This window comes from Symphalangus syndactylus, chromosome 14, assembly GCF_028878055.3.
Source record: "Symphalangus syndactylus isolate Jambi chromosome 14, NHGRI_mSymSyn1-v2.1_pri, whole genome shotgun sequence".
NCBI classification, from domain to species: domain Eukaryota; kingdom Metazoa; phylum Chordata; class Mammalia; order Primates; family Hylobatidae; genus Symphalangus; species Symphalangus syndactylus.
The window spans coordinates 34,971,071-35,115,249 of record NC_072436.2 but is presented as its reverse complement, the minus strand read 5'-3'; the positions used below and the strand labels follow the sequence as shown (position 1 = coordinate 35,115,249).

At 37.6% G+C, this 144,179-nt stretch overlaps 1 long non-coding RNA gene across 2 annotated transcripts; it reads left to right on the top strand.

Annotated features, from left to right (window-relative positions):
• The first annotated feature begins 31,286 nt into the window (after positions 1-31,286).
• Positions 31,287-139,185, top strand: LOC134732326 (uncharacterized). Of its 2 annotated transcripts, none has more exons than XR_010115368.1 (3): positions 31,287-31,368; positions 105,725-105,864; positions 139,094-139,185. It is a non-coding gene; the product is annotated as an uncharacterized lncRNA (long non-coding RNA). The 2 variants fall into 2 exon arrangements; XR_010115367.1 differs by lacking the exon at positions 139,094-139,185 and adding an exon at positions 106,097-106,254.
• The last annotated feature ends 4,994 nt before the right edge of the window (positions 139,186-144,179 follow it).

The window sequence follows — 144,179 nt, the reverse complement described above, 5'->3', positions numbered from 1 at the left end:
TCATCTTTTCACTTCCAATGTATTTGTTTCTTTGGGTCTAAAGTGAATTTTTATAGACAGCATGTCATTAAGTCTTGTTTTTTAATTGATTATGCCCATAACTGCCTTTTAATTAAAAATATTAACTCATTTAAATTTAAAATAATAACTGATGAAGAACTTTTTACTACCATTTTGCTAGTTTTTATGTCTTTAATCTATTTTGTTCCTTATTTCCTTTATTACTTTCTTTGTGTTTAACTGATATTTTGCAGTGTACTGTATTTGATCACCTTTTTATTTACACATATATTGTTTCATAATGGTTATGATGAGGATTACAATTAATATCCTAAATATATAGCAATCTACTTTAAAGTGATACCAACTTAGATTCAATAGCATAGAAACTCCTATAATACAAGTCTATCTCTATCCTTTATATATTTTTTGTTTTAATTACATCTTCATACATTGTGTGTCCATTACATTGCTTTACAATTACTGTATTATGCATTTCTCTTTTAAATCATTTAGACAACTAGAAGAGAAGTGATATAGTTTGGCCATAATACCCACCCAAATCTCACCTTAAATTCCCATGTGTTGTGGCAGGGACCTGGTGAGAGGTAATTGAATCATGGGGGCAAGTCTTTCCCATGTCGTTCTCGTGATAGTGAGTAAGTCTCATGAGATCTGATGGTTATAAAAAGGGGAGTTTTCCTGTACAAGCCCTACCTTGCCTTCTGCCATGATTGTGAGGCTTCCCCAGCCGTGTGGAACTGTAAGTCTAATTAAACCTCTTTCCTTTGTAAATTGCCCTGCCTTGGGTATATCTTTATCAGCAGCATGAAAATGGACCAATACAGTAAATTGGTACCAGTGGGGTGGGGCTCTGCTGAAAAGATACCCAAAAATGTGGAACCCACTTTGGAACTGGGTAACAGATAGAATTTGGAACAGTTTGGAGGGCTGAGAAGAAGACAGGAAAATGTGGGAAAGTCTGGAACTTCCTAGAGACTTGTTGAATGGCTTTGACCAAAAGCCTGATAATGAATGATACGGACAATAAAGTCGAGGCTGAGGTCGTCTCAGATGGAGATGAGGAACTTGTTGGGAACTGGAGCAAAGGTGACTTTTGTTATATTTTAGCAAAGAGAATGGTGGCATTTTCCCCTTGCCCTATAGATTTGTAGAACTTTGAACTTGAGAGAGATGATTTAGGGTATTTGGTGGAAGAAATTCCTAAGCAGCAAAGTATTCAAAAGGTAACTTAAATGCTGTTAAAAGCATTCACTTTTATAAAGAAAGCATAGCATAAAAGTTCAGAAAATTTGCAGCCTGACAATGTGATAGAAAAGAAAAACCCATTTTCTGAGGAGAAATTCAAGCTGGCTGCAGAACTTTGCATAAGTAAGAAGGAGCTGAATGTTAATCCCCAAGACAATGGAGAAAATGTCTCCAGGGCATATCAGAGGTCTTTATAGCAGTCCCTCCCATCACAGGCATGGAGGCCTAGGAGGAAACAGTGGTTTTTTGGATCAGGCTCAGGGTCCCCATCCTGTGTACAGCCTCAGGACTAGCTGCCCTGTGTTCAAGCCACTTCAGCCATGGCTGAAAGGGGACAATGTAGAGCTTGGGCCTTGGCTTCACAGGGTGCAAGCCTCAAGCCTTGGCAGCTTTCATATGGTATTGAGCCTATGGGTACACAGAAGTCAAAAATTGAGATTTGGAAACTTCCACCTAGATTCCAGAGGATGTAAGGAAATGCCTGGATGTCCAGGCAAAAGTTTGCTGCAGAGGCGGGGCTCTCATGGAGAACCTCTGCTAGGGCAGTGCAGAATGAAAATATGGAGTCAAGGCCTCAATGTGGAGTCCCTCCTGGGGCACTGCCTAATGGAGCTGTGAGAAGAGGGCCACCCTCCTTCAGAACCTAGAATGGACATCCACTGACATCTTGCACCGTGTGCCTGGAAGAGCCGCAGACACTCAATGCCAGCCCATGAAAGAAGCTGGGAAGCTGGGAGGGAGGCTGTACCCTGTAAAGCCACAGAGGTGGAGCTTCCCAAGACCATGGGAACCCACCTCTTGCATCAGTGTGACTTGGATGTGAGACAGGAAGTCAAAGATCATTTTGGAGGTTTAAGATTTGACTGCCCCACTGGATTTCAGACTTGCATGAGGTCTATAATCCCCTTGTTTTGACCAAATCCTCCCATTTGGAATGGCTGTATTTGCCCAATGCCTATTCCTCCATTTTATCTAGGAAGTAATTAATCTGCTTTTGATTTTACAGGCTCATAGGCAGAAGGGACTTGCATTGTCTCAAATGAGACTTTGGACTATGGACTTTTGAGTTAATGCTGAAATGATTTAAGACTTTGGGGGACTGTTGGAAGGCATGATTGGTTTTGAAATGTGAGGAGATGAGATTTGGGAGGGGCCAGGGATGGAATGATATGGTTGGCTGTGTCTCCACCCAAATCTATCTTGAATTCCCATGTGTTGTGGGAGGGACCCGGTGGGAGGTAACTGAATCATGGGGCAGGTCTTTCCCATGCTGTTCTCATGATTATGAGTAAGTCTCATGAGATCTGATGTTTATAAAAAGAAGAGTTTCCCTGCATAAGTACCCCTCCCTTTGCCTGCCACTGTCTGTGTAAGATGTGACTTACTCCTCCTTGCCTTCTACCATGATTGTGAGTCTTCCCCACCACATGGAAGTGTAAGTGTAATTAAACTTCTTTCTTCTGTAAATTGCCCAGTCTTGGGTATGTCTTTATCAGCAGCATGAAAACAAACTAATACAAGAAGTTACAAAGAAAAGTATAATAATACTAGCTTCTATATTTACTTATTTACATAGTTACGTTTACCAGAGTTATTTATTTCTTCAAATGGCTTCTTGTTATTGTCCAATGTCTTTTAATTTCAGTCTGAATGCCTTCTTTTATCATTTTCTGGGCAGGTCTGCTAGCAATAGACTCCTATAGATTTTGTTTATCTGAGAATATCTTTTCTCCTTCACTTTTGAGGATTATTTTGTGCATATAGAATTCTTTTTTGACAGTAATTTTTTTCCTCCACTTTAAAAATGTCTCCCTACTGTCTTCTGGTCTCCATGGTTTCTGATAAGAAATCTGATGTTAATTTTATTGAATAGCCTTTGTACATTAAAATTGCTTCTGGCTTGTTGCTTTCAAAAATTTCCCTTTGTTCTTGGTTTTCAACAATTTGATAATATATCTCGGTGCAGCTATCTTTGCCATTATTCTTTATGGAGTTCATTGAGTTTCTTGAGTATGTGGATTTGCATCTTTTGTTAATTTGGGAATTTGGCATTATTTCTTTAAATACTTTTTCTGACTTTCTCCTATTCTGGAATTCCCACTATGCATGTGTTGCTATGCTTGATGGTGTCTCATAGGTCTCTTAGGCTCTGTTCATTTTACTTCATTCACCTTTTATTCTTCTCTTCAGACTGGATAATTTCAACTAATCCCTTTTCAGTTTAATTGATTCTTCTGCTTATTCAAATTTGCAATTGAAACCTTCTAGTGAGTTTTTCATTTCAGGTATTGTACCTTTAAGTTTCCAAATTTATGTTTAGTTCTTCATTATAGTTGCTATCACTTTATGGCTATTCTCTGTTCTGTGTTGTTACCCTGGTTTCCTTTAGCTCTTTGTCTATGGTTTCCTTTAACAATTTGAACATATTTAAAATTATTTATTTATAGTTTCTGTTGGCGAGTTTAATGTCTTGCTTCTTGAGGGACATTTTTTTTTTTTTATACATTTCTTCTAGGGATGGCCCATATTTTCTTGTTTCTTTGCATGCTTTGTCAACTTTTGTTGAAAACTGGACATTTTCATGTTACAACTTGGTAACTCTGGGAATTAGGATCTTTTTCTTGTCCAGGTTTGTTTGTGTTGTTTGCTATAGGCTATACCTGTTTGTTTTAGCAACTTTTCTAAATGATTTTTGTAAAGGCTGTGTTTTTCTTCCTGTATGGTTTTTTAAATTACTATTCCTTCAGGTTGCCTTTAGCTGATGTCTTGACAAAAGTTTTCTTGAATGCTATCTGCCAACAGAGAAAGAGAGGATTGGGGTGGGGGGAGAGAGAGAGAGGGAGAGAGAGAGAGAAAGAGGAAGAGGAAGGAGAAGGAAGAAGAAGAGGAATAGAGGAGGAGGAGGAGAAGAAGAGAGAGGGGAGGGGAGCGGAGGGGAGAGGAGGGGAGAGGAGAGGAGGGGAGGGGAGGGGAGAGGAGAGGAGAGGGAGAGAGAATATTCTCTTTGAAGAGATTTGGTTTTGTGCTGGGGTACTCTTGGGGCAGTGCTTCATTGCTTAGCCTGGCTGTTTACAACTCTGTCTTAGGCTTCACTTTCTGCTTGTGCTGAGATTGGCGATCAGCCAAAGGTGAAACCTTAGGGCTTAAGGTATTCTCAAGTCTTTTCTGAGCATGCTCCCTGTGCTGGGCATGTGTGTGACTCCCTAAGGTCCCCAGTACACACATGCACTTTTTAATGTCCTAATTTCAGGAAACTTCATCCTCAGTTTTTCCCTCCATGTTTCGGGACTCTTTTGTAAGTCTCAGCCGTAGTCTTTTGCACAGGCAGCTGTGTGTTGTTAATTTAACTTACCGCGTTTTTGAGGAATATCTACTGCTTTTCTCCCCTGAGTAAGTTCTTAATTAGTGAAACAAAAACAAGTGCGTTGTGCCAGGCCTTCAGATAGCCTTAAAAAATCTAGGACAGACAAACCCAATCCTTTCAAATAAAGTTTGCTTTACTCCAAAGTAGAAGTAGGGTTCAGAGTCCTACACTGGGTATGTGGACTGATGTCTTCATGTCAGCTGCTGAGCTGAGCCAGGGAGGAGATGGGGAAAGGGCGTATAAAAATGTTACAAAGCTTTCCTACCATTTTAAAAGTTCATTTCCTTGATTCAACATTTACTTGATTGCTGTAAACTTGTGACGGTTTATCAGAGTTCTGATAAAGTTGATTCTGACAGTTTTTACGTGATTTTTAAATCTTTCTGTGGAGAGATGGGCCCTTGGGGCTACCTACTCTACCAATGCCTTTTTCATTTATTTTTATAATCTCCCTTTGATCACGGCTCCCATTTTCTTCTCCATCTCACCCTGCAAAAATTCCTCTAAGCTACTGCAAGCTGTTATTCTGTTTTGTTTTGTTTTGTTTTATTTATTCTAGTTTTTTTTTTTACTGCTTTATGTTATGGTTGCGTATGTATGTGAATGTTGAGGGAAGTTGAGTGATGGCAAGTTAGAAGATCCAGTTGGCAGATAAGAAATTTTAAATTAGCCATAATTAGGTGTCTCTTAAGATACATTTCTGCCCACACTGGATGCCACGTGATGGAAGGGACACAGTTTTCTCCTGGAGAAATATTTTAAAGTAAGATTTTGAAAACATTAATAATCAGGAACTTATCTATCTAATAAAAGGCACAACCAAATGTTTATTGAAGCTTGTCCCTGTCAAGCTCATTGTGTTCTGGTTTATATGGAGTAAGAAATAACCATTATGAGGGAATTAACACAGCAAAATATAAATCTTGCAAGTAATTAGGCAGCTGTATATTTATCGGTACAGAATGTATTTTAATTTTTAATCAGGGCTTTTGTTCCAACTGACAAAATAATGGCTTGTTTGCAATCTTCTACTGAAACAGACTTCCCAAAATGGGATTTGATGCATCAGTGGGCCCCTCTGTGTCTCATTTGCCATCAAGTCTGATGCATCATACAATTCCTTCAGTGAAAGACCCCAAGGAAACACTGTGCTGCTTTCAAATTGGCTGTATGTTTTTCATATATGACTCACAAGGTAAATAAAAATGGTCTATTTGGGCAGCATATCCCCATTTACAGGGAAGTAAAAGAGAATTATCATTACAAATGTGTTGGAAATATTATATGAACAGCCAGAATGGTTTTTATGGGCCTAGAATGCAGATTAATTCTCCAGAGGAACCTCAAAATTGAAGAACTCCAACTCAGATTGTTATTCTATAGTTCATGGCAGAAATCTTCCCGCTTATCTCCACCCTAATCATAAACTATATGTATATAATTTAGATGCAAAGGATAATGGAATTTCAGAAACACACCTTTTATCCCTAGCAATCATTTCCTGAAGCAAGATTATTTGCTGAAATGAGTAGACAGTTAGGTGTCAGTGGGGCATTTGATAAAACACGAGAGGAAGCTGCAAAAGTTACTCAGAAAACTCAATCTGAATCCTGACTCTCCAGTTTACTAGTTATTTGTCTTTGCAAATAGTTTTGACCCTCCATGCTTTAGTTTCCCCATGGATAAAATGGAATCAATCTGCCTTACCAGTAATTTTGTTTGATTGTCATAGGGATTTGACGAGACTTCACAAGAGAAAAAAGCAGCATAATGTAGAGCAAACTACTTGAATTCTGTCTTTGCCACTTACACTGTGACCTGTGGCAAGTTGCTTAATCTTTAAAGGGATTCAGTTTACTTATGTGCACATGGGTATGGCAATACCCATCTCACAGGATTCTTGTGAGGATTTGCCACAATCTAGGTAACATTTTTTGGACATTTTAGAACTGCTATCAGGTTTGTTGAATCAGTGACTACAGTAAGACCTTTCCATTCTTAAGAACTCACATAAACTCCACTAATAAAAGTACAATAGACTCCATTTCAGAGTGATTTGGAAAACCAGAGAAAATTTGTTCATAAAGAATTTGAAATGATATCTGACCCACGAATAGGTGTTAAGCCCATGAAAGACTGTGATTAGTGAAAGCCCTGAGGAAGAAAGGGGTATGCCCTTCTAGAGGACCCATGAGAATGTCTCTTTTCTTTATTGGGAGTCAGGCCCAGGTGGGAGGAAGGGCATTGCCTCTTGGGATGACATAGATGCAGTTTCTTTATTTCTCTTCATACAGATTTCCTCCTTTGTTAGATATGAATAATCACCATCATTGTGAAGGCACTTTGTAGAATATAAAGCTCTGTCCCAGTGGTAATTATCTTTAGTGGCATCTGATGAACTAATTTGAGCTAAGGTATCAATGAGAAGGGACAAACTCTCTGTGTTCCTGGAGATGGAGAGGGGCATGAAGAGGAGAACAGCTCACTCCCAGCCATCAGTCCAGCTCCTCGGGGTTACAGCCCCTAGTCTGTGTGCCTCCAAAATCCATGCATTAGTCACCGTGTCATGGGTCATAGGGTGATAGAAATTGTAATGCAACCTGGCCTCTGCCACATATAGTTGTATGACACCCAGCCAGTCACCTTCCTTGTCTGGGTTTCAATATCCACATCTGTAAAAGGAATAAACTGGAGTAGAGGATCAATGGGATCCTGGTGTGTTTTCCCACTTAATTTTTCCTATGGGATGTGATTGTGTGCACTGGAACATTACTGTCTTTGAGGTGCTTTTGATAGGCATACAGTCTTTCAGACACTCCTCAAAAGGTAATTTGCCTTTGGATGAGACTCCAGACAGGCTAATTTTATACTGAATTTCACAGTGTAGTGAATAATATCAGTCAAATTTTCCTTTCAAATGATCTAGAACATAAATTCTCACTCAGTCCATTGCTCCTCTTCTTCCTCACCACACCATTGTGACTCATTTACACTTAGCCCTGTTTTTCTTTTTTAGGATTTGCGGAACAAATTACTGATTGTCTTTACTGGATCTTGCAAAGTGGAGCTGAGGGAGACAGTAAAGTGTAGCAGTCACTGCCACAAACAGTGATGTCAGGGAAATGGGTTCTAATCCTTGGTTTGCCAATTGGTATCTATGTGGCCCTACTGTGCCTCGGTTTCTCACCTGTAAAATAAGCAAGATCCCTGCTTCTTGGGGTACATTTTGATGATTATGTGTGACAATGGCAATACAATTATAAGTGTGTTAGTTGAAACATGGTAAGTCTTCAAAAATGATTGATTTTTAAACCCTCTGTTTCTTCATAGAAACTTAAGTCATTTCCTAGCATTAAGACAGATTTGGATGTTGTTTCTTATTCCCTTCTATTCCAGTTCCCGTAACCATCTTCTGTGCTCTGTAGTATCCTCTGTAAGAATGGTTCGTCTTACTGAGCATGGTAAAGAACTCCAGTTGTGGCAAACATGAGCAAAGACACCACCATGTCATGTGATGGTACCCTGTGCATCTTTATTAGCTGCTAATGTGTTAATTAAGCCAAGAGGAGACATGAGGCAGAACGTCATCATTTTTTCTCTCAGCAAAACAAATGCTAATCGAATAAGACTTACAGATGTATTTTTAATAGATCGTGCTGCGAAGCAGGTGTTAGTGGTTGTGGATACAAGATAGGGTATCAAAATCAAAGTATCTCAAGTACCTCAAAAAAAGGAAAATCTTGAGAGATGAGGCAGAAATGAGAAATTCTAGCAAGTCCAGAGCAGGGAGGCAAGGCAGGGGACTAGTGAAGTGAGAGGTTCAGGGACTCTAATAGGTCTGAAGCAGGGGTTGCCAAGCTTTTTCTGTAATGGATTAGAAGAGAAATATTTTAGATTGCTGAACATTATGTGTCACTGTCATACCTACTCAACTTTTGTTCCACTGTGGAACAAAAGCAGGGATGCAGCAGGTGTATAATATGTGTAACTGAATGAGCATGACTGTGTTCCAAAAAAGCCTTTTTTATGGTCATTGTGACCCTTGTTCTGGAGCTGCATCCGTAGAGTTTCAAATTACAGAGAACTGAGCTAGACGGGATATCAAAACTGTAGAAAAACAGCTGCTGGACTGGCCCAAGCTCCCCGAGTATTAGGTTGGCATGCCCTGCTTCACCCAGAAAATGGAGCTGTGCTTTACTTGAAGGCAGTAGCTAAACCTTAAATGTGGCCTGAGGCTATCAGGATTTGTAGAGGGACCTGAAGGAGAATGAGGGCTGCTGACAGACAGGTTCTGGCTCCAGCGGTCCTGACCTCTTTTTTCTATTATTTGTAAAATATTTTCTCTCAAAGCCACCAGTCTTCCTTCTTCTGCTGGTTTTGACCCATCTCTTTTTAAAAATCCTCTCTCTATCTTCATGGTGTCCTCCTGAATCAATGTACTGAGCCTTTGTTAAATCCCATTTGGCTCTACAAGGAGATTTTATGTAAGGTGGGTGCCCCTTTGTATTTTACGGGAGGTGAGCTTACCAAACAACAGCACTGAGCTCCTGACAAGACAGTCTCACCCAAAGTGGATGGTACAGAGCTGACTCTCTGATAGACAAAGGCATTGACTATTCTTAAATGTCCTCTATTACTTAATCCCACTCTGGAAGTCTGTGCTTCTCTCCCTTACTTGCATAAAACACCTGAAAACAAGCATTGCTGAAGACAATGTCAAGTCTGGATAAATATAAGCTCAACCACATGCTAGGTAAATGACCTTGTAAACATTTTCTGAATTTTGCCTGATGTGCATTTTTCAAATGCGTTTGATAATATCTCTCTGTCTAATGATACAAGCATTTACCAGTTTTTCAAATGTATGAAAATAAATGTATTTACAGGTTCAATTAGTTTGTATATTTAGGTATGTGCATTCAAAATCATTTGGAAATGCATTTTAAGTATTTCACAGTGTCTTTTAAACACGTTTACATGCACATACACATCCACTGCAGTTGAGGAGATAGAATGCTAAAACATTTATAAATGTGAGTTCTGATTTCAAGGGCTTTGAGAGGGAATAGTGGAACACAGCAGAAAGAGCACTGGATTTACAGGCAAAGAAAAAGAAATGCATTACAGGCCTGGATCCATCCCTAATTAGCTACAAGGATAGAAAAGTTACCTAACATCTCTGAGTTGCTATTTTTTCATTTTTTAAGATAGAGATATTAACTCCTGCCCTCATCACAGGATTAAACATCAACTAAGATAATAAAAAGCATTTTATAAAAAGTAAAATGCTATGCAAATTTAAGTCTTGCCTCATTGGCATTATTTTCTCCTCTGTAGCACCCTGAAAGTCTACCCAACAATTCTGGGGATCCGCAATTTGAAAGTCACTAGCACAAGCACTAGCTAAAATAGTGAACTTTCACTGGCAGTTATAATGTATTTACTGAATTTGTCTATATATGACTAGGAGATCCTCTTCAATGTGTGCTTTATTGCAATTCAAAAAGTACCCTCAAAGTTCAACAATTGGATATTCACTAAACCCGGAAATAAGAGTTTCTTCCCATATATTTTCCTTGAATCTGTTAATGCAATAAAATGTCGGGTCACTTAAGCCCCAGGAGTCTGATGTTCCCCTTTGATCTGGAGAAAGCAGAAACAATATCTTTGCCAGACTCATGGGGGGAAGAAAATTTCTTCCCAGGTTCTATAGAAGGTCAGACAACTGGCCAATTTTACCAGAGCAATCAAGCAGTTAGTTGAACTAATTGCCTCCATGAAATGACTTTCTCAGACTGAATATACTAGGTGTTTGAGTCCAGAGGGCTGATCTCACATTACTTGCCTGACCAGGTAACATCCAAAACCTCAGGCAATATGTTTAAAACAAACAAAACAAAAATAATTAGAAAGTGCCGGTAGGAGATCTTTTATGTATTGACTGTGTCTATTGTTACAGCTTTACTTCTTTCCCCTCATTGGATCAAAAAACTCTGGTTTTGAATATAGGATTGCCAAAGAAGACTGTATCAAGCCATCGAAGGAAGAAGAAATATTTATTTCATTGTCAAATCAGTGGAAGACTTTCAGTATAGTCCCTGCTTACTCATAATGAGAAAGTATAAGTGAAATGAAAAAATAAAAATACCAAATGTTAAGAGGAAATGGGTATTGGTTTATCTATGAGTGTAATTTTGTGAGTAAAGTGGCATAACCAGGCATTCTTTCAAGGATACCTTTTGGCAATATTTGATTGAAATTGAACGTAGACATATGGCAATGCATGGTGCAAGATGCTTTTGGAAAATAGAAATTCTGCAGACAATAATATTTTAAAGAAGACATGCAGATAAAATAGCTGGAGAACCACAGGAAAATATCATCGGGACATGCCCAAGCCTATCTTTATGCCCATATATCCAGCTCCTGATTGTATGCCAATTATATTACTTACATTTCTATGTCCAACACAATTCTGTTTTCTGCATTCTAAACCCATAAATTCACTTGCCCATTTTATATCATCACATGGAAGTCTCAAAGACATATCCAAGTCCACTGTTCAAAATTCATGATATTTCCCCTAAGACTGGTCTTCTTTTGGAATCCCCTTTCTCAGTAATTGGCATAGTCATCTGTCAAGGAACAAACCAGAAACTGAGGGATGATTTTCGAAACTTCATTCCCCTTCACACATCACAGCTAATCCATTCCCTTATTTTTCATTCATCGAGTGATTATTGAGTACCTCCTAAGCACCACCATTCTCTCAAGTGCTAGGGGCGTGGTGGTATAAACAACAACTTTCTTGTCATCATGCAGCATACGTAGTGAAAGGAAGGAGATGATAACAAGCAAGCAGATACATATTTTGAAAAATGTTCAAAAGGAAACCAAGCATGCCATAGGGAGATACTGGATGGAATAGGGGAAGCCGAATTTAGATGTCATAGTTAGGGAAGCCTTCTTCAGGGAGGTGATTGTGAACAGGGAAGGTGTGAGCTAGAAGTGAAGATCATTTCAGGCAGAGGAAACAGCAAGCACAATGGTCTGAAGATAAGAAGAGATTTGGTGTCCAGAAGACCAACATGGCTGAAACATTGTATCTAAGGGGAAAAGAGAAAGCAGAGAAGGAAATGTAAAGGGAAGCTAACGAAGGGTGATAATATGGCTACCGTAATATGCAGAAAAAAACATTGTAGGGCTTGTATTTTTCACTATCACTCTGACCCTATTTTAAAAATGGATTGGAAGATGCAGAGGCAAGAACTCCATTTAAGCATTTTTTGAATTAACTCAGGTGAGAGACGATGGTGGTTGGACTTGGGTATTTGTAGTTGAGGTGAGAAAATTGACAGATTAAAGAAGTATTTTGAAGATAGAGAAAACCGTAAGCAGGAAATTGCTCAATGTGGGGAATGAGGAAAAAAGAGAAATCAAAGATGACTCCCAGGCTTGGGCAACTAGATAGAAGGGTGGTGTCACTTACTGATGTGGGAAAGGTGTCAGTGGTGATGTGACAAAAGTAGGGTCGTGGTGGTGATGGACAGATTGGGCATGCCTTTGAGACTTTGAAATAGAATGAGTATAATACAGAGTTTGAAGAAGAGGTCAGGGCTGGAGACCATATTTGGAATGGGATGAGATATTCTAGGGAAAGAGTGGGACTAAAGAAGAAAGCCTAAAATGAATCTCTGGTGCAGTCCAACATTTAGAGATCAGGTTTGGTATCATCAAGACCTATCAATTTTAGCTCCTAAATATTTCTCAATTTCTTTCTATTTCTCTATCTCTACTGCTGCAACAGTGTAGCATACTGGTCCAAGAAAACTATCTCACCTTTCTCATGGATGACTGCAATTTCTGGGTTTTTTTTTTTTGCTAAAAGAATACAAATTTATTATCTTACAGTTCTGGGAGTTAGATGTGTGAGATGGGTCTTATGGGGCTAAATTCAAGTTATTGAGAAAACTGATTTCCTACTTGAGAATCTAGTGGAAATTTTGTTTCCTTGCCTTTCCCAGCTCCTGGAAGCCATTCCTATTCCTTGGCTTTGGTTCCACATCACTCTGACCTCTTCTCCTGTCATGATATCTTCTCTGTGACTCCTGCCTCACTTTTTCAGTGTTTTTTAAAAATCTTTTGCAATAGCTTTTTAACTGGTTATCCTGTACTTCTCATTTGATCTGCATATTATGGATAGTGTGATCTCAAATACTTAGATTATCATGTCATTCTCTTGCTTCAATCATTTTCATGACATCTAGTTTCTCTTACAATAATGACCAAAGCCCTTATATCTGACTCCACAGCTGTGCACGCTCCTTTCCATCCTCACCTTACTACTTTCCGTCCCTTGTTCTTTGTGCTCTAATTGACCTGATATTTTATCAGTTTCTTTCTTTCTTTTTTTTTTTTTTTTTTTTTTTTTTTTTTTTTTTTTTTATTATACTTTAGGGTTTTAGGGTACATGTGCAGAATGTGCAGGTTTGTTACATATGTATCCATGTGCCATGTTGATTTCCTGCACCCATTAACTCGTCGTTTAGCATTAGGTATATCTCCTAATGCTGTCCCTCCCCCCTCCCCCCACCCCACAACAGTCCCTGGAGTGTGATGTTCCCCTTCCTGTGTCCATGAGTTCTCATTGTTCAATTCCCACCTATGAGTGAGAACATGCGGTGTTTGGTTTTTTGTCCTTGCGATAGTTTACTGAGAATGATGTTTTCCAGTTTCATCCATGTCCCTACAAAGGACACGAACTCATCATTTTTTATCAGTTTCTTTCTTTTGTACACACCGTGTTCTCCCCAGCCATATTTCCTGGGTACATGTTCTTTCTTCTGCTTGGAAAATTACCTCTCTTCTTTTATCCCAAATAGTTAATTCCAATCTATCCTTGGGCTTCAACTAAAATATCGCTTCCATTAGAATATCTTCCTGAAATCTCCATACTACATTTATATGTGATTTGCAAGTGCTAGAAAACGAAACCCAACATGGTTTAAGAAAAGGAGGTGTAATATAAAGTCCAGAGATAGTTGTTGTCAGGAAAGACTTGATTAAAGACTGCATTATTTCCTCTGGCCCAAGTTCCTCTCTGTCCTTTAGTTGTGTTATTCTTAATATTGGCTCTAGTCTTAAAAAGTTATTTCTTCCACATCACAAGGTAACAGCAATAATTTTAATAATCACATCCTGTGAGAAAGAGTGAGGGTCTCCTAGGAGGCATGGGTAGTTTTATTGGTCATTTTTGGCTAAATATTGTTGCCCTAGAGCTGGGAGATGAAGCCTATCCCACATGGAATGAGAATAGAGAAGAGGAAAGAGGTGAAAGGTGGTAGGTTTTGTGCAACCTGGACTCAGACAAAGTCTTCTACTCCTATCAGATGTTTTCACTGAAGTCAGCATCTTCCATTTACATAGCAGGGCATCTTCACTTGGTCCATGTACTTGGAAGAGAAAAAAATTATACTTTATTTTCTCTAACTTGTAATTAAGATTTAATATTTCATTTAATTATACATGTAGCCAATAAACCACAGTAGCTTTAGCAATAACTATGACTTTACCATCAATAGGAATAGTAGATATTTTCATATCCGTTAGTTATTCCCATCTTCAAATATTGTTTATGTTCATTATTTATTCAAAAATTATGATAGTTGGAGCAAGATGGACAAATAGAAGGTTCCACCAACTATCTGCCCTACAAGGACATCAATTTAACAACTAGCTACACAAAAACGCACCTTTGTAAGAACTGAAAATCAGGTGAGCACTCACAATACCTGTTTTTGACTTCATATCACTGAAAGAGGCATTAAAGAGGGAGGGTAGAAAAAACAGTCTTGAATCACCGACACCACCCCTCACTCACATTCTGGCACTGGCTGTGTGGTATAGAGAGAGAATTGTGCATTTGGGATGGGGAGAGTGCAGCAATTGTAAGACATTGCATTGAACTTAGTGCTGCCCCGTCATAGCAGAAAGCAAAACCAGGCTGAACTCAGCTGATGCCTACCCATGAAGGGAACATTTAAACCAGCCATAGCCTGAGAGGAATTGCCCAACCTAGTGGGCAACTCGGAGCACCCAGGTCAGGACTTGAGTTCCAGAAAGCCTCACCACTGTGGGCTAAAGGGGTCTGAGGCCCTAGATAAACTTGAAAGGCAGTCTAGGTCACAAGGATTGCAACTCCTAGGTGAGTCCTATTGCTGAACTGGGCTCAGGGCCTGTGGACTTGGTGGCGGGTGTATGTGACCTACAGAGACAACAGATGGGGCAGCTACGAGAGTGATTGTGCCACCACTCTCCCAACCCCAGGCTGCATAGCTCATGGCTCCACAGGGATTCCCTTCTTCCACCTGAGGAGAGAAGAGGAGAGGGAAGGGTAAAGAGGGCTTTGTCTTGCATTTTGGATACCAGCTCTGCCACAGTAGGATGGGGCACCAGTCAGAGTCATGAGGCCCCCTTTTTAGGCCCTAGCTTCTGGATAACATTTCTAGACACACCCTGGGCCAGAAGGGAACTCACTGCCTTGAAAGGAAGGACCTCCTCCTAGCAGGATCCATCACTTGCTGACTAAAGAGCCTTCGGACCCTGAATAACCGGCAGCAATACTCAGGTAGTATGCCGTGGGCCTTGGGTATGAGTCTGACACTTGCTGGCTTTAAGTGAGACTCAGCACATTCCCAGCCATAGTGGCTACGCGGAGAGACTCCATCTGCTTGAGAAAAGTGGAGGTAAATATAAAGAGGACTTTGTCTTTCACCTTGGGTATCAGCTCAGCCATAGGCAGGTAGAGCACCAAGTGGAGAAGGTATCATAGCAAAGGGCTGAGGATGCTGAGAGGACTCAAGTACTGAACCTTAAATAATGGGTTGGTTTTGTATTTGTTACCAATTGCACAAACAGCACCACCACCGTTTACTTAGCCAATCAAGGATAAAAATCCAAGAATCAGTTTTGACTTTGCCCATTACTTATTTATCACCCATAACTAATGATTAGCAAAAATTTTGCTGTGGTCAGTGTTGAGTAAATAAGATTTGAGTGATACTTCAGACCTCAAAGACTGTAATCTGGCACCCTTTTAAAATTGCCTTTGGGCTATCTTCTGTTTCTAATCACTCTTATGCTAACCAGAAAGTTGTGTATTCTCTGGGAAATAATACAGATTTTGCAGTCATAAATACCTTTTGTATAACTACTCTTCCTACCACTTTGCAATTGAATAGGTAGTTTATTTTGTTCCCGGGTTTTACATCTGTAAATTAAGAGAATATCAGTTAGGATTGTGTTTAGTTTCAGATAACAAAAACCTCAAATGATGTAGTTTAAATGAGATAAAAGTTTATTTTGACTACATGGAGAAATGTTCTGAGACAGGAGATCCAGGGTTGCTATGTGGCTCCTCAAAGATGTCAGAGACTTAAGTCAGTTTCAATTCACTGCTCTGACACATTGTCAGACTCCTGCCAACACATCTGTGTACCAGACAGCAGGATGGAAAAAATGGTAATGAAGAAACCTGCAAACAGCACACAATGTCATCCTTTTTAGGGCATCTTTAAGAAGCTGTAACACACTTCTATTTTGCTCACCAGAACTCAGTCACATAACCACACCTTAGTTTCAAAGGAAGCTGAGAAACGTGTTTTCGATTCCTGTGCCTTGTACATAGCTAAAAATTGACAGGTTCTTTTATTAAGAACAACAACAACAAAAGCCAAGGTTAATAAAATGTCTAGCTCATGGTGTTAACTTAAATTAGTGTTATTTTGTCTTTCTTATCCACTTCTGTTTTTCCTAAATCCTGTTTTATTCTATCACATGGATTCAAGTGTTGCTTTCCATTAAATGTGTCCCCATTCTTTGTTAGATTGGTACCACATTAGTTTGTGTCTGTACAATGCGACTAAATAATAAAGTAATATTAGAGCAGACTAAAATTTGCCTCAGATTAGGTATTTCATACACATTGTATGTTTCTTCATACACGGTAAGAAGAAACCAAATAGTTCAGTTTTAGGGGCAGATTTTAAAATCCAAAGAGCAGCGTAGGGAGGAGAGATTAACAGTGGGCCTGACTATAGTCTATGCTGCATAAGTATAATTTGCTTTGGATATCATCAAATTCCTGTTCAGACTCCTCGCACTACTGCCTTACATAGATATAATTTACCCCTTGTTTCTGCTACCAAGACCTGGGAGATCCTACTTATTTCCTCTACCAAAACTTGCTTTCTTCTTTATTTCTAGAACACTGAACAAATAAATAATGGGGAAAAGCAATTCAATTCTAAATGTACAAGACTTCAACACAGATAAAAGATCATACTTATAGAATTTCATATGGTATGAAGGACTTGTCAACACCAACTTTTCACGGACTTACCCTTCCTGCGTCAAAGCTAGGCTTCTGGAGCTGTCAGGGCAGAGGATTCCTCTCTGTGGCTCTGAGTTTCCAAATGTATTGAGAGGTGGATGTGATATTGTTAATTTCATGCTGCAGGGGGCACCATTTTCATTGTATTCTATGTATCACTCAGATGTGCCAGTCACATAAAATGGAGATGGTATCTCTAGAATTTGATAACCTAATGGTCCTAGATAATATCTAATTTTTTTTTAAGTTCTAAAAATTCTGACTCCCAGAAACCATATAATTGCCTATTTCCCTCAAACTTTTTGCGGGAGCAGCTGTAGACATTTTGGATAATAGGCATATGCACAGTACATTCCCAATGTGTATTGTGGTCATGTTCAGTCCTCGGTATAATAGTTCCAAATCTGTTTATTTTCCTTCCTTTCAAGAAAACACGCCATAAACTAACTAGATGAGAGTTTTATTGCTCTGTGGATACCCTTATATTTGCTTTATACACTAAGAAAATAATTTACAAATAAGTGCTTTATATATGTTTAATTACAAATTATAGCCCACTTCATTTTGCATTTGAAAACTAATCTCCTAGCACGTAAACTACAGATTATATGATATGATTTTTGGGAGGTCTGGTCAAAGTAGAACTTTCAGTAATTACACAAAATAAGAATCTATATGATGATGACAAACTTGAGTTTACATGTATTATTCATTTGCTTTTATATATCCTATCGACCTTATAAATTAGTACATTTAGCATGCAAGAAATAGTTTATGTTAGTTGAGAAAACGTCACTTTTACTAAATGGAACAAAATGGTGGAGGTTTATGATCATCAGTGGAGTCATGGTGTATTCAAGGTACAGATGAAAAACGTTATCGACCATGTGCTGTACATCACCATGATCATTATTATTCTAGGTTGTGAGCAGATGATTTGTGATTCCCAAGCAATATGTAAATATGTGAACAGAGTTTACTGTTGTGATAAAATAAAACTTTCAACACAGTTTATCTGACTTTTTATGGAACACATAATCCTTATTGTGTTGCAGAGTAAACAGGCATACATTGTAAACAGTTCGATTTAAGGTTCATGATTAAAATTACTTTCACACAGACAAATAATATTTTTAGTTTGTTTTATCTTTAATCAGCATCAATTGTGTTTGGCAATCAGGGAATGGATTAGAATGGGGGTATTTACCACTACTTAAAAGCAGAATATATTATTCCCTAAATTCACTATATCTTTAGAAGGAGGAAGAAGAGATGGACTTTTCATGTTCCAGAGGCAGAAGCAAGTAGCTCATTGAAAGGAAATTCATACAAGAGTAAATCTGAATATTGAGTATGTCTGTTAGAATATGGGATCAAAAAATAAAACTGTAATAATTGCTTTCTTTGCTGTGCCTGCTAAATGTCTAAGCCAGGATGATTTGATAATTTACTGTTACCTCTTTATAAAACCTGGGCTTTATTAGAAGAAGAAAACTCAGCATAGTGGATGGATCTTTTTATGTTAAACTATTTGCTGCCCTCTTCTTGTGACAGTGGTTTAGCTGTGTTACTTGCTTAGTCCAAAGAAGTATGAGTGAAAGTGATGTCTTACACATCAGAGCATAAGCTTTAAAACACATTGTGAGGGTTCACCATGTTCTCTTTACCTTTTGTCAAGAGACTGGCACGTTTCAGATATGCTCCCTCAGGCTGGATCCCAGAATGCAGATAACATGGACCAGAGCCATGGACCACCTGCACAGGACTGGTGACATAAGCAAGAAATAAGCCTTTGTTACCTAAGCTGCCAAGACTCTGTGGATGTTGTCTTCTACAAAATAACTGAACCTAAGCTTAGAGACATACTATCCAATATGAGACAATGTGATGTGTGTTCCTTGTTGACATGGGTCAACAAATGTAGAGGCAATTAAGTTGTAGAAACAACATCACAATATAAGTAGCAATACTAAAATTCTAGAGAGATTGTAAAACAACATAATTAAAGTATAAAATGTGATTACTTTTACAGAGGCACTCTTTCATTTGATGAACATTTAGAAGACACCTTCAATTGTAGCACTATGAGAAATCTTTTGAACAATGTTATCCCTTCTGTACTCAGGGAAATTGATTCCTAGGGAATAAGCACCCCCGAAGGAGTACAGATAGGAAGCAGCTGTGGTCCTAAAAGTTTGGGGAGACCTGCAAACCATATCTCCCTTTTGGCAATTCATAAGATAGGTTAGGAAAATAAAGTTTTGAAAAATTCTATACCATACACGTGCTTTTTCCTCCCACGGTATTTCTTTATTTTTTGTTGTTTTTGTTCTTTTCTTTCTTTTTTGGAGACAGTGAGGGTCTGACTCTGTCATCCAGGCTGGAGTGCAGTGGAGCATTCATGGCTCACTGTAGCCTTGACCTGTCTATTCTCAGGTGATCCTCCCACCCCAGCCTCCCAAGTAGCTGGGACTACAGGTGTGCACCACCATGCCTGGCTAATTTTTCAGTTTTTTGTAGAGATAGGGTTTCACCATGTTGTCTAGGCTGGTCTTAAACTCCCGGGCTCAAGCAATCCACCTGCCTTGGCCTCGCAAAGTGCTGGGATTGCAGGCGTGAGCCACCACAACTGAACTTCCTGCCGTATTTCTGAACTTCATTTGGACACAGTGTGAGTAATGTTGTCTTAAAGTATTCAAAGATTAGTAAGACATGGTCTGTTCCATCCTGTCCCACTTTATCTTGTGGGGAATTAAAAATGTCTACAAATTCCACAGGGGATACATGAGTGGTGATAGATTAAAGTGATAAGAGGATGAATGTGCAAATAGCCAGTCTCAATTTTAATTCAGAGCATTCGTGCTATATAGAGAGAAGTGGACACTTTAAAATTCTGACCAGTAGCAAGGGCATTCCTTTAATGTATCATATTTGAGCTACATCTGTCTCCTAACTGTACACTTTGTCATTTTGTCCATTTAATCTCTCCCATTTTATTCAGTTCTTTCTTTCCTTGCTGCCTCAGTATAGTCAGACCTAATTTCTTGTGAGCAGCCAGAGCAATGTGGAATTTTATCTGAACTTCAGAACTTTTCGTGCTTGTTTGCTCCTTCATGTCTTTAAGGATTGCTGTTTCCCTCTAGTAGAATCACCTGCCCTTCTTTTTTCCTTGTCTAAATTCAATATAGCCCCTAAGACTCCCCTCAGACACTACTATCCTTATGGGACCACTTTCACCTCTGGAGTGTTTTTGTCCTATCTCTATTCCAGCACTTCCCACATCACATTGCAATCTTGAGACTAGGAGCTGTATCTGAGTAGATAGTATCACAGGCATGTACATCGAGACTAGAGCTGTCATGCACAGAAACTCATAAGGGAAATGTGTCCTGGGAATTGTGCACAGAGGAAGCCCTGAGAGCAAAAGCTGCCTTAGGATCCTTGTTTCAACGCCCTGTATAGTGTTTGACATGGAAAAGTCCTCAGTGAGGGTGTGCTGCACATCTGTATTGGGCCTGCTTCTTGAGCAGCAGAAGAGGATTGGGTTACTACCCATTTCTGCAGCTCAAAGAAGACTGAGGAGATTCAAGTTTCTTTTCAGATTAAAAAAAAAATTCAGCTCGATTTAGCATAAAAGTCTCATCTTGACAAATTCTGAAAACTTATTTTTAAAAATTTTGCAATCTTTTAGTCTCAGCTATATCTTCTCTCTCTCTCTTTCTCTCGCTATCTCTCTCACACACACACACACAGAGAGAGAGAGAGAGAGAGAGATTTCTGATGTGTTGGGCACATAGAGTATTATTCTGCATTAAGCAGTTATATCCATTATCTGGGGAGCATATGTAAGGCTGTATTCTAGTGGAAGTAAAAAAAGAACACAAACCTTGGGGATGATGGTGGAGTCATGGTTTCCACGCTAAGAAAAAAAGTTTTTCAATGGCAAGAGTTGTTAAAAGAGGATATATTGTGGAGGGAGAGAGCTGGTATCCAGAAATTGTTCTAAATTAATAAAGAACCTTGATACATCAACCATAGGCAGTTTTAGAGGCCAGTAACACCATCAGCTTGCAGTAGGGCTGCACATACTTTGAATCTTCCTTTTTTGTTTCCTCCCTTTCTCTTTCCCTTCCTCTTCCTTCCCTCTCCTTCCCTCGCTCTCCTTCCATCCTTCCTTCCTTCCCTCCCTCCCTCCTTTCTCTTTCTTTCTCTTTCTTTCTTTCTTTCTTTCTTTCTTTCTTTCTTTCTTTCTTTCTTTCTTTCTCTCTATTTCTTTCTTTATTTCTTTCTTTCTCTTTCTTTCTCTCTCTCTCTCTCTCCTTCTTGTTTTTCTTTCCTTCCTACCTCCCTCTTTTTTTCCTTCCTCCCTCCTTTTTTCCTTCCCTTCCATTATTTCTTCTTCCCCTACTTCTTTTCCATTTTCTCACCTTTCTCCTCCTTTTGCTTATTCTTTCTCTAGCAGCTGATTATAATCTCCAAAAGTACAATCTCAAACCTAATAATCCCAGACATTAAATTTCCAAAAGATCAAAACCTTAAAAACATAATTCTGGAAAAATACTTTAAGCAATCTTTAAAAGATATTTGTTTATATATTTTTAAAAGGGGACTTGATTGAGAAACATATAAAAGCATGACAAAACACTTCATAGGCCTCTTACACAATAAAATAAGCAATGATGGCATACATATTTTTGCAAACATAAACAGGTATACTAATGACAGTAGGATGGGTATAACAGTTATGAGCAAACTGTATTCATAAATAGGTCAAAAAGGGAAATATATAAGTGGATATCACTACAGTTGGTAATTGTGTGCACTCAGCTTTATAACTGTGGTCATCTGAAATACTGTGACAAATAATCTAAGTTTTTTGATATCGGTCAACACTGCATATGCAGTTGCCCAAAGGGCTGAGATCTTGAGAACTTTTATCCTTCACAAATGAAGATGTACAAAAAGGATATCTGTGTTTATTGAGGAATTTTCAATGTTTTTACATTGAGAACCAAAGAACCTGGTGGTATAACTCACAGTCCAAGCCTGAAAGCCTCAGGACCCCAGGAGGCTGCTGGTGAAAGCCCTGCAATCCAAAGACCAAGTAAGCCTGGGATACTGATGTCCAAGGCCGCAGAACAAAAGTATGTCTCAGCTCTCAGAGAGAGGCCAGTTTGCCTTCTGTATTTGCTCTCTCCGGGCCACCAATAGATTGGATAGTGCTCACCAGTATTGAGGGCAGCTATTCCCCACCTAGTCCACTCTGACTCACACAGTAATCTCCCCTGGAAACACCCTCATAGGCATACCCAAAATAATGCTTTGACAGGTTTCTAGGCATTCCTTAATCCAGTCAAATCGACACCTAAATGAAGTCCACAAGTTCACCCCTTGTCAACTTGGCACCCATACGCATCATTTTTTAAAATATAATTTCAACTTTTATTTTAGATATGGGGGTACATGTGCAGGTTTGTTACGTGAGTATATTGCATGTTGCTGAGGTTTGGGATACAAATCCTGTCACCCAGGTAGTGAGGATAGTATCCAATTGGTAGTTTTTCAACCCATGCCCCCTTTCCTCCCTCCCCCTCTAGTAGTCTGCGGTGTCTATTGCCCCCATCTTTATGTTCATGTGTACTCAATGTTTAGCTCCCACTTATGAGAACATCACATGTTCCTACTCCATACTTAATTCCAAATAAAGACAGTAACAAAGTAATAGTTCTGCCTAATGTGATGCGACTCTCCTGTGATTGTGATTTTATGGATTTTAGATGTTAGAGATGTAAGACTTCAGAGATTTAAATCTTTAGGGATTTTGATCTTTTGGGATTTAAACATTCAGAATTATGGTATTTTGGCTTGTGTCTTTCAGGATTATGATTAAAACCCCTTTCTCCATTTTCCCCGGCTTTCTCTTTCTCCCTTGTCTTCTAGTCCTCCTTCTTGCTTCTCGTCTTTCCACTTTCTCCTTCTCTTTTTCTTCTCTTCCTTACCATGTAAGAATACACCTCTAATTTGGAAGAAAGTGGGGCAGTAGAATTCATCTGAGAGTCAATTTTGATGGGTTCTATCTATTCCAGGATATGAAGGCTAGTGATAATTGAAAAATATTATAGGGCAAACGTTGACAGATTAGTCATATTTTAATTAATCCTAGTCACTTTTGTAGTGATAATAAAGTTTCTATACATCCTGTGTCACATTTCTTTAGGCCTTTCACATGGCTTAGAATAATTGGGTTTAATTTTTAATGAACTATAGATAGCCAATGAGACAGAGTAGCCAATATCTTCTCATTTACCTTATTTTGTCTTTTAAACATAGATTTGAGCGCCAGCAAATCTAATGTCTTGTTTGGTTTAATTTAAATCATTAATTTTAATTTTCTAAAGACTCCCCTGTTCCACATATCTGGGACATAATTTAAAATATTTTCTAATCTCAATGATTAATATAACCATTTTCCCAAAATTCAATTATTTTCTGATTAAATTAATTCTCCCTAATCTTAAGATACTAACATTTCTATAAATTAAATTCCTTATAGCTGTCATTTAATAACAGATCTCATTAAAATCCATATGGGTTGTTAAAACTGCATGTTACGCTTAAATCTTGACAGTACACATTTTTATAAAATGAAGTGGGATGAAAGATATGTAAATGGCTACAGGCAAATTTTGGAAATATTGCAGTTTCAGTTCCAGACCACCCTAATAAAACAAATATTACAATAAAGTGAGTCACACAAATGTTTCGTTTTCCCATGTTAAACAGGTTCTGTTTAGACATAATGCTATTGTACACTTAGTAGCCACAATATTGCACACAATATTGAAATTAGGCCCATTGATAACCCTACAACGGCCTCAAAGTGTTCGCGTGAAATGAACAGTTATAGGTCTCTCACTTTAAATTAAAAGCTAGAAATGATTGAAGTCAGTGAGAAAGGCTATTAAGTGTGCGTCAGCATTATGTCTATAAAGCAACATACAAACCTTAATTTAAAAACACGTTATTGCTTAAAATGCTAACAGTCATCTGAGCCTTCAGTTGAATTGTAATCTTTTTGTGATGGAGGGTCTTGCCTCATTGCCGATGGCTGCTGACTGATCAAAGTGATGGTTGCTAAAATTTGAGGTGTCCGTGCCAATTTCTTAAAATAAGACAATAAAATTTGCTGTATTACTTGACTCTTTCTTGCAGGAAAGATTTCTCTATAATGTGTGCACAGTAGAACTTTCAAAATTGGAGTCAATCCTCTCAAACCCTGCCACTGCTTTATCAACCAAGTTTATGTGATATTCTAAATCCTTTGATGCCATTTCAACAGTGTTCACGACAACTACACCAGGAGTGGATTCCATCTCAATAAACCACTTTCTTTGCCCATCCCAAAGAAAAAGCTCCTGTGTTCAAGTTTTATTGTGAGATTGCAGCAGATCAGTCACATCTTCAGGCTTCACCTCTAATTCTATTCCTCTTGCTATTTTCATGACATGTGTAGTTACTTCCTACACTGAAGTCTTGAACACTTTAAAGTCAGCCAAGAGGGTTGAGATGAACTTCCAAACTCCTGTTAGTATTGCTCTTTTGACCTCCTCCCATGAATCATAAATGTTTTTAATGACATCTAAAATAGCAAATTCTTTTCAGATTTTCAATTTACTTTGCCTCAATCCATTAGAGGAATCAGTATCCATGACAACTATAGCTTAAAGAAATGTATTTCTTAAATAAGACTTGAAACTCAGAATTACTCCTGATCCATACATCGCCATCAGCATTGGCTTATAAGCATTGAGCATCAGCTTCAACTTAAAGTCACCAGTTGCATTAGTCCCTGAAAAGAGTCAGTCTGCTCATCTTTTGGGGCTTGGAAGCCAGGCATTGACTTCTCTCTAGCTGTAAAAGTCCTAGATGGGGTCTTCTTCCAATAGAAAGCTGTTTTGTCTACATTGAAATTCTGTTGTTTAATGTAACCAGCTTCATCAATTATCTTAGCTAGATCTTCTTGATAACTTGCTGAGCTACTACATCAGCACTTGCTGCTTCACTTTGCACTTTTATGTAATGGAGATGGCTTCTTTCCTTAAACCTCATGAACCAGCCTCTGACACCTCCAACCTTTCTTCTGCAGCTTCCTCACCTCTCTTAGCCTGCATATACTCAAAGAGAGTTAGATCCTTGCTCTGGGTTAGGCTTTGGCTTAAGGGAATGTTGCGGCTGGTGTAATCTTCTACCAGACTCCTGAAACTGTCTCCATATCACTGTAAGGCTGTTTTGCTTTTTTTCATTTGTGTGTTTACTGGAGCAGCACTTTATTTCATTCAAGAGATTTTTGTTTGCATGCACAACTTGGCTAACTATTTGGTGTAAGAGGCGTAGTTTTTGGTGATCTCAGTTTTGACATGCCTTTCTCACTGACTCCAATAATTTCCAGCTTCTGCTCTAAAGTGAGACACTTGTGACTCTTCCTTTCACATGAACATTTTGAAGCCATTTTATGGTTATCAGTTGGCCAAATTTCAATATTGTTTTATCTCAGGAAATAGGGAGGCCTGAGGGGAGAGAGAGATGGCAGAACGGCTGGTCAGTGGAGCAATCAGAGCACACACAACATTTATTGATTAAGTTTGCCATCTTATGGGGCATTGCTCATGGCACTCCAACACAATTACAATAGTAACATCCAAGATCACTCATAGGTCACCATAACATATGTAATAATAATAATAAAGTTTGAAATATTGTGAGAATTACCAACATGGTGTACAGAGGCACAAAATGAGCACATGCCGTTCGAAAAATGCCACCAATAGACTCGTTTGAGGCAGAGTTGACATAAACCTCCAATCTGTAAAAAGTGCAATAACTGTAAAGCACAATAAAGCAAAGCATAATAAAATGAGGTTATGCTTGTAGTTATCCCTTCAGCTATGATAAAGCATTTGTCAATTCTTCATATTGAATAATAGAAACATTTCACTTTTAATAAGAGTAGTGAAGAAACCAAATTTTCATGTTGGTTTTTTATAAACTAACATTGTCACATACACATGAAAATTTTTTGTTATTAAAATTGCTTTATTCTACTGCACATAAAGTATATCTACTATTTTGAGACTCTTGATTCTCTGAGTATTTCTAGGTACCTATCACCTATTTGTTTTTCCAACTATATAATTCATGCACTATATTTATGAATATAGAGCAATTTACAGCTATGCGTAGTATTTTTAATACATAGTGATGTTACTCTTACCTTGATGAATTGTAAAATGGCTCCTGTGTTTCTTCTCCCATTCACTCTTGTTCATTGCTTGTACTCCTTAACATTAGATAAAACTAACACAAATTAACAATTTTGACTACAGAAGGGAGGGAAAGATTGAGTGCTGAAACAAGATTTAGGCATCTTTGGTGGTCCCTTCCACTTTTAAAATTCTGATAGGCACCTCAGCTTTCCCAGAACAGCAGAAGTATTTGTGCAGCACAACATATCTCACCAGGAAACTGCATTTATTTAGTCAGTGGATGAATGGAAATAAAACAGGCTCGTCTCAGTGGAACTTTTGTGGAAAGAATAAGTCCAGAAAGAGAATCTGAACTGAGCAGTGTCTTCAATACTGTTTTGTTGTTTGTTTGTTTTTATTGAGATGGAGTCTCACTCTGTTGCCCAGGCTAGAGTGCAGTGGTACCATCCAGGCTCACTACAACCTCCGCCTCCTGGGTTCAAGTGATTCTCCTGCCTCAGCCTCCTAAGTAGCTGGGATTACAGGCGTAAGCCATTACACCAGATTAATTTTTGTATTTTTAGTGGAGATGGGGTTTCACCACGATGGCCAGGCTGGTCTTGAACTCCTGACCTCAAGTGATCCACCTGCCTCAGCCTCCCAAAGTGCTGGGATTACAGGCATGAGCTACCGTGCCTGGCCCACAATGCTGTTTTAAAGAGGACCTCTGTATATGTTTGCTTGAAGTCATTTGAGGGTGTCTTCTTTTGATTCAGTTTGTCAAAAAAGTAAGTAAAAAATCTTTATAATTTACTTCCATTTAAGTCCAACTGTTTTCTCCAAATAATAAGAATAAAACAAGGAAATACTTTTTTCCCATTTGGTTACCGTTTAAATGCTGTTTTATTTATGAGTTCCATATTGTATATGAAGAGACTAGTGATCCAAGCATTTTTTACTTTCTAAGACATCCCCCTTTTTCCAGCAGTCTCAGCCCCAGCTTCTAATGTAATTCTGGCCTGGGAAGGCAATATTTTTGTCATTTCCAACCTTTCTATGTGGATCAAGTATAAAATTAGTCCTGCTGTTAATGGTTAAAGACCTATTACAGTTCACACTTACAGAGAACTTCAGATAGCCATAGCTTCCAAAATTCCCTTTTTTGATGACCGCATCAATATTATTTTTCATCTGCCTGAATTTTCTAGGATTTAGAGAAACAGAAAAAAATCATAATAATTGCACACTTACAATTTTCCAAACTCTGTGCTGTAATACTCAAACACAGTGATTTAATACTCAAACAATCCCATAAGATATAATAAGCTATTAGAATCTCCATTTTATAGATAAGCAAATTGAAGTTGAGAGAGAATAAGAAGATCATCTAAAGTCATGCAGAAATAGGGGGAGAAAAGTGGGATCCTGTATTCCAGCACACTTTGACTCCAATAACCAAGATCTTTCCAAAGCCCCAAATGAACACTACCACTTATAATTCCTATCCCTTGGACGTGCAGGCTGGACACTGTCTACTGACTGGAGATCAGTTCTAAAATGAATGAATCTACTGGATCCATAACGTGGTTTCTCATCAGAACTTAACTACAACCAGCAAACACACTTATGCTCGTACACAAACACATTATTTCTCTCCACTGGACTTGAATGCTTTCCTCAATCAAGACTGGATTTGTCACAGTTCGATATTAAGTTCATTAGATCAACGATTAACCTCTTAAAGACCATTTGCTGATTTGTGATTTTGTTCCTGAGCTTCAACCCCACAAAATCTTGTCTTCCTATCTTATTCCTCTGGTCAAATCTGACTATCAAAAGACCTGGTGTGCTCACTGGTCAAGCCTAGAATGTCCTCCAATTTCACCTGCCTCTATCACAGGGTAGAAATATATCGGCTTTCCTTTACTCTGTGTGATTCAGGTATTTTATAAATCTTAAATTCTCTAACTTAAGAAATTCCCCAATTAACATTTCTTTATTCTTACCAAAATTGTTTTCAGTAAAAAAACAAGACTTAGTAATCTTAGTCATCATACTGATTCAATTACTGACAGATTTTTGCATTTCTTAACTGGCCAATCCACACAGCTCTTTTTATTTGTCATCTCTCAGCTTTTAAATAAGAAACAAGTAAACCCCAGGAATGAGTGACAGAAGTATTCAGGCTTTCATTATTAGGTTGACAAAACAAGCCATTTTATTTGTTGAAAATGCTGATATTATACCAGGATCAAAGGGAAGAATATTTGTGTGTGTGAGTGTGTGTGTCTTTCCTGAAGGGACTCAAAAGAGAATGACTTTAATTATTTAGTTTGTATATACAGCACCCTCAAAAGTGGTGTGAAAATTTTAATGGCATAGGAGGCACAATGTAATTATGGCCTTTTGGGAGGGGGATGACAGCAGTGTTAGCAACTCTCAATGCTGAATTGCTTCAGATAAGATATTTACTGCTGCTTTTGGATTACATTTACTCTGGGAGAAGCTGTGGTAAAGTCTATCACAGTAAAGCTCTGTCATTCTTTCTTAGAACTTAGACTTCGAAAATGCTTCAGGCACAAGAGAGGAAAAGCATCCAGCATATAGAGGGTATGAGAAATGTTTGCTACTGAAAAGAACAAACATTTTCTTAAATATAAATCCACTCTCTTCATTTATTTGCTTATAATGATTTCTGTGCCTGAAGTAACTACCGTATCTTGGTAGACGTTTTATTATCCTTCAAGACTTGCTTAGATATTACTTTTTGTTGAAGTCTTCTTCAATTTTCCTCTTTCAAATCAGTGCAAATTAATTCACTCATGTATTCAATAATACTTTCTAGATTACCTACCAGGAACTGGGGCTATATGTACTAAGAAAACTTAATCTCTATTCTCCAGAAGTTTAATCTGTTTTGAGGAGATACACATTTTGAGAAAAATAAGTGTAATATCTGTCAAAGATTATATTAGAGTAGTCTTTATGAAGGACAGTGAGCTCATAAAGGCAAGATCTGTTCATCACTTTTGGGAGTTAACAAAGGTGTCATGGAGAAGGTGGCTATTATATATTTTTTAAAAATTTGGTCTTCAGATCTCTCTATGGAGAGTGGCTGTAAACTCTAGCCCTGCCATGATGGGGCTCCAGGGAATGTCGCTGTGGATGTTTACTCTGTGACTTTCTCAGGATGCTCTTTTATCCTGGCAGATGGCCTAGTGCCCAAGCGTCTGACCCATGACCAGGGAAGTGTCCCTCTTGTAGGAAATTTATTTATACTGGCAGACACCCTTGTGGCTCTTTTCTTTATATTATTATTGAGATGGAGTTTCACTCTTGTTGCCCAGGCTGGAGTGCAATGACATGATCTCGGCTCACTGCAACCTCTGCCTCCTGGGTTCAAGCAATTCTCCTGCCTCAGCCTCCCTAGTAGCTGGTATTACAGGCATGCAGCACCACACACAGAAATTTGTGTGTGTGTGTGTGTGTTTTTAGTAGGGATGGGGTTTCACCATGTTAGCCAGACCGGTCTTGAACTCTTGACCTCAGGTGATCCACCCACCTTGGCCTTCCAAAGTGCTTGGATTATAGGTGTGAGCCACCACATTTGGCCCCTTGTGGCTCTTATCTGACCTGTGTCCAGTTTATTTCCACCAAGATAGCCACTGTCTAGGAGAACCCTGAATAAGAAAGAAGTTAGATTCAGGTGTGTTGCTCAGGTGAGGCACAGAGGAGGCAGTACAACAAAATACATGAGATAGCAGAAGTAGTTTATTACTTACAGGTCAGTAAGAGACGAGGGGGTACTGGTGAGGACTGATGAACAGACTGAGGGAGCATCATGCTAAACCAGCAGCTGGGAGCCAGAAAGAGACCTGTTGGCCAAGGCCTATATTGGGGTTCAGGCTGTTACCCAAGGAGGTTTCCCATGGGTAGTTCTAATTGGGGAGTTTAGAACAAGCAGACATGAGTCCTGTGGGGCCACACTGTAACTTATTAGTGGTCACTGTAGCATATCCACACAGTCTATGCTGGGTGTAGGGGTCAGTGGGGTTAGTCTGGTATGTTGTATCTATATGTCCCATAGAGAAGCAGTTACCAGGAAGCAATTGTATAGAGAAGATGATTTGGACCACATTGAGATACTGGGAGGAGGCAGAGAGCCAGAAGCTGTATTGAGGATGACTAAGCCCTGCTTTTGGTAGGAGACAGTTAACCCTATACTCAAAATGAATGCTGAGGCAACATAAAATTACAAGTATTCATTATGGTAGTATTTTTGGTTATATTGAAGAATGTGTGTATTTGCGTAATACAGCTGAAGCTGTTGGTGGCCTGCCCAGATTTTTTTTTTCCTGATATCATTAGTGCAAATTGGCTCAAATGTCACTGGAGCTGGTTCTTTGGTCACTGTCACAACAGGCTGGCATGCTGGAAGTTTCTCTCTCCCAAGCAGCCTTCAATAGATACATGGTCTATGATCAGGAGAAAGGTCTAGGCTGGAATGTTTGGAATGGGAGTTGGTGAATAAATATCACACCTCCTTCACCCATGGATGAGATAACTCTGAGGTGTGCTTGGGAATTCTCCATGGACAGCAAGCCTCCATCACTCACAGTAGTAACTGGATTTAAAATGTACATTTGCTGGCTGACTTCCTTTCTCTGTATCACTTTCATATTCCCCTGCTTTCCAAAGAAACTACTTGCGCGTTGTTAAATGGACATATGGACATTTTTTAACAGTAAAATCAAGACTTACGTCAAATGAATATATATATATCAAAAATTTTATTTTATTTATTAATAAGGGAACTTGTCTAATGTCACAATTGAATCAAAGATAGAATTGCCAGATACAGATAAACAACTTAAAATTTTTTAGTATAAGTACATCCCAAGTACTGCATCAGACCATACTTATGCTAAAAATTGTTTACTTAAAGTTCAAATATAACTGGACATCTCATAATTTTATTTGCTAAATATGTCAACCCTATTCAACGGAGAGTTCAAACTACTGCACGGAGATGCCAGATAGAAACCACAGCACACAGACGCCATGAAATGAATTTACAAGTAGATGCAAAACTGGCAGAACTGGTGAATACCTATAGAAAAATATTCGATTGCATTCTACTGGGTACAACCTCGTTGTGTACTGATGAGAATCATTTGCATTACCACGTTTTCTACAACTTGCAATGTTGTAAAATAGCTCAAAGACAGTGATAGGTGGAGATAATTTAGGAGATTGAGCTAGACAGGGCACACAGTTGTCTCTTAATTTCTTTTTCCCCATTCATATATATGTGTGTGTGTGTGTGTGTGTGTATGTATATATATATATATATAATATATGTATGTATGTATTGTAAAATAGCTCAAAGACAATGATAGGTGGAGGTAGTTTATGATATATATATTTAACCATAGGAATTCTTGTTTGAGAGTCTGCTTCTGAGAAAACACAAACTAAGAAACTGTTTTGGGAGCAGATGGGGTGAGGTAATTTTCGAAAATGGGACAGGAGAAAGGTGCATTATAGAAACTGGATGGGGTATATGGAGGGTTGTATTGAACGGTAAAAGTGTAGTGGCAGATTGAGAGTTAGATGATTAAGGGTGTTATGTACCATGCTGAATATATTGAACTGTATCATGTAGCAAATCTGGAGCTACTTGAAGAGATAATAGGATCAGATATGAATTTATAATAATCAATAGGATAAAGAACATATTTCTGGAGGTAGAAAGAAGAGGTGGAAGAAGCTGTAGGTACAGAAATGGAGAAGAGAGGGGAGGAGGACAAGGGGAACAGTTACGGGGATAGAATGCACAGCAGCGACACCTGGTGGAATGTAGGAGTTGAATTAGAAGGAACAGTTTAGGGATTACTATTAGAGTTTTGTTTCAGTGTTGACAGTGCTACTAGCAGAGAAAGACTATGAAGTCTTTAGTCAAAGATACTGAGTTCAGCTTTGAATATGTCAGTATGTCGCAGCAGGCAGCTGGATACATGGCCTGGGATCAGAAGAAAAATCTGGACTAGAAATGTAGATGTGGGAATTTTAAGTACAGGTTAGAACTCTGAGAGTGAATACAATTGTTGAGAAGAAGATGAGCAAGGGTAAGACCTTAATGGATGGGCAGACATAGAAAATGCAGCAAATGACATTGAGGAGCAATGAAGCAACACTGACATTAGAAGAAGCAGAAGGGCATGCTCTGACAGAGACCAGGGAATGAGCATAAAGTTTCAGGAATCAGGGAGCAGGCAAGTATGTCAATGGCAGAAGCAGGTGTGCCAGTAGGAATAGCACACCACCTTAAAGTGATGAGTGTTGTCCATGAACCACTGGGGCAGCATTTTCCAAAGTATATTCTGAGGTACACAAGTTCAGGGGTTATGTTTCAATAAGCCTGGGAACTGTTGGGAACCATATTCCCTTCTTGTTGATTTAAAACAACACAATCTAGATGACTGAGAAATTCTGCCATGTTTCATCCCAAATAAAAGAGTAGAGAGGGGAATGATTTAACATTATTTAGTCTAGAAATTCCCAATCTGACCTGACCTTGAAGCACTTTCTGTGACTTATTAACAATTCTTATGCCATGGAACATATGCTTCCAGAAAGAATACACTAGAATTAATGAGAAAATAAGAATATTGGGGAAAAAGTTGATGGGTAAAGAAATGTAGAACGTTTAAGATCAGTGCCAGCAATTTACAATTACTGGTGCTTGGTCAATTTACTAGGTTCTCCATAAATATTATTACACTTAAAGTTCGCAATGATTCCATAAGAATAATGTGGATACTATTATTATCCCCATTTTACTGATGAAGATACCAAAGATATATAGAGAAGTTAACTAACTTGCCCTAGGTTACAAGCTAATTAATGTTAAAGTCAGCATTTGAACTTAAGCAGCCTAATCCTGAGCCTGTTTTATTGGAACACAACCAATTCCATTTGCTTACACACTGTCTGTGGAGCTTTCAGGCTACAATAGCAAAATTGAGTAGTTGGAACCGACAGAACTGTCTGCAAAGCCTTAATTAAAAATGTACTATCTGACCCTTTACAGAAAATGTTTGCTGACCCTTGTTCTATTAGGGCACATTCTGTAGAGAAAAATATGAAGGTAGAAGGTGGAGGCTTAAAGGTTAGGTGCCACAGTTGACATTATTATCATAAGATGATTCAGGGATTTGAAAAATGGAAGCATTCCATTTAGCTGATATAAGCCTACTATGCATGCTGGTATAAACAGCCAACTCACAAGAGTGGTACTCTGTCTCAAGCAGCACTGTTCAGTCGCCACAGAACAGAAATCATTCAAGACATCAAAAAAGAGAGATGGAGCAGCATCATTGTATTTTCAGGTTATGAGAATCTCAAGTCAAGGAGCTGAATTTCAGGAACCACAGCTAGTGCGTCTGTAAAATGGACAGTCATCAAGCCTTCGCTTTCACCCTGTTTCACACCACATGATCTCCTGCCTCTAATTTGCTTCTGCTTATTTTTTCTCCATAGGGCAGCTCTCTACTCACTCATCTGCCTTCACAAAGCTGCCTTAAAATGGTAGTCTATAGAACCCAAAAGCCTACATGACCCTCTGGCTTGGCTGCACACTACAGCTGTATGCCTGTCTTAAAAGCCCAGAAAGAAATATTGCCCCAGCTCAGGGAGTTACATGACACAGTCCAATCAGTTGTAACTAGAAGGTCAATTCACATGATCTACATCTCTTCTGTTCTGAAGGGGAAAAGTTTAAGGCATTCATTCAAAAACAGTTTTTGCAGAGTTCCTATTATGTGCCAGGCCATGTGGCAGGACACTGAGAGGAAACAGCCATCATCTGGGGGTTGTTGGGGGAAGGAATGTCCCAGAGCCAGGCAGGACCAGGCTTCAGTTAGAATGCATGAAAAATGAGGGAAACATTTAGAAATGAATTAGATTTTGTTGACGATGGGTCATGGATTTGAGAGAACACTTTGGAAGGGAGTTGGAGGTGGGGCAGTGGAGGTGAGATAATGGAATCAGAACAGGAAATGGCTTTTGTACACACATGTCCTAATAGAGATGGCTATTATGTTCTTACAATGATGTTGTAAGAAATAATATTATGTTAGAGAAACAGCATTCCCAGCAATGTGTCACGAGCCTGTGTATATCCTGAAGGCCTGCCATAACCTCTCTAGGCCTCTCTTTTCCACTCTCACCTTTACGCTTTTTACTGTATTTAAAATTATCAGATATATTACATATTTATTTGTTCTGATTTATATTAACTATATTCCCCCCTGGAATACAATCTTCACGAGAATGAGAATTTTTTCTTCCACTGATACATTTCCAATCCCTAGAACAGTGCCTGACACACAGTATATGTTCCATAAATGTTTGTGGAGTTAAAGAACAAACAAATACATAAAGTAATAAAATTTGAATGCATACTTTATGATGCCATGTATTTAAGTCTGGTCTCACAGCAGGATGGCTTATATGGGATGACTGAAATTTGACAACCAACTATACCCACCATCAGAGCATAAGTGAACAAGAGAAGAATGGCCAGGCAAGTAGGAAAAGAATGTTGTCATTCTGAGAAATGATCAATAGAGAAAACTGGTGGGCCAAGACAGAGAGAGATCTTGGAAGTCAAGCAGAGAGTGGCATCATAACAAAGCCAAAGCTGATAGTAAAAAATCCCACCAGAGAGACACAATTTCTTATGGATGCTAGTGCCTGGAGAGGGTTAGAGGGCCAAGTGAGACTCCAGCCCTGATTACACTGGATTACCAGGAAGACCAGCCACTAAAAGCAGAAACTCAAGCTTGAAGGGCAAAACCACATTTATTAGGACTGGGATAAAGTGAAGATTTAAACAAGGCAAGAAGCCAGTTACTGTAACTGGGTTACAAGATAAGCACGGTCTATTCCGTCTCTGGCTTTTTAAACTCAGACATATGCAAAAATAGGCACGTATATCACTGCTTATTCCAGGTATATTTCTCTTCTCAATTTTCTTCTTACATACCTATTCCTGCCTCTCTCCTCCTTTGCATCAGGTTCTGAAATTCCTTATCTGCTTCTGCCACCTTTAACTGCTTCTCTATTTGGTGAGAGATGAGGACTACTGGATAAGATGTCTAGTCTTCTTTATTCATTGGTAATTCTCCACATCTGGTTGACTTCTGAGTTGACTGAAGTTATAGGCACGACATCCTCCTCTGTTCCTAAGTGATTCTCACCCACTTGGGCAAGAATTACTGACCCCTGTAATTAAAGTTTGCAGTCTTAGTTAAGACTTCTTCTTTCTTCCAATGGATATGGAAGAAGTCAAACCAGAACTCTAATTCCTTAATTTGCTAAAAAGCCTTTTAGGTTGCAAGTGTAACAGGATATTCAAGTGAGACATTTTAGGTCTTGAAATTTCAGAAGAGACCTTAATACCTGAGACTAACAAAATAGGTGCCAAACATACTCATATCTTAAAATAAGGGGCTAGAATGCCTATGAAGAACAAGCCAAGAGATTGTAGAATAAGTTCTGCTTGCACAAACCAAACGTCCACTTCCCAGTTACTCAAGGATTTCCAATTAGATTTGGGAAACAGACTTTGTACGGGGAGAGCTGTTATAGTATTGAAAACATTCTCCTCTTCTTTCATGGTGACAGAGGAGGCTGAAGGCTTCTTACATTAAGCCAAGTGAAGGGGCATCAACAAAACAGCTCAGAGAGCTGGATATACATTTTTTGAATTTGGAGAACAGAGACACTTCTGTTTCATTCTGCTGGGAGAAGCCTACACACAAAAGGTGGGTTAGCTGGCATTAGGTGGCAGACAGAAGGTATGAAAGTTAAGTGGCTTATGAGCAAGCTGCTTTATTCCCATCAATGGAGAAGCCAATATGCACGTGTCCTAGAGGTTGGCCCCAGAGCTGACCTGAAATTGTCTTCACAGGGGTTTCATCTAAGATGCCAGTCCATGGGGGCCAAGAAACCCTTGCAGAAGGGAAGTTTAGGGGAAGCCCATGGGCTGAGAAGGGGAGTGTCCTAAAAAGCCTGTTAGTTTTCAGAGTGCTTCACCAGACATTCTTCAGCAGTAGAATCTCTCCAAAAACCATGTGAGCTCCCTGGGAGATTTACAAAGAGAAAAAGATGAAGAAAAAAACAATAATCATATTGATTACAATTGTATCAGCATCATGAGATGAGGCTCATACTTCTCTCTGCCTTTGGGTTCTGAAGTAGCCTCCAGCAAGTAGGGAAGGAGGTAGAGCAAGAAATATTAACAAAACCAACCTGGTGCTTTTGCCTCACTGCAGGATTTTTGTCCCCAAAATGGTCTCAGCTGAAGGAAGGAATCAATTTGAAATCAAGTAATATTTTAGAATGTTATCACTTTTACTGGACTAGATTGTTTAATGCTTAGGGGTAACAAAATACTTTTAATTATCTATATTTTTTAGTAAATTTTATACTTCTGAGAATAGCAACATTGTTCATAATAGCAAAAACAATCCAAACAACACAAATGCTTATTGATAGAAAAATTTAAAAAATTGATTGTAGTGTGTTTTACTGAATGGAATACTATATAACCATAAAAAATGAATAAAATACAGCTGTATTCAATAATAAAGTTGAATTACAGTTATATACTATCAAGGGGGGAAGCATGTTTCAGAGGACTACCTATAGTTTACTATCTTTTCTTATAAGATTAAAGAAAGTAAAACTAAACAATATATTGTTCATGAATAGATTGGGTTATACACTATAAAAAGGAGGCAAAAGAATAAGAAGCATATAATTCAGGATCATGCTAACCTCTGGGGGCTGGGCAGCAAAGCAAGGAGGTGGATTAGGAGTCGAATCCACTATGTTCTAGTTCTGGAGTTGGCTGGGTTGTGGGGTTATTATCTTATTACTAAAATAAATAGATATAAGGTAATAAAAATACAAGTTCATGAAGCTATAATAGGTAATAAACAAACATTTATAATTAATCTAGTTCTATACATCTGTGGTTTATGTTAAAAAGAAAAATAAAAAGCTTAGAGGCCTAGTTGGTGTTTCCTGCCACAAATGGGGAAGAATGAGGCTATAAAGTAAATTTAATGAGGGAAAAGAAGAATAAATGTTCCCTTTGCTTCTGTCTAAGACATCCAGCTTGTCCAGACTTGTCTTTGCCCTAGCTCATGACATGTAAGGAGAGAAGCTTTGACTGGCTGTTCAAAATATAGTAACGTTATGTCAAAGTCTAAGGGCAAGGTGGAGATGGAAACTAAAATGCCAGGGCTGTGTTTGTATAAACCAAGTGGAAGTGGTCTGAAAGACTAAAAGGAAGTTTTTAGCATCAACTTAATTATGGATCTTGATGTTCATTCTGACGTTTGTAGTTTTTCTCTTTTTCAAGTAAAGGTTATTCTGTCAATGAATAAAGAATAGAGGGTGACCTGCCAAAGATAAGGCTCTGAGGTGGTTCTGAATGACCTAATTAGATAAAACTGGAGGCCACAAAAAAACAGAATAAAGAAAAAATTCGAAAGCTCCTTAAAGAAGACAGTCCTCTCAATTTGACAGAGTGATTTGACATACAAAAATATCTTATAGTGCAATGGTGGTAGAGGCATTAGGACTTATTATTAAATAGCATAGCTTTCTCTAAGGTTATTTTTAAAGCGCCTGAGAGAAAAGAGAAAGGCTTAGACATGCCTGAAATTGGCGGGACATCAGAAAGAGCATTGGTAAGTCTATTTGGAAGGACCTCAACCAAGAGAGGTTTTAATATCAGTTAGAATCCCCATTGCTCAAAAAACTTAAGTCTGACTGCTTTTCTGTAAGGTGATGTGCTGGGGGTCTGTGATAGTCCCTAATCACTGTGTACCCTCCTGAGCCTGAGGGCAACAGAAGGGAGGGCTGTCAAGCAGCAAAAATGGCAACCTGCCTTTCCCTCTGGGAGATCTGTTCCAGGGAAGTGCAGAGCTGCTGCTGGTCTGAGAGTCCAGGTTGGGAGGCCTGGCCCAATGAGGAGCAGCAAGGTCAGGGACCCATGTGGAAACCAGTCTGGCTACTTTTCCATAAGCTGGCTGTGCTGTGCTGGGGTCCAAAATAGTCCCTAATCACTGTGTCCCCTTCTGAGCCTGAAGGCAGGTAATGTGTGGCTGGGGTCCCATGTTGGTACCTCTGACAAGGTCTAATATCCAGAATCGACAAGGAACTTAAACAAATCAACAAACAAAAACAAACCACCCCATTAAAAAGTGGGCAAAGGACAGGAACAGACACTTTGCAAAAGAAGACATACATGCAGCCAGCAAGCCTATGAAAAAATGCTCAACATCACTAACCATTAGAGAAATGCAAATCAAAACCACAATGAGATACCATCTCACACTATTCAGAATGGCTATTACGAAAAAGTCAGTAAATAACAGTAAATAACAGACTTTGATGAGGTTGTGGAGAAAAGGTAATGCTTAGATGCTGCTGCTGGGAATGTAAATTAGTTCAGCCAGTGTGGAAAGCAGTTTGGATCTATCTCAAAGAAATCAAAGCAAAATTACCATTCAACCCAACAATTCCATTACTGGATATCTATCCAAAGGAATATAAATTCTTCTGCCACAAAGACACATCCACGCATATGTTCACTGCAGCACTATTCACAATAGCAAAGACATGGAATCAACCTAAATGCCCATCAATGTTACAATGGATAAAGAAAAAGTAATACATATCCACCATGGAATACCATGCAGCCCTAGAAGAGAATGAGATCATGCTCTTTGCAGCAACATGGAGGCTAAGTAAACTAACAGGAACAGAAAACCGAATACTGCATGTTCTCACTTATGAGCGGGAGCTAAGCATTGAGTACTTATGGACACAAAGAAGGGAATAACAAACACTGGGGCCTACTTGATGGTGGAGAGAGGGAGGAAAGTGAGGATTAAAAAAACTACTTCTTGGTTACTGTGCTTATTACCTGAGTGTTGAAATAATCTGTATACCAAACCCCCATAACACAATATGTAATTTACCTATACAATAAAGCAGCACATGTACCCCTGAACCTAAAACAAAAGTAAAAAACAAACAAACAACCCTAGGTCCTCACTCACTCAACATCATCCTGAAGACTGGACCTTTTAATATTAGCTTGTTAGCAAAACTAAAAAATGGTGTTTGTGGCTTTGGCGTAATGTGGCTACAAATAGATGGGAAACAGATCTCATAGGGCCTGGATAAGGTAGCAGTGAATTCGCAAACCCACCCTGCAAAATTAGGTGAAGAATGAAGATTCTTTCTTTTCAGTACCTCTTATTCTGTTGAGAGTGGCTGTCTTTCTCTGGGCAGCAAGGTTTGCTGAAGAAAAGATTCTGCCTGGCTGGAATCAGATGTACAGATGTCTGCATATTTTCTTCCCCCATTTTGCTCTGGCTCCAAGATGACACAGCATTCTAATGAGATTTAGAATTGGATAAATAGGTCTCAGCCCAATGACAATGAAAAAAAAAATTTCACACATTGCTCCTGAAAGGTGAGGGCAATGACTATGACATATCAATTACTGACACATACACAAGGCAGCTGCATGTGAAAACTGACTGAAGAAATTGGAGATAACCCAGATCAATTTGAAAGTGACTCCTGGAGCATTTGCATGAAGTAGCTGACCAGAGTATTTAATAGAGCAGATGGGCTCCTGCAGTGTGGCAAGTGGCATCTGGTAACATGAGTATGCTTTCTCTGACTTCTAGCCATTTAAATTTTACATTAGGGCAGAAGAGAAGCAAAGAGATGCAAAAGACTGCCTGATTCCACAAATAATTCTGTGGATTTTGCCCTGCATTCAACAGATGCTTACCTTGGGATGTCACACCCTAATCAGTAATTAGGTGAGGTTCGCCACACTGATTTCTAGGCAGCCATCATGGGTACTCAAGTGTTTTCAGATGGGTAGCAGCATTTAGTTGCTGTATAAAGAAATGTTTAAATAGCTTAGCAAATATGTCACATTGCCTTGTTTCGGTACCCATGACAGAAAAGCTCAGGGATAATTTACAGACATTGCTAAAGCTGTATTGTATATCTGCCAGGCTGGAGGTGGCTAAGAGGCCTAAGTGGGGGAACTCATTCAGATACGTGTTGGAGATAGTAATATAATCAAGGGTCAAAGAAAATATCCCATGGGCCATTTGCAGTGATTGTGGCAGTTTGTCCCTTGTAGCCAGCTGGAGGGAAGCTATACTTCACTTCTGCCAAAGCTTTTTACCCCCGAGTAGAAACCTTGGGACTGGGAGGACAATTCTGTGAGGTAGATACTCCTGAAAGAGAGAAGCTTGTACTACTCATGGCCCATGAGAGTAGATGCAGAAGACTACCTCAACTGACAACCTTCTGGCCATGATCCATTCCATAAACCATTGCATTTACAAGAAAGAGCATCAGTTATGTATTCTGGACATTTAAATTGACTTGTGAGAGTGGTTCAGGCAAGCAGAGGCATTTGACAGACAGCAGCTGTCAAGGCTGGTAAGATATCATATTTAATGGAGGTTAGCAATGGTGGGGTTGGGGGAGGTCCAAACAGACATTGTCCGTGTCTGGGAAACAGGTCATTCATTCGGAAACAGCCACTTGTCCTTGATTCAATTTATTCTCTGTTTCTTTTTTGCACACACCAAGACTAGTTTTACTTTGTGATTATAGAGGAAACACAGTGAATCTTGACAATTGTACAAATGTGCAAAAACTGATAGAATTTTCCTCAGCACAATGTTGAACTTAAAATATCTATAATAGCGATTTGTTTAGTGTTGAATGGCTGGCGATGGCTGACCCTTGGCTTACTTGTGAGATTATGGCCAAAAGAACATTAAAGATTCCGAGGTAAACCTTGTCTCTGACTAAGGCTGGGAAAGAAATGTGTTGATTACCCACCAGGCTGTCTTTTGTATGCTAGGTATGAGTAACTTCTACAGAACAAGAAAAGGGTATAAGGGAACAGGTTTATGTGTGTTTTCCTTTGTGGAATTGTATTCCCCTGGGGAAAAGTGAAGGAGGCATCTCGCTTTTTCTTCATGATCTTTTGTCTTGTTTGATGTGTGTATGCGTGTGTGTGTATATATATATATATATAATTTTTTTTTTGCAAGGCATGCATGTGTCAAAAAGTGAACTGGTATCTAAAAACTTTGAAAGATCTTTGTGTTCTAGCTCAGATGTTCTTTGTAAGATCAGAAGCAGGTTTTTGTTGTTGTTTGTCTCTTTTTTTCCCTTCTGACCTTGAGGATATGTATACTATCAAATCTTTAGGGAAACAGAAAAATTTAGTCTAAAATCTGAGTGGCAAATATTTAATATTCTAGCTACATGTAATCTGTAGTACTCTAACTGCTTTGAAAGCAATTTTTCAACTTGTATATGGCTTAAGATATACAAATAAAATATTGTACAACTCAGTTGAAAATGCATCATTTAAAGCAATTAGGCTTGTGAAATACTAAGAAAAACTTCATTTTTGTTTAGTTTTTCCACTCTTTTGTGCTCACTCTAACACTCTTTCACTTGATTCCTATGTATATGCAAAATGTTATATGAGATACCCTAAGATGGATCAGCTATAAATACTGCCCTTTAGAAGTTTACTTTTAATTTGTGGAAAATACAAAGTTTAATAAGTTATACTTTGAGGAGAAAAACAAAGATCTGTGGGGATGCAAAGGAATGAGTCATAGTGCTAAGGAATATCCAACTGAAGATCAATTTTTTTTGATATGGTTATTTTTTCCCAGAGAATAAGGTACTTCATCTCTTATAATAATAAAATGATAAAGACTAAAATTTTTAGAGGATTAGAAATAACACTGGGCTGGTTATCCAAATAACTGGATTTCAGTCGTAGCTCTTTTATGGGCCAATTGTATGGCGTAGGTGCTTGGCTATCATTAGGGTCAAGGTTCCTCTCTTCTTTCCTCTCTTACTCTACTCCACACTCAGGATGGGGCACTGATATAGATTAGTGTAGGTCTAAGGATCATTACTGGACCACTGAGCTATGGTAGAGTTTGCCATGTAATAAAGGGAAGGGTTAACATTCTGAGTCCTTGGGTTCAGTGGAACCTTTTTGGAATTCAGACAAATGGTGTCTTCTCCTCCTTCCCTGCAAGTGGGTAGTAAAAGACTTCAGGGTCTCTTTTGGCTTAGGAGGAAGAAATTAAAAAGCCAATGAGAATCAAGGTGCTTCCTAAAGAAAGGATACCTAAGATTACCTTAGGCCTACCGGTTCAGGTGTGTAGGTGAGACCTTTTCTTTTGTTCATCTTTTATCTTGAAATTTTTTCAGCATTGGGGTGCTATGATCTGGATCAGAAAATTGAAAATTGGATGTAGTCAAGGGGGAAAAGACTGGACAAAGCTAATGAAGTGGCTTTTAATTTCAGTTCTAGGCTCATTTATTAGGGGCCAAAGGCATCTTATACTTCTATGGGGCCTTGCTCAGCCAAACAGGTAAGTCTGACATGGTTTGAGAAAAACATCTCATTCAAGTAAATAAAATAATTTTGCCTGAACTATTGTCTTATTTCACTTGGGAAGTTGGGGCAGTGGCTATAGGCTGGCTGAGGATATGTGCTAACAGGATGATGTGACTGACCATCTTGGGTTTTGTCTTTTTGTTCTAAAATAAATCAAATTGACCCAACTCTAACATTCATTGTGTGTCTTTCCTTTTTTTTTTCTTTTTCTTTGGTTTGTAAAATATATCCACTTTGTAGTTTGCCATAAGCAGAGATTACAAGGTACTAGTTATAGGAAAATACAGGTATCTTTCTTCATATCAACTCAAAGTCTAGAGATAACCCGCATATACTTATATAGCATTCATAAGATAGATATTAATCAGTGATTAATTAAACTAATATATGTTGAGTGTCCTTCATGTAATGCTATCTTCTACATACTTTAACCTAGGACTTCTAACTTGGGGCCTTGGATTCTTAGAGAGTTCAAGAATGATCTTCAGAAGGCTATGAATCCCCTGAATTTATACACAAATTTTGTGTATGTATTTATCTTAAAATTCTGGATCCATAGCTTTTACGGGATTTCCAAAGGAGTCTGTGACCTCAAAAATACAAGAACTATTTAAAAATCTAAATTATCTAAGGTCACAGGCCTTATTTTTTATTTCCCTGTTGTCATCTGGTATAAAAGGTAAGGGCATAGCAAGGGAGGAGATTCAGAGATATCTGGGGAGTTGTTCCCAGCGAGTACCTACTGAATCAGAATTTCAGGGAAAATTCTGGATTTTCCCTGGGAAAATCCAGGATGGGAACAGGTGGATGAACCACAGACAAGGCTTTCCAGGTGGTCCTATACTCTCCCCAACTGCTGCCCCTAGTCCAGGTTGAAAATCACTGGCCTGATGGGGAAGATAGACAAATAAACATTAAATATACTTCAAGACAGAATGAACTTCATCCTAAGAAGAGATCTCATTAGCATGCACTGGAAAGCAGAGGAAGCTGTGTGAATTTCAGAATTCCTGTGGCTTTGAGCTTGACCTTGAAACCTGAGAAAATTTCAGTAAGAACACAGTGACAAGGCTTGAAAATCCTGAGTAAAAATGTTGTTGATAGAAAAGGGAGGAAAATCAGTGTTGATGATTTTCTGAATGTTCAGATAGGGAAATATGTAGTACAGGAACCAGGTAAAAATACACTATTGCAAACCTGCAAGCTAAGCCCTATGCAAGTTAATTTATCTGAGTTGGCTGACGATGCCATCACAATTGATGTTGCTCTACCATAAATTCACTTTCTTTTTGTTTATACTCAAGCCTACTGTAAACAGCATGTACAGTCTGACTAGACTCAAACAAGTAGATGCGGTTTTCAAGAGCCAATTCAATATAATCAATGTAAATTTTAAAAAGAAGCACAGCCATTTATCAAATCTTCTCAACTGAAAAAAAAAAAAAACTCATTATGAGAAAAGTACTTAGGATTTCTGGAATATGCTGACGGGGCCAGTATTTGTCATTTCCATTGACAATTCAGTCTAAATGATTTCCTGCATCCTGATGTCATTAGCCAGTATTTGGCTAATTGCATAGTGTTTTCTTTGGGAATTTTGCCCCCAAAACTAACCGTTGATTATTGTATTAGTTTCCTCTGGCTGCTGTAACAAATGACCACAAATTTGGTGCCTTAAATGAACAGAAATTTATTATCTCACTGTTCTGGAGGCCAGAAGTTCAAAATCAAGGTGTCAGCACAGGCAATACAGGGGAATTTTTTTCTGGCTTCTTCCAGCTTCTGGTGGCTACAGGTCTTCTTTGGCTTGCGGACACATCACTCTGCTCCATGCCTTTTCCTCTGTGTCTGTCTTCCTCTGTGTGTCTTAAAACTCCATTTTTCCCTTCTTTTATAAGACTAGACTATTTCAGATGGCATTTTCAGTTTCATTGATTTCTGCTCTAATCTTTGTTATTTCTTTTCTTTTGCTTACTTTGGGTTTAATTTGCTCATTAAAAAAAAATCCTAAAATGGAAGCTTAGATTATTGATTTTAGATCTTTTTTTTCTAATTTATACATTTCAATGCTATAAATGTCCTTGTAAGTATTGCTTTCACTGTATCCTTCAAATTTTAAGGTTATATGTTTATTTTCATGTAGTTTAAAATATCTAAAAATGTATCGAGATTTCTTCTTTGATCCATGTGTATTGTTTAATCTCTAAATATTTCGGTATTTTTCCATATATCTTTTTGTTATTGTTTGTAACTTAATTCCCGTGTGGTCTAAAGCATATATTGTATGATTTTTATTCCTCAAATATGTTAAGTTGTGTTTTGTGGCTCAGAATGTGGTCTATGTTGATGAATGTTCCATGAGAGCTTGAGAAGAATGTCTATTCTGCTGTTGTTGGGTGAGATATTCTATAAATGTCAATTAGATCCAATTATTTGATAACACTGATGAGTTCAATTTTATACTTCACTGATTTTCTGCCTGCTGGATCTATCCCCAATGACAAGATGCATACACATTAGGGATTATTATATCTTCTAAGTAAAGTGACCCCTTTATCATTACATAATGCCCCTTTTTATCCTTGATAATTTTCCTTGCTCAGAAGTTGGCTTTGTGGCTGCGCACGGTAGCTCACGCCTATAATCTCAGCACTTTGGGAGGTCGAGGTGGGTGGATCACCTGAGATCAGGAGTTCGAGACCAGCCTGGCCAACATGGTGAAACACTGTCTCTATTAAAAATACAAAATTAGCTGGGCATTGTGGCGTGCGCCTGTAGTCCCAGCTACCTGGGAGGCTAAGGCAGGAGAATCACTGGAACCCAGGAGGCGGAGGTTGCAGTGAGCTGAGATTGCGCCACTGCATTCCAGCCTCAGTGACAGAGCAAGACTCCAACTCAAAAAACAAAACAAAACAAAAACAAACAAAAAAAGAAGTTGTCTTCGTGTGAAATTAATATTACATTCAGCTTCTTTTGCTGAGTGTTAATATGGATTATCTTTCTCCATCCCTCCATCTGTTTGTGCCTTTTGATTTAAGGCTTATTTCTTCTGTTGTTGTTGAGACAAGGTCTCACTGTGTCACCCAGGCTGGAGTGCAGTGGTGTGATCATGGCTTACTGCAGCCTGGACCTCCCAGGTGCAGGTGATTCTCCCACCTCAGCCTCCCTGGTAGCTTGGACTGCAGGCACATGCCACCAAAGCCCAGCTAATTTTTGGTATTTTTTTTTTGTAGAGACAAGGTTTTACCATCTTACCCAGACTGATCTGGGACTCCTGACCTCAAGTGATCTGCGCACCTTGGCCTCCTAAAGTGCTGGGATTACAGGCATGAGCCACTGTGCCCTGCCTAATTCCTTATAAACAGCACATAATTGGTTCTTGTATTTTTTTTTAATCTACTCTAATAGTTTATGTTTTTACCACTGAAATTTAAAGTGATTATTAATATAATTAGGTTAATATTTATCATATTTGTAACAATTTTCTATTCATTGTCCTTGTTTCTTTTTGTCGTTGTTGTTGCTCACTCTTTTTCTGCCTTCTTTGCTTTTAAATGAGCATTTTAAATGATTCTATTTTCTTCTTCTCTTGAATATCAATTATTGCTTCTTTTAAAAATTATTGAAGTTGTTGCCATAGAGTTTGCAACATACATTTACCACTAATCTAAATCCACTTTCTATTTGAAATAGAAAACACTATACTGCTTCAGGAGAAGTACAAATACCTTTTAACAGGAAATTCCTACTTCCCCCTTCCCATTTCTTATTATGTTACTGTCATTACTTATATCCATAAGCTATAGTCAACCAATACAATGTTGCTATTATTATTTCCAACAAACTGTTATCTGTTAAACCAATTAAGAAGAAAAATAATTTTTTACCTTCATTCATTCCTTGTCTAATGCTCTTCTTTATACAGATCTGAGTTTCTAAGCTATCATTTTTCTTCTCTCTGAAGTACTTCTTTTTAACATTTCTTGCAAGGCAAGCTTCCTAGCAGCAAATTATCTCCCTCTTTATTTGGTGAGAAAGTCTTTACTTTTTCTTCACTTTTTAAGAATAATTTCACTGGATACACAATTCTAGTTTTTAAAAAATTTTTCTTTCAACTCTTCAAATATTTCACTCCTGGGTCTTCCTGTTACATGATTTCTGGTGAGAAGTACACTATAATTTTGATTCTTGTTCCTTTATGGATGTGGTGGGTACCCCCACTCCCCCAGCTTCTTTCAAGATTGTCTCTTTTTTTTTTTTATTTACTTCAGTTGGAATATAATATGCCTCGTTAGAGATTTTTTGATATTTATCCTCCTTGATCTCTGAACTTCCTCGATCTGTGGTTGGTGTTTGTCATTAATTTTGGAAAATACTCAGCCATTATTGCTTCAAATATTTCTTCTGATCTGTTATTTCTTTCTTCTCCTCCTGACATTCCCATTATGCATATGTTACATCTTTTGTACTTTTCAAATAGTTCTTGGATATTGAGTTCCATTTTTCTCATTCTTTTTTCTTTTCACTTTTCAATTTGGGAAGTTTCTACTGACATATTTTCCAGCTCATTGATTCTCCTTTCGGCCATTTTCAGTCTATGGGTGAGTCCATCAAATATATTTTTATTTTTGTTTTCTATTTTTTTATTATCTCTTAAAATTTCTACCTCACTGCTTATGTTTTCCATGTGTTCTTGCATGTTGTCCACTTTTTCCTTTAGAGTCATTTTAAATTCCTGGTCTGAGAATCACAAAATCTGAGACTGCTTCCGATGCTTGCTTTGTTTCTCCAGACTGTGGGTGTTCGGTGGTTGTTGTTTGTTTCTTAGCATACATTTTTGTCGACAGTGAGATACGACGCCCTGGGTAAAGGCAATTGAGACACACAGATTTTAGGTTTTAGGGTTTATGTTTACCTGGCTAGGAGTAAGGATGTGTTTACTCTTTGCTGTTGCTGTGGTTTCAGAGGCTAAAATTTCCTTTAATTTCCTTCTTTTTATCTCCCTAATTATCCTGAGTTTTCCTAGAAACTCCTCCTTAAGTACAGTATAAGCCTTGCTATTGTTTCAGCTGTAATCCCGTTTCTTTATTTTATTTTATTTTAATTTTTTTTTTATTTTTTGGCGAAGGAGTCTCACTCTGTTGCCGAGGCTGGAGTGCAGTGGTGCAATCTCAGCTCACTGCAACCTCCACCTCCTGGATTCAAGTGATTCTCCTGCCCTAGCCTCTCCAGTAGCTGGGATTACAGGCGTGCATCACCATGCCCAGCTAATTTTTGTTTTTTTAGTAGAGACCGGGTTTCAACTTGTTGGCTAGGCTGGTCTCAAACTCCTGACCTCAAGTGATCCACCTGCCTTGGACTCCCAGAGTGCTGGGATTACAGGTGTGAGCCACTGCGCCCAGCCTAATCCCCTGTTATTATACAGAAGCCCTAGTGGCATGGTAGTAAGGTTTAGGGCAAGAGGAACTGTTCTATAATCATACGAATGATTAGGTTTCAGTCTTGCAGTGAGCCTATGTCCCTGAGCTGTGATCTTCACAAGAGCTTATCAGTTTACCCTTTCCCACTTAGATGAGACAGGTTGGCAAAAGGAGATTGGAGTTGGGTAATTACCTTCCTCCACATCAGATAGGCTCTGATAAAACCAGGGTTACTTTGGCTCTGGTAAAATAGTTTTCCTTGAGGTCAGGCAGTTGTTAAGGGGAGCAGAGTACTCCGGACTTGCTTCAGAATGGTTATTCTTCCCTCTCCCCGGCCAGAATCATAATGGGATATTTCTCAGATCTTCACAGTGAGAAGCCATTGCAGTGCTTGTAGGTGAAACTCAAGAAAGGAGTTCTTATTTCTCAATGTAGTCAAATGTTTAGTCTCCAGCAATTTGTTGGGAGCAAATACCCTTTATGTATTTCTACTAGGCTCCAGCAGTGGCTTTTTGCTTCTGGTAAGCAGTGATTATCTCTGCTCACCTGTCTCTCCAGTTTTCAGGGTGGCAGTCTGCCTTACGACTTCAATTCTCTGACAGATCCAGGAAGAGTTGTTGGTTTTTAGTTTGTTCAGTGTTTTCATAGTTTTGAAGACGAAAGTGATGACCACAATCTTTTTACATGTTGGACTAGAAATCAGGTAATTATAAACTAGATATTATGAAGTAAGTATATTCATCAGGAAAAAGTGTTATACTTAGTAATCTCTAAAGTCTCTTTCAGCCCTGAGTTTTGTTCTAATTTTAACATAATTTTCCCTGCAAGTTGAAGAGATGCAAAGTTATCACATTTCTTTGACTTTACAGTTTTGAAGCAAAATACAAATGGAGTAGGAAAGTTGAATGTGATCAGTAGGTGAGCATCTTAGTCTCAGCTTGTCACTTGTGCTCTGGTCTAGAAAAAGTTGCTTCATGTTTCTGGACCTCAGTTTCTTCTCCTATGGAATAAGGCAGCAGGCTTAAATTGCAATAAGTGCTAACAGTCTTCTATTTTAGAGGATGGTTCTTTAAAAGACTCATAGAAAAAAAAGTTCCTGGCCTGGCACAGTGGCTCACGCCTGTAATCCCAGCACTTTGAGAGGCTGAGGCGGGTGGATCACAAGGTCGGGAGTTCAAGACCAGCCTGGCCAAGATGGTGAAACCCCGTCTCTACTAAAAATATAAAAATTAGCTGGGTGTGGTGGCGGGCACCTGTAATCCCAGCTACTCGGGAGGCTGAGGCAGATAATTGTTTTAACCTGGGAGGCTGAGACTGCAGTGAGCCAAGATCACGCCACTCCACTCCAGCCTGGGCAACAGAGCAAGACTCCATCTCAAAAAAAGGAGAAAAAAAAATGCCTAATTTATTGCTCACAACCTTGATTTTTAAACATAAAATATTTTATTGGCATTAAGAAAATAGCTATTTAAATGTCAGCTATTTATATGGGCATACTATCTGGCAACCTTCCATTTTCTAAATGTAAAAGAGAGGACTTGATGGTGCTTCCATTTATTTTAAACATAAGAAATATGGTTCCTGATGGCTGACAAATCTCCTGAAATCTGGAAAGACTGGCCTCACTTAGGCAAGACAGATTTTAAATAGCTGATTAACTAAAAGAGTAACAAAAGTACCGCTATTAAATACTTACTTTTAGCTCTTAATATTCAAATTGTTGAATTTGCCAACAAAGTCAATTAGAACACAAAAAGCTCAATTAGTTAGCTGGCTATTTATGCTCTCATGCTCCAGAGAAGCAGGTCTTCTTCCTCCTCTACTACTTCTCCTTCTCCTTCTCTTTCTTCATCTTTTTTCTTCTTCACAGATTTGGATGTATTTTTTAGGAATTGACCAAATAGAGTTTCTTTTGTTATTATGTAGGCACTGAATAATTCTAGTACTTGCTTTTAAGCAATACATTAACATTTGTCTTGTGCTTCCACCTTCTAATCAATTCAAATAGCATTTACTCAGTATCTATGATATGTCAGGTGCTATGTTAAAGTTCAGAAACAAATAAAAATATATAGGCCAATTCTCCAAGAATTCACAGTTTCATATGGAACAGAAATATTCTGGTGAAATTGGATTTTGCAAGATATACTAGAGCTAGAGAAATTGATTTGAGAGTTATTGGCCTATAGATGGTAGATGGAAACATAGATGAGCTCTACAAAGTAATAGAACCTTAAAAATCTTCCATATTTAAACAGTTCACAGAAGAAGATTCAGCAAGGAAAAAAGAACCACAGAATACAACAATTCAGAGAAGGAATTACAGAATTAAAAGTTTGTCTTTGTTTGGATTCTCTAAGAAGCAGACCCAAGATAAGATTTGTGTGCAAGAAAATTATTTGGTGAATGGTCTTAGGAAGTAATAACAGGGGAGTGAGAAGGTGAAACAGAGAAGAGGAAATAACCAATAAGGGATGTGTTACCAAGCAAGTTACAATTGTGAGCAACTAAAGCTCAACTTCAGTGTGGAACTCAGAACTGACATAGGCTTGTGACCCAGAGATGTCTTGCCTAAGGAGTGAAGGAGCTTGCATACTTGTACACCAGCTGCAGTTAGTCATTGGTTAAGGGCTGTTCCCAGGAGTTGTTATTTCTCTGGCACTTCTGGTTTTATCACATGTATAGTGTGAGCGGGTTCTATTGGTTCGAGAGAATCCTCAGGCAAAAGACTGTCTGGTGCTGATGGTTGTTAAGTCTGGGCTGTCACGCACAGAAGTATTAAAGGTTTAAGGGGTCTGAATGAAGCATTGATAGATCTCCTACCGTTTAGTTCCATGAGAACCAAGGAAAGAAAGAGCGTCTGGAAGGAGGAAGTAATAAACAATGCCAAAAAATTGAAAAATCAAATAAGTAAAATAAGAACTGAGAATTGTGGATATCTTTAGCATAAGTCATAAGCCGAGGGCAAGGCACTAATAGAAATGGAATAAGTAGAGATAAACAAGTAGAGAATGAGTAGATGACAAACTAAGATGCAGGAGGAGATAAAATGAGGGGCACGTGTGTCAATTTTATAACTAAAATGGAAAACTTACACAAAGACAAATTAAATAGAATTATAATTAAAACTAAAAATACACTTTTATGATTTAATTCATGTATCAGCTTATCCAGGAGGCTCTCCTTGGACTGCAAAGGTGGGCTCAAGTGTCGTTTTTCTTTCCAATGCTCCCTTTGCTCATTTTTCTGGTGGAACTTACCACATTATTTATCGGCTTATCTTACCAAATTATTTATCTACTGCTTTTGCAGGGATGGTATTAGACACAGAGAGAAATTAGAGCTCCATTTGGTTCATTTTAGCTGTAAAGCATTGAATTACTTTGTGCTTGGCAATCTTAGGACACATTTATAGAAACCAAACCAGCGTCCTGGGGGATATGAACCCCATCACACAATGTCCCTCTGAAACTGAGGTTAGTCATGTTGGCGATGTTTTCTCCTGACATATTAATGAGCTGTTGCATTGCAGCTCATCATCAGAATACAGAATGATTTTTCTTTTGAGCAATTACATTTTTCCTAAACAGGCTCTAGATGGAGATATTCATCTATTGTTCTTTTGTTTTCTCAACAGTTGAGATGAACAATATACTCAACAATCGAAAGAAAGTAAATGAGAATTACTCATTTTTAAGTCTTTCAAAAACTCATAGAAATGATTTAGAATATTATTTAAGGCAGATAAGATATGAAACATATTTTTTGAATTGCTAATCCAGATAATTTATTGAAGTGGGGACACTGCTGTATGTTACCTCTTTCTATATACCTACCTTTTCTAACAAAGATAGAAACCAATTGTCTTTTAAAATATACAATAGATTTAATCAGAAATAAAAAAGGAGTTAAAACATTTCAATTTTTTAAAATTGCATTTTGTAAATAACAATGAAGGATTGAAAAGTCAATCCACAATAGGGAGAGAAAGCAAAACTTGCAAATATTCTCGTATGGATTTTAGCGCTAGGTAAGGGTGAATGAATTTTTGTTGTGATTATTGAAATAAAATAATCATGTGCATCACTTTCCCAGCAAACGGGCTCTTCTGGACCCTGAGTATACAAGTTTAGGACAGAAAAGGAAAGGAAAAGGAAAATTAGTATGGAACCCAGAGAGATCTGGACTGATGGGAGGGGAAGGGAACCAACTCCTGACACACTGGGCAAGGACATGACCTCTGTGAGCTCCTGCTTTCTCCTCTGTGGAATAGGGAAAATCTTCCTGCTGCACTAAACCTTGTAGACTGCACTAAAGTGAGCAAAATTATTATGATTGGCTGCAGGGCAGGGAGGGAGGGAGGGGCGTGCAGAGCGGAGCAGCAGGCACAGGGGGTTTCTGTGGAGACTCTGATGCCTGCTCCTTCTGGGGTACCTTCTCCGGACCCCTCTTCTGCTGGTTCTTCGCAGTGGGGTAGCCAGCCCGGAGAAGCCCTGATCCACACTATTGCCATAGGACTGGCCTTGCAGAGACGGGCACACACCCTGCGACCGGTCAATCTCTCACCCAGGTACTGCCAGAGCGTCCTTCTCACCTACGAGCTCTGGGACAGACTGAAACAGCTCGGAGCTCCCCATGCTGCCTCCTCACCCACCCTGCCAAGCCATGGCCACAATCCTGAGCAGTCCGAACGGCTCATGAGAATGCCGAGCTGTACACCACCTCCAAGGAGCCACATCCCTACTGCATTTCGTGCACCGAGGTGGCTAACGGAGGTGGAGGTGTCCTGAATGGCTCTGCCAGGGCTGCCGCATCAAAGCCCACGACTATGTCTTCAGAGTCCCTGGTACTGACAGGAAGGCTTTGAGGACCATGTGGCGCCAAGACCTCCTTCTGCGGTTTCAGTGAGAAGACGATGAACTCCCTCATCTTCTACAGCACCTGGACTTCACAGTGCACCAAGGACCGGACCTGCACTCTATCTTTATCCCTTCCAACACCAGATGCTGAGATGCCACACTCTGAGTGTGCCTGCCCCTGAGGGCCTCCACAAACGGGACAAGCTTCAGACTATTTTGGTCCAGACGTCCGTGATGGTAAATTTGACCTACTACATCCTGACTTTATTCACTACCTGAGAGAGGTTTTTGAAGTTCAGTTTGCTTAATAGGGATTCTAGAGACAGGTACATGGCTAGCACTGGGGCCCTCATCTTGCTGACAGCTTTGCATATCTGTGATCTGGTTAGCAGTGCTCATTGATTTATCACGGAAATTACTGGAAATTTTCTGGCCACTATTTTGAATGGACAAGGAAGCCACTGATCATTTATCTAAACCACAATCTGTGAATTCAGGCACTTGCACAAAGCTGGCATCATTCCACTGCACCTTCACAGATTTCAAAGTTTCCCAGCCCTTTGTTTGTTCTTGCAAAGCTGTGGCTTTCATACTCTTAGTGGCCAAAGTCTTTTTTTCTTTCTTTCTTTTTTTTTTTTTTTTTTTTTTTTTTTTTTTTTTTTTTTTTTTGGCTTTTCAATCTAAAACAGGACCTCCAACTCCCCACTACTCTCACATTCTTCCCAACGGGGGGATGTAAAAGATGGGTTCACAGCTCTCCAGAAGCCTATTTAATGCGAGACACCGAGCTGCTGCTTGACCATTCCAGGGATACTCCCTTTGGGCATTAGACAGACGTTTCAGTCTAGACTGAGGAAACTGGATTGCTTTGCTGGATTTGTTAGAAAACTAAAGATAACAATCCCATGAAGATAAGATGTATCCTAAGCTAGTAAGAGGCAGACATACCACGGAGTTGAGCATCTTGAAGACAGCAATTGGCATTGTATTACTTCAGGAAGGTCAATGGAGACATTCAAAGCTGAGCATTTAACTAACACCAAGCAGCAGTATGGGCAAATGCACACCTGCACACCGTCTAACCCCAATCCCCTCACTAACTATGTAGAATTTCACAGAAAACACTCAAACATTTATTCAGAACTCAAGGATAAGTCTTAATAATCTTTCCATAAGAAGTTGAATTGCTGAGAACATGATCAACTTACTTCTGCCCCAGGGAGACGGAAGACAGCCTAACTGAAAAAGTGTGAGCCCACAAAGAAGCGGGGGCTTACACTGCTTGGCTGCTTTCCCAGACTGGTTTAAGGAAGTCTTCTAACACATTATCACCATAAAGCCCATTTAACCAATACTTTTGATTTAATGCCTTGGTGACTAGTTGCTTTGGACAGTTTCATGTGCTGTATCCAGCACTGTCAGTAGTCTCCAAGGGGTGGGCTGACAAGAGACCCTCCAAAGCAGAATTTTCTTTAGTCAGCTCACCAAGGATCAGGCATGGTCCTTCATTCTGTGGCTTTCAAAGACAGATTTTATCAGCACACACGTAACAAAAGGGATTAATTCAGTAACCAGAATGAAGAGACTTACATGAATTAAGCTGCTACTGTAATAAATTTACAAAGAAACAGGATAAACAACAACATGATTCTGACAGTGTTGTAAAAGATGTTCTATATAAAGGCCTTACAACAGCCTTTGAACGTAAACAGGGCATTCCAGACAGATCGAGCCTAGCAGTAGAAGCTCAGTTCCTGGAAATAAGAAAGTTATCGGTCTAACCCCTTGATCCATTCTTGATCTTGAAAAGCCACTGACTTTCCTGTCTTTTTTGCTACATAATCTGCAAAAGTGGGCTGCAGGTAAAGCAGCAGAGGTGAAGCTATCTGTAAGTACAAAATGTTAAGATAATTAGCCACAGGAGATTGCTTTGCTCAAAGAATTTCAAATTTTTTGAAACTCCAGTTGGTAAGATTGTTCTTTGGCTTTTCAAGTTGGCATCTGAACTTCTGAGGAAGAAAAAAACGTTCTCTCTCGTTTTTAGGTGAGGAAGACTGGGAATTGGATAGGATTTTCTTTTCTTCCTGTCTCCTGCCAGCTTGACACTAAGTGAGGACAATGAGCAGCAGAGTTGAATTGCTTCTTTACAGCAGACTGGGCAACCCCGCTACTATACCTTGGTGTGTTGTTCAAATGGAGTGATTTTTTTTCATACTATTTTACAGGGAGGTGGAATATAGGATGCTATTTATAACAGTATTGTGTGAACACATACACACACACGCCCCCCTACATATTTGTTACTTTACTAACCAGCACACTTAATATCTACTTTTTCTCATCTCTGAAAATGACAATTGAACATTATCCCATTAGCTCTGTATAAACCGAAACCCATCACATGTGAATGACCTACTGACTTCGTTTGTTGCCAGAGATCTCTAGGGCACATACTGAGTTTTCTTTCATCATTCTGAGTAACACCAGTCTCTATGTTTACTTCCCCATAGTCTTATTTTCTGTCATCATTTTGTGTTTTAATGAATACTTTTGACTTATAGGGACATGCATGTGGTAACTAACATTAGAAGTGTCACAAAAGTGCTAAGGGAAATTACATTTAAAGTGGAAGTTTTGCTATATGTATTATATACACACCCACCCACACACATATATACATGTATGTACATATATATAATATATATACACACATCTGTACACACATGCATATATATGCACACATATGTATATACAAACACACACACACATATATATGTATATATATGTTTTACAGTGGCTCAAAGCAAGTGAACAAAATCAAGGAACTGTTTTAGGGAGCAGATGGTCAAAATCAGCCTTCCATTTTAATGAATACTTTTTACTCATAAGGACATGCATGTGGTAACATTGGAAGTGTCACAAAAGTGCCAAGACAAATTACATTAAAAGTAGAACTTTTGCTATATATATGTTATATATATACACACACACATACATTTATAATATATATACACACATATACATTTATATATACACACATACACATATGTGTGTGTGTGTGTGTGTGTATATATATATATATATATGTTTTATGGTGGCCCAAAGCAAGTAAGCACAATCAAGGAACTGTTTTAGGCAGCAGATGGTCAAAATCATCCTTCAAATAAAGGCTGGGGAAAGTCCTTCGAATAGAGGGAATCCAATCATTAAGAATGAACAATAAAGTAAATGGAAACTAGAACCACAACATCTAGAGACATGCCATGATTCCGAATATATGCTGCCCAGAATATATTTTCATAAGGATTGTGCTTTGACCTTATTTTGCAGATTCACTTAGCAATAGCATTTCCAGGAAGACATTCCTTTCCCACCTCTGCATTACAGCAAAGTTACTTGCAGAATAGTAAGAGGAACATGGATTTGAAATTAGAGAGATCTGGACTGGAGTACTGGCAACAAAAAGTGATAACTGTGTGGCCATGGACAAATTGTTTAATCCCTCATAGTGAATTCTGTGGAACAGCACTCACATCCTCATCCTCAGGGCTGCAGCATCCATTCTCCCAGTTGATGAGAATGTTGGCGGCTGGAGACTCTCTCTGGGATTGCCCTCAGCTAAAGGGAACTACCTAACCAAGGTTACATTTCCTCTCTGGGGACAGCCTGCTTGCAATGATTTGTTGATTCAGGGTACAAAGCCCTTCTCCTTTGCTATGATTTGGGAAAATCTGAACGGCCATCCCAGTTTCATACCTTCCTATGAGAGTATCTGAGGTCTTTGTTGCAACTGCATTCCAGTTCAACTTCTTTCTCTACCCAGTCCTCTGCCCACTTGCCCACACATTCTTTCCTCAGTAAAACCACTGGAGGCAAACGTCTGTCTCCAGTACTTATATGCAACCCCTCTTTTAGTATCTATTTCCTCATAACAGCAATGACAATTTCACAGTTTTAGAGGTAATTTAAATATGATAATTTACAGCCTGTCACATACTTCCTGACACAAAGTAAATAAAGATGTGGTGTTACGGCTCCTGTAGGAAACTGGAGGGAGATTACCCCACCAAGTTTTATCTACCTACCGTCACCTTGCTTTAGTCTTTCCTTTCACCAGTGAGTTTCTCAAACAACTATTTTGTGCCTGCCATAGTCTCTTCCTTTCCAGACACCATTCTTAGCTGCTGTAATTTGCTTTTTATTTTACCATCAACATCCTGATTCTTTCATTTGAAATTAGGCTGACAATTAAGGCCTACTATCATGTGTTCCCTGGCATCTGGGGCAAACCCAAAGTGCGCCAAATGGCCTAACTGCAAGTTCCCCTCCTTATTCTCCTATAAGATTCCTTACAGGACATCTTATTCCCAGGAGCAGGAATAAGCTCTCCTAGCCAAATCACCCCCCTTTTCATGGGGACCAGGCACTCATCCCTGCTTATTGCTGAGCCTCAGGCTTGGTTCCTTGCCTGCCTGCATTACTCAAGCAAGCCAATCATTTTTTCTTGGGATCCAGGAATCATCCCACCCTCTTGATACTGCAAAATCTGCCTCCCACTGCCCTGGTGGTTTGCTGTGCTCCTGGATGCAACCATGTGTAACCCTGCATGGCAGTGTCCTCCTCCCCAGGCTGTGAGTGTATGTGACTAGTAAACTGCTGTCAGTCTCATCTGCTCAGAGGCAGGTGTCATGTGTCATCCATTCTCATAACCCAAGACAGGAATCCATTCCTCACCAATGGGATGAAGAGGATGCAATTACAACAGTCCGCTCAACTAGAAGGAAAGGACCCTTTTCAGTAGCCCAATTCATTGTTATAAACCTCCATGTCTGCGATAAGAGTAGTAAACAAGGCTCCAGTCAGTTCTACAATGTCTGTATCTGCAATATCATGGGTATGTAAGTCATTGGCATCTTACTTCAACAATTAGTCTTGGTTACTCCTACAGTTCTTTTGTCACCCAGGCCCCTAGACTCCCTCTCAATCATGCCCCTAGATGTCCACATATTATAAATTTTGAATGTTTAAAGTCTGCTTAGGGAAATTGGGATGAGTTTAGTGTCTTAGTTAAAATTTATAAGTACAAGAAATTTGTTCACTCAGTCTTCAAAATAACCTTTCCCAGCTGTCAGGTTCAGCTTTTAAGTAAAGCTTTGTTATTTCCATGTCTCTCCCTTATGCACACTTCACTTTACCCCCTTTAAGCCTGTTACTCTTAAATCTCTCTCTACTTTAACTTCATTCTCAAGTTCCAGTTTCATATTTCTAACTGTCAAATGTTCGGATGGCTGTCCTGCCATCAACTCCAATTCTACATTCAAACGAATGTATGTTTCATTCAACATAACTTTTCTTCTATGGCTGACCTATTCCTTACTAACGTTATGTTTTTCCATACTTACATTTCCTAGCCTCCCTTGCAGATGGGCTGGAGTCATATGACTAGCCTGGCCAACAAGCTGGGAGGGGAAGTGGCAGGTATAGTATCTGAAGCAAGTAATTAAAAGCCAGCATCTTTCCCCCCATTTTCTCCACAGTGTATTAGAAGCCAAATGTTCCAGATGACAAACCTATGAAGTGAAAGAGTGTCTGTCCCACACTACCTGAGTGATTTTACCTGAGTGTGAAATAATCCTTTGTAGATTTAAGCTACTTAAGTTTTCATATTTATTTGTTACCAATGTTTATAGTGCCTACTCTGACTAATAAGACTTCCCAGCTGGTCATGGTGTCAACCTGGAGTCATCACGCACTATCCAAGGAAGGCAGCCACTGTTCTGCCACAGCACATTATTTTCATGCAGAGGTGGAATTGTCTGTGCCTTATCTGACTTTTTTAGGTGAAGCTACAAATCCAGATTTTCATGGGGAGCCTCCCAATTTAAAAATATTGGTTCAAAATTTTAAAACACTCTTTGTGCCATGCAAAATGCCTATGGGCCACATTCTGCTCATAAACCACGTGTTTGCAATTCGTAAAGGTAAAAGGCGATCTGGGTGATCTCCAAGTCTTTCTCAGCTCTGGGTTGGTATGATCCTACAATATGAGGATACATTGCTGTATCCTTTGGTCAAATGGGCAGATGGTTGTAATTGGCCCAGAATAATATTATAAAAGCACCCATCTCATTTATATTATCATCTTGGTTTAAAAACAAAAACAAAACAAAATTTCATACAGTGGTTCTGTATTTTCCACCTCTACATGCTTCAATTCTAACTTCAGCTATTCAGAACTCTTCTCAGTACAGAGCTGCCTGGTCTTTAGAACCTGGCACTACCCACTCTAGGCACCCTTGTCATTACATAAAGGTTCTATGCTTATTTATCATGTTTGCATATCTTTGCTACCATGCAACCATATTCCGTGCTCCCTCTGCATAGCCAAATCATATCAATCCTTAGAGGCCATTCAGCTCATTCAAATAACCTTTCTTTGATCACTATAGTCATTCCTGACCATTTTTATTTTGAATCTTTGAAGCATTTATAGCTCAGAACATTTAAATTGCCTTAAATACATTATCATGTATTAATAGTACTATTCCCACTACATTGGTATTCTCTCTCAAACCAGAATGAGGGCTGGGCTTTATCTTGACTCATGCCACTTTTATATTTCCCCAAGTGCTCAGCAGTATATTTTTCCACATTAGGTTGCAAATTTCCTTGTCTCACCAAGACTGCGCTTGCCTAAGATGGTGAATCACTTTAATACTCCACCATAAATGTAATTGGTAATACCCTTTAGCAGGGATAGATGAGGTCATAAGTTGAAAGCAGCCTGTGTCTGGTGTGGATGAAAGACAGAGGGAAGGGGAGAGAGAACAGAGGGTAAGTAAATGGTACAGGCATGAAAGACAGGAGAGGGCTAGGAGCTTGGGGTCTATGTGTCAAGCAACTTATTTTTTGCTTTTTTCTTTTAGTTTTGTTTTTCAGACAGCTAAACAAGGCATCTACATTCTAGCACATCTTCTTAATAATCATTAGCTGAATGAAAGGCTATTTACACATAAAAAGACAAAGGAAAAAGTTTATGATTGTCTACAATTTGAACTCTCAAACTAACTTATAAAAACTTCAAATTTACTTTCCCAAACACTTTTCTACTGGCAAAAATGAAAAAATTTACATAGAAAAGAAACATTTGTAAGCTTGTATAGCAAGTTAAGACCACTATTTTTACATACAAAATGAATGCTTCAGATATTTTATACAATTTAAGTTTTCAAAAAAATAGGTTAAGTATTTATCCTATGTTTCTTTGGTACACTAAAATACCATTTATTAAGCTTACATTAAACAACACTGCAAATTGTGTCCTACAAATTGTACAAGCATATTATTGTGGCTAGAGATGCACATGTGTATATTACACGCATGTGACATTGTGCTGCACATACTACTTCCACAAGTAGTTTTACCCTTAAAAATCCTTTAGCCTCTCTTGAATTGCAAATAAACGACAAAAGAAAGCACATTAATTAATGTAAATAGTTGCCCAGGCATTCAAAAATGCATAAATTATAATGTTTCATGAACTTAAAGATTATTGAACGTGAGATAAAATTCAACACTATTTTCAAAACACCTGGATATAGAAAGTATGTTCAACACACATATATAGATTGCATATGGTTAACATATTTACACAACTCTGGCTTTTAAAAGTCTATTCCTGTTATTTTATTTAAACATTTTACATGGTCTTGGACCATTAAAAGATAGAGTTTTAATAAAATATGGTTATGTTTTTATGTTCTAATAACCGTTAAGAAGAAATACAGTGGAAGGGTATAGGCCTTTATGAACTCATATATTTATGGCCAATTTGATTTTTGTTGTGATATGATATTTTAACACTATGCTAAAAATAAAATTGATTGTATTATGGTTTTATCCACATGATCCAAGTATCTTATTGTAAAAATATTCTAAAATGAATCCAATAAACATTTTCTATTTCCAATTGCCTGAGAGACAAATCCAACTATTTTTATCAATTACAACTAAACTGGGCTAAGAACATCTGTGTTAAAACTTTCCAAACCAAGGACAGTTATCCAAAAAATCTAAAACACTTGACAATTTTCCCCAAGATAGAAAAATGAGCATCCAATATAAAGAGAACCATACCATTGATCACATAACCAATCAACACCCACTTCTTTGTTATTTGAGCTAATAGTTGCTTAATGCAGTACTTGATGCTTTATGATACACTCCTACACTCTCTTTTGTCCAGTCGTCTCTCTGTTTCATCTCTAAATGTTAATGTCTGCCCACGGAAATAAATTAGAGTGCTGAAGAAGGATTCAGAATCAAGCTGGAGTGATATATTTCTTCAGTTGCTCAGAGTATACTCCTTAAGGCCAGCTGTCCGCTCAGGAGGCATCAATATGGAATAACCTATCTGGAGGATGCTCCAAGGACTCCACTCCTGTTAGCCAGTCCTCTGCCCTCCGGCATAGACTCTGAACTGATAATCAACACTGGGATCTATGTGCAAGGCTATAAATTCAGTTTCAGAGCCTACACATACATACTTAAAATGATTTGAAGTACATTTATGGAGCTGGAATCAGTAATCTTGAGCTATAGTGTCATCATCTATCTTACATCATCATACAATGAGGCTTCCAGTTTTCTCTATTAGTGCGTACATTTCTACTGGCAGGTGAGATGCCACCATTCCATGGTGAAAAATGTAGCCTTTCACTAAAATAAGAATTGAGTTGTTCAACTGAACAAATAAACAAGGCACATCAACCAGCAGAGACACTTCTGGTAACCTGTCTAACTAAATGCAGGAGGCCTTTTTGGTAAAGGTTCACAGTTTCTCAATCTGTTCTCCCATGCCACCAACAATGGTGATCTCACTTTCTTGGATTAAGTCCTCTGCAGTGTTAATTTCATGCTGTATGACTCCTGGCAGTCACCTAGTAGCTTAATAGTCTCCTGTTTAATGGTGCCTAGCTCTTGCAAGAGACTTCAATTGCTCATCCCAGAGCTTCCCGAGGATTCCTTTAAATCATTAAAATGCTGTTTTAGGACATCCTTTGTCTGTGATGCTCACTCTTTGATCTTGTTTTAGTCATTATCCTTTATGAAAATCTTGAGAGAGGGTATAGACCCTATTCCCGGAAAAATTAAAATCTGTCTACTCCAGACCTCAGGAAGCCATCTGGCATCTTAAGCAGCTCTTTTTGAGGGAGAAATGAACTCTGAAGAGAGCCAAAATGCTTTTCCTTTAGTGTACTCTGCCTAAACTGTCTTCAGCATGATTTTTACTCTTTCTGGATTGGTTGGTCCATGGTGGCAATGATAAAACATTTTTAAAATGATAACTCAATTTGGTTGTGTATGGCACCTCTCAGCACATGGGAAATGCAGAGTATACTTGGGGCCAGAGGCCCAGGTCAAATGGTCATTTTATAACAAAGAGGTCAGTGAGCCAAGCTCACCACTTCCAATTCCAAATTCCATATTCACCTAGCAGTTCTTTTATTTTTCTTAATTCATCTATTGTGTGTTACTCCAGTTGATTTCAGGAAAAAAATAAAAAGCCTTTTCTGGTTAAATTATATGCAACTTCTGAGGAGGAATATTTTAAAAAGTCGAGTCAGGAGAGTTAACACTGAAATGATTTTTATAAGCTTTAACAACATTCTCTCTCAGCTATAACATAATAATTTAAGTGCTTTGAATGCTTTACAGGGGGAAAATGAGTCAGGCACTGAAGGAAGGGTCCAAGCATTACCATTCTGTGTTACATTTCTTGCAGCTCATACATTGCCTAGAGTGATGACCTATAACCGCAGAGGTTAACAAAAAGTGCATGATATAATGTAGCAAATTGAGGTGGTCACTGATCTGTTAACTGGGTTAACTTAAGGACTCTGTGAGCTGCATGCATTCCTGCTCTGTCAGCACGAGACGAGGTAGATCTATGTCGCTGCCTCCACTGGGCTGGGCTGTGTTGTTTTATATGTTCCTGGGACTGCCTATTCCTGGAAGAGAAAGCAAATGTGGAGCAGACAAAAAGCCAAATCTGTCTTGGGCCTAGATATTCTCCATGCTGTTCATGGAGCTACCCTTGCAGACTTTCTAACCTCCTGGTCTCTGATTTCTCCCCATCTGGGACTCTGGACTTGCCTGATCCCTCTTTCTTAATGGACTCCCTCATCCTGGCTCACTGTCTTTCTGGACTACAGAATCTGCCAGGCCCTTCTGCTCCAGACCCTCTCATTTTCTGGCTCATTCTGAACGAAGCTCAATGCAAATCACCACCATGTCCCTTGCTCTTCCAGGATCACAGGCCTGTAGAAGAATTTAGCTAAATGAACTTGCTAAACTCTACTGAATGTTTATTGTATGCCAGACACTATTCAAAAATGCTTTACATATATAAACTTACTTAATTCTTGTGGTGACCATGGGAGGTTGATGTTATCATCTCATCAGGTCATTAAGTAATTTGCCCAAGATCACACTGATATTAGGTGGCAGAGATGAGATTCCAATCCAGATAGTTTGGATCCTAAAGGATGAACTCTTAACCATCACACCATAAGGCCTTTTAAAATAAACAACCAGGTCGTAAAATGAAAAAGCCAGAGCAGCAGATTGAATCATTCAGTATTTATTGTATTTGGGTTATGTGCCAGGCTCTTATGCATGCAATGACAGATCTTAAGTTGTATCAGATAACAATTTTATAATCTGAGTCCACAATTTAGTGAACTATAAAATAAAGGAGAGTGTAACCAACACTAGATGGAAAATGCAGCCTGATTTGCTAAGAGATCATAGGGGAAAGAGTGAGTGGTCCCAGGGAAGAGAATCAGGAAATATTTCATGGTATAACTGAAATTTGATCTGGATCCAAGCAGAGTATTCGGGTATTAGAAGAGGAGGAAGCAGGGGAACAGCCCCAGGAAAGGAAATAATACAAGGAAAATCCCCAAAGCACAGTGTATTCAGGGGGCAATAAGTAAATTTGAATAAGACCTAGAGCAAGAGCAGAAAATTTGGAAGAACTTATATGCTGGGTTACGGAGTTTGCATACAGATTGGAAGGTGACATATGTCCAAGGTTTTGAGTGTGCTTCAGAGGGATTTCCTGGACAGCAGAGTATGAAACACATTGGAGTTTGGAGAAACCAAACAAGAAGCTGATATAGGCTCCTCGCTTTAGGGATTATTATGCAGTGGTTAAGGGAAGGATGTATTTGACAGCTGTTACAGAAGCAGGGACAAAAGCTCTAGTGGGTGTTTGAATATGAGAGAAGCAGGAACAAAAGTCCTAGTGGGTGTTTGGGAAGAGTGAATTGTTGTAGACAATGAGGATCAAAGTGCCCAGGCCCTCACATCCATGGGTAAATTTCTTTTACTTTCACTTGATTTCTCAGCACACTTTCCCCAACAATTGTGCGATGCAAGGCCTCCACCTCCTCTACTCTGATGTCTGTGATCCCCAACAGAGGAAGAATGAAGTTGTGTTTGACTCTGAGATGGCATCTGCTTAAATCTTGTTTGGTATAAATATGATGCTGACAAGTACCTACACTACTTGGAGAAAATTTGTGTGGCTATATTTCGAAATTGCATTACTCTTAAAGCCATTATTCTCAAAAGAGTCAGGAGAACTCTCAAGGTAGCCTAGTTGGCTGCAAACTGAAAACAGTTTGTTGAGTTGATTGCTTACTCAGACCTTTAATTTTGACCTGTGGGGAAAAGAGACAAAGTCCTGTTTTGAAAAGGGCTTTGAGAACAGGTGCATAGTAGCAAAGTTGGTTGTGGGTAGAGGAAGAGGAAGGATAGATATGCTCCACTTACAAGCCACCCCCACTTATGTCCAGTTTTGTGAGGTGCTTGAGTTAAAATAGATAGCTGTGTGAACAAGACCCCTTGAAAATCTATAGGGGAATTTGAGTCTGTCTTTTTCTTCTGTGAGAACATTTTAATGGAAATGTCAGTACTTCTTATGAAATATATGGAGATTATCTTCTAAACTAGTGATCTTAGAAAATGAACAGACAACATGTTGGATCTGCTTTTGGCAAACTGTTTTACCCTATCTCTTCAGAGGAAAGAGTAGAACCTGGCTTAATCTGCGGGCATCCATAGTTGACTGAGATTTGATTCTTTTTAGGTAATACTACCTGTTTGCCTCAAAAGGTTCAATTGCCTCCAAAATTCCTATCTATAATATTTCACTTATCTGGGTCTTAGAAAAGTGATAGAATGGGAAGGACTAGATGATGTAAACCTATCTCACCTTTCTTGTAAACAATGTCTAGCAAGTGTCCTTCTTGCCCCACCATATGATCATGCATGACAATTCCAGAGCCATACAGTTGCTTCCAAAGCAAGCATGGACTGAGTCTAAAGCTAAATTCCCTCATGTCCAATCCATTGCCTTACTCAGAACTGCAAATTAAAATAAACAAATGCTGCTTCTTTTATGTCACTTTATCACACGCTACTTGTTTGGGATGCTGAGAAGCTGATATGTACTCAAATGTCATTCCTTTTATTCAGATGAAGGCTAAAGTGTCGAATAATATACAAGGTATAATCTTCATGGAAACCAATTAAGCTTCATGAAAGAGGCTGACATGACTGCCTCAAACCCAAAGTCTTTTTCAGTGCTTTCTCACCAATCCCAAGAGATCTCCTTTTTCTTCTTCAGAGGTTGTAGTAGTTAAGCTGTTGTTATTGGTTAGAATAAGTTGTTATCTCTAAATTTGGCTAGCATGATTCATTCACAAAATGGCCAGCATGGTGTTCATCCTGATTTTCACAATGGATGCCTGATCTTGTGAGCAGATGCCAATCACTTTAGAGGAAGGACCATAAACAAAACCTTGGCTGTGACAGCGGAGGATCCCTCCATCAAGGGTCTCTAAGCTCTGGAGTCATAGGACATGGCATGGGTAAGAGAGATGGTGGTAGAGGCCAGTGAAGCAAGGCTGCCCTATCTGAAGTGCTAGAAGTGGTTAGCACTGGGCCATTTCCCATCGAACCTCAAAATCCTTCCTCCTCATTGGAGTCTGCTGGAAAGCAATTTGTTCCCAATACAAATGAGGTTTGCTTTTTGCTCTTTGCACACTGTGTGAATATTCAACTCAGCCAATGGGAAATTTGGAAGAAGTATTTTCAAGTGTGATTGCTTGAAATATTTTCATGTGGATCAATAATAAGATGAAAACAAAGCTCTTTAGAGGATCTAAATGCATAGCAACTCAGAGGAACCATTTTGCATGATTTATTCTGGGTTTTTTCCAAGGCTGTCATAGGCTTTAGAGATAAGCATGCTGGGGCCCATGATGATCACATAATAAATGTAGGTGAGGGTAATACAAGAGGCCATATATCACAAAGCAAACTCCTTATTATACTACCAAATATGTATATTTTAAATGAATCCCTAGAAAGAGATTGCTCTGGCTACTTTTGTTGTATTAGGATTTAGGCATATTCACAGTGAGTGCACCCAGGAGAGATTTTTTAGCCTCTACTTGAAAAAAAAAAAAAAAAAAAAAAAGGCCTGGGAAGGAAATCCTTTATGCTGGCCTGGAGAAACTCTCACATGGCTAATGTAGTGGGGGCACTGTCCCTTAAGTCTTTCTATTCTCAGACTATCTAGTCTTAGGATGGTTCCTCACACTGCACTGCATCCTACCCCAGGGTGAACATCTCCACTTCACTTCTACACTCAGGCAGCCACTTTGCTCTTCCTCATCGTTTTCTGCTCTTATGCCACTTTCCCCATCAATACTATTCCAAGTCTTTCCGAGGCGAGGCACTGCCAGTGAACTCTTTCTACCTGTGACTCTTTTTAAGGTATTATTAGTTTTTGTATGACTTCTCTATTGCTGCTGTGACAAATTCACTTCAAAATTCAGCGGCTTGCACGGAGTTAGCCAAACTTCAAAGTCCAAGGGAACAGCCCCAGAAGAACTGCCCTCACTTCAGACACAAGCCACAAGTTCACGAGTTCTCAAGATTGCTCTCACTTCAGATTAGCTGGCTGCAAATTTTGGGGTCCCCAGTGACCACTCAGGTTTGGTAATTCTTTAGAATAACTCACACTACTCACTGAAAGCTGTAATACTCGTGATTTATTACAGGACAGGAAAAGAATCCAAGGTAGCATTATCCAGACCCTCGTCTGGAGTGAAGGGATCTGAATACAGAACTTCTGGTGATTCTCTCCTAGTGGAGTCATGGACAGTGTCATCTCCTCCAGGCCACTATGTGTGACGATATGCACGATGGAATGTCAATCAGGGAAGCTCACCCAAGCCTTTGGTATCCATAGTTTCTTTTACTTCTTTTCTTTTTTTTTTTTTTTTTTGAGACAGAGTCTTGCTCTGTGGTCCAGGCTGGAGTGTAATGGCATGATCACAGCTCACTGCAGCCTCAAGTGATCCTCCCACCTCAGCCCCTCACCTCCACTTCCCAAGTAGCTGAGACCACAGGTGTGAGCCACCACATCCGGGTAATTTTTGTGTATGTATGTATATATATATATATATATACATATATATATACATGGCTGCCTGAGTGTAGAAGTGAAGTGGAGATGTTCACCCTGGGGTAGGACGCAGTGCAGTGTGAGGAACCATCCTAAGACTAGATAGTCTGAGAATAGAAAGACTTAAGGGACAGTGCCCCCACTACATTAGCCATGTGAGAGTTTCTCCAGGCCAGCATAAAGGATTTCCTTCCCAGGCCTTTTTTTTTTTTTTTTTCAAGTAGAGGCTAAAAAATCTCTCCTGAGTGCACTCACTGTGAATATGCCTATATATATATATATGTATATATATGTGTGTGTGTGTGTGTGTGTGTGTGTGTGTGTGTGTGTGTCTGTGTATATATACTTTTTTTTGTAGAGACAGGGTTTTGCCATGTTGCCCAGGCTAGAGCCACCTACCTTGGCCTCCCAACGTGCTGGGCTTACAGGTGTGAGCCACCATGTCTGTCTCTCCAGAGTTTTTATTGGGATTCAAATACATACTTCCCATTCAGCTGACCTTTAGTCTCTAGCTTCTCTCTGAGTTGAGCTAAGATCTTTAGTCTCCACTTCCTCCAGACATTGGAATTGATAGTGTTGTCCAAAGCCCCCATTATAGATCACTTTATTGGACTGTCTGGTGGAAAAAGCTCCCAGGAAAACAAGGACACTCTTACCAGGCAGGACAGACATTCCAGGGGCCCAGAGATTACCACTTTATAGTCAAAGACAAAGAGCAGATTTATCTTTGCGTAAGGACAAATTCCTTACTATGTACAGCTTAAACAACACACATTTTATTATTTTACAGTTCTGTAGGTCAGAAGTGTGACATGGGTCTCATTGGGCTAAAATCAAGGTAATGGTAGGATTGTGGTCTTTTTACAGGCCCTAAGGGATGATCTGTTTCCTGTTCATTCCAGTCCTTAGCAGAATTTGATTCCTGTGGGTATAGGACTGAGATCCTTGTTTTCTGGCTGGCTGATAGTGGCTGCCGTCATTTCCTTCCTTCCTCCATCTTCAAAGCCAGCAATGGCACATTGAGCCCATCTATGCTTTAAATCTCTCTTTCTTCTTCTGTCTCATCTTCCTGACCCAGACTGGAAAAATTCTCCAATTTTAAGGTCTGGATTTGTACCAACTAGATAATCCAGGATAATCTTTCCCTCTCAGGATCCTTAATTTAATTATATCTCCACAATCCCTTTTGCCCTGTAAGAATGTATGTATAGATCCTGGCAATTTGGATGTAGATGCCTTTGGAGACCAATATTCTGCTTACCACAGATACCAAACATGAATTTTAAAATAAAGTTTGATTGCCTTAATTAAAATGAAATCTTAATATCAGGATTCCTAAGCCTTACCAGGGCCAAATGGAGAAATAATTCCAGGCAGAAGAGTTTCCATTGCCCATCCTGTCTCCTACTTAAAAAATTTTCTCTTCTGAAGTAGAAAAGCTGATGGTAATGACTTTGTTTTACTCTCTCAATTCAACTTCCATATGTATTAGGTTTCATAACTGACAATTATCAAGAAGTGGTTGTGTGCTTAGCACCTTTAATTTTTCTCACTAAGTCACTTATCACCAGAATAAAAGATATTCAGATCTTCATTTTATAGATCAGAAAACTGAATTTTAGGTGTATGCAGTACATTGCCTGCAATCACACAGTGGGTAAATGGTATCTCAGGGATTTAAACGTGGTTTTCTCTGATTCTGAGATGCATCAAACTGCAAAATGTCATCTTTCCAATTTTATATCTATACCTCTGATTTTATATCTACAATGTTGACCTTTCTATCTTTTTATGCATATAATTTACTTCTGCTTCAGTTTCTGAGTACCTAGAAGCAGAAAATATGCATCTTGTCTATCTGTTGAGAAAATGTTAAGTGCACTTTAGGTGTATATCCTGATTTTATAAAATATTATCTAATAATATCTTATTTGGGCAATAAAATTGCACAGTTAAGACATTTAAATAGAATATATATTAATTAAGATATTGATATGTGTATGTATATAAAATGATTAATATATGTTAATCCCTAAATATCAACTCAGGTGAGATCCCAGAGTATCTGTATAGCATTTTCCATTCAATCATCAATAATAAGAAGGTAGGTATTTTAATTTTTATTGTTTGCCCTTGTAACTCGTTTCTTTGCAACTGATTAAGGTAATTCCCAGAGCAAAATTGAGGTAGTTATTAGTATCAGTTATGAACAGTTAATAGACCATTCTCATTATTGAAGATCTTGATTTCAATCATTTTCACCTAGTAGATCTTTACGTGGCCAGATCTCATACTCTACCTGTAAGTAGCTTAGCATACCTTTTCTTTCTTTCTTTTTCCTTTTCTTGTTTTGAGACAGAGTTTCGCTCTGTTGCCCAGGCTGGAGTGTAGTGGTGTAATCTCCATTCACTTCAACCTCCGCCTCCTGAGTTCAAGAGATTCTCCTTCCTCAGCCCCCCGAGTTGCTGGGATTACAGGCACCTGCCACCACGCCCGGCTAATTTTTGTATTTTTAGTAGAGACGACGTTTCACCATGATAGCCAGGCTGGTCTCAATCTCCTGACCTCGTGATCTGCTGCCTCGGCCTCCCAAAGTGCTAGGATTACAGGCGTGAGCCACCACGCCAAGCCTTAGCACACCGTTTGTTTACTTCTTCAGTCACTTGTCTGGACTCTTCTTGTGCTACGAAACGGGGCCAAATTGCTAATGTGCATCTATCTACACAAGAAATCTTTGCCTAGTGTTTCTAACTTTCTTTTTCCCTCCAAGGCCTTCTGGCATCTGGCCTCACTGACCCTCAGACTATTTTTGCCAGTGAAAAAGTTATATTCTCTTTTCAGCAACATATAATACATAATGGATATTAACTCCTAAAGTCTCCCTACTGATGCAAAATAGAAAATTAGAGCCAGTATTCTTCTCCTGTGAAAATGATCACTTAGGAATAGCAAAGAACTGCAGAAATCTCCAAATCAAATTGTCTTTTTGGCTGGAGGACATCTGCTTCTTCTAATGACATCTTTGGAAAAGTAGGATCTCTCAGTAGCTCCTCCTGGTGGCAAGTTCTAAATCTGCATGTTTTGCTGGAGCTCTCTTGTAAGGAATTGTTCTCTAAGCATCATGGGTTATAGGAAAAGTTTTGTCGTTTGTAGTTCTACTTCCTGATTTTCTCTTTTTTTTAGACTATGAAGTCTCTGTAGAACCCTTTAGTGTTAGCTGTGATGCCATGAAACTAATCCATGGATCCGTTTTTGAAAGTTTCTTTTTAAAATTCTAGAGTTTCACAATGAAGTAAACATGGACATCTTAGCAGCTCATATTTATCTCCTCCCTTATTTCATTTCCACCTGTTGCTAGGTAGAGCTCAGATCTACTTATTCCCTCGCTGGGATGACTATTCGTTTCCTCATGTATCAAATATTATTTACCTCCTTTGTACCAGTCACTGTTCTAAGAATTGGGAAATACAGAATTTAACCAAAAAAGAAAAAAAAATCCTGCTTACATCAAACTTGCTTTCAAGTGGGAAAGAGACATATAAAACAAATACATAAAATACATAAGATAATAGATGGTAAATTAGAGCATTCTAGACTGGGTATGGGTGCATATTCTTCAGGCCCTCCTCATCGTCAGTCTCTTGGGAGAATGTCTGAATTCGAGTTATTGGGTATAGTAAACACTGCCAGTTGCTATCTGATATTCCTACTCCCCTGTTCATTACTAATAGAATCCTGATTTTTCTCTGGGTAATCCCACACTTATTTCCCAGATTTCCTTGGAGCTACAGGAGGCAATGTAATTCAGTTCTAGCCATGCAATATAGGCAAACAATTCCTGGACAGGTTGTCCCTCCCCCAGTCCCAAAGTCAAAGACTTTAGAGGAAAAGCCTCTCTATTGATTGCCCTTCTGCTATATTACTATTGAAAATGTGGACAGAGTTCCTGGGGTTGCAGGGGTTACCTTTGCAATCAGAAGAAAAGCATGTTCTAAGGATGGCAGAGCAGGAAAATGGAACTCAGAAGCCATACCAGCCTTAACTGCCTGCTTATCTCAACACTACCACATGGAAGGGGCTCCGTCCACACTGTAGCTACAGTCAGACCAATTCTAAGGGCTGTAGCAGAATCCTAAGGGCTACAATATGAAGAAGGCCCTCAGGAATTATATAACCCTGCAGCACTCTATTTTTTATTAATCCCTCCTTGGTTTATTCATAGCAGTAAGGTTACAATTAATTACATGCAGCCTAACATAATCTTGAATGGTTCACTTTGGGAATTAATAACAGCCATAATTTCTCTTTAATCTTTTCTCTCAGGATCCAGACATATATATTCAAGTTGAGTCCTAGGACAATTCTAGTGTCTTACATGGCAGCTATAAAAGTGGGCTATAATAGTGACTCTAATAGTGTGATTTATCTGTCAAGTTTCTTTCTTGCCAAACCAATACCTTCTAGAGAACCCAAAATGTTCAGAAAAGAGAATTTAAGAAAAAATGATATCGGAAATATTAGGCTTTAAGTAAACCATTAGAGCAAAATGCAAGGAGTGGCTGTTCCTCAAGCCAGTATTGAAGCACTCACGCGTCTGTGAAGCCTAGCTCCCCGCATCTCTAGAATCTTTGTCCATTGCCACCGAACTGATTCATACTGTCTAATAAATATGTAGTATATTTGCATTTTTTGCGTCATTATATGCCGAATGGCAGAAATAGATTCTATTGTAGTTTCTTACTAACAAACCAAAGCACCAATATTTTAAGAGATTATACTGTATATGTATTAATCTTCAATTGGCTGGGATAAAAACTCATCTAATTAGATTGGATGCAAGTAGCACACACAACACACATTGTTATCAAAGGAGCCTATTGTGTTTAATGTTGATGTATGCTAAACATTGCATTGTCAGTTAATATATGGTTCAAATAGCAATGAGAAGGAACACTGCTTTTAGTTGCAAGCCTATTAGTAGAGTTAAAATACATCAGCAAAAGCTGTTGGATACGTGTGTGAGAAAATTAAGTTTATGGCAAAATAACTGTTTAACATTTGCCAATCCTATTCAAATCTACATTCCAGAAGAGGTGAGTGAGCATTTTAAAGATCCTACTCAGGAATACAAACCTCAGAGGAGGCTCAAGCAGGTGCTTCAATATCACTGTCTAAATATGCACTAGCCTCTTGCTACTCAGAGTGTGGTCTAGAGACTAGAAGCATGGACATTATCATCTACATTAGAAATGCAGAATTGCAGGTCCACAACCCAGGCCTTATGAGTCTGTATTTTAACAAGACCCCCAGAGGATTCTGTAAACATTTAATTTGGGGAGCACTGCACTAGACAGTTTTTGATTAGCATAAGAGATATTAGAAATCATACTTGCATTGGTGAAATGAGTAAAGACCAAACATGATTGATTAAAAATATTGCAGCTTTTGATGTGGCACCACAAAAATCAATCTAGAACTCATTTGGTCTTTTGCCCCAAACTTAACAGAAGATTTTGGCATCTTATCTAACTACAAGTTTAGCTGGACCTCCTGACAATCTACTGTACCATCCACATTTGCTTTGGAATAAAACTTTCATGAAAGGTGCTTGTGATTGTCGATGATGACAAAGAATGAGGATGTCACATGAATGTTTTCGTATTTGCCTGACAGTAAATGTTTGTATGTGTTTATAAGTTTGTGTCTGAGCCTTCTTACATTATAACATTATAGCATGCCACCTGGGAGCAAGCTCATTAATCATCGGGGGCTTGGACATTCACCAGAAAGCATCCTGTAGAAAGACCAGATTAGTTTGGGACAGTTTATAACAGAGACTTGGAAGCTACACAAGCCTACAATTTCTCTTCGGTTTTTTTTTAACTGGTGATCTTGGCATACAGACTTGTCTCATGGCTGAGACTATTTCATATTTAAAGCAAATCTCCAGTCCAGGTCAGATTAGACTATGAATAATGATTTTCTGTTCTGAATGCTGCTGATGGGATTAAAAGTTCATTTCTGCAAATGCAACCTGGCCTTGGATTGCTATGCATCTTCAAGGAATCATGTTAATTTCCAACAGATGGCACAAATAACATTGTGCACTTTTTTTTTTATTCTACAGCTTGTTTTTATTCTCTTAAATGTCTACATTAAACATGTTTCAATGTCAGTGTATATATATCAGCCTCATTTTTTAAATATATATATATTTTTTATTATACTTTAAGTTCTAGGGTACATGAGCACAACGTGCAGGCTTGTTACATATGTATACATGTGCCATGTTGGTGTGCTGCTTTATAGATTATTTCCGCAACACTCTCTTACTTCGTCATTCTCAGGTGAGGGATCAACTCTGTTTCCTTAGACATCTTTAATTTTATTTTGAATTAGCATGATAAAGTCTAACCTATGGCCTTTCTACAATCTTTGGGTCTATTTCCTAAACCTCAAGGTGTGTTTCATTTGCTGAATGGCTTATTGGGTCCCAGTAGTTAAATCTATCCATAGTGTTCATGTTTTCCTGTACAGAGAGTTGAGAAAATAAATCATTGTACTTTAATTGCAAAAGAGCTGATAGGCAGAGGAAAATCTGAAAGTTAAAGTCATTTTTTTTATAAAGAAAGCACTGGAAGTAATTTTCTTGTAGGGTATGAAGGCCTGTTTCAAACAGGATACTGTACTGATAATTTAGCAAATAGTACTTTTAGGATCCCTGCTGCAGCCAGAGAGTTGAGAGAAATATTACCTTGGGAAGGCAGATCGACTTTAGGGTGCTGTCAGTATTTTCCTCCCTCAGTTCAGGGTAGGAAATAGAAAGAGCTTCCTGAAGACAAATAAGGTAGTAGTAGCTCTTAGGATAATGGGTGGATAACTCTATACTATCCCTCAAAGTTGGCAAAACAAGACCCTTTTTGCTTGTTGAAAAGGGAAATTGCACAGTTCTTGGAGTATGGATGGTTAAGGTCGGATTGCCCTAAGAGGTGTGAGCTTCAGAATTCAAGTGAGGGGTATCGTTGATGTCAAGAAAGGTCACAAATGACCACAGTGAGGACAAGTAAGGCATCTTCTAGGGTTGTCATGTTGCCTCCGTTGGACGATGAACACTGAGCCTTTAACTGCGCTATGAAGAGGCATTGAGAACTGGTGAGAGTATGCAAAGTTAACCCCAGAGGTCTCTCCTTTTGGTTGTGGAATATTCTTCATCTTCATGCTTCTTAGTTCACGTGTATTGTCTTCCACATTTGGCTTACTCATATTGCATCACAGATCAAGATTTGAATGGTACAATTTTGATTTCTACCACTAATGCTAATGATTATCATAGTGCTCTGGCCTATACCTCTCCTTTTGATCTTTATCCCATATATTAGATTATATTTAGATACCACTCTAGGGCTTTGAACTCAAAATAGCTAAGAATATTCATTCAATTAGTATTTATTGAAATTGTGCCATCTATCAGTCACCGTGTAAATACTGGATTCGTTTTACTGCATCTTCCATCCTCAGACCCCAGTCTAGATCTTCTTATATCATCTTCCATCTGAGCACTAACATCCATTCAACATCGAAGTCACAGAACATTGACATCTTCCTCTTCCATATTTTCCCTGAGCTAATCATGTCACTATGTCCGGAAAATTCTACCTCCTAAACTTGTACCTCCAATCTACTTCAACCTGCTTAATACAGACCTCCATTCTTCCACACTTGGTTGATTGAAATAACCTGCAATAGTATATTTACCTCCAGTATGGACTTTTTCCAGTTCAGTGATTTTCAAGCTGTTCATGCATAAAATTCACCTAGAGCAATATGAAAAATGAAAATCTCTAGTCATCATCCCAAACTAAGTCAGAGACTCTGAAAGTTGAAGTCAATTTTTTTAAAGCAAGCACTGGAAGTAATTCTCCCATAGGATATGAAAGTCTACATTTGGGAGAGTCTGTCTCATCATTGATAGGGTAATCTTTCTCAAAGGCAAATGTTACTCCATTCATACCTTATATGACACCTTCTATACATTTATTAAGAGGCTTTGCTTTTTCTTTTCCCTTTTTTTTCCTTTTCTCTTCTTATCTTTTATGGTAAACAAATACTTTTTGTCTTGTCCCTGCCAAATCCATGAGCCATATTATTTTTTCCCACTTACTCTCTGTTCTGTTCTCTTATACTGTAAACCACTATTCTCAAATTTTGCTGTGCACTGGAATCACCTAAGGAGTTTTAAAAATTACTGACGACTGGGTCCTACCTTAGAAATTCTGATTTAATTGGTATGGGATACTGGCTAAGCAATGGAATTTTTAAAGCTCCCTAGGTGATTCTAATGTGTAGCAAAATTTGAGAATCACTCCTCTCTATATAAATATTTTTTCAAATTGTATGCATATTGGAATTACCTGTGGAATTTCAAAAACTACTTATTCCTTTGCCCTAACTCCAGATACTGTGATTTAATTTGTCTTGAGGTGTGCTCTGATTATTGAAAATACTAAAGGTTTCTCAGGTGATTTCAACTTGCCAAAGAGTTTGGGAGCCAGGCTATACACCATGTCACCACGGTGAAGTATTTTAATTGTCTAAGTACCGCAAAATCCATTACCATTCGGTTACTTCATTTTAGCTGTCTATTTTCTGTCAGGATGGTTTAGATATTGTTTCATTTCTCAGGATCTGTTATTTTCTGTTTGTTTTTTTTTTTTTCATATGACTCTGCCTTACCCAGTCACAGTTAACTGGACTAAGTGGACATCTGACTAAAGCTAGCAAATTCTTCTGTGAAATTTGAAATTTGAATACAGGGATTGAATTAATTAGCTATGGTAAGTCCAGATATAAAATGAATATATTCAGGGCTGGAGTTGGTGCCAAAGCATGCCAATGAGTTTTGTGGACCAAACTTACCAGGAAGCAGAGAAAGCAAAGATACTAGAAAAATCAGGAGAGTGGAGTAGGTGTGCAAACAGAATGAGATTTAGCTCCTGGGGTCCATGTGAGTAGTGGGAGAGTAGATGATAGCAATCAGTTTTCTATGAGGTTCTCTCTACCTGCCACAGGGCGACCTGGATTCACCTCTACCTTTCCAATAACTGCCTTTTTGTTGGGATTTGTTTAAGTGAATTTTTGTTTCTTGCAAGCAAGAGATTACCAAACAGAACGCTGACATAACTTCTACTCCTTCCCTTCCCTTGGCTAAATTTTACACAACATTTAAGATCTTCTAAAGGATTTTTAATTTCATTGATTTCTGCTCTTTATTGTGTCTTCCTTCTGCTTACTTTGGGTTTATTTTGCTCTTCTTTTTTTGCTAGGTTTTTGAGGTAGAAGCTTAGATTATTTATGTGAGACATTTCTTTTCCAATGTATTTGTTTACTACTGCAAATTTCCCTTTTAGCACTGCTTTATCTGTTTCCCACCAATTGTGATACATTGTAGTAATATGTATGTATATGTTATGTATGTATATGTGTAGGTTGTGATGTGTATGTTAATTCAGCTCAGTGTAGATTTTTATCTAGGTCTTCTTTGACCCATGAATCACTTACAAGTGTGTTGTTTAGCTCCCAACCATTTGAAGGTTTTCCTATCTTTATTTATTTTTTATTTTTTTATTATACCTTAAGTTTTAGGGTACATGTGCACAATGTGCAGTTTTGTTACATATGTATACACGTGCCATGTTGGTGTACTGCACCCATTAACTCGTAATTTAACATTAGGTATATCTCCTAATGCTGTCCCTCCCCACTCCCCCCACAACAGGCCCTGGGGTGTGATGTTCCCTTTCCTGTGTCCACGTGTTCTCATTGTTCAATTCCCACCTATGAGTGAGAACATGCGGTGTTTGGTTTTTTGTCCTTGCAATAGTTTGCTGAGAATGATGGTTTCCAGCTTCATCCTTGTCCCTACAAAGGACATGAACTCATCATTTTTTATGGCTGCATAGTATTCCATGGTGTATATGTGCCACATTTCCTTAATCCAGTCTATCGTTGTTGGACATTTGGGTTGATTCCAAGTCTTTGCTATTGTGAATAGTGCCGCAATAAACATACGTGTGCATGTGTCTTTATAGCAGCATGATTTAGAATCCTTTGGGTATATACCCAGTAATGAGATGGCTGGGTCAAATGGTATTTCTAGTTCTAGATCCCTGAGGAATCGCCACACTGTCTTCCACAATGGTTGAACTAGTTTACGGTCCCACCAATAGTGTAAAAGTGTTCCTATTTCTCCACATCCTCTCCAGCACCTGTTGTTTCCTGACTTTTAATGATCGCCATTCTAACTGGTGTGACATGGTATCTCATTGTGGTTTTGATTTGCATTTCTCTGATGGCCAGTGATGATGAGCATTTTTTCATGTGTCTTTTGGCTGCATAAATGTCTTCTTTTGAGAAGTGTCTGTTCATATCCTTCACTCACTTTTTGATGGGGTTGTTTTTTTCTTGTAAATTTGTTTGAGTTCATTGTAGATTCTGGATATTAGCCCTTTGTTAGATGAGTAGATTGCAAAAATTTTCTCCCATTCTGTAGGTTGCCTGTTCACTCTGATGGTAGTTTCTTTTGCTGTGCAGAAGCTCTTTAGTTTAATTAGATCCCATTTGTCAATTTTGGCTTTTGTTGCCATTGCTTTTGGTGTTTTAGACATGAAGTCCTTGCCCATGCCTGTGTCCTGAATGGTATTGCCTAGGTTTTCTTCTAGGGTTTTTATGGTTTTAGGTCTAATATTTAAGTCTTTAATCCATCTTGAATTAATTTTTATATAAGGTGTAAGGAAGGGATCCAGTTTCAGCTTTCTACATGTGGCTAGCCAGTTTTCCCAGCACCATTTTAGGGAATCCTTTCCCCATTTCTTGTTTTTGTCAGGTTTGTCAAAGATCAGATAGTTGTAGATGTGTGGTATTATTTCTGAGGGCTCTGTTCTGTTCCATTGGTCTGTATCTCTGTTTTGGTACCAGTACCATGCTGTTTTGGTTACTGTAGCCTTGTAGTATAGTTTGAAGTCAGGTAGCATGATGCCTCCAGCTTTGTTCTTTTGGCTTAGGATTGACTTGGCAATGTGGGCTCTTTTTTTGGTTCCATATGAACTTTAAAGTAGTTTTTTCCAATTCTGTGAAGAAAGTCATTGGTAGCTTGATGGGGATGGCATTGAATCTATCAATTACCTTGGGCAGTATGGCCATTTTCACAATATTGATTCTTCCAACCCATAAGCATGGAATGCTCTTCCATTTGTTTGTATCTTCTTTTATTTCATTGAGCAGTGGTTTGTAGTTCTCCTTGAAGACCCTTGTAAGTTGGATTCCTAGCTATTTTATTCTCTTTGAAGCAATTGTGAATGGGAATTCACTCATGATTTGGCTGTTTGTCTGTTATTGGTGTATAAGAATGCTTGTGATTTTTGCACATTGATTTTGTATCCTGAGACTTTGCTGAAGTTGCTTATCAGCTTAAGGAGATTTTGGGCTGAGACGATGGGGTTTTCTAGATATACAATCATGTCATCTGCAAACAGGGACAATTTGACTTCCTCTTTTCCTAATTGAATACCCTGTATTTCTTTCTCTTGTCTGATTGCCCTGGCCAGAACTTCCAACACTATGTTGAATAGGAGTGGTGAGAGAGGGCATCCCTGTCTTGTGCCAGTTTTCAAAGGGAATGCTTCCAGTTTTTGCCCATTCAGTTTGATATTGGCTGTGGGGTTTGTCATAGATTGCTCTTCTTATTTTGAGATACGTCCCGTCAATACCTAATTTATTGAGAGTTTTTAGCATGAAGCGTTGTTGAATTTTGTCAAAGGCCTTTTCTGCATCTATTGAGATAATCATGTGGTTTCTGTCGTTGGTTCTGTTTATATGCTGGATTATGTTCATTGGTTTGCATAGGTTGAATCAGCCTTGCATCCCAGGGATGAAGCCCACTTGATCATGGTGGATAAGCTTTTTGATGTGCTGCTGGATTTGGTTTGCCAGTATTTTATTGAGGATTTTTGCATCGATGTTCATCAGGGATATTGGTCCACAATTCTCTTTTTTTTGGTTGTGTCTCTGCCAGGCTTTGGTATAAGGATGATGCTGGCCTCATAAAATGAGTTAGGGAGGTTTCCTTTTTATTGATTGGAACAATTTCAGAAAGAATGGTACCAGCTCCTCCTTGCACCTCTGGTAGAATTCGGCTGTGAATCCGTCTGGTCCTGGACTTTTTTTGGTTGGTAAGCTATTAATTATTGCCTCAATTTCAGAGCCTGTTATTGGTCTATTCAGAGATTCAACTTCTTCCTGGTTTAGTCTTGGGAGGGTGTATGTGTTGAGGAATTTATCCATTTCTTCTAGATTTTCTAGTTTATTTGCATAGAGGTGTTTATAGTATTCTCTGATGGTAGTTCATATTTCTGTGGGATCGGTGGTGATATCCCCTTTATCATTTTTTATTGCATCTATTTGATTCTTCTCTCTTTTCTTCTTTATTAGTCTTGCTATCGGTCTATCAATTTTGTTGATCTTTTTCAAAAAACCAGCTCCTGGATTCATTGATTTTTTGAAGGGTTTTTTGTATCTCTATCTCCTTCAGTTCTGCTCTGATCTTAGTTATTTCTTGCCTTCTGCTAGCTTTTGAATGTGTTTGCTCTTGCTCCTCTAGTTCTTTTAATTGTGATGTTAGGGTGTCGATTTTAGATCTTTCCTGCTTTCTCTTGTGGGCATTTAGTGCTATAAATTTCCCCCTACACACTGCTTTAAATGTGTCCCAGAGATTCTGGTATGTTATGTCTTTGTTCTCGTTGGTTTCAAAGAACATCTTTATTTCTGCCTTCATTTCATTATGTATCAAGTAGTCATTCAGGAGCAGGTTGTTCAGTTTCCATGTAGTTGAGCGGTTTTGAGTGAGTTTCTTAATTCTGAGTTCTAGTTTGATTGCACTGTGGTCTGAGAGACAGTTTGTTATAATTTCTGTTCTTTTACATTTGCTGAGGAGTGCTTTACTTCCAACTATGTGGTCAATTTTGGAGTAAGTGTGGTGTGGTGCTGAGAAGAATGTATATTCTGTTGATTTGGGGTGGAGAGTTCTGTAGATGTCTATTAGGTCTGCTTGGTGCAGAGCTGAGTTCAATTCTTTCTGTTGTTGATTTCTAGTTTGACTCATTGTAGTCAGAGAGTGCACTCCATATGGTTTCAATTCTTTTAATTTTTTAGGTTTATTTTACTGCCCAGGATGTGCTACGGGCATGTAAAAGTTATGCGTATTCTACTGTTGTTGGGTAAAGTGTCCTATAAATGTTAATGAGATACTTTGTGGTGTTGTGGAGTTGTTCTATATGCTTTAAGATTTTCTACATAGTCAATGTATCGATTGCTGATAAAGGGATGTTGAAGTATTTCACTATGGCTATGAATTTGTCTATTTCTCCTTTTAGTTCTTTTTGTTACTGCTTTGCTCCTTTTACAGCTCAGTTGTTTGCTGCATACATGTTTAGAATTGCTATATTGTCTTAGTATATTATATCATTATGAACTGTCCTCCTCTGTTTCTGGTAATTTTTGTTTATTTGGTATTAATATAGCCACTCCTGCTTTACTTTAATTAATTTTCACATGATATATCTTTTTACATTTTTTTCTATTTTACCTACCTATATTGTTATATTTGAAGTGAGCTTTTTGCAGACAGCATACAGTTGAGTCAGGTTTTAAATCCACTCTATCAAACTCAATGTAGAAATCTTTTAATTGGTCTATTTAGACCACATACATGTAATGTAATTAATTGTTGACATACTAGAACTTGTCTGCCTTTTTACTTTTTGTTTCTTTTTTCCTGTCTTTTATTTCTGCATCATTCCTTGAGTTATTTGACCATTTAAAGAAAATTTCATTTTGGTTGGGCGCATTGGCTCACACCTATAATCCCAGCACGTTAGGAGGCCGAGGTGGGTGAATCACCTGAGGTCAGGAGTTCCAAACCAGCCTGGCCAACGTGGTGAAATCCTGTCTCTATTAAAAATACAAAAAAATTAACTGGGCATGGTGGCAGGCGCCTGTAGTCCCAGCTACTTGGGAGGTTGAGGCAGGAGAATGGCATGAACCCGGGAGGCGGAGCTTGCAGTCAGCCGAGATTGCGCCCCTGTACTCTAGCCTGGGTGATAGAGCGAGACTCTATCTCAACAAATATATATATATAAAAATTAGCTGGGTGTGGTGGCGGACACCTGTAATCCCAGCTACTTGGGAGGCTGCAGCAGGGGAATCGCTTGAAGCTAGGAGGTGGAGACTGCATTGAGCCGAGATTGCATCATTGCACTCCAGCCTGGGTGACAAGAGTGAAACTCTATCTCAAAATAATAATAATAATAATTTCATTTTGTTTTAGCTATAGTGTTTACAAAGATCTTTGAGATATAATTCACATACCATAAAATTTATCATTTAAAAGTTTATAATTCAGTGGTTTTAGGTATGTTTACAAAGTTGTGCATTTAATTCTATTTAATTCTAGAATGTTTTAATCATGTTCAAAAGAAATTGCACACCCATTATCAGTCACTTCCATTTTTCCCTCCATCTAGCACCTGGTAACCTCTAATCTGTTTTCTCTCTGTATGGATTGGAGTATTTTGGATTTTTATGCAAATAAAATTATATAATATCTGCCCACCTGGCTGTGAGTTATTTTATTTAATGTAATGTTTTCAAAGTTCATCTAAGTTGCAGTATGAATCAGCACTTCATTCATTTTTTTGGGATGAATAACATTACATTATGTGGACATGCCACATTTTATTTATCACTTCATCAGTTGATACACATTTATGTTGTTCCCAGTTTGGGGCTATTATGAAGAATGCTGCTATGAACATTTGTGTACAAGTTTTCATGGGGACATGTGTAGTTAATTCTCTTGAATTTATACCTAGGAGTAGAATTGCTGGGTCATATGGCAATTCTATGTTTAACTTTTTGGGGAACTCTCAAAAGGTTTTCCACAAAAGCTGCACAATTTTGTATCACCACTACCCAGTGGCAATGTGTGAGGGTCCAAATTTGTCTACATTCTCACCCACACTTGCCATTATCTGTTTTTTTATTTGAGTTATTGTAGTTTCCAATCTCAGAATTTCTATTTAGGTCATTTTTAATAATTTATATATCCTTATTGATATTTGTGATTTGTTGAGACATCATTCTCTTACTTCTTTCTACATAGTTTATAGTAGTTCATTGAACATATTTAAAATAGCTCATATAAAGTCTTTGGCTAGTAATTCCAATATCTGGTCTACCTCAGGGATAGGTCTATATTTTCTGAGTATGGGCCACACCTTGTTGCTACTTTGTGACATGTTAAATATTTTGCTGTTGTTCTTAAAAACCTGACGTTTTAAATAATATAATGTACCGGCTCTGGATATCAGATACTCCCGTTTTCCCAAGATTTGTTGTTATTGCTGTATGTTGGTGTTGCTGTTGGTTTTTGTTGTTTGTTTAGTGCTTTTTATGAAGTAATTATATAAAATAGGTTCTTATGTCATACATGGCCACTGAAGGCTGTGCTCAGTTAGTTTGGTGGTCAGATAGTGATTGGAAAGAGATTTTCTTAAATATCTAGAACTGGTAAGTCTTCAAGTCTTCGCTAAGGGGCTTTGTCAATGTGTTGGTGCATAATTTCAAAACACAGGCAAGCAATTTACAACTCTACTTTAGCCTTCACTTCCTCCTGGCACAGAGCTTCAAGATTAAACAGAAGTGAGAGTTCAAGGCTTTCTTAGGCCTTTTGTAAGCAAATGCACAGGCCTGGGTATGTGAATATCTCTAGGTAAGTGTTGGCCATTTAGGTAGAAAAATATTGGCATGTAAATAATTTTTGTTGTTGTTATTCTTTGCACCAAGTTATTATACTTGTTATAATTAATGACCCTGGTGACATATCATTGTCACCCAAAAGCCATAGTTTACATTGGGGTTCACTCTTAGTTCTGTACCTTCTATGTATTTGGTAAGTATACAGTGACACATATCTACCATTCATTTTGTAAAATAGTTTTACTGGCTGAAAACTTTCTGTGTTTTGCCTTCTCATCCCACCCTCCTTCCCTCCAACCTCTGACAACCACTAAGCTTTTCACTATCACTATAGATTTTTATTTTCCAGGATGTCCTAAAGTTAGAATCATTCAATATGTGGATTTCTCAGGTTGGTGATTTGATTTAGTAATGTGCATTATATTTCCTCCATGATTTTTCATGGCTTGATAGCTCATTTATTTTTAGCATTGAATAATATTTTATTGACTGGATGTACCATATTTCATTTTTCCATTCACCTACTGAAGACATCTTGGTTGCTTCCAAGTTTTGGCAATTATAAATAAATATACTATAAACATTGTGTACAAGTTTTTACATGAACATATTTTCAACTCCTTTGGGTAAATATTGAGAAGTGTGATTGCTGGATTGTATGGTAAGAATGTGTTTAGTTTTGTAAGAAATCTCCAAACCATTCTACCAAGTGGTTGAACAATTTTGCATTTCTACCAGCAATGAATGAGAGTTCTTGTTCAACAGTCTCACGAACATTTGGTGTTGTCAGTATTTTGGATGTGGGTTATTTTAATAGGTATATAGTGGAACCTTGTTTTGATTTGCAATTCACTAATGCTATATGATGTTAAACATCTTTTTAAATGTTTACTTGCCATCCGTATATCTTCTTTGAAAAGGTGTCTGTGCAGGTCATTCACCTAATTTTAATTTAGATTTTTTTTATTGTTGATTTCTTGGGAGTTCTTTGTGTATTTTAGATAACAGTTCTTTATCAAATGTGACTTTTGCAAATATCTTTTTTTCGTTTGTGGTTTATCTTCTCATTTCCATGACATTGTCTTTTACAGAGTAGAAGTTTCTAATTTTAACAAAGTCTAGCTTATCAATTATTTCTTTAGTGGATCATACCTATGGTATCATATCTAAAATGATATTTTTATACTCAAGGTAAGTTATGCCAAACCATACCCATGGAGTTTATCATATGTTATCTTCTTAAAGTTTTGTAGTTATACATTTTACACTTAGATCTATGCTACATTTTGAGTTGATTTTTGTGAAAGTTGTGAGATGTGTGTCTAGATTCTTTTGCTGTTGTTGTGGTTGTTGCATATAGATGTCCAGTTTTTCTGACACCATTTGTTCAAAAGACCATCTTTGCTCCAGTATATTGCATTTGCAACTTTGTCAAAGCTCAGTTAACTATATTTATTTGGGTCTATTTCTGGGCCCTCTATTCTGTTTTGTTGATCTGTCTACACTTTGCCAGTGATACATTGTCTTGATTACTATAGGCTTATAGTAAGTCTTAAGTCAGGTAGTGTCAGAACTTTATTCTTATATATTGTGTTGGCCATTCAGGGTCTTTTGTCTCTCCAGGTAAACTTTAGAATTAGTTATTAGTATCCACAAAATAACTTTTGATTGGAGTGGCAGTGAATGTATAGATAAAGTTGGAATTGGCATGTATTGGCTTGTATACATTAACCTTATATCCTGTAACCTTGCTATAAGTGTTTATTAGTTCCAGGAAGTTTTTGTTTATTGTTTTTATCCTTATTTTTATTTTCTTAGTTAGCTTGGCTAAAGACTTACTGATTTTACTGATCTTTTCAAAGAATCAGCTTTTGGTTTCATTGATTTTTTTGTTATTGATCTCCTGTTTTCAATTTTATTGATTTCTCCTCTAATTTTTATTATGTCTTTTCTTTTGCTCACTTTGGACTTAATTTGCTCTTTTTTTCCTAGTTTCCTAAGGTGGAAGATTAGATTATGCATCTTTCTTCTTTCCTAATATACACATTGAATGCTAACAATTTTTCTCTAAGCAATCCTTTCATTAAATCCCACATATTATGATCAGTTATAATATCATTTTCAAATTGAGTTTGAAATATTTTAAAATTTTTCTTGAGATCTCTTCTTTGACCTATATGTTATTTAAACATGTGTTGCTTAATCTCCAAGTATTTGGGGATTTTTCAGCTATATTTATGTTATTAATTTCTGGTTTAAGTCTATTGATGCCTGAGAGTACTTTTTGTATGATTTCTTTGTATGATTTATTTTCAGAGTTTTAAGTGTTTTATAATCCAGAATATTACCTACTTTGGCAAATGTTCCAGGTGAGCTTAAGAAGAAAGTGTACTCTGCTGTTGTTGGATAAAGTAGTCTATAGAAGTTGATTATATCTAGTTGATTGGCAGTGTTGTTGAGTATTGTTCAACTATGTCTTTACTGATTTTCTGTCTGCTATATCTATCCATTTCTGATAGAGAGGTATTGAAATCTTCAACTATTTTTTTTTTTTTTTTTTTTTTTTGAGATGGAGTCTCGCTCTGTCACCCAGGCTGGAGTGCAGTGGTGTGATCTCGGCTCACTGAAAGCTAAGCTCTGCCTCACGGGTTCACGCCATTCTCCTGCCTCAGCCTCCTGAGTAGCTGAGTCTACAGGTGCCTGCCACCATGCCCGGCTAATTTTTTGTATTTTTAGTAGAGACAGGGTTTCACCGTGTTAGCCAGGCTGGTCTCGATCTCCTGACCTTGTGATCCACCTGCCTCGGCCTCCCAAAGTGCTGGGATTACAGGTGTGAGCCACAATGCCTGGCTGAAATCTTCAACTATTAATGTAATAGTGGATCCCTCTATTTATCCTTATTCTATCAATTTTTTAAATTGACACGTAATAACTTTACATATTTGTGGGGAATATAGTAATGTTGCCATACATACAATGTATAGTGATAAGATCAGGGTAATTAGCATATTCATCATCTCAAACATTTACCATTTCTTTGTGTTGGGGAGATTCAATATCCTCCATCTAACTATTTGAATCTATATAATGTTATTTTTAACTATAGTCATCCTACAATGCTATGGAACACTAGAACCTATTCCTCTTTTTTAGCTGTCCTTTAACAAATGTCTCCTATCTGCCACTTCTCTAGTATCTACTAGAGCATCTAGTTGACTATCTACCCTAGTATCTTCTGTTCTACTTTTTATTTCTATGAGCTCAACTTTTCTTTAGCTTTCACATATAACTGAGAACATACAGTGTTAACTTTCTGATTTTGGCTTGTTTTACTTAGCATAATGCCATCCAGTTGCATTTATGTTGCTGTGAATGACAAAATCTTATTTTTCCTTATGGTTGAATAGTATTCCATTGTGTATATATAGATATATATAGATATATATAGATATAGATATCTATATATATCCCCCTTTTCAGCTTTTATTTCAGATTCAGGGAGTACATGTGTAGGTTTGTTGCATGTGTATATAGTGTTATGCTGAGGTTTGGGGTAGATTGATGCCATCACCGTAGTAAGTGAGCATAGTATACAATAGTTTTTCAACCTTTGCCTGCCTCCCTCTCTCCTCCTTCAGGTTTTCTCCAGTATCTATTCTCATTTTTATGTCCATGTGTACCCAGTGTGTAGCTCTTACTTATAAGTGAGAACATGTATGCTCCTGTAACACATTTTATTAATTTGTCTGCTGTTGGACACTTAGGTTGATTCCATATCTTAGCTATTGTGAATAATGCTGCAATAAACATGGGGTGCAGATGTCTCTTGGATATACTCATTTTCTTTCCTTTGAATAAATACCCAGTAGTGGAATTGCTGGATCATCTCGTAGTTCTACTTCTAGTTTTCTGAGGAATCTTCATACTGTTCTTCGTAGTGACTATACTAGTTTACATTCCCACCAACAGTGTATAAAATTCCTTTTTCTCTCCATCCTTGCCAGTATTTGCTATTTCTTGTCTTTTGATAATGGCCATCCTAACTGGGGTGAGATTATACCTCATTATGGTTTTTATTTGCATCTCCCTGATGATTAGTGATGTTGAGCATTTTTTTTCATACACGTATTGGCCATTTGTATGTCTTCCTTTGAGAAATGTTTGTTCAGATCATTTGCCTGTTTTAAAATTGGATTGTTTGCTTTTTGCTGTTGAGATGTCTGAGATACTTGTATAGTCTGGATATTAATCCTCTGTCAGATGAGCAGTTTACAAATATTTTCTCCCATTCTGTGGGTTGTCTCCACTTTGTTGATTGTTTCCTTTGCTGTATAGAAGCTTTTCAGTTTGATATAATCCCATTTGTTTATTTTTGCTCTTATTATCTGTACTTTTGAGGTCTTATTCATAACATCTTTTCCCAGATCAATGTCTTGAAGCATTTTCCCTCTGTTTGCTTCTAGTAGTTTTATAGTTTTAGGTTTTACATTTAGGTCTTTGATTCATTTTGAGTAGATTTTTATATAGAGAGAGGGGTGGAGGGGGTTTCATTCTTCAGCATATAGATATCCAGTTTTCCCAGTAACATTTATCAAAGAGGTGTCCTTTCCCCAATCTATGTTCTTGGTGCCCTTGTCAAAAATCAGTTGGCTGTAGTTACATGGATTGATTTCTGGGTTCTCTATTCTGTTCCAGCAGTCTGTTTTTGTTTTTATGCCAGTACCATGCAGCTTTGGTTACCATAGCTTTGTAGTATATATTGAAGTCTGGTATTTTGATGATATTAGCTTTGTTCTTTTTGCTCAGCTTATTCAGTGTCTTTGGAGGTTCCATACAAATTTTAGGATTTTTTATTCTATTTCTGTGTGGATGTCATTGCTATTTTGAGAAAGATTGCATTGAATCTGTAGATTGCTTTGGGTAGCAATCATTTTAACAATGCTAATTCTTCTGATCCATGAACACTGGATGTTTTTTCATTTGTTTGAATCCTCTTCAATTTCTTTTCTCAGTGCTTTATCATTTTCCTTATAGAGGTCTTCCACCTTCTCCGTTAAATTTGTTCCAAAGTGTTTTAATTTTTGTAGCTATTGTAAATGTGATTGCCTTCTTGAGTTATTTTTCAGCTAGTTCATTGTTTGTATAGAAATGCCAAGAATTTTGGATACTGGTTTTGTATTTTCCAACATTACTGAATTTGCTTATCAGTTCTAAGAATTTTTTGGTAGACTCTTTAGGTTTTTCTATATATAAGATGATATTGTCTGCAGACAGGCTTCCTCCTTTCCAATTTGGATGGCCTTTATTTCATTCTCTTGCCTAATTACTCCAGCTAAAACTTCCAGTACTGTGTTGAATAAGAGTGGCGAAAGTGGGCATCTTTATCTTGTTCCAGTTCTTACAGAAAAAGCTTTCAGTTTTTCTGCATTCAGTATGATGTTAGCTGTGGTATGTTGAGTATTTTGTCAGCATACCTAATTTACTGAGAGTTTTTACCATTAAGTGTTGTTGAATTTTATCAAATGCTTTTTCTGCATCTATTCAGATGATCATATGGTTTTTGTCCTTCATACTATTGATGTGATGTATTACATTTATTGATTTGCATACATTAAACTATCTTTGCATTCCTGGGATAAATCCTACTTGATCCTGGTGTATTATCTTTTTCAATGTGTTCCCTCACACATTGTGATGCTCTACTGTTAGATGTTTACATGTTAATAATTACTATGACTTCTTAAAGAATTGAAGAATTGTTTTCAGTTTGTAATGCCCCTCTTTATCCCTGATAACTTTCCTCACTCTGAAGTCATCTCTGTCTGAATTTAATATAACTATTCCTACTTTCTTTTCATAAGTGTAGCATGGTATGTATTTCTGCATTCATTTATTTGTATATATGTGTCTTTGTATTTAAAGAAGATTTGTTATAGACAACATATAAATGAGTCTCGTCTTTTGATCCACTGTAATAATATATGTTTTTTAATTTGTGCACTTAGACCATTGGGGCTCAAAGTGATTACTAATATAGCTTAATTAATATCTGTTGCCCTTATTCTTTATTCCTCTTTATCTGTTTTTTTGTGGTTTTGATTGGACATTTTATATAATTCCATTTCTTCTCCTTTTAAAGCATGTCAGTTTACTTTTATTTTTATTTTTTTAGTGGTTGCGCTAGAGTATGCAGTATACGTTTACAACTAAGCTAAGACTACTTTCAAATAAAACTGTACCACTTCACTGGTAGTGTGAGTACTTCATAATAATATTTTTTAAAAATCTGTATTCTTCCCTCCCATTCCTTGTATCATTTCATGTCATTCATTTTACTTATAGGTAATTATACATACACACACACACACACACACACACACAAACATATATACCTCAACATGTATAATTAAATACATTGTTGCTATAATTATTTTGAACATACTGATATCTTATGTCTGTTAGATCAATTAAGAATAAAAATATAAAAGTTTATTTAACCCTCACTAATTCCCTTTTTAATGCTTTTCCTTTCTTTATGTAGATCCCAGTTTCTAACATTTCTTTTATTATTATTATTATTGTTTTTGAGATGGAGTCTTGCTCTGTTGCCTAGGCTGGAGTGCAGTGGTGCGATCTTGGCTCACTGCAACCTCTGCCTCCCAGGTTCAAGCAATTCCCTTGACTCAGCCTCCAGAGTAGCTGGGATTACAGGCACACACCACCATGCCTGGCTAATTTTTTTGTGTTTTTAGAAGAGACAGGGTTTCACCATGTTGGCCAGGCTGGTCTCGAACCCCTGATTTCAGGTGATCCACCTGCCTTGGCCTCCCAAAGTGCTGGGATTACAAGTCAAGTGTGAGCCATCGTGCCTGGCCTCTGATCTGTATTTTTTTCCTTCTCTCTGAAAAGCTTCTTGAACATTTTTTTTTTGCCAGGCAGGTCTAGTGGCAAAAAATTCTCTCAATTTTTGTTTTTTAAAGGCAATCTCACAGGGTGCAGAATTCTAGATTGGTGTTTTGGTTGGTTGGTTGTTTGTTTTTCTTTCAACAGTTTAAATACTTCACTGTGCTCATTTCTTGCTTGCATGGTTTCTAAGAAGTCAGATGTGTTTATAATCTTTGTTCCTCTATAGGTAAGGTACTTTTTTCCCCCTCTGGACTCTTTAAGGAATCTTTTTCATCTTTGATTTTCTACAGTTTGAATATGATATGCCAAGATATAGTTTGATTTTTTGGTTGGTTACAGTATTTATCCAACTTGGTATTCTTTGAGTGTCCTAGATTTGTGGTTTGGTGTCTGACACTAATTTGGGGGCAGTTCTCAGTCATTATATTTTTAAATACTGTTTCTGTTTTCTTAATCTCTTTCTTCTCCTTTGGTAGTCCCATTAAGCATGTGTTACACCTTTTTTAGTTTCCCCACAGTTCCTTGATATTTTGTCCTTTTTTAGTCTTGTGTCTCTTTGTTTTTAGTTTTATAGGTTTCCATTGTCATATCCTGAAGCTCAGAGATTCTTTCCTCAGCTGTGTTCAGTCTACTCATGAGCCCATTGAAGGCATTCTTCATTTCTGTTAAAGTGGTTTTGATTTCTAGCATTTCTTTTTTATTTTTTCCTAGAATTTTTCTGTTTTTGCTTACATTATCCATCTGTTCTTGCTTGCTGTCTATTTTTTCCACTAAAGACCATAGCACATTAATCACAGTCTGTTAAAATGTTTTTGGTATAGTATTTCTAATATTCCTGCCATATCTGAATCTCATTTTGATGCTTGTTCACTGTGTTTCTTTGTTTTGTTTTTATTTTTTGCCTTTTAGTATGCCTTGTAATTTTTTGTTGTAAGGCAAACATGGCATACTGGGTAAAAGGAATGGTAATACATAGGCCATTAGTGTGTGAGGGGAAGGAGGATATTTTTTATTTCTATACATATTAGGTCTCTCCTATCAGATCTCAGTCTTTTGTTTAGTCTGTGCCCCTGAACTGTGTACTGTACCAGTGTTTCTCAGTCATTCCCCACATCCCACCTAGGTGGGACAGGATAGCTGGAGTGGACTGGAGTTATGTAATTTTCTTCCTTCATGTGGAAGTCTAAAGAAAGCTAGAATTGGGTATTTCCTTTACCTCAGGTATATTAAGCTCTGGTAAAATAGATTCTGCTGACAGTAGGCCTTGTTAAGAATAGAATTTTCTTACATATTTCCAAATTATTTTTAGAAAATTTTTTTCTCCATCCCTTGACAGAAACATGAATGGATTGCTTTTCTGATATTTGCTATTAGGACCTGGTAGATCTCCTAGAGGTAAAACGCCCAAAAGCGTGGGTTCCCTCTTATGACTGAGTCCTTTGGAGTTTTTATCTCTTGGACTTGTCCACACTGAGCCTCCAGCAATTCTTCAATTATAGTTTAGGTTTTCTTACCCTGGCACTTGTTTCCGTAGAAGTTTCTGCTTGTGGGTTTCTGCTCTAGTCAATTGTGATTTTTCAGTATCTGCCTTTCTTCAATTTTGGGAGTAGCATTTTGCCCGCTGACCTCATTTCTCTGATTAATTTTAAAGAGTTGCTGATTTTTCTGTTTGTTCAGCATTGTATTTGTTTTGTAGAACTAAATGACAACTTCCCAGCTTCCTACATGCCAGACCAGAAAGCCTCTGTTGAAGTTTTTCAAGTTCAAGTTTTTCAAAGTTCCCTATGAACATCTCATTCTCCAGAATTTATTTTAAGTTTTTGGTTATAATGTTGTTTTCCCCAACTCCTATCCACACTTTAGGCATATGCAGTGTTTCAGAATTGCCAAACATTCCTAGAGAAAAGCCTCTGTACACTAAGAAAGCTTTGAACTTGGTCAAATAAAGATATCTCTGTAAGTGAAGCCTTCCAGGGAACTGTCAGACATGTCAAGAAATTACAATTCCCTAGATATGGTGTTTTGAAGAAGCCCAACACCTCTCTTCCCTGACCAGTGTCTGTCAGGGTGCTCATTTTTACTGTAGTTGTAGATATTTGTTTTCAAAGACACAGCAGAGGCAAGCATGGAAATAGGACTATGTAAAATGCCACAAAAGTCCCTGTTCTAACTGAGATTACATCTTTTTTCTTGATGAAGCTCACTGTTCTTACTGAGAATCAATCCTTTTTGTTTGGGCAAATGCTCCCTGGATTGCTGCAAATCATTAGTTGATTTTCGGCATTCCAAAAAAGTTGATTCTGACAATTTTGCTAGTGTTCTTATTGCCTTTATGGGGTGGATGACCTTTGAATGTCCTTACTCTACCACTTCAGTGGAGTTGCCTATGGTGTTTTTGAGTGTATCTTTGCATAGCCTTTTTAGTGATTGTTCTGTGCATTTTATTACATATATATGGTTTATTACAGTCCATTAGTATCGTTACCAGTTTGAGAGAAGTATAGAAGCCCTACCTATTTTTATATTTCTTTATCTTCTCTTGATTATAGCGCAACTGTCTTAAATATCTTCTAATATATACATTTAGAATCACATCAAATTGTTTTATGTTTTGCTTCATCCATCAAACATAACTTTCGATAACTCAAGAGGAGAATTTACATTATTTCTTCATGATGTTCTAGTGTTCCCTTTTTTATCTTTTTTTTTTTCTGTTTACAGAATTTTCTTTAGTTGCTGTCTTAGGGTTGGTCTGTAGGTGACAAATTCTCTTCTCAATTTCATCTGAGAATGTCTTAATTTTCCCTCTATTCCTGAAGGTTATTTCTACTGACTATAGGTTTCTGGATTGACTTTTCAGGGTTTGTTTGTTTGTTTGTTTTCTTTTTCCAGCATCTGAAAAATATTGGGACATTTACTATTAGCCTCCATGATTTCTGGTGAGAAATCTACTGTCATTCAAGTTGCTTTCCCCATATAGGCAAAATGCTGTTTTTCTGGCTGCTTTTAAGATATTTTATCTACCTTTAGTTTTTAAAAGTTTCATTTGCTATGTTTTGGCATGGATTTATTTAGATTTATCCTGTTTTGGATTCATTCAGATTTATTGATTTGTAGATTAGATTTATGTCTCCTTCCAAAGTTAGAAGGTTTTCTTCTACTTTTTCATTGAGTACTTTTCCTGTCACACCCTTTTTCTCCTCTCTTTCAGGGGCTCTCTGACGGGAATATTAGATCTTTTGTTAGCGTCCCACGTGCCTTTAGGTCTCTGATTTTTTTTTCCAGTTTACATGGATCATTTGTATAGTTTCGTCTTTAAATTCACTTATTCTTCACACTTTCCCCTTTATTTTGTTGTTGGGCTCATCTAAGTTTTTTATTTTGTTTATTGTTTCAGTTCTAAATCTTCTACTAGGTTCATCTTTATAGCTTCTATTTCTTTTCTTTTCTTCTTTTTTTTTTTTTTTTTTGAGATGGAGTCTTGCTCTGTCACCCAGGCTGGAGTGCAGTGGCATGATCTCGGCTCACTGCGTGCTCTGCCTCCCGGATACCAGCAATTCTTCTGCCTCAGCCTCCCAAGTAGCTGGGACTACAGGCGCCCGCCACCACACCCGGATAATTTTTGTATTTTTAGTAGAGATGGGGTTTCCCCATGTTAGCCAGCATGGTCTTGATCTCCTGACCTCGTGATCCGCCCATCTCAGCCTCCCAAAGTACTGGCTTCTATTTCTTTATTGATGGTTTCTAATTTTTTAATGGGGTTTTCTTTTTCCTTTTTTTTTTTTTTTTACCTAATTTGAGTGTTTGTAATTACTCATTAAAGCATTCTTTTGATGACTGCTTTTAAATCTTTGCTAGATAATTTTAACATCCCTGTCACCTTGGTATTGTAATCTGTTGTTTGTGTCTTTTCATTTTGTTTGAGATATTTTTGGTTCTGGTATAAAAAATCATTTTTATTAGTCAGGAAACAACAGATACTGGAGAGAATGTGTAGAAATAGAAACACTTTTACACTGTTGGTGGGAGTGTAAATTAGTTCAACCATTGTGGAAGACAGTGTGGTGATTCCTCAAGGATCTAGAAGTAGAAATACCATTTAACCCAGCAATCCCATTACTGGGTATATATCCAAAGGATTATAAATCATTCTACTATGAAGATACATGCACACATATGTTTATTGCAGCACTATTCAGAATAGCAAAGACTTGGAACCAACCCAAATGCCCATCAATGATAGACTGGATAAAGAAAATGTGGCACATATGCCCCATAGAATACTAGGCAGCTATGAAAAAGAATGAGTTCATGTCCTTTGTAGGGACATTGATGAAGCTGGAAACCATCATTCTCAGCAAACTAACACAGGAACAGAAAACCAAATACTGCATATTCTCACTCATAAGTGGAAGCTGAACAATGAGAACATATGGGCACAGGGAGGGGAACATCACACACTGGGGCCTGTCAGATGATGGGGGGCAAGAGAAGGGATAGCATTAGGAGAAACACCTAATGTAGATGACGGGTTGATGGGTGCAGGAAACCACCATGCCACATGTATATCTGTGTAACAAACCTGCACATTCTGCACATGTATCCCAGAACGTAATAAAAAAATCATTTTTATTGAAACCTAGAGTTTTTGTGCTATTACTCTAGATTTTACTTATACCTGCTGTTTTAGCTCTATTTCTCTGACAACACTCCAGCAGTAGAAAGGTGGGTCCTTCATGATTACTGTCAGGTGGTTGTCAGTAAGGACCGAGGTTCCTTAGTTTTTGTTGACAACTGAATAGTCTTTTTACTACCACTGAGTAGGGGTAGGAATTCTAACATTTCATGTGGCTCTACTGACAATGCAGTGGAGGTAACCTTATTACCATTGGCTAATTATAAAATTCTTGTTTCTTCACTAGGCCTTTTGACTCCACCTGAGTGGGGGAGGGGTATCTCATTATTGCCAACTGGGGATGGAAATATAGGTTTCCTTCTTGATCCCTGCTGTGGGTCAATAGCAGTGATTGTTGAGTTTGAATTCCAAAAATATTTACTACAATAAAACTGACTTTAAATAAAAAACAGTTGAATTATCTATATGAGAGGAGACATCTGAACTCAGGAATAAAATCTAGTAGAAAATAAAAGAAAAATATACCTTATGATTTTGCTCTTTGCATTTTCTATGAATCCTTACTTAACATGCTTATTTTGGATTCCTCTGTTTTCTCTATCATTTTTTTTTTCTTGGTGGTTCTGCATTTAAGACAAAGCAATATATTCTGAGAGGGGAAGCTGTAGCAGCTTCACAGAAACATTTTGATCCCACTGAGATAAAATTATTTTGCAGCGTTGTGTCTGCATGTTGTTCTCTCTCTGCATTCCTATTCTTGAAGATACGGATATATCTCTGTAAAAAATTCTCTTGTACCAATTTCCTCAGGCCAGAAATCCCTGTTGCATAAATCTCATGGTATATTGTTTGTAAAGAAAAAAAATCATTTTTATGAGGAAGTTCAGATCTTGACCACATATTGCCAATATGGCCAACTTTTCTTTTAAAGTTATCAGCTTACTTTATTTCTCTTCTGATTAATGTCAATTAAGTACATAAATTAATACTGTTTATAAAAGTTACTTGTTTGGACCATGAGTGGAGAAAGTTTCTCACCGAATTTTCCTCTTATCTCATGTACAGTTCTCAGTGTGCAGAATCCAATTCAGGAGGAAGCAAAATAGATTAGACTTTAAGATGCTTCAGTGTTTTAAAGAAAATGTCAGAAACTATTGATGTTCAGATTCTACGACAAGCATATATCAATCTAGAAAATAGACCCAAGCACGAAGGATTTTTCAAGGCTACAAAAGCACACGCTCATATGTAGTTATTTTCTGCACAACATAAAGCAAGCAGTAATTCTTATTCCTTCAAAGAAAGTGTATGAAAAACTATAAGCCCCAAACTACTCTGTTCTCACCTCTTTTCCTATTTCTTTAGCTCCCTATGCTACACTGACACTCAAGGATTTAAGGACTCAAGAGACCACTTTCATTTTGGGATGTGCAGTGGAACTGATGGGGGAAAGAGGGTAGAGTCAGACCCTGGCTCTTTCAAAGCACAAGCATCTCTATCTTGCTTTATATCTGGGTGAGAATCATATTTTTAAGGAAGGCTTAATCAGTGATGATGAATTGAAAATCATTCTTTTTCTTGTGTGTGACTCAGCTGTTGTTTCAGAAGTCAAACCTTGGGTCAAAGATCAAAACCAATATTTTCTAATATGACTCTCTCGTAATACAGTTAATAGAAATACCAGAATCTCTTTATTGTTTTCTTTTTAATATTTAATTCACCCGTTATATTGTGTGATCATTTGCTTACCTGCCAATTGCCTGTCTCTCTACCCTCCTTGTGAGCATGGAATTTGATTGCTTTGTTGACTGCTGGCTTGTTAGTGCCTGACACATTGTAGGTACTAAGGATTTTTTTTTTAAAGGAAGGAAAGGCACAGTGAGTTGGAGAAGACTAGTGTGATTATTGGGCTCTTTATGTTCTTGACTCTAGGGTCCTAATACATAAGTATCTAAAAATGGGGATGAATGGTTTAGGAAGAGAAGGTGAGTGGTTTATTTTTTAACACGCTGGGTTTTAGATGCCCCAAAGACATTGTCATGCAGATGCCACCTGGAAAGTTACATTGGAAATCTGAAGCTGAAGGAATAGTTTGTGCTAAAAGAGAGACCGAGGATTCAATAGCATATATAAGATGTAGTATTTGGTGCATGAAAAGCGCTTGGCAGCTTTTGTTACATGAGATGAGATGACCAGTGAGCTGAAGGCTTAACCACTGAGCACACTAATGTGGAACTAGAGAAAGTATTTTTACAGTTTTACAGAATTATAACCCCAGCAAAAAAAACTAAGTGAAACAACAAATACTGGCAATTAAAGGGTGACTGCATGGAGACTTCCAGAAATATTAAAAGCTTTCTCTCTAGTAGCTATGTCTCTATTTCAGGGGGAGATAAAATCTCTGGGGCCATTTGTTTATAACTTAAAAGATTGTAAAATACTAGAGAGCAAAGGTTTATCTATCTCTTTCCAGGGAAGAATAGCAGTTATATAGCAGTTCCTATATAGCAGTTCCTATATAAGTTCATAGATTCATACCTTCAAGGTTTCTCTCTCGTAGTGCCAAAGAACAAAAATCATTTGCACATGCAGGGTAATATCTGGGTCTCATCTCATCACTCTGAAGGGAGAGAATGGGGTATAGGAAATCAACACAGTTGTTGCTGTCAAGTAATTATATGACTCCAATCCCAAAATCTCATGTTTGATTAATCAAAATAATATAGATGTTAAAAACATGTTGACCAATATGCATAGGCCAAGGACAGAAAAAGAATTCATAAAGATAATTGAGAAATGGAAGAAAGTGGTATCTTAGAACACAACTGAGTTTTCAAACACTTGAAGAGCTCCGAAGTATAAGATAGATTTGACTTACTCTAGATTGTAGAGGGCTGCATAAGGCTCAATTATTGCCCATTATTGGCAGGCAAGTTTGGGTAAAAAAAGTCAAAGCGATTTTATGAAAGTTTTCAGTAATAGACTATGGTTGCATAGAATCAAAGAAGTGATAGGGTATTATAATGAAAAGAATACTGGACCAAGAATAGAACAATTTGGGGGGGCTTTTTCTATTATGCATAGCCATGCTGTTTTAGGTAACTATTAGCATATTTGAATCTGTTTTTTTATTCTTGATCTATTTATTAAACAGGACTATCCTGATGATCAAAAGATATAAAAAAATTGATATACATCAATTTGTAAATTTTTAAGTGCCAAAGGCATCAAAGATAAACTCTCCTGAACTAAAGTATTAACACAGAGATGAAGTGGCCAGCTCTCAAGCCATCTTGTATATCTGACATTCTGATGATGATGATCCCAACTATCTGAGAGTAACCTCATAAAGAAACTTAGGTTGGAATCCATGAACAACTGAGACTAGTCAATCCACAGAACCATGAGGGATAATCGTATCTAGTTTTAAATTGGTAGTGGTGCTATATAGATAGATAGTGTACCTCAATGTATTTCCTATGTGAAATGAGACTACTCAAGAAACTGAACTACCTGGGATTTCTAAGCTTAATCATACTGATACATTTTGGTAAAAGTGTATTCTTTGTGTTTATCACACAGTTAATTGTACCTTTTAAAATTTTCTGTGCTACAGTGCTCATTTTCTCCAAGCCTTCAACTCAGTTCTCTGTGTGACAATTTCACTGTGATTCCAGTTACCCCAAAGGATATAACTCAGTGTTCCTTTCCAGAGCCAGTTATGTCACCAGGGAAGTGCTGCAAATATATTGCTTAGGGATAACACACGGATCCTCCTTACAGTGTTTTCTTTGTTTAAGAAAGTAGAATTACATAGAGAAAAATACGTATATCTTCCCATCCTTTGATAGGTCCCATAAGCACCTGAGAATTATATGAGAACATGGTCTTGTTTTTTGAGAAAATGGTCTATTTTGGGCATACTTTTCAAGATCGAATGCTGATGTTATTTCACCATAGGACACAGCCATTTCTCAGCAAGGAGGCAGTAGGTGATAATGACGGCTTATATTTTAAAACTACCTTTAACTTGTCAAAATGCTTTCATATATGCTTATAAAATTACAGAGTATTAAAGTCAGGAAGGATGTCAGGCAATGACAAATCTAATCCTTTCATTTTCCAGATAAGGATAATGGAGGCTAGCAAGTAAAGTCATTTGCTCATGAACATTTTGCTAGTTGGTGGCAGAACCCAGATTCTTTAGTCTCTATCTATGATTATGATACAATTTCTGCCTTAAAAGACCCCTCTGTGGTAAATGTGCAGGACTTGTTTGGCTCGTCTTATAATGAATGGGTGAAGGCATAATATCATTTCATTGAGTCATTAAATTGAGGTCAAAAAGGCAATTTAAAACAGAACCCCAAACACTGTTAAAGCTCTTCATCATACCAGCAATTCCACTCCTAGGCATAGACTCAAAAGACATGAAAACACACATACACACAAACGTTTTTACAGGAATGTTTATAGCAGCATTATTCGTGATAGCCAAAGAGTGGAAACAACTCAAATGCCCACAAACTGATGAGCAGATAAACAAAATGTACAATTTCCATACAGCAAAATATTATTCAGCAATAAAAAGGAATGAAGTACTGATACATTCTACAACATGGATGATCCTTAAACATGTTAAGTATAAGAAACCAGACACAAAAGGTCACAGATAGTATGATTCAACTTATATTAAATATCTAGAATAGGCTAATCTGTAGAGTCAGAAAGTAGAGTAGCAGTTGCCTACGGCTGCAAGAGATGGGAGAATAAGGGTGACTATGAAAGGGTACAGGGTTTTGCTTTTGTTTTTTTTTTTGAACAATGAAGATGAGGATATTCTAAAATTGATTGTGGGGATAATTGCACAACTGTGTGAATTATACATGTTGAATGAGTCAATATTTAAGCATTTGAATTTCATCTTAATAAAGCTGTTACCAAAAAAAAAAAGAAAAATGAAAAGAAGACTATACTTCATCATGATCTCAGAGGCTAAGATGTGATTTAAAAGTGGCACATTGTATAGTGATTTGATCATTACATGCATCAAAACATCACCCTGTACCCCATAAATATGTACGCTTATTATGTGTTAATTAAAAACAAAATAAGACAAACAAGGGAAGAGGTCCCAAATAGGATTACATTCCGGAACACTGAATTATACCAGCTGAGCAGATCTATTAATAAGAGATTCAAATAAGTTAATAGTTGTGATGTATTGGTAATATGGGTTGGCTTTGCCTAGAGCAGTATTTTCTACTTGGTCAACATTTTCCTGAAGATACAGATGATAATTTAAGGGGTAACTCAGATTTTCGTTAACATAAAATTAATTAATTGATGCTGATTCTATTTGTGCTGGTGATATAAAGTGTGCTCTTAAAACAAAATAATTTGAGTTAAAAAAAGAAATGATATACAAATAATGGTGTAGTTGGTATGAGTGGATGTTAAAAAAAATGAAGAAGGTTTATAGACAATTGACTTCTGAGAAACTCTGGTCCAGAGAAAACTTCTTCTCCCAGGGCTCAGATTATTCCCTAAGCTTCTCCAATGATAGTGAGTTCTTGGTTACCAAAGGGGGGAACTATGTGTGTATAGATAGATGGCTCAAAAGCACTTGGTCTCAAATTTGGTGGCACACGGCTTCAGATGCAAATCAAAGGTTTCTTACTCTTATGTGAAAGACCACAACTAGCATTTGATGAAATGATGTAGTGAAAATAATAAAGGCTCTTGAGCTCAAGAAATTTGGATTTAAATATTGGCCTGTGACTTGTAAAACTTTGGGCACATCACAGTATCTCTGAGATTGTGTCTTTTTTTGTAAAACAGAAATAGCAGGACTTATTTTAATAACGGAATTGTGAGGATTAATTAAAACAATGTAAGTAGCATAGTGTATATTACCTGACAGAGAAGATGATTAAAGGCTGGCTTCTTTTTTTCTATTAGAAGTTGTACAATCACATCTCATGGAGCAGAGGAGAAAGTTAATTGGCTGTGCCAGTCTATCAAGAAGATGAATGTTAAAGCTCTTGCGGGGTTGAAGGGTGAGGCCCTCAGGTCTTTCCAAGTCAATTGCTGCTATTGGTCAGTCACACTCCAGGGCCAATTAGCACATTCCTTGTACAAAATTCACTTCTTTTTAAAAGGCTTCCCTGTCTCACTCTGCCATTCTGATTACTGTTCTGGACCCCTTGGTCCTTATGCAGAATTGTTGGGTTTCGTTGTGCTTAGTGACAACATCTTCTTTCCATAAAAATGGAAAGATCATTACAGAAGTTCCTTTGTGGTCCCAGATGCCTCCTACTAGAGGGAGCAGATCCTCAGGAGCTTGGCAGTTAAGTACATGGCAGTTAAGATGGAGCAGAAATGACTTCCCTTGGAGTCCCATTGGCCCATTCACATGAAATACAGGAATGTGTCTTTACTTAGTATGCAATGTGAGCTGGTAAACAGAGCATGGGCTCTGAATTTTCTACACACTTGCGTGTACCTTCTGAGACCAAGTTTTATTGGCTTTAGGACCTCTATAGTTATCTGTCTCACTTGGTCTGAGAATTCTCTGATGAAACAAGATGATGAGAAAGGAAGATAAAGAAATAAATGGAGAGTGGTCTGAGAATTCTCTGATGAAAAAAGATGATGAAAAAAGAAGAAAATAAATGGAGAGAAGAAGAAAGGAAAGAAGGAAGGAAAAAGGGAAGAAGGGGGAAGAAAGAAAAAAAGGATGTAAGGAAAGGAGGAAGAAAGGATATTAATGCTGTTTTAATCAAAATGTTGTGAGAATAAATAAAAATGAGGTTATATGAGAGATAATTAGATTAGGCACCTAGTAAACATATTCCTCTCTCTTCTTTCCTTTTTTTTTTTTCTTTTTTGAGACGGAGTCTTGCTCTGTCGCCCAGGCTGGAGTGCAGTGGCGTGATCTCGGCTCACTGCAAGCTCCGCCTCCCAGGTTCACGCCATTCTCCTGCCTCAGCCTCTCCAAGTAGCTGGGACTATAGGCGCCAGCCACCACCTCCGGCTAATTTTTTGTGTTTTTAGTAAAGACGGGGTTTCACCGTGGTCTCGATCTCCTGACCTCGTGATCCGCCTGCCTCGGCCTCCCAAAGTGCTGGGATTACAAGCGTGGGCCACCGCGCCCAGACTCCTTCTTTTTTTTGACTAGATTTTGAGTTTGAAAGCATTTGTTAAATAAAGTCTCTATAGATGTAGTGAGTGGAGAGTATAAAGCTATCAGGGAATAGATATCCTTAAGGATATCTACAACTCAGATAAGACAAAAACATATTTAACATAAATTGGATTGTGGAGCAATAGTCAGGAACTGCACATAAAAGCTAATAAAAATCCTTATAAATATCACTAGGAAGCCTCCACTGAGAGAGTCTCCTTTCTCCTATATCATCTCATTACAGTGACATTTCAGTCAATACATTTTTGACTTGATAAATGACTCCTTTTGTCCTCAGGCAGTGAATACTGTTTCACTAGCAAACTTGTCATAGTTGGAGAAACACCAAGATGGGGGCTATATTATTATTGTCATTTTATAGATGAGAGAATTCAGGCTTACTGTGGTGAAATAACATGTCCAAAGTCATATAACTAGGGAGGGGTCACTGGGACTCTGTTCTGTCCAACCCTAGAGACTTTACTCCGTGTCACCTTGTGTTACAGCCTCACCAGGTCTTGGAAAACATGAGGGGAGGAGGTTGTTTGGCAGGGAGCATGTGTGAAGGGTATTCTAGCTTCAAGAAATTACAAGGAAAATACCTTAACATGTTCTGAAGAAACAGACCTTAGACTAATTGATATATTTGGATCAGAGAGATTAGTTTACCACTGGTAGCTACCAGAGCACTGCAGGAATGTCACTGACTTCAGATTTAAAATAGAAAAAAACAATGGACAAAGCCTGGATGTTTAATTCTGAAATGAATTTTTTTTTTTTTTTTTTTTTTTGCTTTGCAAGTTAGCAGAAAAAAAAATAACTGTGCCGTCAGGTTTTTTACATTTTTTTTTCTATTATTAAAATCACTACAATCACAGCACTTTGGGTTGGTGTTTATGCACATGTGCACATGATGACCATTGCTTTCCATTTGCAGGTGGGAAAGGCCATCATGATGCAAGGTAAGAAAAATGCTAATAGACTTCATCTTCTGAACATTGAAGGGGATGATCTCAGTTTCTGGGGAGTCATACATTATTAGTGTGATTTTTAGGGTAATGCAGAAAATGCATAATATCTACTGCTTTTTAAGTGATTGTGAGATGGATACTTTAAAAACTGTTGTGATGAAACTGCTCATAGGGAAGGGTGGTGTGTGAGGACTGTGTGGTGGGTGTTGGAAAGCATATGGGTTTTTTTCTTAAAATGAAGGCTGAACATTCAGGGAAATATGATACACTGGTTACAGGCTATCTATTTCTGGGCACCTCTTTAGTCTCCCTTTTGTGACCTTCTTGTACTTCCCCAAATCTTATAACATTATGCAGCTGCTCAGAGTGACTTATTCCTTTGATTTTAATCCACATATCAAACCCTACCCTCCAACTCTTAATTCCCAGAGCCAGAGGTTCAATTTTGTAGGAGCAATGGCTGTAAAAACAAAACAAAAACAAAAACAAAACCCATCTATTTGTCTAATATCAAGTGGATCAAGCCTATTTCATGCCTAGTAAATTAAAGCAGGAACCAGGAAATAATAACCAGCTGCAGCAGCATCAGCACTCTCTAGGAATTTGTTAAAAATGCAGAACTTCGGGCTCTATCTCTGACTGGTTAAGTCAGAATGTGCATTTGAACAAAATTCCCAGGTGACTGAGGTTGAAGAAACTCTTTCTTTTGAGACCTACTGCCTTCTATGGGAGAGAAAATTCAGGTCAGACTTTCCCAATTATGACATCTCAACACAGTATACCATTTCCATGTGATCTTAACAAGTGCTATAGTCAGAGGGTGATTTGCTCAAGTTGGTTTGGAAAACTGAGTTATATGATGCTAAATTAAGTGAGCAATGATAATGAAGACAATACTGATGAACATACTAAGATTACTATTACTACTACTACTGGCTGCTATGTTTGAATACTTATATCAATGCCCACCTGAAAATTTTTCTCAATTATTTCTTTACCATAATTCAGTGAGGAAAATAAAATAAGTGTCCTCATTTCATGTGTGGAGAAAGGAAGCTCCAAGAAATTAAATATATGGCTAAAAGCCACACAGCCAGTCAAGTAGAGCTTAGTCTGAAACCCAGGTGGGTATCCCTTCAGAAACTAAAACAGTCTTCTGGTCCCCCCAAAGTTTCTAAGAGCTTTTAGAATTCTGACCACTTTATAAATCTTCAAACTAGAGATGCAATAGCTAAGGTTTCTCAAATGAATCTGACATAGATCCCATTTTGAAGGGATAGAATAGCTATCTAGAATAGATTCCACAAATCATCTGGGAGCCATTTCCTTTTGTCACAGCCTCATAGATGGTGCTGGGCATAGGTAATGTGGTGAAACAGGGGCACTTTATGTGTAACTTTGAGGCACCAAAAGGCCTGCAATTCCTTGATAGACTGTGAAAAGTATGGCTCTCACTATTAAAATAATTTATGGCCAGATGCAGTGGCTCATGCCTGTCACTCGAGCACTTTGGAAGGCCAAGGCAGGCAAATTGCTTGAGACCAGGAATTCGAGACCAGCCTGAACAACATGGCAAAAACCCATCTCTGTTAAATATACCAAAATTAACTGGGTGTGGTGGCACATGCCTGTAGATCCAGCTACTCAGGAGGCTGAGGCAGGAGAATCACTTAAGTCTGGGAGATGGAAGTTGCAGTGAACCATGATCACACCACTGCATTCTAGCCTGGGCAATAGAGCAAGACCCTGTCTCAAAAATAAATAAAATAAAATAATTCATTTTTTTAAGCACCTAAAAATATTTTATTTTGCTCAAGCCTTGCTTTTCAACTCTTTGTTAGGTGTCTCATAAGCAGAGTACTCTCAATTCTCTTTCAGAACATAAAGATGAGCCAAAATAAGTGTTTCTCAAGCTCAGTTTTGCTTCAGCTTAAAAACTGGTATGAGTTTCCTTCCTGCCCTGGGCTGGATATTCTTTGTTTGCTCTTCCTTGATTTCCTCCTCCTTTCTGGTCCAGGGCCCATCATCAGCCTCTATCAATTGCATTAATAGGCCTCTCTCGCCCTCTGGCTTATGGTTAGATTTGACCAACAGGCAATGGGAGATCAGAGTGGAGATGGATAGAGAGGTCAGGTTATTTACTCACTTTGCTCCCTCCTTGATGGGCTACAGATTCAACAGACCCTCTGCCAAGTGCCATAGCTACAGATAGACAGCTGGTTGTTACAGCTGCAGCAGATCATCCTAGACGCCTTCAAGTCCAGAGGAGGCAATGGACCCCTGCACTCAGGGTGATTCACTGTCTCTTGTTGGTTTCTCTTAGTTCTGCTCACTCCTCTATGAGTAGTTTTTTATTAAACTCTCCTCAGCTTCACCATTTGGTTATACCATTTGTGTTCTGCCTGGATCTAAATCAAAATATAATCAAGTATACCTAAATTAAATGTTATTTAAATCATTTACTCATGGCATTGCTTACCTTGTTTCTCATACTTTCCCCTATTTCCTAATCTTCAGATAAAATCAGTGTACCAGTAAAGGTGCCATATTTCTTCATTGCCTTCTTTCAGGTATTTCAAAGAGCATTATGAGCACTTCAGATGGAAAAAGATTCTGTGGAAGTAATATGAACATTCACACTGGAGAGACATGAATACAGAAGAAAGCAAAGCCCTGAGGCCGTAATTTCTTCTCATCAGAGAAACATGATGTGAGTCACTGTCTCAGAAGTAAACCCTTGTGAACCAGAGCAATAGAGTGTCCTGTGGGAGAAGAGTGGAAACAGTGGGTCCTGGGAGAAGAGGGATTTTGTCAGGAAAAGTGCTATGGAGAAGAAACAAATTAAAAGAAAGCAAAACTCCTTCACTGGAAAGGGCCTATGGGCTTAAGCAAGAGTACGAATGTGGGAATGTAAGTTCAAGATGTATTTGTGTTTATGACAGATGTCAGCGTTAGAGCATCTCTGAATCCAGATGGTGGCTGTCAGAACATAGAAGCCTCTCTGGAGAGAAGAGACACCTGGACCAGGCCAGACCTGCGGGTGGTGTTAGGGTTTGAAAAGAGTAAGGGGAACTGACAATGGTGAGAAGCACTTTGAAGAAGGGAGGGTGAGCTAATAGGAGAAGAAGGGCTGTGAGAATAGCCTTCTCCCAAATGCCGTAAGCATAAAGAGAGGGGAACTGAGGACATGCTGATGAAATGGCTGCCTGAAATGTGTCCCCTGAGAAATAACGAGTGAACTCTGCCTTGTCAATAGGATTGCTGTCAGAATAGTAGTTTTCATCTGGATTCCAAGAAAATTAGAAAAATGTGAATTAGAATTTTAAAAATAAATACTGTATTAGGCACTTCATCATAGTAGTCTCATTTAAATTCTTTTTTAAAAATTATTTTTTCTCCTCCATTCCACACATGAGAAAATTGAGGTTCAAAATCTGCTAGCTTAGGGTCATAAAGCTAATGAGTATCAGAGCATCAGTCAAACTCACTATGCTCTGAATCTGGAGTCAGTCACCCCATGAATCCTGCTCCCAAAGCCCACAAGGGTAATTTTCCAACCTCGTCATGGATGAGGGAGTCAGCTGAAGGCAGTCAGTAGTATAGGTGTGGGATTATTCAGATAATTCAGAAACACAAGAAATTGTGCACCTGAGGTGTGAAGAAAGAGGTCTATGAACTGGAAAGAGAAAAAAATGGAGGAACTTCCTGAAACAGACAAGTTTAAACCTACAGTCTGTGGCCAATGAAGTTAATAAGGTGAAACTCCATATTTTAAACTTACATTAACCATATGTATTGTGCAGTTATGCCGTTATACCCCACCGCTCCTTCTCACTCTGGCAAATCTCATTTGGGCATCACATATATTTAAAATACCAGACCACACAATGACTAAATTGGGTAAGCTGATCTCAAATTTGCTGTGCATGAAAATTTCCCAGGAGTGGCAGTTAAAACACAGATCCCTAAAGCCCATCTCTAGAGATTCTGATTCAATAGGTTTAAAGTAGAACCCAGAAATTTGCATTATAATCACCCCATGTGACTGGTGGAAGTTCATCTGCTTGATGCATTGGCTTTGAAGCAGCTGTAATCTGAAATCTGACCTAGGAAAAGTAATCTCAGTAGGAAAATAAGACTATATGGAATATTTGTAGATAAAGCTATTTATTAAGCATTGATTATTATATCTCTTTTTTTAAAACTATTTTTCTCTCTTTCTGTTTAGTCTCCATGTCATTGTTCACTCCTTTTTCTATTCACTCTCATACTGTCTCTTGTGAGGAGTGCAAGGTCAGAGATAACCAGGCCCACAAATGTTTGTGTCTTTCCACAATGTCAGACTTTTACTGATGCTATTTCAGTCACAAAAGCCACAAGCTACATGGAGTTCCCAACGACGCAATTCCCCTTAGTACTTCCCATTCACTCAGTAGTCAAAGCTGCAGGTACCCAGACTGAAGCCACGCCACAAGTCAGTCACTATTGTAAGCCATACATAACAGTATACTTAACCAATATATAAATGTTATAGATTAAACATCCCACAACAAGCAAAATAACATTTAACATCAAGAGAAAAGGTTAACAGACCAGTCCAGGGAGAACAATGAAGACAAAAAGAAAGAATCTGCTGGTCCAGGCCAAGTGGTTTGTTGGTCTTGTAAGGAAGAATCTTTGATGTGGGCACTGTGAGCCTTCAGTGACAGATGCCATGTTCTTATCATGAGTTACAGCAAGATGGTGTCAGTTAAGATAGCTGTTTGAAGCTACTGAAGTCCAGCTTTTTTTATGGCCACAGAGTCCTTTAGTAAAGACTGACAGTGGAAGAGTGTGCTTATGTCCTTATCTGGTCAGATGCAGTATTTATTTATTTATACATTAAGCAAAATGTCTTGTCACTGTTGGCAATGTGCCCTATGAAATGTAAGATAGTGTCTTTTTCTAAGATGGAGTTATTTATGTCAAGGGTGCACTATATACAATCTAACAGAATCTATGATTGTGGTTTCTAAAAATATTACTCTCTATACATGACTTCATCCAAATTGATTATCTGAAAGGGGTAACCTTCTCATAATGCCATTCTTCTCCACAAAATCTTTTTTTTTTGAGACAGAGTCTCACTCTGTTGCCAGGCTGGAGTGCTGTGGTGCAATCTTGGCTCACTGCAACCTCTGCCTCCTGAGTTCAAGTGATTCTCCTGCCTCAGCTTCCCGAGTAGCTGGGGCTACAGGTGCGCGCCACCATGCCCAGCTAATTTTTGGTATTTTTAGTAGAGACGGGGTTTCACTATGTTGGCCAGGATGGTCTTGATCTCTTGACCTTGTGATCTGCCTGCCTTGGCTTCCCAAAGTGTTGGGATTACAGGCATGAGCCACCATGCCTGGCCCCCACAAAATCTTTTTTCTTAAGATAAAGAGGTAAAGGCCAGTCTCTTTGACTTGGCATTGAAAGTTTTCTGAAATCTAATACTTTCTACCCTTTCATATCTTTTAGGATTATTATCTTATATCCTAGTTAGAATAAGCTGTCTCCTTTTCTTTTTCAAGTGTTGACAAAAAAATCCAAACCCTGTGAAATATTTAAAGAGGTTTATATTGAGCCAATATGAGTAACCATGGCCCAAAAATCAGTCTCAAGAGGTCTTGAGAAAGTGTGCCAAAGGCAAGGTGGTCAGGTTACAGGTTGATTTTACACATTCTAGGGAGACAGCTATTGTAGGTAAAAATCATAAATCAATCCATGGTGTATATTGGTTCAGCCTAAAGAGGCAGAATATCTAGAAGAGAGGTGGGTTACAGGTCATAGGTGGATTCAAAGATTTTGATTGACAGTTGCTTGAGAGAGTTAAGTTTTGTCTAAAGACTTGAAGTCAGTAGAAAGAAATGCTTGAGCTAAGTAAGATAAAGAGGGTTGCCAAAGCCAAGGTTCTTGTTAAGTAGATGAACCCTCATAGGTACCAGCCCTCAGAGAGAATAAGATGGTAAGTGTCCCTTTTTAGGCCTAGAAAGTGTCAGGCTCTTAGTTAATCTTTCGTAAATCTAGGAAATACCCAGCTACATTTATGGAGACTCTACAGATGTCAACAACTTTCCCCACAAAAGACGGCATTGCAGAGCCATTTCAAAATGCGTCAAATAAATATATTTTAGTATAAAATATTTTGATTTTCTTCAGGATCAGCTATCTGTCATGTGATGCTATGACACAGTCAAATTGGAGCTGGGTATCTTACTGCCACAGAGAATTTGTTTTGTATCTTATGATGATCTCTATTTTAATGGTAGTGCAGGTCAATTGTGACTAATGTTCTAAAGGGAGGGAGTATAACAAGGCCTGTCTGATGAATGAACTCCCTTCCTTTCATAGAAAAAACCTGTTCTTCAGGTTTCTCTGAGGTCCCCTTGGCCCAGAGGGAGTCTGTTCAGTCCACAGGAGTTGGGGGTGGAATTGTGGGGGGGCCTTGAGATTTTATTTTTGGTTGAACAGGTATACTCCCAGCAACCATTTCTCTATGTAATTGCAGATGCAACAGTTATGAGGAACTCTTTTCCTCTTCTCATATTATTTCTGCCTTAAGTATGAGGACTAGGCAGTGGTATGCTGGTAAAAGTTTAAAAATCAGCTCACTTCTGGGAAAAAAATCCTGATTTTCAGCATTTGCTATTATTTTCCCTGGTGTAAATAATCCCATTATGACTGATTTCAAGCTACCAACATGATGGCACTGAAAGTAGAGTTTAGAAGTGTGTGCCAGTTGGCTCTCATGAGCCTGTACAGGCCAACTCAAGTGTCCCACTGGAACTGGGGATTACTCTTTTCTCTTCTCTCATACCACAGTGGTGACTGGCTGCTGGGGAAACTCTACATGTCTATTTTTAATAAAAAGTCGAAGATTAATTAGTTTACATGCAAAATTTGTTCTGCCACAGGGTCTGGCTGGTTTCTGGCCAGACGGCCTTTGTCCTATGTAATACTCAGTGTTTTGCTAGCAGATGTAGAAATTTAACTGGTGAACTTTGCAGTCTGTGCTCTTGGGACTTTCAAGGCCCTGTGCTTCTTCCCCATGTCAGCTCTTGCAGGTGCTATGATCTGCATGTCTTAGCCACATGGTCCACTCTGCTTTTGGACTGTGCGGAGCCTCCACAGTAGCTGCCCACAGCAGGCCCACAGCTCTCAACTCAGCAAGCTTACAAGTACTGACTGGATGCAAGCAGGAATTTCCTGATCCCTAATCCAGGGAGCTGAGGGAGACCCTCTCGAGGCAATGCATATGACCTTCTTTCTGCCTAGTCTCTTCCCTTATTCATTTCTTTTCCACCATTTACATAGACTTAGGTTAGTCATGGAGATTGTCCAAAAGAACTAGAAAGCTCCACAGTCTTCCCCTGACAAAGAGAAGCATGAGTGACTGTACTCTCATGTGCCCTAACCTATGTACTTGTTTCTAATATCACCACTGGCATTCCAGTTTCTGGTGTTTCAGCTTGAAGGGGTTAGCAGGATACAATTATTCCTTTCTCTGTTTTCTCTTTTCTGTTTCCCATGGCATTTATTTTCCTTGTCCAAGACCTTCTGTTTTTCTTTTTTTGGGGGGAAGCTCACTTTTCTTATACTCTAAGTTCTCCCAACAAATAACTATAGAGAGAAAGTATGAACAGATAAATACATTATTTATTCTCTCTACAGGTACAATCAAAGGGATATGAGCAGCAAATAAAACTTATCATGACATTAAGCTTTGGCTCCAGAACTTACTAGAAAAATCGTGGAGCCTTCAGTCCCTCACAGTTTCTTCCATTAGGGTTCTCAGGTTGGCATGTGCTTTCATCTCAGGAGGACCCTGATGCCATGTTTCAGGCGCACCTTTCTCACTCTGTAGTGCTTCTTTCTACTGTACTGATCCTACTCTTTTCTGTTTCATGAAGTTGAGATACCAGTTAAGATGTTGATTTTTAAGTTTTCAGGCTTTTTAAGATGTTAGTTGCAAAGATGTCAGCTTTGAGATTCCTATGTGTACACTGAGCTCTTGTAAATACTTTCTTTCTCCTGTGACACAAGGAGCTTCATGTTTTAAACCTTAATGGTGGGGAAAGTGGACAGGAAAACGGGAAACTGACAATCTCCATCACTTTAATAATTTTGAATACTCTACCTGTTTACAGTGTTTATTGAATTCGGACTCCAAAACACTCTTGCTGTCCTCTGTCCTTGGGAAAAAAAACTGGTATCTTATTAGTAGGTATACCTATTCTGCCTACAGCCAGCAACCTGGCTTTGTGCTTCTTATTTTATGTCTTATATCCAAGGGTGGTGTGTGTTCTTGCAGGAAAACACCCTTCATGGTGGCTGCCGGAAGAATCCCTTACTCTCCATTCTCACTGATGAGGAAGTGAGGCCCGGTCTGCATGGAACACAGGTTGTCTATAATTTGAGGGGTAGGAAGCCAGCTTTAGCATCAGTATTAAGCAAATTTAATCAACTATATTTGGAGGAACACAGTACTTGCTTAAATATATTAACCTTCGCTTATTAGATTGTTGCTCTATGGGCTTCCTCTATGTGTCAGGACTCTGGAGAGAAGGAAGGGTACATGACAATTCTTAGTCCTAATATGTCCCCCCATGGAAAATTTTCTCTCTTCATTTATTTAGTCCAACTCTTACCCACACTCAAGCCTCAGCTTAATCCTGATTCATTTATCTTACCTACTCATAATGTTTTTAGCTTATATTTCAAATTATTTATCAGTCAGATTCACTGATTTGAGAGCATGCTTTTGAAATAGTGACAGTTTCTTGTATTTTTTTGTATCTTACTACACTTGGCATAACATAGCCTTCCTTAAATGTATTTTCATTAATTAATTGCATATGATAATTTTCAGGCTCTCACTCAGAGAGTATGCTAGATACCGGCACACATCACATACTAGAATATTATATCTCACAGGATACACAGTTATCTGTAGACAAGAGATCCATTTCTGTGGAGACATTAGACAAGAAGAATCTTGGCCATCTTGATTTCCAATCCTGTGATTGTGCCCATAGTCTAAGTTCTGAGACTCAAGGCCTTAAGTAGAGTCACTGATGAGTCAGCATTTGCCCTCAAGGCAGTTCTCCCAGAAAGAAAACATTGAACAACTAGAAATGACTTGTTCCTTCAAGGTCTTAAATATTTAGGAGATAATCTTCTCACTGGGTAACTCTAAATTATTTAAACTAAATTGGCTTGCTCTGTAGTCTGTTCTCTCCACAGGAATTGAAAGCCTGACTGTTTCCTCCTCACAAGAGAGTAGGTTTATAGCTTAATCAAAATGACTGTTACCCAAGGCATTTGCCTATAATAAACCACATCCATTACAGGGTCATCAAGGCAAGGAAAGGGGAGGGCCTGAGGAAGAAGTTCAGTCTGCTGGCATCACTGGAAAGCAGGTTCTCTAATCTTCCCCTCAAAAGTTAGAGGTGAGCATGCATTTGGGACAATTCGCCCTTTCCAGCAGCACACTCAGAAGCCCATTTTGCTATAGGGTTGCTCTATAAGCATGCTAGTGCTTCACCTCTATGTATTTGAGGTACCTGATAGCCAGGAATTGAGATTGCTTTTTCCCTCCATACCTACAGATCACTTATCTCACAACACACAAGACTTCTTTTATTTTGAAAAAAGAGAAAAAAGAGGGGGCTGGGACATGCCTGCTGACTTCAAACATTTTAGGGCTGAGGTTTATCTACAGATAACATTTTTCTAGGTGGAAGCTTCAAACATAGAATTGAAACCAATAGATGGGAAGTTGTAATAAGATTGCTTTCACTTTTGTCTAACCTTTCCACTAGGTCACACCTGCATGGAAAGGTACAAAGAAATATAAGCAGCAAGTACAACTTTAATGACATTAAGCTTTACTGCTAGAACTCACTACAAACATGGAACCTCCAGGCCCTCAAAATTTATTCTGTTAGGGCTCTTAGGCTTGCATTTATCCTCATGTTAGGTGGATAGGCCAAATTACCTCTGTTTAAAGTATATCTCTCCTACTCTGTGGTATTTATTTTCACTGTACTAATGCAGCAGAAATAAATTGATGCTGCTTTTTTCTCTTTTATGAGCTTGAATTATCATTCGATCTCTAGTCACAGTAGTTACTGAAACTAATTCTCTCACCTTAGGTGGTTATGGCCATTTTAATACTTCAACAATTAGATTAATTCTCTATTATTTCCAGACTGTGTACTGCCCCTCCCCCAGGGTGATTTGGACACAATATTTGCACATAAACTTTTGCTGAACAAATTAGGTGAAGCGAACTGAGGAGAAAACTGGCAGAAGGGACGTTTTCTTGAGTCCTTAAAGCAGGAAGCAATTAATACCCTAAATGAGATCTTCATTTTCTAGGAGGTCCCCATGGCTAAGATCTTTAAAAATTAAAACTATAAACACATTATAAACCAGGTAAGATGTCTCCGTGTGATCCTTGGAAAAATGCCAAAGTAGGGAATCACAAAAGGAGCCTGGGAACCAGCATGACAAGTCTAGATCCACCTCATTCTGTAGAAATTTTTCTACCAAATTACAGTTTTAAAAGAATGCTTACAGGAAGAGCTGCATAGATAAAACTTTCTTTTAAGAGACATTTCTGCTCACAAATTTTGAAAATAAGATTCACCCTCTCTGTAAAGACCTGTAGAAATAAGACGGGTGATTGAATAAAAATAAAGTGATGATTATGTTTTCTTATTCTTGTGTAGTGAGGATAGGAACAAGAACATAAGTGCAGAAAGAGTGCAGTTACAGTATATAGGTAACATCATTGAGGACATATATAGATACATGACGTTAAGTGGGCATTTTAAATATAAAACATTAAAGCCAAATAAATAAAGTCAGATTTTAGCTGTGTGATAAATGGTTTCAGCTATCATATCAGGAGAGAGGTCCCAGGTATTGGTATCGACTGTCTGATATTCTTGAATAAGACATTTCTATGGCTTCTTTAACTTAGAAGGGAGTGATGTAAATGATTGCATTTATTTGTTCTAAACTGTGGACTGCCTGAAGGATTGACACAAAAGGCTTGTTTTGTTTTGCTTAACTTGGAACTTACTTACTGGCAGAAAAGCCAAGTTCACTGCACAAAAAGCATTATATGGCAAATGAAAAACCTGCCACAACCTGGGACAATACATTATTGTCGAGATATAAAATTTATAGCCTGAAGTCTGGGAGTAAAATCTGAGAAGAGAGTTTCTTTGGAAAATTAGGGCATTTAAATGTATCCGTGTGTATTGGAGAATGTACAAAGCCACATACGTGTCTAGGATTGGATGCTTGGTCAGAAATGACCTGAGAAAACTCTCAGCTTTCATCTTTGGTTGGTCTCTAGGCTCAATACAAGCAGAAAGCTATGGCTAAAGCAGAGTTGTAAATGGACTAAGTACTGGTGTTCAAGGGAATCTCTGCCAAAACATTTCCTGAATACAAGCTAAAGAAAAAGGCCTTTTACTGATGACACATGAGAAGGAATGGAGCCTTTGCAAAAAATGGATTTAAAACACTGCTAATCCAACGGACAACTGGGCATTTGTGAAAAATCCATAGCTAACATCAATGTTAAAAAAAAAACAAACTGAATTTTTCCACCTCAGATTAGTAGATGGCCATGTTAACTGCTGGTATTCAACATTGTACTAGAAATTCTAGCCAGAGAAGTTAGGCAGGAGAAAGAAATTAAACGTGTCCAACTTGCAAAGGATGTAAAACTATCTCTATTCAAATGACATAATCCTATATATAAAAAAAATTTCAAACAATGTACAAGACAAGCTACCAGATCTAATTAATGAATTTAACAAAATTGCAGGGTACAAGTTAAACATGCAAAAGTAAGTTATTTATATATACCAACAATGAGAAATCTGATAATAAAGAAAACAAATCAATTTATAATAATAGTCAAAAATTAAATTCTAGGAATAAATTTAAGCACTGAGGAGAAAGATTTATGCAATGAAAAGTATAACACGTTGCTGAAAGAAATTAAAACCTAATAAATTGGGAAGACATCCTGTGTTATGAATTGGAAGACAATTTTCTTAAGATGTCAACTTTTTTTTCTTTTTTCTTTTTATTTATTTCTTTTGAGACAGAGTCTCGCTCTGTCACCCAGGCTGGAGTGCAGTGGTGCCATCTCAGCTCACTGTAACTTCTGCCTCCCAGGTTCAAGAGATTCTCATGTCTCAGCCTCCCGAGGAGCTAGGATTACAGGCATGCACCACCACACCCACACCCAGCTAATTTTTGTATTTTTAATACAGACGGGATTTTGCCATGTTGGCCAGGCTGGTCTTGAACTCCTGACCTCAAGTGATCCGCCCATTTTGGGCTCTCAAAGTGCTGGGACTATAGGCATGAGCAACCAGGCCTGGTCTTTTTTTTTTTTCTTAAGATGTTAGTTTGGGCAGTCCAAAGTGATCTTCAGAGTCAATCTAATACCTATACAAATTCTAGCAGCCTTATTTGCAGAAACGGAAATGCTGATTCTCAAATAGTTGTGGAATTTCCAGGGGTACTGAAGAGCCAAAATCAAATTGAAAAATAACAAATTTGGAGGACTTTTATTTCCTACTATGACTTACTATAAACCAACATTAATCAAAACAATGTGGTACCGGCATAAGGACAGACATATAAACTAGTGGAATACAACTGAGAGTATAGAAATAAATCCTTAAGCTTATGGCCAATTGATTTCAACAAGGATGTCAAACCATTCAAAAGATAAGGAATACTCTTATCAAAAAATTGTGTTGGGACATTCGGACATCCATATGGAAAAAAAAAATTAAATTGAAACTCTACCTCACACCATATTAAAGATACTAACTCAAAATTGATCAATGACTGAAAAATAAAAGCAAAAACCATGAAGGAAAAATTTTATGGTCTAGTATTTGGCAGTGGTTTCTTAGATATGATGTCAAAAACATGGGCAACAGAGAAAAATTAGGTAAATTGGACTTAACCAAAATTTTAAACTTTTGTATATCAAAAAGCCTTATTGACAGAGAAAAATTCCTACAAAATGGGAAAAATACCTGCAAATTATATACTTGGTAGGGTTCTATTATCCAGAACATATAAAGAACACTCACAACTCAACAACAATATGGCAAACAATTCTATTTAAAAATGGGCAGAAAACTTGAGTAGACATTTCTGTAAAGAAGATAAACAGATAGCCAACAAGCCCCTTGAAAAGATGCTCAACATCATTAATCATTATTCAAATATAAATCAAAACCACAATGAGGTACCACTTTCTTCCCACTAGTATGGCTAAATTTTTTTTTAAGTAAAATACCAAATGTTAGCAAGGCTATAAAGAATTTGGAATCCTCATATATTGCTGTGAGAATGTAAAATTTTCAGCCACTGTGGAAAACAGTTTGGAAGTTCCTCAATAAGTTAAACATAAAATTACCACCTAATCCTACAATTCTACCCCTAGGAATATATCCAAAAGAATTGAAAACAGGCTTTCAAACAAGTATTTGTACATACATATTAATAGCAGCATTATTCACAACTGGAAAGGTGAAAGTAATCCAAATGTCCATTAACAGATGAATGGATAAACACATTGTTCATTCATTCATTATGGTTGAAATATTATTCAACCATAAATTTAATGAAGTACTGATACATTTCACAATGTGATGTATCTTCAAACATTATACTAAGTGAAAATAAGCCAGACAGAATAGATCACATATATATGATGCCATTTACATGAAATATCCAGAAGAGATAAATCTTTAGAGACAGAATGCAGTTTTGTGGTTTCTGGGGGATATAGAAGGAATAGGGAGAATCTGTTAAATGGGTAAAGAGTTTTACTTTGGAGTAATAAAAATATATTGGAATTACACAGAGGTGGTAGTTGTATACCATTTTGATTGTATTCAATGCCACTGAGTTGCCATTAAAATAGTTAATTTCATGGTATGTGAATTTCACCTTCATACAGTTTTTAAAAGAATTAGATGTTTGATAAAAGGAGCCCATGATATGAATATCATGCTGAGCAGCTGGCCATATGGAAATTAAAAAGTTTACCATCGAGGTCCCTGAGTTCTTTAAGTATCCACAGGACCTCAAAGACTCCGTTTTAGCATTTTAAGTGAAAGACATAATAACTAAAGAGATGAGGGAATCTCAGCAGAGAAATATTAACTATAAAATACTACTAACTGGAAATTCTGAACTGGAAAGGACAATATATGAAATAAAAAATTGATTTGATGGTCAACAGTACAATGGAGACTTTAGACAAAATAGTCAATTTAAAGACAGGGCAATAGAAGCTATCGAGACTGAAGCACAGAGAGAAAACAGACTAAAATAAATGAACAACCTATTTGTTGTTTGAAGAATAATATAAGACCATTATAACATATGTGTAATTGGAGTCTCGAAGAAAAGAGAGATGTTGGAACAGAAAAGTATTTTCAGAAACACAGCCAACTTACTTTCCAAAAATTCAATGATAAACATCTATGTGGAGATCAAAGGTACTCATAACCCAAGCAGGATAAACACAAAGAAAACCACATCTAGCATGTCATCTTCAAATGGCTGAAAGGCAAAGAAGAAATCTGAAAAGCAGTCAGTGAAAAAAAGACACATTATATACAGGGTCACAAGGGTAAGAATAGAAACTAACTTCTCATTAGAAAAAATGCAAGCCAGAAGACAACAGAAAGACATCTTTAAAGTGCGCTGAAAGAAGAACAAAACTGTCAAACTGGAATTTTATATCTATCAAAAATTCCTTTAAAAATGAAGGCAAAATAAAAACATTTTCAGACAAACAAAATCTGAGAGAATTCGTTAGTAGTAAACCTATGCTCTAAGAAATGGTAGAGGGATTTTTCTTTTTTCTTTTTTCTTTTTGTTTGTAAGGAAAATGCCAAATGAGATATAACATATGTACAAGTTAAATATGCAACAACAATAGCACAAAGGGTGGAGTGGATAAATGGAAACATATTGTTGCAAGTTTCTTATACATGAAGTGAATTACCGTTATAATGGTAATTCAGGGCTGAATGTCAGAAATTAAGGATGCATATTATAATCCTTAGAGCAACCACTTAAAAAAATTAGAGTAATAACCAAAAACCAATAGAAAAGATAGAATGAAAACCTAAAAGAAATTCAATTATTCTCCAAAAAGGCTGGAAAAAATTTAAAAAGGAACAAATTACAAAAATGACAAAAAATTGTATAATTGTACACTTCAACTCAGTAGTTACAAACATTAATTTTTTAAAGAACTAGAGTTGCATAAATGAGTAAACACTTTAGTTAAAATGGAGAAATTATCAGGTTAGATAAAAAGCAAGAGTTAACCTTATACTATATGTAAGAAATGTCATTTAGATATAAAGATAGAGATAGGTTAAAAGGAAGAAAAAGACATACACTACAAAAAATTAGGGGTCACTATTTGATAGTGTAGACTTCAAGACAATGAGTATTAACAGAGACAAAAAGGGAGATTTCATAATTAGAAAATGTTAATTCCTCAGACATAAAAATATGAAAAGTATAGGTAAAAAATAGAGCTTCAAAATAGATAAAGCAAAAACTGTTAGAGGTAAAGTGGCAAATAAACAAAACAATTATTCTAGTTGGAGATTCCAGCATTCATCTCTCAATACAGAATAGAAGTTGGTATGGATATAGAAGAACTAAACTGTACCATCAACCAACTTGATCTAATTGACATCTGTAAAACACTCCACCTAAGAATAGCAGAACCCTTTGCAAATTCACAAAACATATTCACCAAGATTCGCTATATAATGGCTCATAAAACATATCTCAATAAATTGCCAATGATACAAACCATACAAAATATTTTCTCTAACTACTAAGAAATTAAATTGGAAACTGATAATAAAAACATAACTACAGAAAACCAATTATCTGGAAATTAAGCAACATACATTTAAATATCTCATGAGACAAAAAAGAAGTTACAAGGGAAATTGGAAAGTATTTTGTATTGGATGTCAAAGCATATTATTTCAAATATTTGGGGTACAGCTAGAGCATTTAACTATATAGCTTTAAATGTTGACATTACAAAAAAAGAAATATTTTAAAATAAATCTTCTAAATTTTATATCTTGAGCTAAGAAACAGAGAAAAGAACATAGAAGAAAGAAAATGACAAGAATAGACACCAAAGAAATAGAAAATAGACGAGAAAATAAATACAACTAAAATTTTGTTTTCTGAAAACAACTAGATTGATTAAGTAAACGAGATAAAACCCAAAATACCAATATTAAGGATGGAAAAAAAGTAAACCACTATAGAAACTATGAATTTTTTTTAAAAAAAGGGGATATTATGAACAACTTTATGCCAGTAAATTCAAGCATTTAGATGAAAGAATTTCTTAAAAGATATAAATTACCAATGTGAAAACAAGAAGGCATAAAAACTCTCAGTAGTCCTATTAATAAAATTGAACTTGTAATTAGAATCTACAAGGAAAATTCCAGGCCTAGCAAACTTCATTAGTGCATTTTAACAATTATTCAAACAAAAACCAATATCAATGTTAAACAGACATGGAATCTTAAATCAGAAACAGGAAGAGAGCCCACTATCCAACTCATTGTGTAAAGCGAGAATAGTTCTGAAACCAAAACCAGATAAATATAAGAAAATAATATTACTAACCAAAATCCCTCATTTATATAGATGCAAAAATCTTTAACCAAATATTAGCTTACTGAATCTAGCAATATATAAAAACAGCAATATGTTTTGGCCGAGTGGGGTTTATCCCAGGAATACAAAGGCAGATGTTGATATGAACAACTGGAAATCCCATGCATTGCTGGTGAGAATATACATTTTAACCACTTTGTCAAACTGTTTGGTGTTAACTACTAAATGAATAGATTTATAACCTATGTCCCAACAGTTTCATTCCTAAGTATATGTCCAATAGAAATGTATGCACGTTTGTGCTATCTAATAAGCAGATGTGCAACGTTGATAATAACAGCAACAAAATGATAAAACTTAAAAAGACCAACTGTAGAATACTTTTTATATATTTATACAATGAAATATTATATAATAATGAAAATGAACAGTTTTATGTAACAGTATAAATGAATCTCACAGTGTTGACTGAAAGATGACAGATACACAAGATTAAGTATTTTATAATTCCCTTTATGTAAGCTTCAAAATTGCATTAGAAATCAGCATAGAAAATTATTTTTGAGGTGTAGAGAAGCTTAGATGTTGAGAGGGACTTCTTGGGTGCTGTATATATTACATTTCTTGACCTGAGTGGTGATTACACAGGTATGTTTACTGTGAATAATTCATCAATCTGTGTCCTTTGATTTGTGCATTTTTACATCTGTATTATATTTTAATTAAAAAGAATATATATCATGGAATCAAAAATTAAAATGGTTATTTTTAGTGATTACACTTTGGTTCTGATACACAACTTTAGGAAGCAATTGCCTCCCTACTTTTTAATTAAAGTAATAAATGCATTTTTAATGAAAAACAATAAAAATTACATAAAAGCATTAATCTTTAAGTAAATGAACAGTAAATGTTTTCTTTTTTATAGCAACTACTTTCCAAAGAAGAATACTATGATAAGGCATTTCTGACTTTAACAATGAAATCCTCTCTGGAGGTGCTGATATAAACTGGAGCAAAACTTTGATCTGCTGATTTTCATTATTAGCCTCATTGGTTTTTCATTGTTTCATCCTTCTATAGCTTTGTGAACATTATAGTGGGGAAATGCCTATTTCCCATGAGATTGGCTTATAAATCATTGTCCATTCATTCGTGCTGATTTTCCTATTAATGTCTGAGAATCTGAATGTGTAAAGAAATCTGTTTTTACTTTGCTTAATGCTAAACTTGTTAAACTTTGTGCTTTTGACATTGCCCTTGATATTTTGAAAAGCATTTCTGTTTTCTGGCACTAATACAATAACTCTAGAACCATTCTGATATTTTCTTGGCCAAGTCATGGAATCAAGTGTGAATCAAGTTCCCAGATGTTCCCAATTCCACATATTGTGTTGCTTTACCCTACCTTTTCAGAATGAGGATTCATCAACTTCTAGGGCTGTCTTCTAGCTGATAATTTACAAAAAGAAGCTCAAGTATAGAAGATCCCTGCCACTGTGATATGGGAGACAGACAAGTTGAGGCCATGCACCAGCAGAACTCTACCTCATGTGGCATCACAAGAGCAGAGTGCAAATAGTGTTTCCCACACTCACGTCTGCACTCATTATGTGTAATAGAAGAGGTCCCTTCAATGAAGAGAATGGGACTACAGTGAAGGAGAGATAGGTAGGTAGTTAATTCTATAAATAAGAGCCCGAGGATAATTTTACCAAGATCTCAGATGCTATTCACACAAATTTTATAATCATTTTATAGTGAGCCTTACTAATCCTATTAATGTTGCACAAATCACTACAATATTAGCCAATGGTAATCATGATTCCTGGATGGTAATGTGAATATGCAGTATGTATTAGTCTGTTAGGGCTGTCATAACAAAGTACCACAGACTGGGTGTCTTTTTTTGAGACAGAGTCTTGCTCTGTCACCCAGGCTGGAGTGCAATGGCATGATCTCCACTCACTGCAATCTCTGCCTCTGGGTTCAAGCGACTCTCCTGCCTCAGCCTTCTGAGTGGCTGGGATTACAGGTGCATGCCACCATACCCGGCTAATTTGTTGTATTTTTAGTAGAGATGGGGTTTCACCATGTTGGCCAGGCTGGTCTCGATCCCTGACCTCATGATCTGCCCTCCTCAGCCTCCCAAAGTGCTGGGATTACAGGCATGAGCCACCGCGCCCAGCCTGACTTGGTGTCTTAAACAACAGAAATTTATTATCTCACAGTTCCGAAGGCTGAAAGTCCAAGATCAAGGTGTTGACAGGGTTGATTTCTTCTACGGTTTCTCTTGTTGGCTTACAGATGGCTGTCTCCTCCTTGTGTCTTCACGTAGTCTTCCATCTGTATTCTAATCTCCTCTTCTTATCAGGACACAAATCACATTGGATTAGGGCCCACGCTAATGACCTCATTTTAACTTTAACCCTTTAAAGACCCTATCTCTAAATACAGTCACGTTCTGAGATACTGGGGAGTTAAAGCTTTAACATATCAATTTTGGGGAGGACACAATACAGTTGATACCACAGTGATATCTTTCTAATCTTGATCAGGTGCATTGAATTGGTATATGCAACAAATATATGTGTGTGGTAGCATCACATTCTGAAGTCTATGCTCCAAATGGAAGGTGAACCTGGTTGTGGAATGTGAAAAATAAATGGAAGCATATAGTAATACCTATAACTTCTTTGCAGAAGGCATATTAGCATTCCAGCAGAATTTTATAGCTAAATAGATTTTAATGAAACTAGTTATTTGCAAAAGCATTGTAAAACTGGTTTTAAAATATCAGCTACTAAAGCACTGCTTTGTCCCTTTCTCCTTTGTTCAGTGATGTTGTAACACACGCTAATGTAGGAACTTATTAGAAATTAATGACCCTCACAGTTAAAGCAAATAGATTGAACTCATCCTATATGCCATCAAATCTGTTCTTTCTTCAGTACGTCCTATGGCTTTTAATGATAGTACCAGTTCATTGTCACCCAGTGACCAAAAATGTGGCATCTTTGACTTTCTTCTTACCCTTCTCTTTATTATAACATAGCAGTTGCAGCCAAACAGATCTGGGTTCAAATCTGGGTTTGCCACTTGCTAGCTATATCTTGACATGTTATTTGTCCTCTCCCTTTGCTTTAGTTTCCTTGTCTATAAAATGTGGGAATAGTACCCAGAGCCAAATTTTAAAATAAATGCCTCTGGCAATAAATGCTTAGTAAATGTTACTAATTATTACTATTATTACTATTACTGTCACTGATTCTACCTCTAAACTTTCCTTTTTTTTAATTTTACTTTAAGTTCTGGGATACGTGTGCTGAATGTGCAGGTTTGTTACATAGGTATACACGTGCCATGGTGGTTTGCTGCACCTATCAACCCGTCATCTATGTTTTAAGCCCCACATGCATTGGGTATTTGTTTTAATGCTCTCCCTCCCCTTTCCTCCCACCCTCTACCTCTAAACTTTGATAGCTGCACATTTATCTTCATTTATACCACTCATGTCTTAATTTAGGACTGGTCTTGTCACTCTGAATTCTTGTACATCTGATCTAATCTACTTATTTATCACTTTTATTCTTAAGGCCTGGCTGTAATTGTACCTTGCTCCCTTCAGAAACTTTCAATGACTTTAAATTACCTAGAAAATAAAGCTGAATAGTCTTAATCCAGCTTTTTTGGGCCTTTTGAGTTTTAGGTGAATGTCCCTTTTTAAAGGCCAAAGGGTCTCTTTGGTCTCAATCTGCCCTTAACCTGTCTTGGATCAGTCATTGGCAATGACAATGCCTACTCTCATGGTTTATTATAAGGATTATTTATTTTAATCCTAGAAGTCTTGGCTTTGAAAGCTTCATCATCTAGCAGAATAGACTTTGGAAAATTGATTTACTTCTCTGGGATTTCTTCTATTTGTTTGTAAATTGATGTGGTTCACAAATTTGAGTTTGTATAAGAATCAGCTAGAGAACTTGTGAAACGTGGACTTTAGACCTCATCCCAGACAGAGATTCTGACAATATTTTACTGTTTTTAAAAAATGAGGCATAACATATGATAAGTGCATAAAGTACACTAATGTTAGGTGTATATCTTGATTTTTTACGTATGTATATGCTTGTGTGAACATCATTCAGGTCAAGATACATCAGATAGTCCCTGACTTAGGATGGTTGGACCTAACGATTTTTTGACTTAATGATGGTTTGAATGTGGAACACTTATTGCAATATGTGATGAATTATTCAATAAATTGCATGAACTTTTCAACACTTTATTATAAAACAGGCTTTGTGTTAGCTAATTTTTGTCCAATCGTAGGCTAATTTAAATGTTCTGAGCTTATTGAAAGCAGACTAGACTAACCTATGGTGTTTGAGAGATTAGGTGTACCACATGCATTTTCAACTTACTATGAGTTTATCAGGACTTAGGCCCATCTTAAGTCGAGAAGCAGCGTGTAAAATATTTCCAACACCCCAGAAGTTCTCCATGCCTTCCCAGTCTGTGCCTTTTCCAGAGACATAATAGTTTCTAACCACTATTTTAACTTCTATCATGATTCCTTTTTAGCTATATGAATTAGATGAATTTTGGTGTTCCTTTTAATTCTAGTTTTCTTTAAGTCTCAATTTCTAATTCAGATGGAGAAATAAAACTATTTTGAATAAGTTCACATTGTCATCCAAAATTTAGATATTTTCTGCCATCCACATCTACCCCAACTTTAACCCCTCCTTTGGCTCTTCACCTCCGCAAATCTTCATATTCTTTCTTATTCTTAAGCTCTATTGTGGCTCCTTCCCAAGCTAAGATAGAAATAAAGAATACTAAAGTTAGAAGTCAAGTATTCTAACCCCCCTTACTTGCAACAATTCCTTCTACAACATCCCTGGAAAGTGGTCTTTTACCTCTGCTTAAAAACTTCTGGTAACTGAGACCTGATTATGTCAAATTATTGGACATTTGCCTTTGCTAGAAATTGCTTTCATACGTTGAACATTGTAAAATATTATTTGGTATCTTTGCTCATAGTTATGCCGTCTAGAATAAAAAGAATATCTGGTCTTTTTTCTTTATGGCAACCTTTCAAATATTTAAGACAGTTGCCACGTATACTCTAAGACTTTTTTTTTCTCTAGTTATTGGAGTCAGAACTCCCAGCGCTTTATTGGCTCTTGCCATGCCTTTCAAAACCTGAATCTGAAGGATGCTAGGTAATTGAGAGTTACAGTAGCCTACCAAGGGAGAAATTACAATTTATGCTGTAACACAACTGTTGGAGCAATAATATACAAGTTCTACCCCAGTGGGACATGCAGAACGGCATATATTCTTTCTCTCTCTGCAGAACCAGCTTCACAGATACACACCCTGTGTGGTCTCATTGGGCTCATGCCTGGATAGTCACTATGCTTGATTTTTCACTCTACTGTTGCCATCTTAAAATTCTTAATATTTTTTGAACAAGGGGCTCACGTTTTCATTTTTCACTGGGTTCCACAAAATTTAGGTAGCCAGTTCTACTTTTCTGGTTGTATTGCATTTGCTAATGTCCTAAATATTTTTATTTTTCTTCTTAGTAATACCTCCTCTAACAGAGCTATTAAGAGTGTATTATATTTTATAGTCCTTTTTAACTTATTTCAAATAACTTTTCCTTAGAGCAATGAACATAGGTTCAATATTAAAATCTTATAGAAGAGCAACCCAGGGCTTAAAGAAATTAAGTGAATTGCCGAAGTTTCATAGCTTATTAGTAACAAAGCTGGCTCAGAACCAAATCCTCTGACTTCAGCATTCATTACATAAGGCCCTCTTCCTTTCTCTTGGGAGGTGCTGTATTTTAAATTCCAAGGCTTTAAGTTGAATACTCTAGTCTTATTAACTTCTCAGGTTCCTACAGCTTATTCTGTTTCAGTTCATTCTCCAGGCGCCATGCTTTGACTTGACATTCCTGAATTACTGACTCATATTTAGTATAGAATTCACTCTATTTGCTCCTCAGGTCATTTACCCAAATTGCCTAGTCCTCTCTTAGCTGATAATCGAAGCTTATTTTTCTACCCTATGTGATTTACCCTGAGCTTGCATTTTTTAAAAAGTAATCTCAGGTTAATTTTGAAAAAATTCCAATGCAATCTCATTTTTTCTTCCCTTATTATAATTCAAATCTATAGCTAATCTCTAGATCATTAAGGGTGTTCCAGTAATTGGAAAGAAATCTCCATGCTTTTTTCATTAAGTGCTCATCTAACTTGCAAAGGGAAGTTAAACTAACTTAAGCTGCTGAGACTTGCCTTATTTGACCAAAAAGGAATCCAAAGCAATTCTATGAAAATGTAGCTTCATTTGCAATTATATTAGTCAGGGGAAGGGAAATGGAGAGCATAATATAACAAGGTTATAAAGACCATCTTAATGGGGCAAGGTTGATAGTAGTGTGAAGCTTCAAGGTTGGCTTTATCCCTGCACACTCTGCAGATGGATTTTTATCTTTGTGTGTGTCTGACCCAAATAAAATTGCAGTGGTTGTCTTTGTCTTCCAGTAAATACTCTGACTCACGCTTTGTTTCCTGGAGACCCAGGCTAAGACACATGCATGTTCACCACTGAGGTAGTCTACAAATGTCACTTCCTAATTTCTAGAGGATAAAATAAAAAGACATGGTCATGATTAGTTAATTGCCCTTACATCTGTAACATTCCCAGTTGAGGGACAGAACCCATTTTAAGCAGATACCACTGACCTAGAAATAAATTGAACCAGTCATTTCCATCTCAGTTAATGACACCACAATCTTCCCCACTTATGAATTTAAAAACCTGGGCACTCTCATTGATCTCTTCCTTTTTTTTAACCTTTCCATCTCGTTAAACAACAAACCCCATGGCTTCTATCTCCAAATATCCCCCAAATGGCCCCGCTCTCCATTTCGACAGCTGCACTTACACACCATACACTGTACTTACACACTACACACTACATCTGCACACTGTGCCTATACTCTACAGCTCAGAGCAGCACTATTTCTCACCTGATCTCTGCCATAAACTCTTAATTTGTCTCCATTGGCTCCTTTAAAATACACTGACTACACAGCAGTGAGATGAGACTTTTAATAATGCAAATCTGATTATGCCATTCCCCTGATTATAACCCCATCTCGGTGCTGCATCCTCTTACTCTGTTTGTCTTTTTATATGTACTTAATGTCATCTCTATACTTTTTCTCCTTCATTTATATTGTTCTCTTCTCCCTCCCCCAACCTCAATTATAGAATGAAAAAAAAAAAAAAAGGTCCTCTGTCTTGGTCATCATCTGTCTCCCCATGCTTACAAGAGTATTGACACCCAGTTGGAGTTCAAAAATTATTTGCTAAACAAATTAATGAACCTGCAAACCAAGGCTGATATACAGTCCATCTCTCTTTATTTTAGAACGTTCTCCCCAATATCCCAGTGTTAACTCCAAGCTTTGGCAAACTGCTGGCTTGCCTAAGTTAGGCTCTCAGGGATTGAATGTCTGCTTATCTTTTTATTTAGTTGTGGCCAGTGTTCTAATTCTGATTATAGACTGACTTCCCTTTCTTTCCACTATGTCTCTTTCCCACTATACCTTCAGCTGTACAACTCTAGGAGCAATGGTTCCTCCTGTTAGATTTCAGCTTATAACTAGTTATGGCTCCTGTCTGTTCTGTCCTTATATCCACGGTTACTTTTCAACCTTGACGAGGCTGCTATTCTCACCTTCCACTGTCCCAGTTCCCTCCGCTGGGCCAACTAATACTTGCAAATCATCACTTAGCCTTTAAGTCCTGTAGCGTTCAGTGGATCCCAGGCAGAAAGCACATGAGGTGACTAAGCCAGAGGAGTGCCTCCTTCTGAGCACATATTCAGAATAAATGTTTCCTCCAGGCCGACATTTTCAAGCCTTCTCTGCATAAAGATAAGCACTTGTTTCCAAAAAAAAAAAAAAAAAATAGCTTGTATTTTTGTGCTTATTGAGTTCACCTATGAATCTATGATGAGAACAGCATTGGTCAACCCCCAGAGAAAAATTAAGCTGCATTTGAGTTATTCCCAACTGTTCTCTCATCTTAAAACTTAGCTGCACACTTAGAAGTTAAGAAACTTCTAAGTTTCTGCAACAAGCAGCTGGCAAAACAGTCCTAATGGCAGAGATGGGACATCAAGCACAACTTTGGCTGGCATTTTCAGGATTTTTAAATGCTTGGTTGCAATTGTCACTTCCATAAGGATTTCATGAAGATTAATAATGTAAGAAAAAGGCCATCTTTCAAGTAACTGAACACAGTAACTGTTAGACAGTACATTTTTCTGGCAAGATTGGAAAAAAGAAGAAATGTTTCTTCTTGTAGGTCCATCCCTATTTTAATTGTTTTTTTCTTTAAAAATATGTATTCCTATACCATTATATCATGGTGTTTATACACATAAATATATGCACATATGCATACATACATATATACACATTCAGATATATATGCAGGTATGTATGTATAAATGTATAATATTTGGTAAGGTTACTTTGATAATAACAAATCATATAGATTAACTGGACTAGCAAATGTACTATAGTAGGTACTCAATAAATACTAGCCATTATTACTGCTATATTATCAAATTTCTCTAAATAATTAATACTTTAAAAAGAAAATGGGAGATCAACTTCCAGTATGAGAGTGTGAAGACCTTCCTGACCTTCTCTGCAGTGAAACCAGTAAAAACTATTTTTAAAAAAACTGTTTAAATCCTCTGGAAAATGGTCCTAAGGCCAAAATGCAAGTGAAGAAACATTTATTCAAAAATATGGATAAGAATTCAGCAAGAAAGGTGAGAAATCTGTGATATTGTAAGCGGGACTGCTTCCCCGCAACCCAGCAAGGCAAATCCTCTTCTGCTCTAGACTGCTGCAGCCAAGGACACAGGTTCCTACTCACCCCAGCACCCACACTGAGGGCTCGCTTCTTGGGGTGAGCAGGATATCAGCATTTTCATCCTGCTCCTAGTTGCTGGTTGCTGAAGATAAGTCCCAGGTTGAGGGCCAGGTCTCCCTTTTTCTGCTCAGCCTTTTCTCATGGAACAGAGGCTCTAACTTGGGTGCAGCACCTGAGACCACTGGGGCCATGACCACTCTTTTCTGGATCATGAGTTGGTGGTTTCATGCCAAGAGAGTAAAGACAATAGGATCCCAGACAGCTGCCTCCCATGAAGCACTGAGCTTCTAAAACATGAGTATCACCCAGAGAGAAGTTTGGCAGGTCCTCACTCCCAGCCTCAGAGCCCTGGTTCAGAGACTTTGCTGGGAGAGAAATAGGACGTAATATAGATAGCTTCAATTCTTTTTCAAAAGAACTGACTTCACTTGGAAGAGAATGAAGAGGTTCAACCCCTAAAGCTTGAAAACAATCTTAAAAATGGTGGAGACTGTGGTGAAAGGCAATTGGAATATTATTCAGAATACCAGCTGTTATGGTTAACTTTATGTGGCAATGTGGCTAGGACATAGTACCCAAGCATTTGGTCAAACATGTTTGGATATTGCTGTAGAAGTATATTTTAGATGAGGTTAACATTTAATTCAGTACATTTTGAGAAAAACAGATTCCCCCCTATATTGTGGGTGGACCTCATTCAATCAGTTGAAGGCCTTAAGAAAATGACTAATTAACCTCTTCTGAGAAGGGGGGAGTTATGTTAGCAGACTGCCTTCAGATTGCAACCATAGCATCTACTGTTTTCTAAGTTCCCAGCCTACTGGCTGACCCTGCAGATTTTGTACCTGCCATGCTTCACAATTTCATGAGCTGATTTCTTGATATAAAATATCTTAAAATAAATCTCTTTCTTTATACACTTATGACTGGTTCTATTTCTCTAGAGACCTCTGAATGATACATAGGCTAACCTGTAGCCGGCTAGTTTACAGGAGAAAACCAAGGAATATGTCATGTGGGAGGAGTTCTGTTGGGGTAACAACAAAAATCAAACAGTGATCTCAGAAACTATCACTTCAAAGGAACCAAAATCTGATTAGATTAGTTTATAGAGCAATTTATGCCTCATGGTATTGTCGCAAAAATATAATAATCAGCAGGCAATTAATGGAGTTTAACAATTTGTTGTGGTCAGGGAAAAAGAACCCAATTAGTGCCAATGTCATCCCTGGGTAACTGAGCATACCAAATCTGTACCTCCTGAAGAACATCAGAGCCTGAACACTAGGGGGAGAAGAAAGGCAGAGAGCTTCACCAAAGTAATCTAATCAGCCACTAAACAAGTAAACAAGCAAACAATATTGACAAGTCAAGGAAGAGGCCGACTAGTACCCAGAGCTGCTACAATATGTTATCTAAAATATATGCTTTTCCAAAAAAAGTCTAAGATATGCAAAAAAAGAATAAAAAGAAACCAGAATGTATAACCAAGAGAACAGGGAAAGAGAAATTCATGAGAAAAACAATAACAACAACTTTAAAGTGGCCATATTACCTACCATGTTTACAGAGGTAAAGAAAAACATGATTAAAGAAGTAAAGTATGAGGACAATAATGCATCAACTAGAGAATACCCATAAACATAAATTAATTAAAAATGGAAATATTTGGGATATAAGAGTATAATTTAAAAATCACTAGAGATTCAAAAGTACAACAATAAATTTGAACTGGCTAAAGAAAGATAAAGTAGACTTAAAGGTAGGTTTATAAAGATTATTAAAGTCAAAAAAACAGACAGAAAAAAGAATAATAAAACATGAAGAAAGCCTTAGGGAAATGTGGGAAACCCATTAAAATATCCCAACATACTTTAATGGATACGTGAGAAGGAAAGAAATGGGAGAAAGGAGCAGAAAAATATTCAAAAAACCAATAAATAAAAACTTTCCAAATGTATTGAAAAACAGTAACTTACACATCCAGGAAGCTAAACAAACATCAAGTAGGATAAATAGATAAAGACCATAAAAAGACACATCTCAGTAAAGATGCTGAAAGTGAAAGACAAGCAGAAAGTCTTTAATACAGCAAGAGAAAGGTGACTCATTACTGGAAAAGCAATCTTAATAAGATTAATAGCTTACTTCTCAGTAGAAATAATGGAGGACAAAAGCAGTGAGATAACATTTAAAGTACTCAAAGAAAAAAACTCCTGTCAGCCAAGAATTCAATATCTAGGAAAACTATCTTTCAAAAATGAAAGCAAAATAAATACCTCTGATGTTTAATTTTATGCGTCGACTAGGCCACAAGGTGCCTAGGTATTAAACAGTTAAACATTATTTCTGGGTTTGTCTGTGAGTGATTTTTCTGGATGAGATTAACATTTGTATATGTACACTGAGTAAAGCAGATTGCCCTCTCCAATGTGGGTGGGCCTCATGCAATTTGTTGTAGATTTGAATAAATGATATGCAAGGAAGAATTATTTCTTTCTGCCTATTTTTGAGTGAAAACATAGGATTTTTTCATGTCTACATATGAGACTTGCACTGAAAATTACACCATCAGCTTTTCTGGTTCTCAGGCCTTCAAAGTTGGACTAGAACTTACCATCAGCCCTCCTGGGTCTCCTTGCCAACTGCAAACCTTGGGCCTCTCATCTTCTATATTAATGTAAGTCAACTGTATGTAGCAAATTATATATATATGAGTATATTTCATATAATATCTCTCAGCATTGTCATCAACTAGTTAATACGTAAGCATGTTTTCTGTGTGGTTTTGTTTAAAGGCATCTTATTTAATATACATTGTTGATTCATTGAAATTTAACTCATGGTCAGCAGCACTATAACTATACCTAAATCAAGCTTATTTAATATATATATATATTTTCTCATATAAGCATATAGCCTCATGTGCTTGGAAACACTAGATAGTTCTTTGGTAGTATGTTTGGGGACCATTATAAACAGAGAAATGACAAGTAGAAACACAAAACTGCAAAAAAAAATTGACATGAAATAAGCCAAAGAAAGGTTCCTTCTTTGCAGGATGAAAGCCAAAACAAGAAGAAATAATTTTACCTTTTTTGACTATAGCTGGAATTATACATATCAAGTGACTCAAATTTTTCAATTTTATACAGTGACCACAAAAATTAATGCAAGTATTGACTCTGGGGTGACAAATAGATTTTGGTGATTAGGTGAATCCACAAATATACCATATGTGAATGATGATTAACAACTCTATACCAATAATATTACATGTTAATGGATTAAATAATCCAATTAAAATGCAGATTATCAAACTGAATTTAAAAATTATGATTCAATTATATGTACAATTTAGATTTAAATATATTGAAAGTAAATGACTGAAAAATATATATTGTGCAAAAAACAACCACAAAGAAGCAGGAATAACTATACTAATATGAGACAAAATGGATTTTAAAACCAAAAAGTTACTGGAGATATAGAGGAAAATTTTGTAATAGTAAAAGAGTCAACTGATCAAGAAGATATAATAATTATAAGCATATGTGCTCTAAACAACAGAACATCAAACTGTATGAAACAAAAAACTCATGTAAATGAAGAGAAAAATCAACTATTCAACAATAGTTGGAGAATTTTTTTTATTTTGATTTTTCTTTATTATAAGTATTGTCTCGTGAATAATCTTTGCACTTCTGATTATTCTTTTAGATAGATTTTTTAGATAAAATACTGGGCTTAGGGCTTTTAAATTTTTTTTTCTTTTTTTAAAAATTATACTTTAAGTTCTAGAGTACATGTGCACAAAGTGCAGTTTTGTTACATAGGTATACATGTGCCATGTTGGTTTGCTGTACCCATTAACTCGTCATTTACATTAGGTATTTCTCCTAATGCTATCCCTCCCCCAACCCCCACCCCATGACAGTCCCCATTGTGTGATATTCCCCACCCTGTGTCCAAGTGTTCTCATTGTTCAATTCCCACCTGTGAGTGAGAACATGCAGTGTTTGGTTTTGTCCTTGCGATAGTTTGCTGAGAAGGATGGTTTCCAGCTTCATCCATGTCCCTACAAAGGACATGAACTCATCCTTTTTTATGGCTGCATAGTATTCCATGGTGTATATGTGCCACATTTTCCTAATCCAGTCTATCATTGTTGGACATTTGGGTTGGTTCCAAGTCTTTGCTACTGTGAATAGTGCCACAATAAACATACGTGTGCATGTGTCTTTATAGCAGCATGATTTATAATCCTTTGGGTATATACCCAGTAATGGGATTGCTGGGTTAAATGGTATTTCTAGTTCTAGATCCTTCAGGAATTGCCACACTGTCTTCCACAATGGTTGAACTAGTTTACAGTCCCACCAACAGTGTAAAAGTGTTCCTATTTCATAGTTGGAAAATTTTATCACACATTTTATTAAGGAAGAAAACTATTAAGCAGATGATCAATAAGGAAGCAATAAGGAAATAGAAGAGTCGAACAACCATATAACCCAACTAGGCCTAAATATTAACATTTTTATAGTGAACCCCACCAAAAATGGCAGAATACACATTCTTCTCCAATGTACCTGGGACATTTTCAAGATAGATCATAAACAAATATTGATAAATTTGAAAGGAATAAAATTATACAGAGTATGTTCTCTGACTATAATCAAATAAAATTAAAAATCAATGGCAGGATAAATTTGGAAAACCCACAAATATGTGGAAATTAAACATACTCCTAAATAACCAAAGGATCAAAGAGGACATAAAAAGATAAATCTCCAAATAGTCTGAGATAAGTGAAAATGAAGACACATCATGCTAAAACTTATGGTATGCAACTAAAGCAGTGCTTACAGGGAAACTTATAGCTATAAATGCCTACATTAAGAAGAATGAAAACTCTCAAATCAATAATGTATCCTTTCATCTGAAGAGAATGAAGAAAGAAAATTAAAACCTAAAGTAGAAGGGAAATAATAAAAATTAGAGCAGAAATTAATGAAATACAGAATAGACAAACAATAGAAAAAGTCAATGAAACTAAAAGCTTGTTTTCAGAAAATATCAAAAGACTGACAAACCTTTAGCCAGATTCATCAATTAAAAAAGACTCAAATTATGAGAATCTGAAACGAAAGAGGAGAAATTACCACTCGCTTTACATAAATAAAAAGGATAACAATATTATGAATAATTGTATGCCAAAGAGTTAGATAATTGAGATGAAATGAAGTAAATCCTAAAAACACATAAACTACCAAAATGATTCCAGAAGAAATGGACAATCTGAATATACCTACAGAAAATGAAGAGATTGGTTTTGTAATCAAGAATCTACCTACAAAGAAAAGCACAGGCCCAGACAGTTTCACTTAAATTCTGCCATACATATATTTAAAGAAGAAATAGTACCAACCGTTTACAAGTTATTTTAAAAAGGTGCAACATATGCATAATAAGAATACCAAAGGAGAAGAAAGAGAGAAAGGAAGAGAAGCAATATTTAAAGATAGGATGACAAAATTTTTCCAGTGTAATGTCAAACAACAAACCACAGATACAGGATATGCAAAGAACACCAAGTAGGAAAAATGTCAAAACCAAACAAACAACCTATAACTAGGCATATCATGTTCAAACTAGAGAAACTCAAAGATAAATTGAAAAATTCCTAAAGAAGTCAGAGGGCAAAATAAAATACCTTACCTATCGAGGAAGAAAGATAAAAAATAGATCTGACTTCCCAGAAACCCTGCAAATAAGAAGAGAGTGCAGTGAAATATTTAAACTCTTGAGAGAAAAAAGCCCACCAATCTAGAATTCTGTACCCTGTGGAATTATCTTTCAAAAATGAAAGAGAAATAAAAACTTTCTCTGAAAAACAAAAATTGGTGGAATTTTTTGCCAGCCTGTGTAGTAGTGACCTCAGGTAGGAGCCATGGGAAAGACTTAAATGCTAACTGTAAATACTGTGAATGGTTTCCTAGCCAGGGTGTGAGGTCCAAGGAGGACTGCCTCTCAGATTGAAAGCTGTAAGAAGAAGAGCCAATTATGTCAATAGAGTATTTGGTAAACTCTTAGGTGAGCAACTTTCCATCTTTGGGACACAGTTTCCCTTACTGTAAAATAGGAGTGAGGAGAAATGGATTCAGGATTCCTAGAGCTGGTTCCTGCTGAACATTCACGTCTTTCAGAGAATTTGTCTCTATTTCTCAGCCAGCGTTTGTGGGGTTGAGGGAAGATCATTCCCAAATAGTTCCAGAGTGGTTTGTCTTACATCATTCCACCTCTGTCTCTTACCCCCACCCCAGGTATCTTGGCAGACAGCACCCCAAAGGACACAGATCCAGGAAGAAGTGAGTCCGGATCTATCCTGCTTCTTCCCCTAGTCTAAGAGCCGAGGAGACCTGGCCATGTTTGGCCGAACCATGGAGGGGAAGTGTTGAGGAGGAAGAGGTAAAAACATAGTTAGTACTCAAATACTAGCCCAATACTTATTAATATATGTATGAATAAGTAAACAATACTGTAAAATAGAATAGGAAGAAAAAGAAAGCTTAATATTTTTCTGTGCATTATGGCACAAAAACACAATGATATGAATGTAAGTATTCACCAACTCTCAAAAGAAAACCTACTGTCATATGTAATTGAAGTATCCAAAGGAAAAAGAATACGTGAAGAGATTAAACCTGGATGGTCTACATCGTTACTATTACAGATGGGGTCCACAGACCAGCATCATCAGCATCAGGTGGGAGTAGGTTAGAAATGCAGAATCCAGGTCCCCATTTCAGAATAACAGAATCAGAATCTGCCTGTTAGCAAGATCCCCAGGTAATTCCTATGCAGACTCAAGTTCAAGAAGCCCTGGGATAATGCACAGCTAAGGTAGCTTCTGCCGCATAGGACCAGGAGTGATGGAAAGGAGAACCATTCCATGATCCTCTAAGAAGGAATACACGTACAACTTTATCAAAGGTTTCAGTCCCCAGCTGCGTATTTTCTTGGGATTCACATTCCAGGTTGTTCTAGTATTTTAGGGAAAGGATAAACTAACACAATCTGCATTTTAACAAGATCCCCAGTGATCAGCGTGTGGCTTCAAGTTCAAGAAGGATTCAGGGCCTGAGGCAAAGGTTGCCAAAAACTGATGATCTAGGGAAATTATTGGGAAAAAAAAAATGACAACATTACTACATTGTCTATATTTTGGTGGGAAGGTCATGTGATTAACAGTTAAGCATATTGTTATCTCTGTGAAATAAGAATACAAAAGTGGGAATATTAATTTCACTAAGTAACTCTATGCCAGTGTGGCTAATACATAAACAGCCTGTAACGCCATCTTAGTATTTGCCATCACAAAAAACAGTGTTTGTTTTTTTTGTTTTGTTTTGGTTTTTTGCCCCAAATCCCTCAGTTTTGTGGAAATAAAGAACCATGTGCTTTACACCCTAAGACTAATTTCTGTGTCTCAACTCTTCTATCTTGTGCTTCTGTTTCCTAATGTAAAAGGAATACTAATATTCTTTCTTTCTAACATACATAAGTGTGCTAAGTACCAATGTGATAATGTTGGTGAAAATGCTTTGAAAGCTGTAAATGCTGGCAATTACTTTTATAACTGCAGACCCAGCCCATTTCCTTTTCCATTGTCCTCATGACTGATGATGGAGATCAACTGACATTCACAACCTTCCCTTCCTAAAGAGCATTCTAGGCCAGGTGTGGTGGCTCACATCTGTAATCCCAGCACTTTGGGAGGCCAAGGCGGGTGGATGGGGAGATCAGGAGATTGAGACCATCCTGGCTAACACAGTGAAACCCCATCTCTACTAAAAGTACAAAAAGTTAGCCGGGCATGGTGGCTACTCAAGAGGCTGAGGCAGGGGAATCGCTTGAACCCAGGAGGCAGAGGTTGCAGTGAACAGCGATGGTGCTACTGCAATCCAGCCTGGGCAACAGAACGAGATTCTGTCTCAAAAAGATAAAAAAAAAAAAAAAAAAAAAAGCTAAAAAAAGAAACTCTCTCCATATATACCTGTGTGTGTGCGTATGTGTATGTGTGTGCACTTGTGTGTGATACATGAGGAAGGTAAGATTCTGAAGCTCAAAGTGTTGTTACAGGGTTACTACTAGTAGCACACTGCTGTTTTTCCTCACTTCTTAAATCTTCAGATTGAGCTTTTCTGTTCTACCACATGGTTGGTAATAGTTCCCAAACACTGCTGTTTGCAGTTATAATCCCTTCCATTTTGCTTTGCTTCCAGATCTCCTGCATCTCTGCTCCAACCTGGAACGCACAGTGGGGACTATTTCATTTGTGGCACCTTCCTGTTCAAGCCTTTGGATGGTTTCTTTTTCACACCACTTAGAGCTAATTTTGTCATTAGCTTTTCAGAAATACACAGTGGCATTTTAAGTGAAATACAAATTAGAAAATTCTGCTTTCTTTAGTTACTCTTTTTTTCCAAATTTGAAAAGAAATCACTATCAAATTAGCCAAGTCACATTTATCCTTTTTAAACTCACAAAGCTGTTGTCATTGTTCATCCAAACTTTCCATTTCCGGCCCCTTAGGTGGAAATTACACTTCTTGAGCAACAGTGGCAAAAAAATATATTTAAAGAACAAAAATTCCATGAAGCACAATGAAAATTATTTTCCTTAACATTTGACACATTGCTCTACTGTGTTGGCTCTTGTAGTTATGTGTGCAAATCCATGTTGCATCTGCACAGATTCTGGCCTTTAGTAAGCAAGCAGCAGAAGCTGGTTGGTCAACAGATTGATGAAGAAACTCTTCATTTAACTAAAATTATAATGAAGAGTATATTCTTTCTTTTTTTTTTTAAAAAAGATATCATCTTATTGATTTTTTTACTCCCTGCCAAGCACTCTGCTGAGCACATTAAATGCATTATCTTGTCCACTCCCCATCTCAAAAATCCTAGGAGGTAGTGACCATTACTACAGCTAATTTACCAGAAAGGGAACATATTGGACTATGTTAAGAAGTAGTTAGGTTTCCACACTATGAATTCTATTGTCTTAATTGATTTAGTCTTAATTAATGGAATAGATGAGAACATATGCTTTATTTCATCAGGCAAATCTTCCCAGCACAAAATTAACTAGAAATTATTGAGCATTTACAATGTGCCAGGTACTGTGATGTAACATAAATAACAATTTTATTTAATTCTAATAACTGGATTATGTAAGAGACATATTATTAATATTTCTCCTTTGTGGATGAAACAACTGAAGCTAAAAATGTTAAAGGAACAAAATTAAGATTAGAGAGCCTATAGCAGAGCTGGGCTTTGCAATCAGGACTGAGTGCTTAGCCCATGTGTTTCAACGCTTCAAATCTACATGCATAACTTGCCACTGAATCAACAACACTGGCAAAAAGTCACCCCCTACTTGCCAGCCTCTCCTGAAACATTCCCTTTGAATTTGCCTTTTTCTCTGATGAGGAAAAAAACATGGAGTTGTCACCAGGTCTGTGGCCTGTGTGGCCTATAGGAAAACAGAACAAAGGTCTTCTCAGAAAAATTATATTAAATAGAGTTTTGTTCATATCTTGTTTTATTTCTCATTTAACATTATGTTACTACAAACTCTTAGTAAGCATAATTTTAATGGTTGCTTAATTTTTTATTAAGTGGATGTATTATCACTTAATTATGCATTTATCTATTATTATCTATGTCTCCTTTTTGTTGTTGTCATTTTATGTAATGGTGTAATAAGCACCTCTTCACATAGAACTCTCTCCACACTCTGATTGATGACTAATGCATGAGAAAGGTACCTAACAGTGGATTTGGGGGTTTGGATATTTCAAGTCTTTTGATGCAGATTGCCAAATTATTTTCTAAACATTCTGTACCGATTTCTACCCCCCCATCAGGCTCACCGTACCTTCCTATCAGGTCTAGAATTAAAATAAGAGAAATCTTTGCTAATTATATGGCTGAAAAACTCCTTCACATTATGAAAATTTGTATTTGTTTGATTAATCATGAGGTAAAATAATTTTTCCAATATTTGGCTATCACAAAATATCCTTATTTTACAACTTCTAGTTGCTGGTTTTTGTCTTGGTGAAATGTTATTGCTTTGACTGTATTCCTTACTTATTGAGGAATTCGAGCTTTTGCCATACTTACAGTTGTTGTCTCTGCCTGAATCAGAAACAGAAGGAAATATGTTGCTGAAATTAAGGAAGGAGAAGACCCCTTCACCAAAGGAGTGAAAGCAGTTTCCAGTGCTACAAAGAACCCAGCAAGATAAGGTCTGAGAAAACATTTTTTCCCCCACATACTATGATGAATGGTAACAAAGCTTGTATTTTGCTTTAGATCAGGTGGGCAATTATTACTATTGTTCATTCACAAGCAAAGTGATTGAGCACTAAATAAAATAATCCATCAATGATTTATTAAATATTAAATAAATTAAGTCACATATTCAATACCATATGGCCAAGAAACCTCAGTCCCTGACTCACTCTCCTCCTACCCACCCACCCCCCGTTATCTTACAGAGAGGGAACTGAGGTTCCAGACAAAGGTGCAGTAACTCTGGTTCATGTAATAGATATTGTAACCAGGTTTACAGAGTTCGAGTCTCACAAAGATACCATGATCATTTCCCTGACCAAAACCATTTGAATGAAAATATTTTCTGATTGAAACAACAATAATAAATAAAGTTGAATCCGGTGTATTAGTCAGAGTTCTCCAAAGAAGCAGAACAGACAGATTATATATATAAATATATTTATATATACTATTATATAAATGACAGATTATTTATATAAATTATTGTTATATAAATAACAGATTATTTATATAAATATATATAAAGAGATAAATTGCTCTATGTGCATATATGAAATCTCTCTATGTGTGTGTATATATATATATACATATGTATATGTGTATATATATATATATATATATATATATATATATACACACACATAGAGAGAATTCTTTCTTTCTTTTTTTGAGATGGATTCTCACTCTGTCGTCCAGGCTGGAGAGCAATTGCGAGATCTCGGCTCGCTGCAACCTCTGCCACCCGGGTTCAAGTGATTCTCCTGTCTCAGCCTCCTGAGTAGCTGGGACTACAGGCACCCACCATCACACCTGGCTAGTTTTTGTATTTTTAGTAGAGATGGGGTTTCACTGTATTGGTTTGACTGGTCTCGAACTCCTGACCTCAGGTGATCTGCCTGCCTTGGCCTCCCAAAATGCTAGGATTACAGGCGTGAGCCGCTGCACCTGCCCTGAGAGATTTCTTTTAAAGAATTGGCTCACACAATTGTGGAGGCTTGGTAAGTCCTAAATCTGCAGGGTAGGCTTGGCAGGCAGGACATGCAAGGAAGAGTTGCAGTTTGAGTCCAAAGGCCGTCTGCTGACAAAATTCCTTCTTGCTGCAGGGAGGTCAGTCTTTCTTCTCTTAAGACCTCAGCTAACTGCATGAGGCACTCTCCCATTATGGAGGGTAATGTACTTTACTCAAAGACTACTTATTTAAATATTAATCATTCAAAAAACACTGGCACAGAAACGTTCACAATAATGTTTGACCAAATATCTGGGCATCTCAGTCCTGGCAATTTGACATAGAAAATGAGCCAGCACACCTGAAGATTAATCACAATTTAACTAAGTCTAAAAATTGTGTTAGTTGAGGTTTGAATAGGATATATCTCATTCAGACATATCACAATAGCTTTCTCTCTGCTTGTGGTCCTGCCCCACCTTTTTTTGTTAAAGTCAATGTCATTCTCCTCTACGGTGTGGTCTTGACTGTCTCCAAGCTTGGATGTATATAGACTATGTGGAAGGAGGGTATGCTATTTGCACTGAGCTCTTATGAACTTATTTTCTGTGAAGATATAATGATGTTACTGTTCTGCCTTCCCCTGGGGTTTCTGTGCCTTTTCGAGTTCAGCAGACACAATGAAATTAAGATGATGGATATGAAATGGAAATTTTCTGGTTCAGATACAATTATGCCCTTTTCAGTGGCTTATTTTTTTATTTTAGTAAATATTCATTTAGCAGCCTCAGGTAGTAGAACTAATAATTACAATTTTGCCTTGGACAAAGGAGGAGACAAATACTGTAATTATATAAAGTACAAATCAAATCACCTAATTAAATAGAGAAAGAAAATCTGCAATAATTATTGAGGTATAGGCCAGTTACCAATGCACAGTAAAAGGACTCATAATTTTAAGAAATATACCAGTGCCTGATTTATCAAGAAGTATGTGTAATAAACAGTACATTTTTCACTTAAAAAATGCAAGCTTCATCTAAAGTAACCTCAAATGACTCCTCAGGTGTTGGATTGAAGACTTCCTGTATTTCTTCAGAGACTTGGAAAAAAACATTTAAATAAAATTATTTGTTCTTGGTGAAAAGAACATTAATATTTAATTGTGGAAACTTAAATACTTCTTTGTTTATATTCAAACTCCAGGAAGCCTGTGAGATTACTGCCAGCCCATGATATCTACATTATATGCAAGTGCTCAGCTCTCAGACATTTTGTCCATAACATTTTCTTTGGCACCACGGTTGATGTATGTATGATCCACCCTAAATGATCCAGTTATTTCCCATTAGGGCTGACTTTGCCTGCCCAAAAAGACTCTATCAGAAGCAGAAATTGTGCCTTCCCTCTTTCTTTTCTTTTTTCATTTCTGTGCCAATTACTTAAAGCAATAATTATTCTCTCTCTCTCTCTCTCTCTGTGTGTGTGTGTGTGTGTGTATCCATGTAAGTATAATCTGTCCTGTTCTAGAAGAGATTAAAGGGCTCATTCCAGATATTTCTGGGTGCATTTTCGAGCTTGCTTTATGGCAGGCATAATATAATGCATCAATGAGCCTGGATTCCTGCTATGTCCAATTATTTGTCATAAAATCTTGATAAAAGACATGACACTTATCCAAAAATCTTACTCAAATACAATTCTGTACTGATATATCAGATTACATTCTAAATTTCCTGTGCCTTTTCATCTTCATCTCAAATCCAAGCAATTTACTTTATGTATTGTCTATCCCAGAGTCTTCCTGTAAATCCACTCTGATTTGGCTTGATCTCATTCTCTTTATCCCACCTCTCTATCCCACCTCTTACTCTTCAATGATGTCATCTAACAGCAATCTACCTCTCTTCACCCATAAACTTACTTAGGTCACTCCCATCCTAAAACCCATTCAGAGCATCAGGTACGTTTCCTTCTCTCCATTTTTTGGTAGTTGACTGTCTCCTACTACTTATGTTTCCCACACTCTTTCAATTCCCTTCACTTTGGTGCATGTCCCATCATTTTTTTAATTGCCCACTCAACAGTTTCCAATGACTTCTTAATAACCAAATGAAGTGTTTATTTTTTAGTCTCTAGCCTCTTTGAATTCTCTGCAACATTATGGGCTGTTTGGAATATTCTCTATTTGAATTTTTTTCTCCTATTTGGTTTTCCTAAAATACAGGAATCTCCTGGAACGTTTCCTACACTCTCTGCCCTCCCTTCTCTGTCACCTTCACCAACTCTTCACTCCATTTTGTAATCCAGTCAAAAGACAACTGGTTTTACAGAACTAAACCCCAATCCTTTCTTAACTAATTTCTCCAAATGAAGGTTGCTTAATCTCTGCAGTTATCAGCATTTACAGCTTTAAGATATAGGTGAACCACATTATTATATTTTAATTATGCTCTGCAAAGTATTAAGAATTTCTTTCAGATTTCTCAGTCACCAACATGTTTTCCATCTTGATTCCAGTCACAACAACTATACTGTAATCTAGGTTATGTAACGGACACCCACACTAGACTTCCATCACGAGGAAAAGATGAATCTTACAAGTATTTTGGGCAAGTGAGCCCTATGACTGTTAGACTAAAATAGTTGATGAAGACCATTTCCCAAGATCAAGTTTGATAAGGGAAAATATGTTATGAAATGTGATGAAAGAAATATGTATACTATCTATTGGGATAGTATTCAATATGGTAGTCTGTGTTCTAAATGTCAAGTGAAGGTGGCACAGGCGTAGGAGGTGGGGGCAGCGTCTGGACAAGTGAAAGAGTTTTCCTATTGAAGTCTTAGCATTCATCCTGAAGTTCACCTCTGGTTCTGAAGGCAAAATTCAGGAAGTATTTTCTGGAGTTAGTGTAACTTAGCATTCATCCTTAAATTCATCTCTGGCTCTAAAGGCAAAATTCAGAATGTGTGTTCTGAAGTTGGTGTAAGGAGTATATAGGATTATATTTTTAAAGCATTTAGCACAGTACTTGGCACACAGGGAACAATTATACATTTATTTGTTTTCAATACTTTCTTTGTGACATTAAGTAAGGTAATGTTAACATGTGTTTTCCCTCTGATGGTTGCCTGGCCCCATAATCACCCTAATACATTAACCATCTTATTCTTGTTGACTCATTTTGCAAAATCAAGACATGGCAAACGGGTTCAATAAGCAGGAAGTCCACTGGGAGAGGCACCAGAAATTCATCTAGCTACTAGGGCTACTCTCTTATATTTCAAAAAGAGTGAGAAAAAATCACTGCCTTATTCTAATTACAGCTCCTTTGGAAAGTTAGAGAGGTCAAAGGTTTTTCTATGAAAGCAGCATATCTGCAGTTTGGGAGCCAGTCCTCAAAGTTTCTATCTGGAAAGCAACAAAGATTATACTTCCCCTACTCTAGAGGGACACTTCCTCCCTGCAGTGAAATTCTTTGTTTTATATCGCATCATGCTGGCTAGGAAGATAATACTTGTGATTGCTCCTGTATTTATTTCCCCTGCAAATTGCTGCTAGGACCTGGTTCTGTGCAGTGAATCACTATTTTGTCACACTACAAATATCAGCAGCACCTAGCTGATTCCACTTAAAAGGAAGGAAAAAAAAAAAAAAGGCACAAAGCCTAAATTTCAAACCAAGCACTAAATGTCTCTGAAATCCCTGCAGCAAGCATGATGTTCTTTTTACATAGGGAAACAGAGCCACATCTGCAATGCAGCATTGGCTGCTTTCCTGATTTGCTTAGGTTAGTTTTAAAGGAATGTCTGCTCTTGCTGAGTACTTAAGTGTGAATGACAAAGCCTAAGTACACAGTCACACTGAAGTACATAGCCAGAGCAGCTGTGCCCATTAGCACCTTCCTCAGGCACTGGCTTTTCAAGGTGTTGGGCACTAAGCTTAAAACCAGGGCCCTAGTCACAAAAGATGCCACCTATAGTCTA